Source organism: Coffea arabica, chromosome 1c (genome assembly GCF_036785885.1).
Source record: "Coffea arabica cultivar ET-39 chromosome 1c, Coffea Arabica ET-39 HiFi, whole genome shotgun sequence".
In the NCBI taxonomy this organism is placed as follows: domain Eukaryota; kingdom Viridiplantae; phylum Streptophyta; class Magnoliopsida; order Gentianales; family Rubiaceae; genus Coffea; species Coffea arabica.
The window spans coordinates 52,698,283-52,807,262 of record NC_092310.1 but is presented as its reverse complement, the minus strand read 5'-3'; the positions used below and the strand labels follow the sequence as shown (position 1 = coordinate 52,807,262).

General features: G+C 35.5%; 12 protein-coding genes across 22 annotated transcripts in view; 6 read left to right on the top strand and 6 right to left on the bottom strand.

The window, feature by feature from the left end:
• Window positions 1–422, bottom strand: part of LOC113727912 (uncharacterized) — a 1,625-nt gene extending 1,203 nt beyond the window's left edge. The window contains exons 1-3 of the mRNA XM_027252318.2: window positions 288–422; window positions 104–188; window positions 1–38 (exon numbers count right to left, since the gene is read on the bottom strand). The exon at window positions 1–38 is cut by the window's left edge and continues 446 nt beyond it. Of these exons, the coding sequence (XP_027108119.1) occupies window positions 1–38; window positions 104–188; window positions 288–318 (154 nt within the window). The 5' untranslated portion in view covers window positions 319–422. The remainder of the gene's footprint in view (window positions 39–103; window positions 189–287) is intronic.
• A 4,274-nt stretch (window positions 423–4,696) lies between these two features.
• LOC140005963 (uncharacterized) lies at window positions 4,697–5,146 on the bottom strand. Its single transcript, XM_072047355.1, has one exon. It carries the CDS (start codon window positions 5,144–5,146, stop codon window positions 4,697–4,699), a length of 450 nt encoding a protein of 149 aa, XP_071903456.1.
• Window positions 5,147–18,615: 13,469 nt separating this feature from the next.
• On the top strand, window positions 18,616–24,603 carry LOC113727903 (MLO-like protein 6). The gene is made up of 15 exons (XM_027252305.2): window positions 18,616–18,974; window positions 19,087–19,144; window positions 19,252–19,490; window positions 20,140–20,256; window positions 20,364–20,424; window positions 20,688–20,776; window positions 21,663–21,737; window positions 21,879–21,973; window positions 22,143–22,192; window positions 22,403–22,443; window positions 22,720–22,893; window positions 23,018–23,053; window positions 23,177–23,244; window positions 23,331–23,391; window positions 23,790–24,603. Exons 1-15 carry the CDS (start codon window positions 18,852–18,854, stop codon window positions 24,270–24,272), a joined length of 1,770 nt encoding a protein of 589 aa, XP_027108106.1. The 5' UTR covers window positions 18,616–18,851; the 3' UTR covers window positions 24,273–24,603.
• Window positions 24,604–29,475: 4,872 nt separating this feature from the next.
• LOC113708188 (uncharacterized) lies at window positions 29,476–32,157 on the top strand. Of its 4 annotated transcripts, none has more exons than XM_072077210.1 (2): window positions 29,476–29,925; window positions 30,144–32,157. In XM_072077210.1, exon 2 carries the CDS (start codon window positions 31,545–31,547, stop codon window positions 31,863–31,865), a length of 321 nt encoding a protein of 106 aa, XP_071933311.1. In that variant the 5' UTR covers window positions 29,476–29,925; window positions 30,144–31,544; the 3' UTR covers window positions 31,866–32,157. The 4 variants fall into 4 exon arrangements, with proteins under 4 accessions (XP_071933311.1, XP_071933304.1, XP_071933309.1 ...); XM_072077203.1 differs by having other exon boundaries at window positions 30,083–32,157; XM_072077208.1 differs by having other exon boundaries at window positions 30,030–32,157.
• Window positions 32,158–39,681: 7,524 nt separating this feature from the next.
• On the top strand, window positions 39,682–43,515 carry LOC113727884 (ubiquitin-conjugating enzyme E2 20-like). 3 transcript variants are annotated; one of them, XM_027252274.2, is made up of 6 exons: window positions 39,682–40,248; window positions 40,419–40,446; window positions 41,388–41,618; window positions 42,266–42,329; window positions 42,430–42,489; window positions 43,192–43,515. In XM_027252274.2, the coding sequence occupies exons 1-6, from the start codon at window positions 40,115–40,117 to the stop codon at window positions 43,245–43,247; spliced, it is 573 nt and encodes a 190-aa protein (XP_027108075.1). In that variant the 5' UTR covers window positions 39,682–40,114; the 3' UTR covers window positions 43,248–43,515. The 3 variants fall into 3 exon arrangements, with proteins under 3 accessions (XP_027108075.1, XP_071933298.1, XP_027108083.1); XM_072077197.1 differs by lacking the exon at window positions 41,388–41,618 and having other exon boundaries at window positions 39,719–40,248; XM_027252282.2 differs by lacking the exons at window positions 39,682–40,248; window positions 40,419–40,446 and having other exon boundaries at window positions 41,376–41,618.
• A 131-nt stretch (window positions 43,516–43,646) lies between these two features.
• LOC113727240 (syntaxin-71) lies at window positions 43,647–46,051 on the top strand. The gene is made up of 8 exons (XM_027251310.2): window positions 43,647–44,404; window positions 44,494–44,619; window positions 45,045–45,204; window positions 45,308–45,393; window positions 45,519–45,587; window positions 45,674–45,718; window positions 45,824–45,886; window positions 45,971–46,051. The coding sequence occupies exons 1-8, from the start codon at window positions 44,249–44,251 to the stop codon at window positions 46,049–46,051; spliced, it is 786 nt and encodes a 261-aa protein (XP_027107111.2). The 5' UTR covers window positions 43,647–44,248.
• A 1,229-nt stretch (window positions 46,052–47,280) lies between these two features.
• LOC140004596 (NAC transcription factor 32-like) lies at window positions 47,281–49,214 on the bottom strand. 2 transcript variants are annotated; one of them, XM_072077190.1, is made up of 4 exons: window positions 48,933–49,214; window positions 48,542–48,825; window positions 47,771–48,212; window positions 47,281–47,678 (listed from the first exon to the last, which is right to left on the bottom strand). In XM_072077190.1, exons 1-4 carry the CDS (start codon window positions 49,102–49,104, stop codon window positions 47,671–47,673), a joined length of 906 nt encoding a protein of 301 aa, XP_071933291.1. In that variant the 5' UTR covers window positions 49,105–49,214; the 3' UTR covers window positions 47,281–47,670. The 2 variants fall into 2 exon arrangements, with proteins under 2 accessions (XP_071933291.1, XP_071933286.1); XM_072077185.1 differs by having other exon boundaries at window positions 47,281–48,212.
• A 7,225-nt stretch (window positions 49,215–56,439) lies between these two features.
• On the bottom strand, window positions 56,440–58,230 carry LOC113727861 (NAC domain-containing protein JA2-like). Its single transcript, XM_027252245.2, has 3 exons — window positions 57,917–58,230; window positions 57,529–57,812; window positions 56,440–57,202 (listed from the first exon to the last, which is right to left on the bottom strand). Exons 1-3 carry the CDS (start codon window positions 58,164–58,166, stop codon window positions 56,621–56,623), a joined length of 1,116 nt encoding a protein of 371 aa, XP_027108046.1. The 5' UTR covers window positions 58,167–58,230; the 3' UTR covers window positions 56,440–56,620.
• A 13,718-nt stretch (window positions 58,231–71,948) lies between these two features.
• Window positions 71,949–74,904, top strand: LOC113727841 (protein indeterminate-domain 13). 5 transcript variants are annotated; one of them, XM_027252228.2, is made up of 4 exons: window positions 71,949–72,238; window positions 72,360–72,664; window positions 72,768–73,167; window positions 73,390–74,904. In XM_027252228.2, the coding sequence occupies exons 2-4, from the start codon at window positions 72,517–72,519 to the stop codon at window positions 74,411–74,413; spliced, it is 1,572 nt and encodes a 523-aa protein (XP_027108029.1). In that variant the 5' UTR covers window positions 71,949–72,238; window positions 72,360–72,516; the 3' UTR covers window positions 74,414–74,904. The 5 variants fall into 5 exon arrangements, with proteins under 5 accessions (XP_027108029.1, XP_027108012.1, XP_071933279.1 ...); XM_027252211.2 differs by having other exon boundaries at window positions 72,356–72,664; XM_072077178.1 differs by having other exon boundaries at window positions 71,949–72,271.
• Window positions 74,905–79,601: 4,697 nt separating this feature from the next.
• On the bottom strand, window positions 79,602–80,612 carry LOC113727833 (fasciclin-like arabinogalactan protein 11). Its single transcript, XM_072077173.1, has one exon. The coding sequence runs from the start codon at window positions 80,496–80,498 to the stop codon at window positions 79,764–79,766; it is 735 nt and encodes a 244-aa protein (XP_071933274.1). The 5' UTR covers window positions 80,499–80,612; the 3' UTR covers window positions 79,602–79,763.
• Window positions 80,613–83,076: 2,464 nt separating this feature from the next.
• On the bottom strand, window positions 83,077–89,638 carry LOC113727820 (uncharacterized). Its single transcript, XM_027252185.2, has 5 exons — window positions 88,822–89,638; window positions 86,787–86,871; window positions 86,344–86,385; window positions 83,630–83,907; window positions 83,077–83,545 (listed from the first exon to the last, which is right to left on the bottom strand). The coding sequence occupies exons 1-5, from the start codon at window positions 89,434–89,436 to the stop codon at window positions 83,291–83,293; spliced, it is 1,275 nt and encodes a 424-aa protein (XP_027107986.2). The 5' UTR covers window positions 89,437–89,638; the 3' UTR covers window positions 83,077–83,290.
• Window positions 89,639–99,995: 10,357 nt separating this feature from the next.
• Window positions 99,996–107,429, top strand: LOC113727811 (beta-galactosidase 8-like). Its single transcript, XM_072077166.1, has 19 exons — window positions 99,996–100,823; window positions 100,965–101,060; window positions 101,414–101,526; window positions 101,656–101,722; window positions 101,803–101,895; window positions 102,007–102,156; window positions 102,289–102,377; window positions 102,498–102,603; window positions 102,719–102,806; window positions 103,130–103,248; window positions 103,440–103,604; window positions 103,726–103,913; window positions 104,006–104,115; window positions 105,157–105,266; window positions 105,449–105,562; window positions 105,771–105,872; window positions 106,473–106,684; window positions 106,752–107,088; window positions 107,195–107,429. The coding sequence occupies exons 1-19, from the start codon at window positions 100,659–100,661 to the stop codon at window positions 107,300–107,302; spliced, it is 2,532 nt and encodes an 843-aa protein (XP_071933267.1). The 5' UTR covers window positions 99,996–100,658; the 3' UTR covers window positions 107,303–107,429.
• Window positions 107,430–108,980: the final 1,551 nt, after the last annotated feature.

Sequence of the window (108,980 nt, the reverse complement as noted above, 5' to 3'; positions counted from 1 at the left end):
CATTCTGGTTTCTTACTGTTCCGAAAACCCTTCTTTCCCTGAAAGAGACGGGTCAAGAGATTTAAACTTCATTAATAAAAATTCTTGTGCTTAAGTTCTTTACCTGTTAACATGGGATTCCTTAACATTCACTTTTGGTGCTTCAGAAGCTTTTCCATCAGTTCTTGATTTCAGAACCCGGGTTTTTCCTGTAATTAACTCAGGTGATGGAAAAAACTAGGACTCATAAGGAAAAGCCATGCATCTAAAATATTAGAGTAAAAGGAACAATGACGAACGAGTGATACCTGGAAATGGGGTGCGAGGATGAAGATCCATGGCAGATAATCTACAGAGGGAAGTAAGTTAAGCCGAGTATGAATATGCGTCTTTTCCGCTTTCAAATTAAAGCAGAAAACTGGTATTAACTACTACTATTTAATGGTAGTAGCAGGGAAAAAGTCTCCGAAGTTTCGAATGAAGGAATGGGCGGGAACAGGTTTCCTGCAGGTTGGTTGCAGACGCTCCAAATAGGGACCCATCCTCAAGCACACTCCACTGGCCTTTTGACGAATTGAAGGACTTTGATTAGGCCGTGTAGATTAAAGAAGTAACCACTGGGCCAATGGCTCAGTGGCCACCAGTAGCAGCGAAAAAAATCTAAGGATTGTGCCATAATATCTCCTTGGTCTAGTTGAATCTGTATACCCACTAGCCCCTACAACAGCCTCCTTAGGCTCCCCTCTCCCTAAATTAGGATAGAGTAGATTATACATATGTATCGTTGCTGACAAAAAAAAAAAGTGTAGATTAAAAAAGTATTCATTAATTTCTAAACAGGACTTTTAAAGAATTTACTGAGGTTGCATTTAATTGAATAAATAAGCCTAATCCTTCAGTCTGGGAGAAAGACGGACTACATCAGTTGAATTGAGTGTTTTTCATTATTTTCTCAATAAGCCCCACAAAAAATTATTTTATCATCAATCATCCATATGCTATTGGTAAACAAATAATTCTTGCTTGGTTAGGGATGTTTTGTTATGTTAGTTAGTGTTACTTGACAATTGCTCCCACAAAAAAAATAAAAAGGGGCAAAGTCTTGATCTCTTTGACGTTTCTTCTTGGCTGCGTGGTGCTTTACGGTTTCCATTTGAATTTGATCTCCACTTCAAATTTGTTATGTTAGCCTCTAAATAGTTATTGGGTTTTCCTAACGAAGTCCATTAGTTACTTATTAACATATCTAAATTTCACATAACCTATTTCTTTCATGTACATATACGTATTAACAAGTATTATCATTCGTTGCATTTATACACTTTTCCTAAATAATCTTACTTTTCCTATTTAGTGTTAGTTGAGGTTAATTTGCGTTTGTTAGCTTGATGTGTTACACAGCTAAAATGTCATGTGGACTAATGTTGGAGCTAAATTAGTAGTGTTAGGTTTTCTAGTTGTAGCCGATTTAGGTTTTTTTATTTGATTAGAAGTTGGGTTATGTAAAAGGCTATAAAATGCCTCAGTTATATGTTTGTAAGGCTGTCAAGATAAATTAAGAAATTTCAGCAAACACTTTGTGTTGCGTGAGTCTCCAAAGTTGAATACTTAAAAGAATTCTTGAATTTCAATTGACTTATCAATTTAGAAATACACTAGATTGTGACGTCATTCTACCCTTCTAACATGGTTTTGAGTTATCTTTGATCGTTTAGAATTTGCTAATTCAAACTTTGATACCATATTCTAGATCTGTGGGCTTGTTTTTTACGATTTCGTTACAAGGTTGGCAGGGTTCGTATCAGGATTAGGCTTTTACTAAGTGTCAAAGTTGAGGCCTCAAACATTTGAGATTTTAGAATAGAGTCCCACTAAAATACAAGTTTATTCCTATTAGATGCTAGTCTTCGTCCTTACAATATGTGGAGTTAATCTTATTGATCCCAAAAATTGTGAACTATTTGTAATCATATAAAAAAATAAATAAAAATAAAGAAGTGGAACCACGTGACCCAACTTTGAATCCGTTTGGATTGACAATTTTTTCAAAAATAAATTTTTTAAATACAATATTACAGCAACATGCAAACAAAAATAACACAAAGTTTATTCCTACAGGATGCTAGTCTTCGTCCTTACAATATGTGGAGTTAATCTTATTGATCCCATAAATTGTGAACTATTTGCAGTCATATAACAAATAAATAAAAATTAAGAAGCGGAACCACTACCCAACAAAGAATAGATAATTAGATATCCGGGCTAAACTTGTTGGCCCAGAGCCCATCAGCCACAAATGCAAATATGACAGCGGGGCTTAGCCAGTGGTGTACGTCCCATGGCCCAATTGATTTCTTGGATATTCAAAGCCGATTAGCCTAACCCATTTTTCAACTTTCTGAATACTACACACGAGTTTGACATTTCAACCTTTGAAATTTGATTAGTCTTGAAATTTGAAAGATTATAACCGGAATCGTTTATATAGATAGATAAGTACATTTCCAGCATCTATTTATCATATATGGAACCACAAGTTCTGATGTTCAACGATGCAAAGGAGACCCTGCAAACTAGCAAGAAATGACCCAAATGCCATTTTATAAAATAAGACAATTTTAAATTTAGATTGTTAAAAAAACTTGCAAACTGAAACTATCATTGCTCTTAGATCAGAAGATGTTATATTAAAATGTGAGTGCGTTTGGATCGCATGGTCACAGGCCAAACAATACACCTATCTATGAATTTCATTAGATATTTGACAGATAAGTAGTAATCTAGTGACGTAGCCTGGAATAAATATTGTAATACTTTTTGTGATGCGATGATATATATGAAATAAAAATGTGTTTAAAAAAATAAAAAAATTGATCGAGAAACGTATTTGTAATACAAGTAAAGTACTATTTAGAAAAAAAAAGCTGATGAATATATTCTACCACCAACTTTGCTACGTATTTATAATATATTTTACCTACTTTGCTACGTCTCTGAATTCAACAGCCGGACTTCAAAGCTCTGACTCGCAGCCTCTTTTTTCAGACAAACAACACAGGAGAATTACTAGAAATGACTGGTGATCATTTACACAATTCCAAGGTCCAACTGAATGAGGGGCTTTTGACAAGCCTGCTTCTTATTTTGTAGCCTAATGTCCCCCACCTACAATTTTTAGGCAGTGTCCTGTGGACCATCTACTTAGTCCAAGTCCGAATTGCTCAGAAGTCAGAAGAATCGATGGTTATTGGTTGGTAAGGTTCACCAATGGTCTCAAATTCGTAGACATCAACAAGGATTGGTTCAGTGTCTTCTGTTTTTTGTCCTCAAAGCGTATATGAACAAGAACAAGCCTACGCTCCCCCAACAATTTACCACAAGCTGACTTGCATTCATTAGTAGTACCCGTAATCAATGTTTATGGTGCCCTTGAGTTTGTGACTTTAATTCATTCTTCTTTACCGTGTTTATGCTTATCAATGTGATCCAAAGTCTTCTTTGAATGTAACAGAATTAACTCGCATTTAGAGCATCATGATTTCTTATTCAACAAATTTGATGCAGCTACTGCTACATATAAATACTGAGAGAAACTCTTTTATAGAACTGGTTTATGTCAGTCGCTTCATGAAAGATTTATAAATAACTCGCAGTGGTGGAATTAAGATAAACATGTTACAATTCGGCAGCATTACTAATTTTTTTCTCCTTAAACAGCAATGATTCATTAATAAACTAAACCAGATTACATCTCTGTGGGCAACTGCCCTTCCAATCTGCTTGAACCAACTCAAGCAGCCAGGCTAGGAAGTCACACTTCCATTCAGCAGTTTCTTTAAAATTTATAGCAAATTTTGCTATGCAATGACTAACAGAATTGTTAATCCTTCTAGTGAAGGAGAAACAACATTCATCAAAACTGGACTTTAGTGTTTTTTAATGTCTGAAACCACTATTGCAATTGCTACATCCTCTTTCTCTCTATTTATCCCATCAATTACGTGCTTGCAATCTGTTTCAAATTCCATTGTTCTTCAACCCTGATGTTTTGCCACTAGCATGGCAGTTCTTAAAGCCATTGCTTCCTCCAGCTTTTTGGGTAGCTTGTGTTTGGCACTGCCCAAACTCCCATAATCTCCCCTTGCCAGTTCCTCGCAATCATTCCCCATCCTGCTCTGTCTGCTTTTTGGTTTGAGGCTGTATCTGAATTCATCTTAACCCACTGGTTTCTTCCAACCACTCAACTCCTCTTTTCCACTCCTATATCTGTTTGATTCCCCATGTGCTTCCTGAGTTTCTTGATACTCCTTCCACTCTAATAGAGCTTAATTGACTGCTACCATCGGATCCCTTCCTTTAGCATCAAAATGCCTCTCATTTCCTGATTTTTAGATTCGCCATAGTACGTTCATTGTCAAGCAATACGTTCCTGTCCATTCTCCTTAGTCACAGCATCTTTCAGCTCTTCTCACCAATGCTAAAATTTGCTCCTGTAAATCTCTAATCCCTTCCAACTTAATGGAGCTACTTTCCAAATTGATTTGGCATTGTTACAAAAGAACAACAAGTGTTCAATGGTCTCTGGATATTCATCAAAGCACTTGCATATATGATCTCATTTTGAACATCTTTCCCTTATGACTGCATTCACTGGTAAAATGCCTTGCAAATATTTCCAGATGAAATGCTTCAATTTATGCTTTACTTTCAGAAAGTTCTAGCTTTGTGATAAGCACTTCCTTCTGCAGCTAGATTCTGCACATGTTCTCACATAATCCTCCTTCTTTTTGCCATTTTTTGCTGGTCTATATCCTGATTTGACTGTATATTCTCTACTGCTCGACTTGCCCCAGTATATTCTATCATTCATATGATGCACACTTAATGGTATTCTCAATATTTCCCTCCCTTCCTTCTCCTCAAAAACTGGTGCAATTAACTCTTTATCCCACTTCCCTTCTTTTATAAGTTCACATACTCTTTGAACGTCATACTCCTCACTTCTTTTAGATTTCACTTTCCCATTCTCAATATCTGGCAGCCACCTATTCTCCCATATGTTTATAGATTCTGCATCTTCCACCCGTTTCCTCATCCTTACCTTTAGTAATTCTCTTGCCCTCAGTAAGCTTTTCCAACACCATGAATCAGTACCGTTGCTCTTCATCTTCCATATTGAGGTTCCTTTTAAAGCTTTCTTTAAAAGGATCTAGCTTTCTTTAAAGCTTTCTTTAAAAGGTTCCTTTTAAAGTATCTAGCTTTCCTTACTTTACTCATCAGCAAATTTGGCCTGGTTAGTATTCTCTAAAGCTGTTTAGCCAACAATGCCAAATTAAACTCATATAGCTCTCTAAAACCCGGACTCCCTTCTGCCTTTACTTCTGTCATCCTTCTCCAGTTCAACCAATGTACTTTCTATTCATCTTTGAACAAATTTTCTTACACAGGTTTTTTGGCAATAGGCAATAGGACATAACGTATGTGGGCAAGGCCATTATGACTGATTTAAGCAGCACTGCCTTCCCTCACTGGCTTAACAATTTCTTTTTCCAACCCTTTAGCTTTTCTATTGTTTTTTGCCTAACAAACTCAAAAGTCTATTTTTTGGATCTTCCAATAACTAGCGGTAGTCCTAGATACTTGCTTTGCTGGACCTGCCTTATCCCCTTTAGCTCCTTCATCACCCTTTTTTTTTTTTTTTTGTCTATCTTCCACATTTCTGCTGAAAAATAATGATGATTTCTTTGCATTGATCAGTTGTCCAGAAGCTCATTTGTACACCTTTAGAATTCTCCTTAGTTTCCTAGCCTCCTCAGCATTTTCTTTGCAGAAAATCAAAGAGTCATCTGCAAAAAATAAGCGAGAAATGCTAGGAGCCGCATGTGTAATCTTCAATCCTATCGGTCTACCCTGCACAATTGCTTGCTTCAACAAAGATGAAAATCCCTCAGTGCAAATAAAAAATAAATAGGGAGATAAATGATCTTCTTGTTTCAACCCTCTTGTTGGCCTAATGAATCCTTTTTCTCTCTATTAATATTTATAGAATAGGTAATACTAGTGACACACTCCATAACCCACGAAATCCACCTAGGACAAAACCACATTTTCAACATTACTTTGTCCAGAAACCTCCATTCTACTCTATCATAAGTTTTAGACATATCTAGTTTAATAGCCATGTAATCATCTCTTCCAATCCTTTTATTTTTTAAGAAATGAATGCTTTCATGAGTTATCAGCACATTATCTAAAATCTGTCTTTCAGGGACAAAGGCAGATTGGGAATGACTATGGCAAGAATTCAAGACACATTTGAATCTGTTTGTGAGTACTTCAAAGATGATTTTATAAAGGACATTACATAAACTGATAGGTCTAAATTCTGTAATAGTACTAGGGGAATAAGTTTTGGGAATAAGGCCAATCAAAGTCTCATTAATGGATTTAAGAAGGTAACCAGAATGAAAGAAATTGTTCACTGCATTAACAATATCAGTTTTGATGATTGACCAAATTTGAACCCAAAAATTAGTGTTTTACTCAATGCCTTTTCATCCTCTTCCAATCCGGCTCTCCACTTCAGTAGAATTAATGGTTGACCATCATATATCCATGGCCTTTTATTCATCACTAGCTCCATGTCCTTCTCCTTCTCAAAGATGAATTGGAACAAATTACGTCCAATCTACACCACTCTCAGATTCCTGACCTGAAACCACATACTGCTCACAAAACTTCTAACTCTTCCGATATTAGCTTGGTTTCCCCCACCCCCCCCCCCCCCCCCCCATACTTTACCAACCAGACTCAGCTTACACTCCATAACTCCTTGAGCTAATTCCTCCTCATCCAGACAAACTCCATCTCTTTTTTTCTTCTGATAATTTGAACCTTCTCAAAACTTCCTCTATATTGTCCATATCTCCTTCCCACAGATCTCATTCTGGAACTTCCAATAACCTCCAGTCCAACACAAATCCGGAACCAGTCCGATCCTTTTTGATGCCTCCTAACTAGTTCCCAACACCAGCTAATCCTATCACAAGCTACAAAAAAAAAAAAAAAGCGAAATCTAAAGTAGAAACAGAGAACAACTCGGACTAAAGAAAATGCAAAAATGAAAAACGTACGATTGGATACGATTATTTCACTTCTTATTCAATAAGAAACGACGTGGAGAAAAAGTTATGGCTATTTCAACTAGAAAGTCTACTGCTAAATTAGAGAGAAGGGAAGAATTCTGCAAGTTTCCTTTGATAGAAAGTTGTAAAAATTGGCGCCTAAAAGCCTATTTTGGTTTTTGAAAGTTTCAAGGAGAAATAACACCCAAGAGGGGGGACTTTCTCTCTCTAGGACAGAGAGAATTTTGCTCTCAAAGTGAGAGACATACCCGGCAGCATTATAAATTAACATGTAAATTTGAGGATCTCTAATTCTTTAAATTTCGAACTTGCTGGGTTTAAATAGCCTCATTGACTATTTACCGTACGTTCTTTGCAAGACATCGAATACCCATTTGAAACACTTTCCAAGGATTGTCCTGATTTTGGAATCATTTTATGGACGAAAGGGTTACTGGATTTGCAAGAGACTATCGACACCAAAGAAACTTCAATGTTTAATCATTACATGTCCAATTTTCCATTTTAAGCTAGACCACTATTAACATCTCCCCAGAAATTTCCTGAAACTGGAAAGCAGAGCTCCTTTCTGTTCGTTCAATTTTTCCATGGAGGTTGATAGCGTTTCATTTACGTTGAACAGGACAATGGTATGGGGGTGACAGCGGCAGTCAACCTGGAATCACGGGACACTCTAGAACTTGAATTGTGGAAACCTTTCCTCCAGGCAACGGGGGCAATGGAGTCATATTTGCCCTCCAGCAAAGAAGGCATCAATTCACCTGAGGTACGTTGCACTGCTATCAAAAGGCATCATTCGGTCATGGGATGAGGATCCATGGCAAATATGCTCGGAGGACTGGGCTGCAAACGAGTCGAACCAAATCGAGTTTTGGTCAAATCGAGCCAAATCTTGACATAATTTTAGTGAACTTGAACTCGAGCTCGACGAGACGAGACGACAATTTCAAGCTCGAGCTCAAGCTCGAAAAAATAAAAAATAATTATTTTTATTTTTTAAAAAATAAATAAAATAATATTTTTTCTTAATAAATAATAAAATATTAAGGATATATATGTAATTTTACTATTAAAATAAAAAATATATATATACTTAAATAAAAAAAATAAAAAATATATGTATACTTAAAATAAAAAAAATAAAAAATATATGTATACTTAAAATAAAAAAAATAAAAAATATATGTATACTTAAAATAAAAATAATATATATATATATATATATATATATACTCGAACTCGCGAACTAACAAGCTTAATATCTTGAGTTCGAGTTCGAACTCGATTTCGACTCGAGCGGCTCGGTTCGTTTGCACTCCTATGGAGGACTGGGGCAACTTTAGCCTTGAAAAATGTAGCATTATATTCGGAAAGGTTAAAATTCACATTTTTGCTATCCAAAATCTACAATTACAATACATTTATGACTTGTATTAATTGTATACGGGTCATTCTAACGGGTGCTCTTACGGCATTCATTAACATATCTAGTATTTACCTAACTAACTAAGTATATATATATATATATATATATATATATATATATACTAACAATTATTATTTTCTTTTGCATTTATATACTTTCTCTATTTAATATTACCTATCCTCCCTTATATTTATTTACTTTTTCTAATTATTCTTATATTTTCAAAAATATAATATCTAGAATATATTTTAACGGGTGCCCACAAACCCGATTGTATAATATGCTAATTTAGAGCGGAAAGATGTGTATAATATTCTTTGAAAGTTGTTATATTAACTTAACCGGTTATCCCCCCCCCCCCCAGGGAACATGAGATAAACTATGATGGCTGAAGTTGTGATTAACGGAAAAATTATGCTTCATTGCTTTTACAAACTTCCTATGATTAAACAAGCACATTCGACAAAAAAAATGCTAAATCTTAATTGCATCAGAAAAGTAGAAGTGCTACAATTTTCTTCATTCAAGTCATCCAGTCACTGATATTAACGATCTCAGGTCCTTATTTCAGAAATGCTCCTTTTGTTTAGATAGGAGCTTAGACTCTAGATGTGAAGTGATTAGTGATTATGCTTTAGGTATATTTCAAGATGGGGAATGGATTAATTCTCAGTGTGTCTAACACTCTTATATAGAATTTCTCGAGCCTTTGCTCATATAAGTTTTTTGCCAATCAATACAAAAATCTAACATTGCAGAAAAAAAAAAAAAGTCATCCAGTCACAATTTTCGACATTCAAGTCATCTACATTCGAGACATTGGCCCAAAACAACTAGGGATTCAGCATCGGTCATTGGAAGCCTTTGTTCTCGTCAACTCTTTTTTTAAGGAAAATCTTACGCCAAGGGACCTTCCAAGAAAGTTTTAAATTATCTTTTACTTATGAGAAATTAGAGAAAAATGACTGTTGGTTATTATTAAATAAAAAAAAGAAAGAAAGAAAGAAAACTATCCTCAGAAAAAGAATCCTGCAAAAATTGTCTAAATTTAGGGAATCGCGATCTCGGCCCGGTCAGCCCAAACCAACCGCGGCTGCCTTGTGGCTGCTGCTGCAAACTAGCCTAATGGTTCGAGAGACACGCAACTAGGGCTGCATATATGTATATATTTAACCTTACTTGACTTCTATAAACTACAATCGTATAAATGTATGAACTTCTTGTTCCACAAGAGAGGCTTATCCAGACCAACCTGAAATCGAAAGTAGTTAATTTATACCTGCTAAATCTGAAAGCTTAGAACATCAAAACAAAATTAAACTGCGTGTAATTAACGCGGGGGCAGAGTACAGAACATTAAAAGAGTTTAATTACAATTACGATGAGCAGGTCCCTTTTCTGCTCTTTTAATCAAGTTTAGTAAATTTATTTCTGATGCAGTGGTATTCACGAAACAGAAAAAGGTCTCAGTGATCTAGTGCTAATGAATTCTTTTCATGCAGGACAAAACGCTTGCTTTTGAGCTTTTTATATTAATTAATTTTTGCAGGAAATGGGATGGGACGTAAGACGAAGACATCAATTCATGAAGCGTACAACTTGTTACATCCTCTTAGATTCTTAAAAATATTATAACTGTGAGAATCGAACTAGATTAGGAAAACTTTGAAAAAGGGAAAAAGTTACTCATCAACAAATAGAAGAAAATCGTATAATTCCTCCTTTACAATGAATTGAATGTTCTGTACGTAGAGGCGAGATGGGTTGGATAGTATGGAAGGAGAGAATATAAGTAAGAGGTTTCGAGTTCGAAATTTTCCTACTTACACTTAAAAGGAAAAAATGCATAACACGTACAAATAGTTGAGTGGTTCAAACATGCAAAATATTATTATTTGAAAATAAAAATATATCTGACTGAAAGAAAAAAGCAAAAGAAACTTAATGGATTAGTCCGCTTGGCGATTAAGATAAGTGCCTTGCAAATCATGGTGTTGTTATAGTCATCATAGTATTATGTGAGAGAATGTCTGAAAGCTGTGTGACATCTTGGATACGATAATATTGGCTACTATGATCGCCAACCTTGACCGATCGCTCATCATTATTTTTGTAGAAAAACTTATTTTGAGAGTTTTACTCTACACCTTGTCTGTTCATAGTTCATACACTCCCCGGGTTCGGACAATTAGCTGCACATATACATATAGAGATCATTAGGACAAGAAAAAAACGCAAATGGACAGGTGAAATATGTCTTGCGGATATATACATAGTTAATTTGTTCATGTCAAATAAGGCTGGCTATAACATGATTGACTTTTTTTTTTGTGTGTGTGAAAAATAACATAATTGACTATACTTGCAGCAGAAATAGTTACAGAGTTGAAGCCTTCCCCATAACCACACCTAGACCTATAGGAAAAGATCATCTGGAATTCAGTTAACTTGATCATAGACGATTCACACTAGTTACCACACCATCACACATCGATTGTACTTCCAATTCAGTGCGAAAAGGAACAAACTAACGTCTCAGAATTCAGAAAGCGAAGGGAGGGGAAACAATATTTGTGTTTAGCTTTTGAGAACAGCAACCTTTGCACTACCCTTTTCTCTTTTTCATTCCAATAAAAAAAACAAAAGGGAAAAGATACTTGAACCAAGACATACATAATTATTCTCAATTTTTTGCAAATTCAATTAAGATGGACAATAATTGTATCTGGCAGGAAAGCGTTTACATTTTCTTCCCAAAATGAAGTAGTTGACATCTTGTCGAACCAAAAAGACAAAGAAAAGAAAAAGCCCTTGCAAGCTCACTTTTCACCTAGACCAGATCACACCATTTCAATTTTACTTGTGCAATCTTTCTTAATCACGATAATCTGTTTGCGCAAATTTGACTCCTTGAATGCTGCTTGAATCGGTCATAATCGACCTGTTTAGATCATCAACATTATAGAGGCAACATACCATCTATTAAAAGAGTACAATTTTCTACTAACAAGAAAAACGATGCTAGCAAACAATTGCGATTTGCCAATTCCGTAGAAAGCTTGTCTTTTGACCATGTCGCTGGTTTTTAATATGCTGGATTGCTGATTTCAAAGTCTGAAACGACCCCTCCTCCAGCCAGGAAAAAATTAAAAAAAAAAAAAAAGAAGAAAAAAGCTGCATGCAGTAGTAAAAGTTCCCATTTGGCAGGAGGAAATTTGTATTTGCAACTGCTCAAAGTCGAAGATAATGAACCACCGGAACATGCACGTAACAGTTGCTTGTTGCCTTGCAGGCCAGGTCTGCTTCTGACGTGTTGAATTCAAATAAAGCAGTCTTTCAATTCACCATCTTCGGTTTATTCCAGGAAAACAGGCACTGCTATATCTAGAGACAAAACTTACATTAAATTTCTGAACCAGAAGATGCACAATTTGTTCACATTTCCAGCTGCAGGGTAAAAATTATGGCTTGAGATCGTCGGAATTTAGGATCAATCTACTTGCGTTATCTGAATAAGATTTAGAGGAAAAAGATACCGTCCATTTCAATTGGCTGGAATACGAATATCATCAGCACATGCTTCCTTCAAGCATTACAATTCTAAAGTACGAAAGCACTATTTTGCTAATTAGTATGGTAACTTGAGGGCTAAAACTGTTTTATAAACTTGAGCAACCCAAATATGATTGTGTCCCAACTTTGGGAAAGGACCTGGTTAGGTACGATTATTGTACTTTTTACATTATTTGATATATAATTATATTACATTATTGTATTCAGAGTAAAAGTGACGTACATGAATAAAATATTTGATATATATTAAATACAACATTATCACGCATTTATATACCAAAAATTTAAACATATACAATGATCCGATGAAAAGGTACAAAACATAATTATATTGAGCACTTTTCCGTGAACTTTAGGAATTAGTGCACTAGTCATTTGTTGCTCTAGAGTGTCCATAACTCGATTAATTAATTTAAGTTCTTGAAAAGCCTTCTTTTGTTTGTTTGTTTGTTTGTTTGTTTGTTTTAATTCAACAACAATAGTAAGAGGTATTAGGTGACTGTAAATAAGACTTTAGACAAATTTTTCAGACGATTAAAAGAAAAAACATATACAGTAGCAGTACCTGACAAAATGTAGAGGGAGAAAAAACTTTTTTTTTCCTTTCTGGGTAGGTTTAAAAGGAAAAAAAAAAAAAACCAGTTTAGTATCCGAGAACCGGTTATTAGTAGAATAGTACACGGAAAGAAGGAACAACAAATTATTGAGTTTTCAGATTCAGAAGTGGAAATGCCACAGCAAATGCAGACCAGAATCAATTATACGACCTTCTAGTAGTCTTTTTGACCATTTTCCTTGGGATTATATGCCATCAACAAAAATATGAGCTGGCTTTTGCAGGCAGACACCACCACTACTCTAATAGTCCAGTGATTTGCGTTTGTCAAATACCTTATTGGCTGCTGAAAACTCACTGCAAAATGATGCTGGTATTACTCGTTAGTACATTTTCTTCTCTAGGAAAAAATAGTCAGCCCAAAAGTTTTTTTTTTTTTTTGAGTTTAAAAAGGAAAAGTTGATTTGCAAAGATCTGAGTATTTTATCATGACATTTAGCTTCTTTTCGAAAATTTTCTCAAGAACCATTTTTCTAGAACTATTTTACCCACTTTGGATATCATAAAATTCATTCATTGATTCATTGCACATTATATTGGTAGAATATAATCCTTGTGTTTCAACATTGTTTTAAGCTAGAGTTTCCTGTGAAATTATTGAAACTAACTCAAAATTTTATCTTCCAACATTTCTAGTCTTGATAAGTTTACATTTCTCATTAACATTCGCTTAAAGTTTCAACCATTCAACGGTCATCATTGTCTCTAATTTCTCTAATTAACATCAAGTGTTAATCTTTTTTTTTTTTTTTCTTTTTTGGCAGTTCCAGTATGTTTCAAGGATATCATTGATGATTATTCTCAATGAAAGTGTTAATTATTCGCTCCGCCAACAAAAATATAATTAATTTTTCTTTTTTTTTTGTCTTTTTTTATCTGACATTGTTGTTTGATAAATAGATCTCGTAGACTTGATTGGAGGCGACCAGAGGGGATGTTTCAGTCATGGAGGCATCCGAATTGGTTGAAGTGTGAAACTCAATGTTTTTTCTCCTGATTAAGTCGTATGGTGAAGTATGAATCCTGAAAGGCAATTTTGTTTTCAGCAACAGCATGCATTTGACTATCAACTAACTTAAGTTAATCCGGTTATGGAACTTCGATAATAAAATTTTCTAATACATTGCCAAAACAATCGTTCGAAAACGTTTCTGCCAAACTGGTAGTGTAATTTTCCTGTTATGCAGCCAAAAAACCGACCTACTGGTTTTTTGTGGCAAAACAATATTATTGCTTTTGGTTTGTTGCAATTTTTTTTAAAAAAAATTTTCGTGAATATATTTTTTTATTTCACATGTATCAAATAGCTATAATCGTGAATAAATTTTTTTAGTTTTAGCTGACCAAAAATTTTGTCAAAACAACACTGCGATACTTCCATCATCAACTAATATTCAGATGCGTTGAGACTTCGACCTATATTAATTGGTCATTGAAAGTTACACTTTATAAAATTGCACCTAATAGAACAAATAACACAACCAGAAGATGGCGAAGAACTATTGTCAAAATTTTAGCTTTGACTTTCAAAAAATTGGGTTTTTTTTTTTTTTTAATCGAAGGGTAGTTTCCAAACCCTGCAAGAGAAAAAGGGGAGGTTTTGAAGGCCGAATTAGAGATCTCATGCATATAACTAATTTTTCTATCAGCTAAATTAGGTTTTAGGGATGAAGGGGCTTCTTTATCTCCAGTTTTCTGTAGACTACGATACGCACCTGTAGGAAAAAAAAATTCGAATAATTTGATGGGTAGAATGTATACTATTAATATATATATATATATAAAGTAATCCATCTTGCTTCTAAATTCTCTAACTGTAATAATAGCAGAATTGCAGGAGTACTATCGTATGGGAACGTTTCTAGCTACTTGCCTCAGGACCTCACCGAAGATGGAGAGTATGTCAATGGCTGAAGTTGCAGTCTTTCTACATGGCAATATGCATCAGCAAAAGTAAATATTGAGAACTCAGAAAATAATTAATGAAAATGGAAATTGGTTTGGCAGTCTGGATCGTCATTACATTCACACTGTAAAATTAATGCTGCCCACCTGTAAAACATCAGGAATGGAGCTTAAGTTGGCAAGGGCCAAAAAAAAAAAAAACCAATAACATATAGTAGATTAAGTTGGTATTTTAACTAATAATATAAAATTAAGCATGAATTAAGCGTGAATTATAATAACTATGACCTTTATCTTTGGGGTGCAAGAATTCATCCTAAAGTGAAATCATCAATTTCCTGAAACTTAACAACGCTCTTACATATATCATTTTGTGAACTATGAGATATTGTCTCATTTTCATGACACTAATTTAGTGAGTGATAGTAGTTTACTGATTGTGTCATTCAGGTATTGGAACGAGAGCTAGCTAACAAAATTTGGAAAAAAAAAAACTCTAGTACGTGTATATATGTTCAGTTCTGTTTCATCTAGCTACTTGTGAGCTTTTTATATTAAAAAAAAGAAAAAAAGAAATAATATACTGGAATTTATATGTTTTGAGTTGTTAAAGGCTTCATTAATTCATTATTATTGGGCTATGAAAGAGTAAAACCAGAAATAATTTAACAAGAAAAATAATTCTTGAATCAAGTAGTTCCACACTATGTTCCCCCCAGGGCTAGAGCTGGTGGTAGTAGCCTAGTTAGATGAGTACCACTAGGTATGGCAACGGGGCGGAGTTGGGGCGGGGGACCCTTCCCCCATCCCCCGCCCCGCTGTCTACAAACTCCCCCCGCCCCTGCCCCGTCCCCTGCTCCCTCCATCCCGCGGGACTAATAAAAATTTGTTATATAATTTTATTATGATTAAATTTTAACAAATAATCAAGTACAAAATATCAACATATCAACATATCATCAAATTATTATTCGTTGTAATTTTACAATTGAAACTTATAAAAACAATCAAATAAAATTATTTGAATACAATCCAATATAATGAAATAAATATAACTAAAGTAGTCAAGTTTTCACTTTTGGCACAAATACAATCACTAATTCATTATTCTGCTTATGCTTTTTTTTAAGAAAAAAATGTTATTGTATTAAGTGTAATTAGGGATTTAGTATAAATGTATTTTTAAATTTAGTATAACCAATTAATAATTTGTATTAGTACACATATATAATTATTAGTATAATTAATAATATCAATTATATTATATATACTAATAGACATTATAATATACATATAACTAATAATATCATTATCATATGTTTGTAACTAATTAAATTATATATTATATATAAAATTATATACATATATATTTTATATATTTATTTTTTTAAAGCGGGTAGCGGGGTGGGGGATGGGGTGGGGGTACACTCCCCTGCCCCGTTTCTAAGTGGGGGGAAAAAAATTTCCCCTGCCCCCACCCCCCACCCCAACCCCTCCCCATTAGCCCCCCGCAAGGCATTGCCATCCCTAAGTACCACCGCAAAGATTCGAATCCTGGGTACTACGGTCGGTGATGTTGGGCAGTCTCTCCCGACCGGCAGAGGATTAGTTGGGTTGTACGGTAATCAGTCCGTGGATCCAAATACCTCTGTGTAGAAAAAAAAAAGTCTATGTGGTTAAGAATAATTTAGATTAATTATCTTGAACTCATAGTGTCGCTCAAAAATTATTGGAGTAACTCATCAGTAGATGAGCGTCACAAATGGTATCAAAACAAACTCTAAAATCCACGTCCGACTAAATAGATAGATTGAATTCATGGGATTTCGTAACGACGCAAAGATCTTAAAAGGGGATGAGTGTAATACCTCAATTCTTGTCCTACAATGAAAGTGGGCAAAAGGAAAAAGAATGAAATATTTGCTTGGCCCATTACGTTATTAATAAATTAACTATTGGAACTCGTGATTTCGTTCAAAATTAAAAAAAAATACTAGGGCAGTCGAGTGAAGAAACTGATTGGATTCCATTGGCTACTCGTGCAAATTGCCACGTGAATAAGCTTGACAAGCGCGTTGAATGCATCTGTTTCTTCGAGCCACAACCCACAATACAAGGCACTATGCAGTCAGCTATCTTTGCATTTCTTTTTGGCTTAACCATTTTTTTTTTTTTTTTGCCCCTTTTATGGATAGGATTTTGGCTAATCTAATGGTCGGTCAACTAGGGTATTTTCTGCAACCACAAACGCAAGATATAAAATGCGAAAACTGAATGGCCATAATACATTAATACATTTGCTTTGAAAACAAAAACGTCAATAGAAAATTAAAAACTATATTTATGTTACTATATTTTATAATCAAAGGATGATTTGTCTAAAGGAAAAGGAAGATTGAAAGATTGACTTTGGCGGGTCGATTTCCGCCTCTTTCGTTGCCCTCAAAAACATTTTGCTTTTGGCAGCTTTCTTATAGCTCAAGATCCAGCCCATCAAAGCCAAAACTTCCAATTCCAGAAAAATATTATTGTATATCTCCAGGAAATTCAATTCAGGGGGCAATAAGATAAAAATTAAGATGATAGATGATAGTATATAATAGTGTGGGCCAAATTATCCACAAACCAGATGAATTCTCTTCCACAGAAATTAGGTGAAACCCTTCTAGCAAATATTTTCTCCTTTGGCTTTTCGTTCTTTGTCCTCTTGCATCTTGTTTTTTCGCCTCATCGTAGTTGGCATTTCTAACCGACCGAGTCAGCCACATTTTGGACATTTTACGTTTGAATTAATCTTATATACACTAATAGTGCATACGCTTTCATAATTAGATGCATGACATATAATTTAAATTTGAAATTGAAATCCAAATTTTGCATATATATTGCATATCTAACTGTAATAGTGTATATATTGTCAGTGTATATAATATTTACTCTTTTACTTTTACGTTGTAAATTCATATTTTAAACTCAAGAATTGAAGAAAAGAAACTTGCATGCGAATCCTAGCTATAATTATTTGGATTTGGTTCTTAATTCATTTTACGAGTCAAATTCTTAGACAAATATGTCCATATATGCGCATGTATACATCAATAGTACAGACATGATCATTAGTTTACTCAAGTGTGTACAAGATTAAAACAGAATCTAATCGTATTTCTTTCTTTCTTTCTTTTTTCGGTTGGCACATGCAATAATAAATCACACAATTGATCTAGAGGCCAACCAATAAATTTCGTGCATCACTGATTACTCGTACAAAAAATCCATAATTAGGACAATTGCTCTTTTCTTATTCCCACCTACTCCGGTTCTAAAAAGCAAATCTACTACAGTACTACTACATGATTTTGACTAAGTCAATCACTAGCCACTTAATTGGTGATCTGATCAAATAACCAGAATATTAAGGAAATCAGTCATAGAGAGTTGACTTGGGGGAGTGATTAACATTTTTAAGAGTTTTACGTTAACAAGGAGCCTCAAATTCTAATTTTCCCTCTTTTTTTTTATTCAGTGATCTAGTCAAAGAAATATGTGTAGTTTATTAGTTGTGCCTTTTTTATAGTTTCACCCCCAAAAAATAAAATAAAATAAAATAAAATAAAAGCTCACTAGTAGCTTGATATGTTGATTAAGTCAAGAATCTCTTTCTTGTGTTTCTCCCACCTTCTTGCTACGGTCCACCAAAATATGGCGACTTCATTTCTTTTTTTACTTTTCTCCGATTCTTTTTATCTTATTCCGTTTTGTTTTGGCTTTCTTTGAAGTTTAAAGTTTAAACCTATCCCAGTCCCCGGTCATCAGTCTTCTTTTAAAGCTACGCGTCTATAAGTCAAAGTCATCATGTACTGCTCTCTTCTACGTTTCCCTCCTCAGCTTAATTGGAAATAGTGGACCATAACCCCGCCTACATATATATATATGCATATGAGTCTCCACCATATGATTCCTACCAAGTTGTGATTCCCACATATTTACTCTCTCTCTCTCCCTCTCTTGCCCAGCATCAGCATCAGCATCAGCACCCCTTTTAGCCGTCTAAGGAGTTATCAACATCCAATATTGATACTCAGCTCCCCAGAATTCACTCATCTTTCTTTTACTTTCATCAGTAGATTCAGTACTAGAGCAAATCTTTGAAAAGGGTTGTTAAATTTACTAAAGTTTGATAGAATTGTAAGACGAAAGACGATAAAATATGGCTGGAGGAGGTGGAGGAAGATCCTTGGAGCAAACGCCGACGTGGGCTGTCGCCGTCGTGTGTTTTGTTTTGGTTGCGATTTCAATTTTGATTGAGCATATTCTCCATCTAATTGGCAAGGTAAGCCATAAAAATCAGTCGGAAAAAAAATGGTAATAAATACTTAATTCTGTTGCAGCTTTCCGAGGCTAAATTTTCCTCGTAACTTCTTGGGGACCAATATGTTTTACAGTGGTTAAAGTCAAAGCATAAAAGATCCCTTTATGAAGCTCTGGAAAAGATCAAATCAGGTAAGAAAAATCGCAAGGGTTTTACCTCGTTTATTGTTCATATACTAAGGGTTCTTTTATCTAACTTTGTTTATCATGTTTTTTTTTTTTAAATGTTTACTCCTCAGAGCTTATGTTGTTGGGATTCATTTCCTTGCTCCTTACGGTAGGACAAGGTCCAATAACCAAAATATGTATATCCAAAGAAGTTGGAGCTACATGGCATCCGTGCAATAAGAAGCAAGAAGCAAATTTGGACCAGCATTCTGGAGTAAGTCATGGAGAAGACGGACGGAGACGACTTCTATCAGATGACGGGGCTCGGCGTATTCTGGCTTCTGGAGGGGCCGATAAATGTGAAGCCAAGGTACACGACTAGGTCTACTAGGCTTCTTCTTCCCACTTCGATTTCTCCGACAAGTTTCGAATTGTGATGGTACCATCTGATGATAGGTACCTGGAAAAATGGGAAATATAACGTGTAGAAGAAGTATAATTAAGGGATTAAACTTTATCCCCTTCTGCTAATTTACACATAACCCTCCTATAATTTTAATAGCTATATATAACCCCTCTCGTAATTTGGATTGAAGTGTCAAAGTGATGGAAATACCTATGAAAATGTCGAAATTAACTTTGTTTAAAAATTAAAATAGCTGAAGTGATCAAAATGTATAAATATAATATGCATGACACTCTAATCTCGTATGATTTTATATTTTATCATATAACCTCCTTATAATTTAGTGTTTTATCATATAATCCCCATATTATTTTCAATATATATATATATATATATATATATATACATAACCTCCATAGTATTAATAAATAATTTTCAACTTTATATAGAGGTATTTTTGATAGTTTAGTTGACTTCATTATGGATTGCAAATTTCATCACTTTAATCTAAACCATGAGAAGGTTATGTATAGCTTTTAAAACCATATTGAAATTGTGCATGGAATGAGGAAAATGGCTGACTGGCGTATTGGACAATATGGTTATTTTGCAGGGGAAAGTATCGTTTGTGTCAACAGATGGTATACATCAGCTGCATATTTTCATCTTCGTCTTGGCCGTTTTTCACGTCCTGTACTGTATCTTGACCTATGCCTTGGGGAGAGCCAAGGTAGCCTATCTTGTTTTTCGTCAACCTTTTCTTTTCTTTTCTTTCCATATAATCATAATCATGGTTTCTTGATGGTTAAATACTTCTGTGATGGTATCATATATCAGATGAGCAGCTGGAAGGCATGGGAGAAGGAAACAAAGACTGCTGAATACCAGTTCTCACACGGTATGACTACTATGTTGTACTAACTCTTTTATCTTCCTAGCACAAGCAATCAACCAAAATAATAATAACAGTAGTGTACCAACCAAAAATTCCAACATCTTAAATGCATGCAAGCATGTAACCCAATGCTAGCTATTCAGCAGTGAGACTCGTACCTGCATGAGCATAACACGCTTTGCCTTTGTCGTGGGATCGATAAATAATAGTACATTTGTCGTTCCATATCTCAATTGTAAAAAATGTTGTTTGTGCGCATGCTGCAGATCCTGAGAGATTCAGATTTGCCAGAGAAACCTCTTTTGGAAGAAGGCACTTGAGCTTCTGGAGCAGGACCCCCTTTCTCCTTTGGATTGTAAGTCTCAGACTGATTACTTCCTAGATTGGCTGCAAAATCTCACGATTAAGATTTTGTCTGTGGCAATGCACGTGCACTTTCATACATACGTACATACATATATATATGGCCATGCATAGAAGGATGATAATTAACAGACGACGAATGTTTTTAAAAGTTGCTCATTCTCCAGATTCCGGTGATTATTTTACATTTTTCTTCGTCAGAAAGTTTGAAATGTTTACGAGCCTATAAGAAACAAAAACACGCATAATTAAATGCCTAGAAGAACCTCAAGGGATAGGTTAATAGTTAATGCTTCAACAGAAAATTAGAAAATCAATTATCTCCTTCTTGTTTCTTTTCTGAAATCACGTACTGTTTCATCTCAAAAAGAGAGTTTAAAAACGAGAGTTTAAGGTTGTTAAGTTGGACCTAACTAACGAGGAAATTCTGAAAACGAGAATTTGGTAAAAGGATGTATTTTGTACTGTGGCCAGTGGTCAAATTAGTCAGCGTCAGAAGTTCCATTTCACAATAAGATCAGTAGCTATATTCCCTGAACCAATTGATCTTTTTGCAGTAAGTTGGTCCGATTCTTTTATCTAATTCCCTAAACCAATTGATTTTTTACGCCGATTTCAAATATGCATGCATATAAAAAGGCGACGGCGGCCATGGCAAGCCAGCATGTGATATATCGCGATGTATACAATATTTCCTCTTTCCTACTGTGTTTGACCTTTTCTTCCTTTTCCGTTTTTTTATTGGGCCAAATTAATTGACTACGACAACACCGATTCGTCCTGTCCCATTCCCGTCGTTAATGATATCAATCTCTACGGCATTTTCCTGGCTCGAAAAATTTTCACTCATTTGACCTTTGTTTTGGGTATGGTTTCAGGTCTGCTTCTTCAGGCAATTTGTCAGGTCGGTGCCCAAAGTTGATTACTTGACCCTAAGGCATGGATTTATCATGGTAACTTCACTTGTACCATTTTATTTCACTTCTTTTTTTTTTTTTCACTTGTAAAAAAAGTCTTCTTCCTTTTTTTTTTTTTTAATTCTAGTAAGAGGTTTAATGGTTAAGTATGACCCATATATTTATGTTAAATTTCAGGCACATTTGGCGCCTCAAAGCCACGCAAATTTTGACTTCCAAAAGTACATCAATAGATCACTGGAAGAGGATTTCAAAGTGGTTGTTGGTATCAGGTTGGTAATCCGGATTTTTTTTTTTTAATCTTTTATCTCCCTAATATATTTTGTTTTCAGAAGTTATTCAATTTTCTTGGATTCACAATAATGTCTATTGAGGATAGACCACAGAATTGGATGTGCATTTGCCTAACTTAGTCATTTTTGTCCTTTCAACTATTTTCAGCCCTCCGATCTGGTTGTTCGCGGTGATCTTCCTCCTCTTCAATACTCATGGTGAGTAAATGTATAGTATAAATTTGGCAAATTGCTAAATCATTCCTCAATCATCTCATCTCCTTGTTGGCACTTACAGCTATCAAATAACGATGAGGCTTCTGCCTCTATGCCAACAATAATCTTGATTATATCCGCATCTTCTATTTCCATCCATTTGACTAATTTCTTCTCTTTTTTTTTTTTTTTCATGTCCGATTAATTGGATAGGCTGGTATTCATATCTGTGGCTGCCATTTGTCCCACTGGTGGTAAGTAGTTTTCCTTAAATAATTGATGATCCTTTTCATATTGATATATATCATATTATAACTATCATGTATTTTAAGCCTCTTTCTGCATGCGCGCGCGCGCACGCATGTGTATTTTTTTTCAATGGATCGTTTTGAATTTAGAATCTCCTCCCTCTTACGTTACCGTATAGTAGAATCCAACCCGCGGCCAAGTTAAATGGTTAATAAGCGGGTGGGGCGAAATGTTGAATTAACGAGTAACAAAGTCGACCTCTATGGGATTTATAACTACAGATAATCTTGTTGGTTGGGACCAAGCTACAAGTGATTATAACCAAAATGGGCCTAAGGATTCAAGAAAGAGGTGAAGTTGTGAAAGGCGTACCAGTGGTTCAGCCTGGAGACGACCTCTTCTGGTTCAATCGTCCCCGACTCATTCTTTACCTCATCAACTTCGTCCTCTTCCAGGTATCTAATTTACTTATCTATTTTTGCCAAGAAGATAGAAACATATATGATGGATAAATCTGCCTTACTTTTACACTCACTCACACGTGAAAATCTTTTTGTTGTCTATCTTCTATGGATGCAGAATGCATTTCAACTGGCCTTCTTTGCCTGGACTTGGGTACGCAATGACTCGCCTTTTATCATAACCTATCCATATAATGTATAAATAAATTTGAAGAAAAAAAAAAAAAAGAACCTGCACTTACAAAGTCTGATCATTCAATCAATCATGTTTCTGCAGTACGAATTTGGGTTGAGATCTTGTTTCCACGAGCACTTGGAGGATATTATAATCAGAATATCGATGGGGTATTGTCCACCATCCCATGATCTTTGACACAGTATTTTTATTATGTTAACTATGGCTGACCTATTGGATGACGTGCTTTCAACAGGGTTCTCATACAGATTCTTTGCAGCTATGTCACCCTTCCTCTGTATGCCCTTGTAACGCAGGTAAGCAAGCTGTTTTCAAAGAGTTTGTCCGAAATCTACTTCTTTTCAAACTCATCTCACAAATATTTAATAAAAATTGAAGATTCCCCCTTAATTTATAGCATTGAATCCGATAATATTGAATAGTAAATTGCGAGCACTCGCACTCGCACTCGCTATCAGAGAATACGGATTTCTTTTCCTTTTAAAGTACCAAATTTTGCACTATTGGTGCTCATTCTCTGACTTTTAGTATAGTGCACAGTGCCCACAAATATCTTTCCTTGCTTAAAGAATTTGCCAGAATTGAATGTTGATTAAGACCATAACCATCAAAGCATTTAATACAATACGTTCAACCTTTTTTTTTTCTTCATGAGATTGAAAGTTCAAGTTGGTTTTTTGTGTGGTGTGGACAGATGGGTTCCACAATGAAACCAACAATATTCAACGAAAGAGTGGCCACGGCCTTGAAAAACTGGCATCACACAGCAAAGAAACACATCAAAGAAAGCAAGCATTCAGGGCTTGCATCCCCAATCTCAAGCAGAGCAGCCACACCATCCCACCACCTATCCCCTGTCCATCTCCTCCGCCGCTACAAGAGCGAACTCGACAGCCTCCAAACATCTCCAAGAAAATCAAACTTCGACGTTGAACAATGGGATACCGAGTCACCTTCTCCCAGCCAATTCCACCAGGGAAGTATTGATCATGTTTCTTCTTCCCAACACCAGCACAATATTGAACTCGGATTCTTGGACCACGACGGTACTGATGTTCAAGGGCCTAGCTTGTCATCACAAGTGGCTCCTCTGCCTGAACACGAAATCAATACTCGTCATTCAAATAGTGGAAAATCAAGTGAATTTTCATTTATCCAAAGGAATGCTAGTAAATAGATTGATTGATACACGAGGGCAGTGAGGTCCGGAGGCTTCTTTTCATTTGTATATAAATTGGAGGAAGCCCGGGTTCTTGGCAAATTGCAAGTCGCTGTCGAGTATAAACGCTAGCAATAGCAAAAGATCGGCGAAACGGACATAACGATTGACGCCACGCCGGCCCATAACATACGTCCATCAGCAATTGAGAGGATTTTGAGATTTGTTTTTACTATCATTTGTTTATCTGCTTTGTAAAGCAAAAATTTTCGTTGCAGATTTAAGGCAACTTGCTTTGTATACATAATAATAATAATACAATGAGAAACTGAAACAATCCCGAATCCAACTTTCGGTCTGAAAAATCAAAGTCTTATTATTGGCAGTGCGAAATGCAAGTTCTTGGAGTAGACTATTGTTAACGCACGCAGTATCTCTAGAAAGAACGTTGAACTTAATTTTGATTGGAAGCATTACGCTGAATTTTCAGTATTTGCCAGCTTTTGATTTCTCCAAGTCGTCGCGATATAATGATTATATGCACAATCGGTCTGATTGAGATGTCACAATTTGTAGGGAAAAATCCACTTTTTGTCCCTAAACTTTGATTTAGGGACACATTTCGTCCCCAAATTTTTAGACGCGCCACATTTAGTACATGAATTAATTATTTTTGCCACATTTAGTCCAAAAACGGTAAATTACTTAATTTGAAAGGAGAAAATCGCTTGTTTGGCACGTGGCCATTAAGTAAAAACAATTTCTCAACCAAAATCAACGGTCACATCAACCTTCTCTGTCCCAATTAAATATTTTACCGTTTTTGGACTAAATGTGACCCAAAATAATTAATTCATATACTAAATGTGGTACGTCTAAAAGTTTGGGGATAAAATATGTCCCTAACTCAAGGTTTAAGGACGAAAAATGGATTTTTCCCCATTTGTAATATGGGAAGCACTAGGATCATTTGTACATAGACGACTGATTGATGTATGACAATTTCAGTCTCTGCTCTCAACTTCTAAGCAATGGATGAATGATGCTGACCTTACTCAACCTTACTTTAGTTTCACAATTAACCTATTAGATCAGTTAATGATACTCAATACATTACTTTTGACTTGTCCAAATATGAAGAATTTCACAAAAGTAACTCCTTTCTATGCTAACCATATTAGAAGTGCCCACTCTGATATGAAAAGATCTGGGGACTAAGGGTCCGTTTGATTCAATGTAAAATATATTCAGCGAAAAATGTCTTCCATAATAAATTTTATCCGGGAAAATAATTACTTTCTCCATATTTTTTTCCGTGTTTGGGTAATTTGTCAAAATAGTCTCAAGACTAAACTTATTCTTGTGGATGCAATTAAGATACCTTCTAGATCACTAGTCAACACCAAAACTAAGGTTGTGTTTGGATTGTATTTTCCGTCATTTTTCATGGAAAAATTACTGTAGCGATTTGATATATGTGAGGGAAAAAGATGATAGGAAAATGTGATCACGAAAAATGATAATATTTTCCGACGGAAACCAGCAATCCAAGCATGGCCTAAGTATCTTACCTAAAAACCACCGTCCCACCACGATTACCAAGACCTCAATAGTTATGCTTTACATTCAAAGTTCATTGAATAAACGTACCTCAAATTTACAGTATATTAGCACAAAATTAACAACTTCATTTCATTTTCATACATCAAAACTTCCTCTAGCATCCTTTACGACCTCCCTACAGCATGTTTCAATTTCAAATCTAGATCTCCCCATATGTGTGTATTGCCTATGTATTTGAGAGAAAGAAAGACAGAGACAAAGAAAAATAGAAAGAAAATACAGCAAAGAAGGAAGAACGGGAGCAGAGGAGGAGGAGGAGATGGAAATGATAAATCTTTAGTGGGTTTATTGCGTTGGTGGTGGGTTTTGTTCTAAATTTAAAGGCTAGTGAGTAGTGAGGGAGCTTGAATGGATAGTCTTATGACTTACGAGTCGGATATAGAAAATAACTTCAGTTCATTTATATGGGAAGTGATCATTTTACACTGTTTGGTCTGATGTAAAAAATTTTCGGTAGGAAAAAATTTTCCCAAGCAATAACCCAACCAAACAATAGAAAATTTCCAAACAAACGGTCCCTAATTGACCGACTATTTTCATCCTTTGATTAATCAAGGAAAGGGCAAAGAAGGGTTGGATTTGATGATAAGGCGGGAGCGATTGTAAATAGAGGTCCAGGGTTTAAAACCTCTCACTTACCAATAAAATAAATAAATAAATAAAACTAAGAGCCATCTTTCAATAACATTAGGTCTCTTGCGTCGTATTTAGTATACCAAGCATTATTTAACAAGAAAGAGTCAAGGAACAGGAGGATGAGTAAGATACCATTCAATAGAAATTAATCGCTGAAGAAACTAATGTCAAGTAGTAGTAATGAAAGATTCACAATAGACATTTTTTCGTCGCGTCTACGGTTAATTACTTGATATTATCTTTGATTGAAGTGAAGTGCGAAGATCAACGATTGTCGAGTTGAGTGATGTAGCAAGGAGCTTGATGCTTTTTAAGTCTATGTCTTGAATTCGAATCTTATTCGTTAGGTGAGCCTGCTGCCACTCCTTGAAAAGATGTCGAGCCTATCAGTATTCCATTCTCGATGAAAAGTCGTTCATCTTCTGTATATACATCCGCTGCATACGAACATGTCAAAGTCATTAACGGCTTCAATCTGTATAGACTTTGAGAATCAAGGCATTATTAGTGTTTAGTGCTGTTGTAGTAAAAAGTACTGAAATTTGTCTAAATTGGCGTCCTCGCAGATGCTGTCAGCAAGCAAAGCCCAAAGATCAAACCTTTTGTTCTTTCCTGATGTTTTCCACCGGGATGGGAACGTCATTGCTGATTCCCTGTCATCGCTAACAGAATGGGGGCGGATGTTTTTTCTCTTCCAATCTAGCTTTTCAAAATTGGCTGGTGGTTCCAACTTCCAGAAGGTGTTGAGGGGGGGAAAGTCAAGAAATTTTCTTCTTTTGATTAGTACAGTCGAAATTCTGGTTTCAAAACGTTTTGTACCATCTATGTGTCCCCACACTTTACTTGGTCCACTTCAAGATTTCTTCAAATTTTCTCCTTCCAGGTGCAATTGGTATTGGAAAAAATGACAGGAATGACGAGACAAAGTTAGGCATATTGTAATTTGGATTATATTTTGTATGAAAATAAATTACTATTAACTAAAAATCGTACTAGTTTAAAAGCAAAACAATCAAGGTACGTCTTTAAACTAATCTTTACCACTTTAGTTGTAATCTTTTTTCTTTAGTGCTTTACCCAAACAGCCATATAAAAAAAAGATTAACTTATCATAAAAAAAAGTAATTTTCATACCAATAAATTTACCAATATTTGTGGAAATTAAATATTTGTTGATTTAAAAAATAAATTGTTGGATCTTTTGTACTTAATTAAATATGAATATGTAGCTAGATTTATGGTCATTATAAATGTTTTAATTATATAAAAGAATATCTATTGATTTTTTGACCTGCGTTACAATATTTGATAAATACTATTATATTATTAATAAAGGAAAACGTTAATTGCACTCTCCTTTTTGTTTATTGGACTCCTGCTATCATTTTTATTATATAATTTTATTTATTAGACTATATGATTAAACAAATAGTAAGAGTGAGATTAACATTACCCTATAGATAAAAGTACGTAAAGAAGATTTTAAAAATTAGTATGACAGTTAAGCATTTAAAATACCAATTCTTAAAAATTATTATGAATAAACATGTTGGATCATTATTATTTTTTATTTAAATTATTTATGCTTCTAAAAATAAACCACACTAAAGCACGAGCAAAATACTTGGAAAACGTGAATACAATTTAGGATCCGTTTGGTTCATGAGACGACATAAGATTGGATTAGTCATCCCGTGTCATCCTATGTTTGGTTACATTTTATACATAGGATGACACATCCTACCTAACCGAATTAATCCCCTATTCATGGAAAAAAATATAATCTCATGGGGGAGATAGTATTAGTCATTCCGGGATGACTAACAGATAAGATAATAAAATTTTAAACTAATTTATCCTTACAAGAATACAAATTTATATTCTTATAATTGTATAACCCTACTCCCACATGATAATATAATAAATGGATAAATTTGCCCCTACTAATTCATTTTAAAAATTTTTGACTAATTTGTCCTTACTACCAATATAGCAATATTTAGACTAATTTGCCCTTATGAATGATTCAAATTTATATTAACTATTATATAACCATACTCTCATGTAATAATATGATAATAAATGGACTAATTAGCCCCTACTAATTATATTAAAAATTTTTGACTAATTTGCCCCCATTCATTATTTTAAAAAATTTGACTTACCCCTATTAATTAATTTAAAAATTGTGACTAATATGCCATACTAATATCATAATAGAAGGACTGTATTGCCCTTGGACTAAATTCAACTCATTTAAAGCTCTTAAATGTGTTAGGTTTTAATTGATTTAACCTTAATTTAGCCAAAACTCAACCCATTATTTAATTGGATTTCAAATTTTTTATCAAAAACTTAGTCAAAATGTATTTTTAAGGGCTCGAATGGGCTAAGTTTGAGTGAATACAAATTTTTATAGATCAAAACTCTTGATTTAATTTATAATTCTAAAGTTTCAAACTACTTTATTTCAATAAAATTTATAATATTAGAATTTTTATTAAATTATTTTAGTAATATTTTATAAAATATTAAATTATTTTATTAAAAAGAATCTATAAATTAAAGGGTGCTTTGGTCGTTAAAATAGTAAATCCAACCTCATCCAATCTCCAACCAAACACAAGAGAGGATTATTTACCAACATATTCTATCCAAACCAAAATCAATCAAATATTAAATAACTTGAATTATTTATCCGGGGATGACTCAACCTAGGATTAATAAAACGAGGAGGATGAGTCATCCTATTTCATCCGGTCCGTGAACCAAACGGACCCTTAGAGTGTAGCCCGTCGAGTCTCGGTCAGCTGTACTGGGCCTGATCTGAAGAAATCAGCCGAAACCCATTTGTTTTCAGCAACTAAGAAAGAAGGTAAGCCTGCTAGAGCGCGAAGGAGCCCGCTAAAGTTTGGACTCTATTTACAGGTTAAAAAGCAAAATTTCTCGGACGTAAAACGCCAAGCAGATTTAGCACCTGGCAGGGACCTGATAACAAAACGACAAGCGTTACGTCGCATCCATTGCCACCCATCGTCATCTCTCCTGTTTATTGTAGCTTTATTTATTGCAGCCCCTAGTTTTCTTCCTTCCTGTGTATATAAAAGGAAGAACAAATGTTTTATTAAGCAGATTCTAGACAGGAATAAGGGGAAGAAAGAAAGATGGAGAGATGGAAGGTATGCAGAAGATGCTGGCAAAGTTAGGGAGGCAGTGCTATGCTTGGTTCTGTTTGGGGGTGATTCTTGTTTCGGTAGTCATAGCCCATTTTGGCTGAGACCAAGAGGCGGCTTCGAGCTTTGCATGGTTTCGATCAAATTCAGGGCCAATAATAGTTGCTGAAGTGAAGCCTGCAACTATTGATTAGAAGAGGCAGAGTAGGCAGCAAATTTGCTGAATAGCAAATTCTTGAGTAAGTCCTGTTGTGTACTCCTTGAATTCAATAAAGAGTGCTCTTTAACTTTCTCGTTTCGACCTCATGACAAGTATTTTTTTTTTCCCCTTCTTTTTTAAAAGAAAAATTTTTTCGTGCCCTGTTGTTTTTGTTGAATGATGGATTATTCTCTCAGCTTTCTTCACTTACCCTGTTGGCTTCCTATCCAATTCAAAATCTTTTTCCACCATGGGAAGAGCTTTGGACCTTAGCCGGTGGTGGCCACCAAGGGCTCCATGAGGACCCTGACGGACGGACTGACTTGCAGATGATCTTGTTAAGCTTGCAAGGATGAACAGGGGCGACAATTTGGGCCGAAATGTACAAAGGCTACAACTAATTAGTACTGCTAATTATGCATAAGAAAAATGATGATACTGTAAAGTGGTCTATCATGTGTCTGTCATGCATGACGAAATAGGGGAGAACAAATAGAAGTTTGAATACTAACATCTTGTATTGTATGGATGTGATAAGTGACGTGCAAGATGTTTCATGTTTTGTCACCAATTATGCAAGCAGAAGAGAAGGGAACGAGATTTGTCCATCATATGCACAACGAACTTAACAGAATTAGTAAAAATAGTTTGGCCAACGATAACTCTCGCTCCTCATATCTACTGAAAGAGATTTTAAATGTTGTTGGATAAATATTATATATACTGACAGTATGCATTATTATCGTCATTGGATTCACGACGTATGTAGAAAAGTTAAATTTCATACAATTATCATTCGTTCAAAACTTATAACAATGTGAATAAGGTTAATTTTTATTTATTTATTTATTTACTTTTTTAGAAGAAGCGTTGAATTTAAACAGTACTCAATTAAATTGTAAATTTTATTATTGAGCAGGGCGTTCTAAAATTCCATTCCATAACTTAATATTTCTTCCGTTCCACTTTGATAGTCCTGTTTTCCTTTTTCGTCTGTCCCAAATTGTAATCCACTTTCCAATTGAAGAATGTAGTTGTGTTTTAATTTTTCTAAAATACCCTTATTTAATGTAAGTTGTTGTTACTATAAATCTACCCCATTTAATAAGAGTTGATTCTTTTTTTACCATCAATTCAAGTTTCCATAAAATTGCACTTTATTTAATGTGAAGGTATTTTAAAAAAATAGCAATCTAAATTTATTTTTCCAATAAAATTAACTATTTTTTCTTAAATTGTGTGAAAAAAGAAACAGGACTATCAAAGTGGGACGGAGGGAGTACAAGGTTAATCTGAATTTCATATCAGACTAAACTATAAAATAATAAAATAAAATGCCCTGTGGATGATTTCAGCATTATAAAATAAAATTAAAAAATTATAAAAAAAAAAAAGTGGCCCCATGGATTGGACTCATGCATATCCCATATGGCCATATCCCAAAGCCCAAGGTCAAGCCCTCCCCCATTAAACAAAACCAACATTCATTTATCCGCCACTGCATTAATTCCCCAGATTAATAATTACGCTCATCATCTCAATTTCCATACTAAATTTGCTCCTCCTTCCTCACTCCTCACTCACTAACCTGCCACTTTCTCAGCTCTATCTCTCTCTTTCGAGAACAATCCGAAATTCTCGAACTGATCAAACAAAAAAATGGCACGAGGCACCTCACAGTCTCAAGCCGCCTCCGGCCCCACCTCGCGTCCTGGTATGGTGGCGCCCCGTGGCTCTGCTGCAGCCACAGCTGTCCAGCGCCGCCGCAGACTCGGCGGTGGATCCTCTAACGCTGGTGGCTCCGGCAACGTTGGCGCTGGCTCCAGTAGTAACATGCTGAGATTCTACACTGATGATGCCCCTGGGCTAAAGATCTCGCCCACGGTCGTCCTTGTCATGAGCGTTTGCTTCATCGGCTTCGTCACCGCTCTCCACGTCTTCGGCAAGCTCTACCGCTACCGATCGGCTCCCGGAGCCTGAAATTTAATGGATTCGGGTTTTAGTCTGGGATCCTGTTATTTCGGAGCCTTTTCAGCGATCCTTAGTTTAAAGACAATGTCTGGCGTAGCTCCTGTAAAGTTCCCATTTTAGTTCTTTCGAGTTTTAATTACTCCGTTCCTTTTTTTTTTTTTTTTTTTTCTAATTTGGAGACTGGATTGAAGAGGAATTTATGTGCTTTAATGAGTTATGGGATATGGTGACAAAATTTTTCTTCGATTTTTAGAAGAAAAATGTTATGTTTGAATGTGAATGGTATTAGTGTTGATATAAACTGCGAATGAAATTGAGGATGAATATGCCTAATGTTTAGATAATTGGAGGAGTTTAGGACATCGGTTTGCTATTGCCTGAAGATAATAGGCTTAATGTTATCAATTTCGTCTGTTCTAAATGCTGAGGAATTCTGAAAATGACTGATCATATCGCGATTGCGATGGCATTTTTTATTACCTGAAGATATTTCTAGTTATATTAGTTCTATGCTCGTGTTGTAGAGACCAAAGTTGGCTCAGAGTTAATATGTCAAGCTTCAACTCTGAGTGCTCCACTCTGTTCCAGTACAATTTATTTGAAAAGAACAAAAACTACAATTTTCCTTCTTCTTTTCTGTTTATTTTTACGTTGTTCCCATGCTTCTGGATCAGTTAGAACATTGGAGTAGGATCATACATTCAAACCAGTTAATTTGTAGAGTTTTCTATCACCACATTTCCTATACATTTTGATGGCTATATCTATTGAAACTGCATGGGTTAAGGTGACAAATGAGGACGATTTTGTTTCTAGGCTGGATTGTACTACTGTACCTCCCTAATCAATGCCCTTATGAGAATGTTACTGAGAATTGGTATTAGGTTATAGAAGTTGAAAACATTCTTAAACTTAATTGTCGAATTGGCAGAGTACAAGTGTGTTTTTGTCAAAATTTAGTACATTATGGGTCCATTTGTCAATTGTGTCCAAGAATTTGCGGGTTTTGGGTTATAGTGGTATTGGTGAAATGTGCTTATGGTTATAAGCAGCATCTCAGGACAACTGGTATGCAATCATGTTCCTACAAGTGTTTGGTTCAGTATTATTCCTGGGTACTGGGAACCTTTATTGGTCCTCAAGATTAAACCATCCGTAAAACATTAACATCTTCCTGCATTATGTTATTTATACTGTCTTGCTGCTTCCCAATACATGAAAATGGATCTTAGGCAATGGTACATGTACCCCACTTTTGACAATTGGGCAATTCACTTTTGTGTCTTGCATGTTAAAGTGTTGTTGTCCTAAAGTTAAATGCTTAGTCAAAGTTTCCTTCATGAGTTTCAATCGGCTAGTTTATGCTTGCTTTCGTCAAACTGTTTTTGCGTGATCTTTGCATAGATAACTGGGTGGGTTTAAGATGGCGTTTCACCAAAATGAGCGGCTCTATGTGCTTGTGGCAGTACATGCCCTGCCCCTTGAAGCTAGAAATGCCATATTTAATGATTGAAGGTGAGATAAATCACACAATTTCTTGCTCTAAGGGAACTTTTTGGCTTCATATCATCTGCTTCTCTGGGAGTCTGTGATTGCTTTTGATATTTGTTGAGGTTGGTTTCTAGTTGCTAGTTGCTTCAAAGCATGAGAAATAGTTGAGCTGACTAGTCAAGGTTTCGACTATAACCTTGCTCTGATGTTATGCCATACTTGCACTTGCGATCAGCTCCTGAATTTGGAGCTTTATGTGTGAGCCTTGGTTTGTGTGGTTTTGGGAAGTAAGTGCTTGCTAGACCAGCAATAGCATCTACCATTAAAAAGCAAACAATAATCACGCTACTTTATCATCCCTTCTCTTCTATCTTTGCTTCGCTTCGTCATTGGCGTAATTCAACCTTTTCCTGTCTAGGTCACTGCTTGCTGGTTCAGTTTTGGAAGCAGGCCTTTAGATTATGTGCTCTAAATCAGTTTGGGAGGCAGAGTTTAGATTTATGTGTTAAACTAATACATTTTGCATCAATTCGCATTCACACACTCACCAACTAATACTTATTACATGTTCTTTTGACATGGAATCAGTGCAACTGCAATCAAGTCTCAACTTTTTCTGCTAGTGAATAAGGATCTTAGGTTAGTTCTTTTGCCATCTTAGCTTTGCTGTTAAAAACATGTTTGCCAAGGAGATGAAGCAAATAATGGGCCCGCTTAGTTTCATGGGATAGTTGGGCCTGATTGCGATATTGGTTTCGTAAACTTTTAGAAGTCCAAAGTTGTTCTGCCCTTCGTCTTTAAGGGCAGGCCGACCTGATCAAGGCGGGTCCTGAATGACAAGTTTAAAATGTTATCCAACACTTGACAATTGGGATCTCAATTCATGCAAACGAGTTCCGGAAAAGGCAAACCTTTCTTCACTATGTGGCTATTCAGTGATGAATTCAAGATATAGGTTACCTGTTATTCTCAGATACCACCCAAAAGTTATTTAAAAAAAAAAAAAAAAAGGTTGGTCTCATGGCTCTCTCGATCAAAGCTTCTTCCGCCATCGAGGGAGAACTCGTGGTAGATAAACGATATACACTAGCTAGCCAAACGACAATTTCATGGAAGAATGGGTCATTTGGGTTCTTAGAGTCCAATTGACACCGCTTTTTGCTTCCAAAGAACAAACAATTACTTGGCTGCGATTGAATTGAGAAATTTGACGAAGGATTTGAAATGTTCTCAAATAGAGGTGGCAATTTGGATTGAAATCCATTTATCCATCCATATAATCCATAATTAAATGGATTTGAATTATCCATTTATAGTATTGGTTTTAAATGATTAATCAAAATAAAACCATTAAATTAAATGGATTTATATGGATTATCCACAAAAACCATATATATCCATTTACTTAAAAACCAAATAAATGAAACAGAAAGGAAATGAACTTCTGAAACGGCTCGCCAGCCAATAGGGCAGCGCTCTCGCCATTGCGGTCAGTTGATGTTGGGTGTTGGCCTCGGAGACTCAGAAAAACATGTCCGAGGACTTGGGGAGTCTTCGTAAGTTTGGACTAATCAGCTCACTACTACATTTCCATGGGCTGTCTTCTAAACTAGAAAAATGTGGAATAAGGGAACTAGTAAAATATTTAAATGGATTATAAATGGATAATTGGTTTTTATTTAATCCATTTAGATCCATCCATTTAGATCCATTTATTAAATGGATTTAAATGGATTGGATAAATTTTATCCACCATCCATTAAGTCAAAACCAATTATGAACCATTTATCCATTTTGCCACCTCTATTTTCAAATCTCTGTAGTTGTTTAGATTATTTAGAAAGTATTTGAATTTGTAAATCACCAATTATTTCAGTATTTAAAATGTATTGTTGATAATTGATGAATTATAAAGTCAGATGCTTTTTAAACAATTCAAATAACTAATGTGGTTTGGGTGGATTTCAAATTCTTTATTAAATTTATCAATTCAGACGAAGCCCAGAATATTTCTTTTTTTTTTTCACAAACAAATAGAAGCAGAATATGAAAAACAAGGGGAGGAGTGATGAGTTGGATTGTTGGGAAAGAGAGCAGTGTAACTTGTATCAAATGATTCGGGTTTAATTCCTCTCATTTATACTAAAAACGAAGGAGGAGAAAGTGCAGCACTGCATTGATGCCCGGACCTCCGGTTGGATTTGGGGCCACGTAGGGTTCCACTGTCAACCTTGGCAAATCCTACTACTAATGCTATTGAAGTCTATTTATATTGGTAATAATTTCTTAATTATTAATATCCGCAACAATAGCTTGCACATTTTGACAACAGAGGTGTACAAAATTAATTAGCACTCATAATCTTGAAAATAAAATAAATACTACATATGATGCTATATGCTATAGCTTTGCTTTCTTAATGAAAATAGCAGTATTAAATACTGGCGTCTCAAATACTATCGTCTACTACTAACGATATATTTGTATAATCTACTCTATTTTAATCTAGGGAGAGGGGGAGCCTAAGGAGGCTATGGTAGGGGGTTAGTGGATATACAGATCCAACTAGACTAAGAGAGTGTTATGATACAACCCTTAGATTTTTTGATCCTCCAACTAGACTAAGAGAGTGTTATGATACAACCCTTAGATTTTTTGATCCAACTAGACTAAGAGAGTGTTATGATACAACCTTTAGATTTTTTTCGTTGCATGTGAATTTTGAAGCTTTACCTACTGCTTAAGGAGGGACTTAAGCCCCTTCCTGACGGACGAGGGGCCTGGACGGTTGTCATAGATATGACAACCGTTCCAGGCAGTTCACGGCCAGGATGAAGCTTCAAAAATTTGTGCGGGTTAGATCACGTCTTGTAACTCGATTTTCACGTCGTGTGGGGCCTACAAAAATGTTGTTCTATTTTACTCGCTGTTGTTCAATTGTTACACCTTGTACAGATAATGTTACACCATGTATAAATGGTATTACACCTTCCGGAGCGGTTGTCAGAACAACCGCTCCAGCCCCGCATCCCTCCCTGACGCCACTGCGCCATTGGCCCAATGGTTACGGTTTGGAATACTCGTGTGCACAAGATGTGACATGCACGGGGCCATGGAAACTGGAAAAAGTGTACCTTACTGGCTGCCCAACTGCCAATGATGCATCCATCATTTTATCGCCATCCTCTTCGGGCAAAGTTGCAGCGGTATCGAAAGGTTGATTTGACGGCCATGATTTGATTATATATATATAAGATTTGGATCATAATTTATGCATTGATTTTAATGATGTAGGTGAGTTCTATAAAATTTTATTCTTATTCTATGTTTACAAATTATTAAAAATGAGTTACATATTAAACAAATGAGATTACACAGCGCGAGTTTGAAGTAAAACTGATCTAAATGATTTTTTTCGACAATCGTTTGGACCCTAATTTGGTTGTGAATGAAAAGTTAAAAAAAAAAGGAAAAAAATGAATCTTTTGTTTAACTTTTTAATTTTGTTACTTGTAAAGAAAATTATTTTTTCCATCCCTTATTTTCTGTCACCCTTAATATTTATGACATTCATGACTACAAAAAATGTACAGGTACTTTCATTTTTCCATATATGTTAGTAAAAAATTGCCATGAACAATCATGAAAGTAGTACCACTACCAACAATAATCCTCATCACCAGTGGTTGTTGGATCAAATGGTAAAGTGTTTGATGCCCAGTGTTTGAAACAAGTTCTCGAATTTGTTTGAGTCTTTTAAAAGGAAAAACAAACATTCCCAAAAAAAAAATTAATTGAGACCCAGTGTGATCAATGAATGTTGGGTAGTATTCACAAGAATAATAACAAGGTTGCTTCTAAGGTGGGAAGCTGAGTCATATTTGCATGGTGGGAAGAAGTAACAGGAATAGGACAACACAATTCGATGGGCCAGATAATAGACAAAAATGAAATTTGTAACCGAATACAGGTTAGAACTGGTAATGAACAAGGGCGCCGTAATTTAATTTTGGCGCTGCCTTGAGATAAAGCGTGTTTTGGAATAAAGATACCGCTTTCGCGTCTTTAGTTCGAGCATTCGTGAGATTTTTTTTGACCCAATGCAATATCCCAATTATTTTAAAATGACGTCTTTATCTCTTTGTAAATTCGAAAGATATTTTAAAGTGGTCTTTTTTCTATTTTGTTTAAAGTAATTTATCCAATTTTTGTCATTTAATTTTTTAATTCTATTTATTGGTTCAAAAGCATTTTTCCTTTATTGCATTTATCCTTTTTAATTCTTTTTTAGTATAATTTAACCAATTTTTTCTTTTTTCTTTAAGAAAAATACTATTCTTATAATATGTAAATGTGATGGCTATCCCAACTATCGATGATTACGCAAAGGTATGTGTGTGAAAATTTTCAATTGAGTAATTATTTTAGTAAATTATTCTACCGAATAAATAATCACAAATAATCAAGAAATCTTGACAATTCAAAGGTGTGTACATTTCTTGCAAATCCCAAATGCATAGATGAAAATCACAGTATGAAAGCATATGATCTTATAATTTTGCTGTTATACCTATCATTCAAATCTCTCAAATTTGGTATGTTAATCGCGTGCATTTTTTTTGTAGCTTAACCACTATTCCATCTTGTTTCTTGAGTTTCTCTATGGTTCTAAGATAATAATGGTGTTTTCTTTTTTGTTAAAACAAAAAAGGAAAAAGGTTGGCTACATTACATTAAACAAAAGAAAAACATAATTAAAAGAAGGTAAGTACAATGAACAAAAAATTGCTTTTGAACAAATAAAGAAAGGGAAAAATGTTAAACGATAAGAGCTGGGTAAATTACTTTAAACAAACAAAAAAGCAAATGTGAAGATTGTGTAAATATGGGTACACTATTATTAAGATGAAGCACTTAAAGAAACCTAGGTGACAATAAGTTATTGGATGCTTGAAAAATCCCAAATCAAAATGATCCTCATATATACTTTAAACCCTTATCTAAATATGTTAAATTGAACATAGGAGCATAACTTAACATTTAAACATCGTTGCTTCCGGATTAATAGTTAAAATGCCTTAAATTTAGTGTACTTATCAAGTTTATGATTTATAATCCATCATATTCATTATAACTAGTGGAACATATTAATAATTAAAAAGACTTGAAATTTGATATTGCAGTTGTCAAATTTGTGATTTGTAGTCGATCATGTTCATTACAACTAATGGCAGACTTAGGACCTAGTTCAGTACAATCTAATTATTTAGTATGGGAGACATCTATTTAAAACTATTGCATTATCACTAGGAGTGAAATTTGGAATTCGATTATAGCTAGTGCTCATGCACATCCAATGTGTGTGCAATCAAAAAATATATAATATTTATTATCATATATTTTAAATACATTTTTTTTATTATCAAAACAAATTTTAGTCTTTCAAATATTTTTCATAAAATAATTTTATATTAGTAGTTATACTATTTATGGGTAGTTATTTTGAAAATATATACTTAAGTAGTTAAAAGTAAAAATAGTCATGGGTAGTTACAGATAGTTAAAATAAAAATAGTTTTTATCATGACAAAAAGAAAGTTCATTTTTTTATAGGCAAAAAAGTTATATTCCATTTATAATCAAACAAATGATCAAATTCATATTCATTTTTGCACTTCAACAAGCAAGATCTAACTTGATACCATATTCATTTTTGTCAATTTATATTTTTTTGTCACTAAAAAAGTAAAATTTGACATTTTTGTATATAAAAATTATTACATATGAGTCATGTGATAATTTTAGACTAAAAAGTGGTTAAAAATTAGGTTGGGACCAAAAATTGTGAATTTAAATTTGTAAGAGATATAAAGTTAATATTTTAAAAGTAAAAGATAAAAAAATTCATTTAACGAAATATGAAAGACATTTTAAACGATTTTTTCTAAAAATATTTATCATTCAGTATGCAAGAATTGAATCTTTTCCAATTATAAATATTTCTTGTAATAATAATTAACAAGAAACCAATTTCATAACCATAACCCAGTTGGTACAGCATGTTAAGTTCGGGATCGCAATTCTGAAAATCGGACTGGCACATTAAACACCTTGTCAGTAATAACAAAACCCAGGTTTTGATGCTAGAAAGCCATTAATTCACTCAAGATTTTCGGGTTCCGTCCATCGTTAAGGCCAGGTTTGTTAAACCAACCCTACAGCCGATTGTCTTATTTCAATTGGGCCCCAATTGACATGTCAAAGACGTCCACGCTGAGTTGTCTTGTCAATACTTCATCTGCCCACGGTGGAGAGTTCACTCTACTTTCCACGCTAGAAGCAACCATAATAACAACAACAATGAAAAACATAGAAAGATTCCTTTCTTTCTTTCTTGATCCTTTCTTTCTTTCACATCAGCATATTTCTGTCTCTGTGCTGTCTGTTGCCCGTACTTTATGCATCATTTGAGCAATTAGTATCACATTGGTACTAAAATGGTATTGGAGAAGCACATGAAAGTCAGTGGAAAAAACAATCCAATCCACGTCAGGATTCCCAATTCTTCTTAGACTATATAGCACCATCATTTGTTACTCCAGTTCATCGGAAGAAAACTGAAAAACCAAATTTAATAGGAGGAAGAAGGAGAAGAAGCAGTAGGAGTTTTGGCCTGTGGGGCCATACACCAATATCCATCCAGAACAGAAAAGAGTAATCGGGAAAAGGAAGAGGAGAGCGGGAGAATCCTGACTTTGCTTTGGAATATGGAGGTCCGAAACGACGTCGGAGATGGTAACTTGTCTCCGGAAGATCACCCTCACGAACAATCGTCTCCGGCTCTGTCTAAGCAAGTTAAGTCTTCTCCTCACCCTGTCGACACCAATTCCGTTACCCAAAGGTCCTTATCTTCTTTCATTTCCTTTTCCCGGCAAACTTTTGCATTTCTATTTATCTTAATTTCTTCAATATTATTGATCAAGAATTCAAGATCTAAGCTTTTTTAAGCTTTTCCCCTTTTCCTTTCTGTTTTGCTTTTCTCCATGATTTTTCTTTTCTTTTTGTTTTCAGGTTGCAGAAAGAGTTGATGGCCCTCATGGTACCTCCCCGCCCACCCTCTTTCTCTCGTTATCTCTTCTTCTTCTTCTTCTTCTTCTTTTTGTATGTATTTAAATTTGTGCTATGACTTGATTTTATGGACCATATTTCGCTGATCTTGTAGTCCTTTAATCTTTTCTTATTTGATATCATTAATTATAGGGATGTGTAGCATTCCTGGAGTACATGCGTTTCACTTCCGTGATTTAGGTCGGTTGTAGATTTGAATAAAGTTTTATACTTTAAACACTGAGCAAAACTCAGAGGCGCATAACAGAGAATTTCTATTCGAAATTGCCGTTTCGTAATTGTCTTGATGAGCGTAGAGTGGAAAAATGTTTCCCTTTTCAAGCTGAACAATTGATTCCATTTTTCTATGCTAAAATGACATTTTTGTCGCAGGGTTGTTCTTAGTTTTCTGTTTCTCAGCTAGGTGATCAAGCGTAAGTTTGGGCTAATTAGGACTAAGCTACTGAAAACCCTGTATTCGGTTTAAAATAGTTCTGCTTTTTTTTACAACATTTCCTTGTGTAATATGAAAGGAACACTTTCTGAACCAATGCACAAGTCCTTTAGCATTGGTACAGACTCCAAACTTTTATTGGGGGGAGGGGGGTGGTGGGGGGGAATGGATAATGTGGCTGGAGTCTGGTATGAACTTCTTTTGTTCTAGTTTAAACACCGCATAAGCTCCTTGACATTTTCATTCCTCGTCTTGTTTTGGTTTTGTTGTCCATTTTTTTTTTCAATCTAAGAAAAGATTCCTTTAAAGATCGATCAACAACATCTTCTAATAAGCAATGCAGACTACAGTGCAGGCTATGGGTTTTAGTACTATAAGTTTTATTACTCCTAGATACCGGATGACGAGGTCAAGAGTGAAACTTTTGTTGCTCTAATGTGTTCTACTACTGATAGTTTCCTTTTTTCATGCATGTTCAGATGAGTGGAGGAGATCTTGGAGTGTCTGCTTTTCCGGAAGGGGAGAGCATTTTTACTTGGATTGGCACCATTGAGGGTGGTAAAGGAACTATGTATGAGGGTCTATCCTACAAGCTCTCTTTACGCTTTCCCCTCGATTACCCTTTCAAGCCTCCACAAGTAAAATTTGAGACAATGTGCTTCCATCCAAATGTTGACCAATATGGGAATATTTGTTTAGACATTTTACAGGTATCCCTCATCTATAATAGTTTTTTTGTACTGAATAAATGCCTTCATGATCCCAAAAGTATGGATAAGAAAGCACTGAATGTTATCGATAGGGAGGACTTGAAACCTAGAGATGCAAGAAATGAGAGTTGGCCTCTTTTAAATTAACTTCGACTTCTCAAAAATTCAAGGGGCTTGAAGTAGTTCTGGTTAGTAATTTTGAACTAGGAGGGCTGATTGAATTTGCTTCGATATGATCATGATGTGAAAGTTGAGTGGGTCCCACTGTGGTTCTCGTTGATTTGGTACCGCTAGAATTCGGATTGTGTAGTCATGAGTATTATCCGTTTGATTCTTTGACAAGATGAGTCCTTGTTGTAAAAGCCATTTTTTTTTGCAGACCTTACAGGGCATTTTCATGATTAACTGAGACAGTGGACATAGAAAAAAGTATATGATTCCTGTTTTATGCTTCCTATTTCTGTTTGGATTTTTTCCCACAGTTTCTTTATAGTTGGAAAAGGTTTGGAAGACAGCAGAATGAATCAATAAAGTCCCTAATCCTTCTTGTTATGCATTTATATTATCGCACACATATTTTTAGGACAATTGTGTAAGCACAATACCTGTTCTGAAGTCAATGTTAATTTTTTTTCATCTGTTTGCAGGACAAGTGGTCTTCGGCTTATGATTGCAGAACTATTCTTCTATCAATCCAGAGTCTTTTAGGAGGTAAGGAATTTCTTTTTAGTCGTTCTTCTTTTTTTCATTTTTCCTTTGCTTTTACTTGTAGATTCTAGTAATCTTTTTTCCATTTGTCATAAACATGCAGAACCCAATAATGAAAGCCCTCTCAACAGCTCTGCTGCTGCACTTTGGAAAAACCAGGAAGGTTAGCATCCTCTTCTATCTGAACTTTGATGCCAAGCCTATGCATTGCTCTATTCTACAGAATGTTCAGCAAATCCTGTCACCATTTTCCTGCTAGAATAAGAAACTTTGTATGGCTGGATGTTTGACTGTCAAAGGTTGCTTATATCTTTGTTGGCAATCACATGATTCTTTACAAGGGTTTTCAGTTTAAATGTTGGAGATCCCAAGAGACTGTGCCCATTAGATCTCAAAATAATCTCATTTGAAGATTTACTATTAAATTATGGATTAATCTTTGCTACACTAACAGTGTCGGCGTATTCAATTTTTGCACATATGTCATGAATCCAATGGTGATAGCGTATACACCGTGATTGTATATAAATTTTACTCTTAAATTATTCACTTCTCAAAACAGAAAACGTAGGTCCTGACTTTGGTGCTTTGATATCGTCAAGTTTGCACAGGCTAAAAAGCAAATCGACATGCTCTGACCCCATCTTTTAAGTTTTCAGAATTACAGTTGGATTTTCATCTTCTTTTCTGTTCCAAATCAAACAAATATTGTTAACATTCGACCTGAGATAGAACAGCATGACCTTCATAATTTGCCTCTCTGGACTGCAATGATGAAAAGGGAAGTCTTCTTCAGACAATTTGGTGGTAATAACACTACTGTCTTCTAAGAAAAACATGTTGTATGTCGAAACCTATTTTGCAGATTACAGAAAGATGGTACGCAAATATTATTATTTAAGCGGAGAAGTATCGTGTTAATGTTTAAAAGTTCATCGTCTGGAAGCTTCATTGCAATCCTCTAGCATGCGATTTTCTCAGCTTGTGATGCAAGGAGTCTCCACACAATGTAGAAAGAGTGTCACTGGGAGGAGCTAAATGTAATTGGAGCACAATTCTGCTCAGATATATACATACATATATATATATATATGACTATTTGAACATTGGGTGTTTTTTCTAGTTAGAATGGTATCTGTTGGAACTTTTAACGTTTCTATTGTTTATAAACTCATTATAGTTTATAACTTTTCATGCTGTGCGGTTTCTGTTGAGTCTATATATTTCGCAAACTCACCGGAACTGAAAACTTGTTCTTCAAAGAAGAACCGAATTTCGTAAACTTGCCCATTTCCAAGTTGCAAATTACCGTTATTTAATAATTAACTGAATTTTCTCCTCATGCTTAAAATCTTGAATGCTAGAAGATGCACCCAAAAAAAAAAAAGAAAAAGAAAGAAAGCTGAAAACCACGCTTGAATTTGATCAATTAACCAGCTGATAAAATGCTTATAATTCATGCCCGCTACTATATCATCTATCTTCATCGCGGAACTTCCTCGGAAGAATTAATTTGTGAGTGTGACTGAACCGCTCCAACGCTGCTAATGAGTTGAGTCTCCAATGCAGCCGTTGTTTATTGCGGTGGGCTTCCTTGGTTCCGATCGGTAATCCGGCACACTCCGTCGCTTTCTATTTTGTCAGCGCAATTTTTTTTTCCTTTTTTATTATTTTGTTTTGAATCTTGCCGCCACTCTGAAACCGAGTTTAACGGTCAACCGTTCGTCTTCCTAACCTTAACCAGACAAAAGAGAAAGCATGGCGACCAATCAGACCCAGAAAGAGAGGAAGAAATTTGCCTCAACAACCACATTATTCATTTTCTGATTCTCTTTCTCCATAGTTTCATTTGTTTCCAAGAACAAGTCATTGGATTTTTGTTTTCTTTTTAGGTGACAAAAGAAACAATTGAACAATAAAAGATGAGCGTGATAGATATTGTGTTCAGACTCGACGACATATGCAAGAAATACGAGAAATACGACGTTGAAAAGCAGCGTTCCCTCAAGACCTCCTCTGAGGATGCCTTTGCTCGCCTCTTTGCTTCCTTCGAGTCCCAAATCGAAGCTGCTCTCCAGGTCCATCATCTTTCCATTCAACGATGATAATTCACATTTATATCATTGGGTCTGATGTTTCAATTTCTTTTTTTGCTCTAAATTTGTAGAAGTCGGAGATGGCTGCAATGGAGACAAGCAGGGCAAAGGTGGTGGCTATGAATGCTGAGGTTCGGCGCGTAAAGGCCAGATTAATGGAAGAGGTTCCTAAATTGCAGAAACTCGCCCAGAAGAAGGTGGATTCCCTTTTTTCATATTTTCTAAAATTATGTTTCGTGTTTCATGATTTAAGGTTATTTTGTCAGTTGTTCTTAATTGGTTTCTGTTTCATTTTTATTTTTTGTGCTTTGTGAATAATCCATCTTGTACTTGTTATAATTTGAGAGAATTCTGATGTTGAGATTATTTTAATGGCCGTGGACAGAAATTATTATATGGTTGAACATAATGTGCCTCTGTGTGTGTGTGTGTGTGTGTTATCAATCTAAATGTGAGGTAGAAAGTTGAAATCATAGAGAAGTGCTGAAATTGTTGAAGGAACTTAAAGTTTTAATTAGCCTTCTTTACCCTTGCCAGTTCTCTGGTTTTGACCCTCTAAATCTTGGATTAATCCACCGGGTTCATTAGCACTGAACAATTTAATCAATCTTAATGTGAACAGGTCAAGGGGATCACAAAGGAAGAACTAGAGATTCGTTACGATCTGGTTCTAGCATTACCGGAGAGGATTCGTGCCATACCAGATGGAACTTCCAGTGCTGCAAAACAAACAGGAGGTTGGGGTGCTTCAGCGTCTAAAAGAAATATTAAATTTGACTCAGGTTATAATCCATTTAATTAACAGGGATCCTTTAATAATAATTCTGATGTCTATGGCTTCTTTTTTGATGGTTCTATTGTGCTTTATTGATATCTGGAAACCAGATGGGCACTTGGGTGATGATTTCTTTCAACAATCTGAAGAATCAAGCCAATTTAGGGAAGAGTATGAAATGCGCAAACTAAAACAGGCTTGTAACTCATTTAATCCTCTTCAGTTCTTTGTTGTTACCCTTTACTATGGCTTTTCCGTCAACAGCTTCACAGACACAGCTGTAATTCTCATTCTAACGTAGTCTTGCTCAAATTGTCTTAGGATCAAGGTTTAGACGTTATCTCAGAAGGTCTGGATACACTGAAAAATCTGGCTCAAGATATGAATGAGGTTAGCATTTATCCATGTGTTTATGCCGCTGGAAATTGATCACTTTTATTTATCTCATTCATGATACTTAATTTTTTTGGTTTCAGGAGCTGGATAGGCAAGTTCCCTTAATTGATGAAATTGACACTAAGGTTTGAAAAACTTGTACTTTGGTTTTTTTTTTTTTTTCCATGAAATTGCTGTCACAATGATTTTGAAGATTTTCATGGGATGTATTCTTTGGTATATATTTACAGGTGGACAAAGCAACATCTGAGCTCAAAAACACAAACGTTAAACTCAAGCACAAAATAACTGAGGTTTTTCCCCTCAACAATTATTATTTAGAGCATGCTTTTGCATTTATGGATTTTGAATAGACTGTTTTCCTGAAATTGTTCCAGATTAGGTCCAGTCAAAACATGTGTATCGACATCATTCTTTTATGTATTCTTCTCGGAATCGCTGCCTACTTGTACAAGTGAGTTACTCAACCTTCTTATCGTGAAGAAAAAGATGATTTGATTTGATTTGTTTCCCATGTGTTATGCTTGTTCTGTCTCATCGCATGGAGGCTATGACCTGTTAGTGCCCTTGAAGGTATTTCTAAATTATGCTGATGGACTCCATGGTTATCGTCCCTTATTAACCGCTCACTGCTCTCCTCATGAACACCACTTTCTCCATCTTAGTTGCTGTGAAGTAAAAGAAAATTACTGTATACTGTCTTGAGAATATCGATTGGCGCTTGTGTAGCTATTAATTACTATGATTTTTTACATGTGGAATGCCAACAGCTACATCAACACAATTTGTTTTTTCTGCATGAATTGCTATTGCAATCCACCTGAAATCTCAATAGAAGCTGACAAATTCAATGGAAAAAAAAAATCTTACTTCTAAAATTCATGGTATCATCATGACAACATGCTGTTTTTATCGTTTGCAGTATACTGACTAACTAGTCGACACGTTCTCATCTCCCTGATGATCTTCCGGTCTGGTACTTGCAGTCGCTTTGCTGCACTTCGACCATCTCAGACGAATTTCTCATACCAACTTCAGTGAATTGGTTTACTATTACCCATTGAAGAAGGGGCATCATCTATTTAGACTGTCGTGTTTCCTGTTAGATGTTACTTTTGTGCGAAAATATAGTAAATCGGGGATTAAAATCTGTGATGATTATCAAAATACTGTGAATAGCTAGCTGGTCAAAAGCCTTGAGCAGAATTTGCTTGCTCTTACGATGTTGGGAGAGTTGGTGCATGAATCTTCATTGAGCTTCAATATATCTGACTTGGGGATACAGCTTCTTGTTACTATGATCAGATTGGTCTATTACATTTATAATCAAGGCAACTAATGTACTTTCATTCACTGCATCTAGCTCTCTGTTTTTCTCTCAAGTTATGAAAAAATTTCACCCGTATGTTTTGCTACCTCTCTCCCTCTCGTGATATATTGAGAAGATGAAGTAATGCAATTTAGGGTCATATATATATATATATATATATATATATATATATATATATATATATATATATATATATATACATACATATATAGCTGATAGGAAGAGCTGCGTCCCTCCACATCAGTAAACTCCTAAATTTTTTTACTTTCTACATTGTTCTTCCATTTCATATTCAGAGCTACCAATAGTCGTGCCCATGTATAGATCAACTCAGCTTTCAGGTCAACCTAACAAAAGTTGGGCAACGAAATTCTTTCTCAATTGAGATTCCATTGGCAAAGCTGAGCGAATAACTGAATCAGAGTCTATGACGTAAATGTCAACGTTTGCAACATAGTATATAACTTAAAAATGGAAATGAAAGACGCAATAGGCAACCAAACTATAGGCTAGCAAACATTAAAAAAAATAAAATAAAAGTACACATTATTTGTTAAGTTCCCAGATACTAGTAAAGGGGTAATAGCATTAACTGCCATCCATCGGTACACAAAGACCGATGCTTCAAGCGTCGTACTGGCTACTGTATCATCTATGCGCTGTGAGTTTTGGCGCATTCAGTTTAAGAGTGAAATTCAGAGGAAGCTTGCCTGTTACTGCAGAAATTTTGCCGCAAATGCAGACACATCAAGCTCCTGTAAGGTCATCATAGCACTGGATAATTTGAGCTTGAACATGTCTTCAAGAGATTGATGTTAATTATAGAAGCTTGTACAATCCATATTACCAGCTAGGAAAAACTCGTTCAGATTTGTCATTGCTTTCTCGGATGGAGGGATGCTCTCATATCCAATCTCTTCAATAGGTTTTCCCTGCTGGTTCAAGGAACTTGGAAAGAAAGAATTTGCCACTTGATTCTCCTTGATTAGTCCATGTTCATATACTGTCTCGCAGTTCTGGGATTTGTTGCCGCCGTGATAGGTTGCTATTGTGTTTGTCTCAATGGGAGGCAAATCTTGAGTAGCAAGCAGTTTTGCCAACAGGTGACAATCTTTTGATAGGAAATAGGTGGAGCAGATATCTGAGGCGTTATTTGCTGGGTATGCTGGAGGGAGTTCCTTCAGGTTTGGGGTGTCTTCCATCACCGTGTTCGGACTTTGAGGAACTTCCCATGAATTCTTTGACATGGTGCCTTTTTGCCTAATCCGGCATAGGACCCAGTCATCCAACTGCAAGAGATGGGCCAAAATTTAGCCACAGTTGATTTGATTGATGAAAGTGATCCTCTTGTATATTTCCAAAGTCGTTTAAAATCGAAATAAAAACTATTGCATCCAACCGCGTTTCAGGGCTTAAAAGAGAGAGGACTATACTTCTAGAAAACTAAAACCGTAAACAATCCCTATCGTTTTCTGGCTCTTGGCGTTGCTTCTACAATAATTGTAGCCTTTTTCATGAATCATGATATGGAGAACACAGCACAGTTATCGTCTAGTTCTCATGCATTAACAATAGGCAATATGAATGAGCAGATCAATGTATTTAGCCAATTACTTACCCTCATGGACCCTTTAGACCTTGATGGCTTTTTATGGGTGTCAGGAAGTCGGTACTCGATCATGATCCAGTCCGTCTTGACTCCGTTCAGAGGTTTTCCGATGTAGAAGACAAGAGATTTCTTGATTCCTATTCTTGCTCCAGATGAACTGAGAATAGGTTTGTCAGTTCCAGTAGCCCTCCAATATCCTGAAGCTGCCGTCCTGTTAGGCTGTGCACCATTTGGGTACTTCCGGTCCCTCGGGCTGAAGAAGTACCATTCTTCCTCTCCAAACAACGCCTTCTCTGTTCATTCCAAATATGAAAAGTAAGTCGTGATCCCTCAATAAAACTACTGAATAGGAAATAGTTTGTACAAATAAATATCTGAGTAGATAAGTTGGAGAACAAACTTGGCAAGTCCCAAGGATTATGGCTGTAAAGCTCGATTTCGCCTACAACAGCAGCTGGCAGTGGACGAGAATTCACTTTGTTGTGGAGATAAAAAACGATGAGCTCTTCGTCAGAAGGATGGAATCTGACGCCAGGAGGAAACTGGAAGCTAGAAATGGGTTGTGTCTCCATTGAAACAAGTTCCCGGATTCTATTTGCCTGGTGATCAGCAGGCTGGCTGCAAAGCACAAAGACCGGTGATGGACACACATATATAGATAGCAGTCATATATAGATGGTGGTTGAGTCCCCGTCAGTTCTACATAGGTTCAGTTCGATAATATAGATAAAGTCACAATAAACAAAAAAAAAGAAAAGAAAAAAAGATAGTAGTCATATGTCACGTGCATTTCACGTGATTATAATGTCAAGAAATATAATTTTCTTATACATTAAAATTTATTTGAGAAAATTTTAACAAATTTAATGTTTGCATGTTTTTATTTTCTTTTTCTTTTTCTTTTTCATCTTATTTAACTAATTGTCATTAAAAACATTATTTTAAAAGAAAAAAGGATTACAAAATGTTATATCTACAAATTCATATAAATTCTCCAGAGAAGCTTTTACAAATGAGCATACATTCAATTTTAAATAGGGATAATTTTAGAAACCTCCCTTGAGGTCTCTGACAATTTAAGTCCATTCCCCTCAGGTTTAAGAAATTACACTTATCTCTTTTGACATAGTAAAATACCTATAATGCCCTCCATTTGCTAGACAATTTTTAATTTAAGGCAATAAATTTTTTAAATCTAAAAAAATCTATTTTTTGTCTCTTGTCTTTTTTTGCTTGTCTATTTCTAGTTAATCTAACCTCTTTTTATTATCTTCAGTTTTGTGGATATTAGCAAATTGAAATTACAAAATCTATAGAGGGAGTAGATTATGTGTCAAATTAGAAGAAAAAGAAAAGACTCATAGTGATAGAAAAATAAATAATGAAATTGATGATTGAAATAGGGAGAAGAATTAAAGATGTGAAATTTGTTATGTTTTATTTGTTGTTAAGAAAAACTTTTATAAAATGTCAATAATTACATAGGGATTTCTTTTATTGGATTAGAAAATTTTTATTATGAATTTATTGTGGAGGTATAATTTATTCTCTAATTTTGAAATATTAATATTTTTAAGGCCATAGGAGAATTGTAATGGTGATTCTAGATTAGATTAACTTGTATTGAAAAGGTATTTGACCATTAATGTTTAATTTGGGGGTATAAAATTGGTTGCCAAGGGGGTTTGTGTGTGTTTTTTCTTTTTTCTTTTTTTTAGCATAGCAAGTATTGATACTGTATATACAATTTGGGATCTTTTGAACGACTACTTGATTTTAGAAGTTATACTTGAATGGTTGTTAGGAATTAGACCTGTTGATTTGTGTAAAGTGTGGAAGAAAATGATTGAATGTTTTTCTTTCTCAGTTTGGTACAAAAGGGCAACTTTGGTTTTTTTTTTGAGAAAATCTAGCTTGTTGAACCTATATTATTACTAAACAGTAAAAGTATGGGAGGTATATGTAATTTTTAAAACTTGAGAGGAGCTCTCTGTAATTGTTAGAAACCTCAGGAGAGGTTTGTGAAATTATTCCTTTTAAATAATGGTTTTGAGGACAATTAATTAAAAGAGATGAAAAATTAACATGAAAAAAAGATTTGACCAAATATGAAATGATTTGACAAAAATATCAATATTTTGAATGGCATGTATAATATCAATATTTCTAGTTTTTTCTTTTGTCCTTTCTTTTTTTTTTCATGACGAACAAATTATGATAACACTGCTGAATTTTTTTTATTTTTAATTAGATATATGGCTAATTTTTTATTTTTCTTTTGAAGTTGGATGACCTAAATTTGCATGCTAAGTAAAAATTATTTGTTTGCTAACCACTAGAGTCGGTCCAGTGTTTAAGGTAAAGCTCTTAGAATTCTCTTCGATATCAAATTCACGGTTCGAATTTTATACTTAGAGATGAAAAAGATGTGGTCAGGGCTGGTAGGGTAAAAGAATAAAATAAAATAAAATAGAAAATACTTGTTTGCATAAATATTTGGTGCATGTTCTACCATTATTATTTTTCATGTTAGATAAGTTGAATTTTTCAATATCTTGATGAAATTCCTTGATAAAGTTACATGCATCTTTTTTTGAAAATGAAGAGATGTATATTCTTAGAAGTTAAACTCCTTGTATTATTTTGTGTGTTATTTCTATTAACAATGGAGTACAAATGATCCACAACATATAAATTTTTTCTATCTAATTGTTATTTTGGAGAATTGAAATTTCATTGAATAAGATAATTGAGTTTTTTATTTTATTTTATTTTATTTTTTATTTTTTATGCAGGATCTGGCATAAAACACAAACGAACGAAGAATCTGTTATCCTGAAAGCACCTTGTTTTGGTATTAATAGCAATATTTTTAAAGATTTGAAAATTAATTAGCCTGTGACTAATCATGAATTTTTAGTGAAAATAGAATGCCAAGAGAAACATTAGGTTGGAATGTTATATTTTGTTTATTGTGTTCATAATTCAAATTTTATAAAGGACAATTTTTTCCTAACTATGACAATTATTGCTATTATTAAAAAGCAATAAATCTAATTATTAGGGAGAAGAGTATTTTGGACAAATAGACAACTAAGACCAATACCTGGTTAGTCTTAATGCTTATTGTCATTAACTGTTATTTTCTTCTAAATCAAAAGATATGATATAATGAATTTTAATCATCATAAAAAATTTAAAAGAGTGTAATATGAAACTTCAATCATCAATTAATAAAAGCATAATTAGAATAATAAAAACTAAGATCACGTAGAGTTGCACTCCAAAATACTTATGGTACTTTTTATAGGGAGATGGGTACTTGGACAAATAGAAAACTAAAACCAAATCTTGCTTAGTCTATAATGCTTATTGTTATCAACTATTATTTATTCTAAATCAATAGATATGATATAATGAATTTTAATCATCACAAAAAATTAAAAGGGATATAATACAAAATCTCAATCATCAATTAATAAGAGTATAATTGAAATAGCAAAAACTAAAATCGCTCACACTTACATTATAAAGTACCAAGACTCGTGGCACCTTTTATATAGTCATGATAGTCACAATAATAAATCCCTCGGAGAGTTGAGAGTCGCCTCTTTTAAATTAACCTCTACTTCTCAAATATTTTTTTTATCAAACGGCAATATCTACTCTACTTCTACTTCTATTCCTATTTTATAACCAACTGAACCAATTGAAGAATTATAAAGAATTAAACTACTATTGAATCAGACAAATACACAATGCATCCATATGAATTTTGAAAAAATCGAGAACTAAAGAAAGCAATAGGAGGCAAGATTTAAATATTTAACCTTCCACTTCAATAAAATTTAAAAGTCTTTGCTGATGGCACTTAAAGTCTTTGGTGGCCAACAGCTCAAATATCAAGGAGGTTAAAGTAGATCTGGCTAGTTATTTTGAACTGGGAGGGCTGATTGACTTTGCTTCATTTGTGATCGTGATGTGAATGTTGAGTGGGTTCCACTGTGGCTCTCATTGATTTTGGTACTAGCTTAGTTTAGGAGTTGTGATTTGACGAGAAAAAAAGGAAAGTGACGGGAATGACATTTTCTCCAATGCCTAGGAGTCTTTGTTGAGCAGAAAGGATGTAAAGTGTATGATTTTGACAGATGAGCTCCTACAGTCCTATTGCAATGGTTGTCAAAGCATTTGGGCGGAAGGCACAGGAAAAGTTAAGAATGCCAAACAAAATTTTTTTAAATGCTAATTTTGTGCGTTCAAATGTGTCTTGAACAAATTTTTATTATATGTATATATCCAAAATCATTCTTTTTTTTCAACCATAACTCTCAAATAATATTAAAATCTTTTATCTTCTTTTTTTTCTTTTTTTTTTTTTATAACTTAACATTTCCCATCATTTCTTTTCTAACCTAAACTTAAAAACTAGATGTTAGAATTCGGATTGTGTACTCATAAGTATTATCCGTTCGATTCTTTGTCAAGATTAGTCCTTGTTGTAAAAGCCATTTTTTTTACAGACCTTACAAGGCACTTTCATGATTAACTGAGATACCAGAAATGGAATTATGAAAAAGTATAAGATTCCTGTTTTATGCTTCCTATTTCTGTTTGGATTTTCTTCCACCAGTTCTCTTATAGTTGGAACAGGTTTGGAAGACAACAGAATGAATCAATAAAGTCCCCAATCCTTCTTGTTATGCATTTATAATATCGCACACATATTTTTAGGACAATCGTGTAAGCACAATACCTGTTCTGAAGTCAATGTCAATTTTTTTTTCATCTTTCATCTGTTTGCAGGACAAGTGGTCTTCGGCTTATGATTGCAGAACTATTCTTCTATCAATCCAGAGTCTTTTAGGAGGTAAGGAATTTCTTTTTGGTCGTTCTTCTTTTTTTCATTTTTCCTTTGCTTTTACTTGTAGATTCTAGAAATCTTTTTTCCACTTGTCATAAACATGCAGAACCCAATAATGAAAGCCCTCTCAACAGCTCTGCTGCTGCACTTTGGAAAAACCAGGAAGGTTAGCTTCCCGTTCTATCTGAACTTTGATGCCAAGCCTATGCATTGCTCTATTCTACAGATTGTTCAGTAAATCTTGTCACTAATTTCCTGCAAGAATAAGAAACTTTGTATGGCTGGATGTCTGTCTGTCAAAGGTTGCTTATATCTTAGTTCGCAATCACATGATCCTTTAAAGGGTACTCAGTTGGAGATCCCAAGAGATTGTGGCCATTAGAACTCAAAATAATCTCATTTGAAATTTCGCATTGGGACTACAGTATTTAATCTTTTGTTTCAAGTGTTGATTGTGGGACTAAATTAGCATTCTGAGCCTGTATTTTGCGAGGCACAAGCTAATTAATTAGTTTGACTACTTTCAGTTTCAAATTGAGTTTCTTACCTTGTATGTAGGTTCTGTAGCCCAAACATTCTTCAACACAGTAGTATTTACGTCCCTTAAATGGAATGTGGTAGTCCCAAATAGAAGCTGCTCTCCAGGTCCATTCGTCTTTCGATTCAACGGTGATAATTCACATTTACATCATTGGGTCTGATGTTTCAATTTCTTTTTTAGCTCTAAATTTGTAGAAACCGGAGATGGCTACAATGGAGACAAGCAGGGCAAAGGTGGTGGCTATAAATGCTGAGGTTCGACGCGTAAAGGCCAGATTAATGGAAGAGGTTCCTAAATTGCAGAAACTCGCCCAGAAGAAGGTGGATTCCCTTTTTTTCATATTTTCTAAAATTATGTTTCATATTTCATAATTTAAGATTATTTTGTTAGTTGTTCTTAATTGATTTGCAATTGCAAAAACTGCAACCAAAAAATGCGATGTTTCAGTTTTTTGCCTTCCGTTTCATTTTTATTTTTCGTGCTTTGTGAATAATCCATCTTGTACTAATTATAATTTGAGAGAATTCTGATGTTGGAATTATTTTAATGGCCATGAACAGAAATTATTCTGATGTGTGTGTGTGAGGTAGAAAGTTGAAATCATAGAGAAGTACTGAAATTGTTGAAGGAACTTTTAATGTTTTAGTCCCGCTCAAATTGTCTGAGGATCAGGTCTGGATACACTGAAAAATCTGGGTCAAGATATGAATGAGGTTAGCTGTAGCATTTATCCATGTGTTTATGCTTGAGATGCTGCTGGGAATTGATCACTTTTATTTATCTCATTCATGATACCAATTTTTTTTTTTTGGGTTTCAGGAGCTTGATAGGCAAGTCCCCTTAATTGATGAAATTGATACTAAGGTTTGAAAAACGGGTACTTGGTTTTTTTGTTTTTTCATGAAATTTCTGTCACAATAATGATTTTGAAGATTTTCATGGGATGCATTCTTTGGTATTTACAGGTGGACACGGCAACATCTGAGCTCAAAAACACGAACGTTAAACTCAAGCACACGTGTGACTATGTTTGGATCTTTCAGTTTTTCAAAAAAAAACTGGTCGTGACCCATGAATTACTATTATTTAGAGCATGCTTTTGCATTTATGGATTTTGTGTTGACTAGTCTCCTGAAATTGTTCCAGATTAGGTCCAGTCAAAACATGCGTACCGACATCATTCTTTTATGCATTCTTCTTCTCGGAATTGCTGCCTACTTGTACAAGTGAGTTACTCAACCTTATCGTGAACGTGCTATGTTTCCCATGTGTTATGTTGGTTCGGTCTCATCGCATGGAGGCTATGAGCTGCTGGTGCCCATCGCAGGAAGGTACTTCTAAATAATGCTGAGTTATCGTCCCTTATTGACCACTCACCGCTCTCCCCATTAACATCACTTTCTTCTGTTAGTTGCTGTGAAGTGAAAGAAAATTACTGTATACTGTCTTTAGCTATTAATTACTATGATTTTATACATGTAGAATACCAACAACTACATCAACACATTTTGTTTTTTCTGCATGAATTGCTATTGCAATCCACCTGAAATCTCAATGGAAGCTGACAAATTCAATGGAAAAAAAAAAAAATCTTACTTTTAAAATTCATGGTATCATCATGACAAAATGCTGTTTTTATCTTTGGCAGTATACCGACTAAGTAGTCAAAATGTTCTCATCTCTCTGATGATCTTCCAGTCTGGTACTTGCAGTCGCTTTGCTGGATTTCGACCATCTCTGACGCATTTCTCGTACCAACTTCAGTGAATCCTGGTTTACTTTACCGCTTTAAGGGGCATTATCTATTTAGACGATCGTGTTTCCAGGTAGATGTTAGTACTGGCTGTTACTTTTGTGCGAAAATATAGTAAATTTGATGATTAAAATCTGTGATGATTATTATTATCAAACTACTGTAAATCACTGGTCAAAACCCTTGAGCAGAATTTGCTTCCTCTTACAATGTTGGGAGAGTTGGTGCATGAATCTTCATTGAGCTTCAATATGTCTGACTTGGGGATACAGCTTCTTGTTACTTTGATCAGATCTGTCTATTAAATTTGTAATCACGGCAACTAAAGTACTTTCATTCACTGCATCTAGCTCTCTGTTTTTCTCTTTAAGTTCTGAAAAATTTTCACCCGTATAATGTACTTTAGGGTCACATATATAGCTGATAGGAAGCGCTGCGTCACTCCACATCAGTAAACTCCTCAATTATTTACTTTCTACATTGTTCTTCCATTTCATATTCAGAGCTACCAATAGTCGTGCCCATGTATAGATCAACTTGGCTTTCAGGTTGAAATTACATTGGCAAAGCTGAGTGAAGGAAAAAGAGTTAGCAGGCTCGGCAATTAGTTGCATTTGAATGTACTGTGCTGAATAACTGAGTCGAGTCTACAACGTAAATGTCAAAGTTTGCAACATAATATACAACTTAAAAATGGAAATGAAAGACGCCATAGGCAAGCAAACTATAGGTTAGCAAACAGAAAAAAAAAATAATAAAAGCACACATTATTTATTAAGTTCACAAATACTAGAAAAGGGGCAATAGCATTAACGCCATCCATCGGTACACAAAGACTGATGCTTCAAGCATCATACTGACTACAGTATCATCTATGTGCTGAGAGTTTTGGCGAATTCGGTTGAAGAATGAACTTCAGAGGAAGCTTGCCATTTACGGCAGAAATTTTGCCGCAAATGCAGACACATCAAGCTCCTGTAAAGTCATCATAGCACTAGATAAATTGAGCTTGAACATATCTCCATGAGATTGTTGTTGATTATAGAAGCTTGCACCATTCACATTACCAGCTAGGAAAAACTCATTCTTGTTCAGATTAGTCATGGCTTTCTCGGATGGAGGTATGTTCCCATATCCAATTTCTTCAATAGGTTTTCCCTGCTGATTCAAAGAACTTGGAAAGAAAGAATTTGTCACTTGATTCTCCTCGATTGTTCCATGTTCATATACTGTCTTGCAGTTCTGGGAAATGTTGCTGCTGCAAGAGGTTGCTCTTGTATTTGTCTCAAAACGAGGCAAATCTTGAGTAGCAAGCAGTTTTGCCAACAGGTGACAATCTTTTGATAGGAAATAGCTCGAGCAGATATCTAAGGCGTTTTTTGCTGCGTATGCTGAGTGGAGTTCCTTGAGGTTTGGGGTGTCCTCCGTCACCTTGATGGGACTATGAGGAACTTCCCATGAATTCTTTGACATGTTGCCTTTTTGTCTAATCCGGCATAGGACCCAGTCATCCAACTGCATAAGAGATGGGCCAAAATTTAGCCACAGTTGATTTCATTGATGAAAATGATCCTCTTGTATGTATCCAAAGTTGTTTAAAATTGAAACATAAACTATTGTGTCCAACCGCGTTTCAGGGCTTAAAAGGGAGAAGGCTATACTTTTACAAAACTAAAATAGTAAACAAACCCTATAGTTTTCTGGCTCTTGGCGTTGCTTCTACAATAATTGTCGCCTTTTTCATGAATCATGATATGGAGAACACAGTTATCGTCTAGTTCTCATGCATTAACAATAGGCAATATGAATGAGCAGATCAATGTGTTTAGCCAATTACTTACCCTCATGGACCCTGTAGACCTTGATGGCCTTTTATGGGTGTCAGGAAGTCGGTACTCGATCATGATCCAGTCCGTCTTGACTCCGTTCGGAGGTTTTCCGATGTAGAAGACAAGAGCTTTCTTGACTCCTATTCTTGCTCCAGAGCAACTGAGAATAGGTTTGTCAGTTCCGGTAGCCTTCCAATATCCTGAAGCTGCCGTCCTGTTAGGCCGTGCACCATTTGGGTACTTCCGGTCCCTCGGGCTGAAGAAGTACCATTCTTCCTCTCCAAACAATGCCTTCTCTGTTCATTCCAAATATAAAAGTGAGTCACAATCACTCAATAAAACTACTAAATGGACATAAATTTTACAAATACATAACAAGTAGATAAGTTGGAGAACAAACTTGGCAAGTCCCAAGGATTATAGCTATAAAGCTCGATTTCACCTACAACAGCAGCTGGCAGTGGACGAGAATTCACTTTGTTGTGGAGATAATAAACGATGAGCTCTTCGTCAGAAGGATAGAATCTGACTCCGGGAGGAAACTGGAAGCTAGAAATGGGTTGTGTCTCCATTGGAACAAGTCCCTGGATCCTATTCGCCTGGTGATCAGCAGGCTGGCTACAAAGTACAAAGAGTGGTGAAGTGTACATGTGTGTGTGTGTGTGTGTATATCCCCTGGAGAAACTTTCTATCTATGTTGTGGCAACAATTCTAAGCTTTATAACGCGTAGTACATAAGTTCATGCAGATGGGGACGTTCCTTTTTAAACAGGAAGCGACGAGAGGGATATACAGGAGCATCCAAGATTTGTAGGAATATATACAAGTCGGACCAATACAACCAGCTTTTGTTTCTTTGCATTTGTTATTGGGATCATGCTTCATGCGCAGCAACGTGTGAACATGCTAATTTTTATTTTGTTTTACGAAAATAAGGTTGAAACAAACCTTGTGATATGGAAAATTAGAGACTACTTTTAGGTATTGGTTTTTCTCTATTTATCATTATTCTATCTCCTTGTCTCTAGTTCTCTATATTTTGAGGATTTTCAATCCCTAATTTTTAGACATTTTCTCTAATCTTTAAAATCCCAAACGTTACCGAGAAATTGAATTAAATGTCACTGATACTACTATAGAAAAATCACTTTTAATTAAATTGAATTCGTTGCATTAGCTTTCTCCTAATCCATTTAAACATTCCTACTGTACCATTTATCTTCCTGGAAGCATGTAGTCATTAATGAACTCATTGAAATTGTTAATGACTAGAGGTTAGAATGTTGGTTTGGAATCATAGAGAGTTGTAAATATAGTTGTTAAATGACTTATTGAGATTGTTTACCATGATGGGTTAGAATGTAGATTTTCAAAATTGTTAAAGGACTCATTGAAGTTTTTACTATGAGGGTTTAGAATGTAGGTTTTTAAACCATAGAGAGTTAATAATAAAAAATTTATTGAGATTATTTATTAAACCATAGAGAGTTAATAATAAAAAATTTATTGAGATTATTTATTACGAGAGCTAGAATGTTATTTTTCGAGCTATGGAGGGTTAAATTGAACATTTAGCAAATCACAATAGGCTTTTTGGCATTTAATCCTATTGTTTATAAAGCGCACTTATGACATTTCACACGCAACGGTCGGCTTACACAAAATTTTTCCTCGTATGGATAAGTAGGCTCAGGTATTACAATTTATTTCATGTGAACTCAAATTGAAATATAAAATTAAAATAATATTGACTCGTATATCAATGCTAAAATACATATATAGTACGGGAGTCTCTTTTTTTTTTTTCTTCTTTTTGAGCGCATTATGCCAGAATTTGATATGGAATATACCAGAAGTTGCACTCTCCCTAAAAACTCTTCTTTTTTAATCTATTTTAATAAACAGTTTAAGTTTCATGATCAAGTAATAAAACTTACATCTTAATTGTGTTTGGATAGTAAATTATTGTATCATAAAACTGTTGGAATCCTCCATCTATGCCACTATTTAGTGCCAAATCCAGTGCCAATCTCACTTATCACGTGATGATAGAAGAAATTTAAATAAATAACACATGACAAATTAAATAAACAGGACACTTGACATAAATATAGAAGTGACATTGAATTATCACTGGAAAAGTGGCACTGAGGATCCTGTGGACTTTTAATGTGAATATTATGTCGTCATAGAGTTTGGGCCCCTCATATATATTTTTTATTCAATAATTGGAAATTTTCTTTGCAACTAACTCGGTTTTAAGCATGTTTGGCCACCACAGCTTCCTTTTGTTTGGCAAGTAGCTAGAGGGATCAAATTTCTCAGCTTGTACTTAATTCAGAAGGCTATTAATTGTGTCAACACCAATAAAGAAAATATAGAATTCACCAAGACTGGCTAAAATGACATTCGATCTAAATAAATTTTCGAGTGAAATGTAATCAGAGCACTATTAAGGGAATTAAGGAACGTGGTCTCGAAATGGTTATCTAACGTTAATCTTTTGATTAAGGACATTGATATTGTGTGTGTGTGTGTGTATATATATATATATACATGAATGTAAATGTAGCTAGAACGCAACAAAGAAGTTTTGTTTCGATTTTGTGGTCAATTTTTTTTTATATAGATTGGAATCAGGAGGACGAATTTAAAGAACATACTTCTACTGTTGAACAGAAGCAGTGAGCCCTATGAACAATTCTTATGCGAATTGAATAATTTTCTGTAAGTTCTATAGCCAACTAATAAATTCTTGAAGTTTTCATAAAGAAAGTACAATGTTTGACAAGATCCAGCATGGCTTTTGTACCAAACAATCATCGTCATGTCGTAGCTAATCATGACTATGTGGAGCATTTCAGTCAAATATGCCTTGCAAATAATGCAGGGAGATGTTCAATCAATCTTGATATTCCCTTTTCTTATATATCAGAGGAGAATTTTTGTTTTGGTTTTTTTTTTTGGGATGCGGGGGGGGGGGGGGGGGGGGTGGGGGGGGAGGGGGTGTTGGAGCATCGGTATTTTCATAATAGTCTAAATTTTCCCAATAAAATTCCACATATTGCATGGCCTTTGGATCAGGAAAGAACAGGTGTTGGAAGAGCAGACACGAGAGACTCTGTAGAGCTCTCTCCCAGCTCCCTCCAGTCATTCATGCACGCAGAGGAAAGATTATATGCTGTTAAACAATAGATCGTAAATTAAAATTTACAAGAATAGATTTTATGCGTCCACAACCATTTGCTAAAGTACCCCGCTCCTCCCCCCCCCCCCCCCCCCCCCCCCCCCCCAAAAAAAAAATCGCCTAAGGGGTTGTGAAGTTCTTGTAAGGGGAATACATGGTTAGCAAAAACAAGAGGGGAAAAAGGAAAAAAAGAAAAAGCTGAAAACCTAATGTCTAATCTAGCCTCAACATTGACTCATCGAGAACTCAGGAAAATGGCACAAATTATGAATTTTTCATAACCAATAATTCATCATTTACTAATCATAGGAATTTTCCTTCGGAAAAGGCTTATAAGATTAGATTTCCTAAGTCTTTAAGACAAGCACATTAAAATTAAATATTGTTCAACCAACAAGTAAAACAGATAGAGAAAAAAGCTTGTGGCTAAATTCACGATCCTGAAAATTATTTGTCAAAATTTATTTGTTTACATCATCATTACAATTTCCAACACACATTTTTATCTTTCCAATTACCTTTTTATCTCACATATATCACATCACAAAAAGTGTTACAGTAAAAATATCTCAAATAATTTACAATCGAAACAAAGCCTAGAATTCCTAGATTCTAATCTCTTTCCATTTTTTAAATCCCACCACCCCTTCCCTACTGAAAAAAAAAAAGAAGCTTGTAAAATTGACTATATTTTTCCCTGTTTTCTTGTCCAATATCTTGGTGAGAGATCAAGGATAAGTCCAAACACTATATCAATCCATTTTTTCATTTTTTGTCAAAACTATATGAATCCATATTTGTCGCACACGATTTCATTCATTATTTATTGCCATGCAAACGTTGTTCCAGTTGCCATATTACACGCTATAGATCGGCATAGGAACTATATCCGGACCCAAATGTTTTGATCAATTACTTTTTTTTTTATATATAAAAAATCATTATCTAAAAATTTTGAGTATGACAATCTAACCAATCCCGGACCGACAGTATTAACCTGGAATCAGCCTGTAAATGATACTTCAAGTCAAGAAGGAATTATCCATAAGAGACATTGTTGGCCTGGTAATCAATCTTCATCGTAAAGTACAACCGATTTTATCCATGATAGGATTTGTTTTCTATTCAAGGCTTAAAAAATCCAATATTGAACCTTGTTATAATCGCTCTAATTATGACATTTTCTTTTTCTTTTGTGGTGAAAGAGATTACATATCCAAGGGAGGATATGATTTCGCTATATGGATAAAAAACCGTATCTATTATGTCTCTAATAAATTCCATTGTCATGTTGAATAACTTATCCGCCAATAGGTCTCGATGGACTGTTAGCTAATAAATCAATGGCCTTGCTAATAGGTGCCTATGGAAATTTCTTACTCCTAATAATTAAAGATGTTTGCTGTTAATTTTTTTATTAAGGGTCCGTTTGATTCAATGCAAAATATTTTCAACGGAAAATGTCTTCCATGAAAAATTTTATCGAGAAAAATAATTACCTTCTCTATGTTTTTTCTTATATTTGGGAGTAGATGGAGACTACAAATCTTTAGTAGGCTATTGCACAAGTGGTGAGTTTTGCTCTGAATCTTAAGGTTAGTGGAGAAGCATGAATGGATGGATAGTCTTATGACTTACACCTGGACATGAAAAATAACTTCAGTTCATTTAGATGGGAAGTCATTTTACACCATTTGATGTAAAATATTTTCCGTAGGAAAAAATTTTCCCAAAGCAATAACCCAACCAAACAATAGAAAATTAGAAAAACATTTTCTGGAAAATATTTTCCTTCCAAACAAACAGACTCTAAGTGAAATTGATTTTCACAAGTATCTACAAAATAAAATAAGCAATAAATGTTGACGAGTGCATTAAATATAATTTAAATTTGAATGACCTTACAAGTACTCATCAAATACCCATTAGAAAAATCCAATTTCAGTTGAGAAATTCACTCTAGGTTCTAGAACATGCCAAGAGACAACCACACAGACCAAAAGTCATCAAATGAGAAAGATCCTACTGGATAAAATTGAATCTAGAGAATACCGGAGCATGATTATCCAGCAAACCAATCACAAAGTGCCATTCATTATCAATTTACCATCACCAAGCAAGCAAGTGGATAATTTTGTCGGATTTAACCCTATTTGATAACTCAATTCAGCACTTAAATTTAGTGGATTCAAATCTTAATATGTTCAAACACGTTTGATAGCCAAAATAGAGCATCTTAATTAGTGATACTGAATTTTCTAAACAAAATTTGTTCTAAAAAATAAGTGATAAGTTATTCATTTATCACTTAATATGATGTTCAGTTAAATGTATCAGTGTTTTAACAATTTAGCAGTGTAACAGACTTAGATTTCATTTTTATCAAATGCATCCTTAGTAATATAATGATAACCTTAGTTATATTAATACTCCTGTTGGATCTTACCCAAAACAAAAAATGGTGTGATGACAAAATAAAGAGTAAATGATAAGGAGAGTTGGTGCAGTGATAGCTGCCTTGCTCAGTTAAGTATTTAAAAATGGGGCAGTAATTTTCTCCGGCGACATGAGCTTGGGTTTTGACCGCACTTCGGGGAGCATCAACTGTGACTGCTCGTCGGATTCGGGACAATTAAACAGTCATGGGGGAAGCTGGGGAAGGGCACTTTTATCCTGCAGGAGGAAACTTGCAGGTAACTGTAAGTAGCAGTCAAAAGTGAAAACCCGTCAATTGATGGACTTCCCCAAAGGACAATCATAAAGATCATAAATAGATTCTACAAACCGCCTTAAATCCACTTAACAATCACATAATCAATAATAGTATCTACCAATGCCTAAGGGCCAGTTTCCTTTGTCTCTTTCTTATGAGGTCGTAGTTCATTAGATTTGAAGAGGATTTTGATTTGAAAAGCAATAATAATGTTGGGTTAATTGTAATTTTTGCATCTTGATCATCATTATTAATTTAAAGCACCTAATTGAATTATACTACGTATATGAAGTTCATTGCCCAGATGGGGTATAGAAGTCAGCCTATCTCATACTACAAACAACAGAATGCTTCAATAATAGAAGATGCCAAATACGATATAATATTATATGCCCTCCCCAAAAGAAACACAAAAGAGAATGATCTACAAGTGGCAAATTCTAAGTTTTTCCGTACATAAAAATACATACATATATATATATATATATTGATATGAAAATTACCCGAAAAGATTTTAAAAGAATTAAAGAAAAAAAATTCAAATTGATAACATCTTGGTGCAAACTGCAAAATGCAAATGGCGATTGGGGATTTTAGATGCCACTAAGGCTTTATAATGGCCAAAAGGGTTGCTGTTACAAACAATTTCCCAAGGATATTCACATGCAGCTCTCTAGTGTTATGTCATTCTATTTAGTACGTTGTTTGTACTGCATACATTGCTACTTGGTATTTGCTGATTTGAACTCCACAAAGACAGTAGTCCAACTGATTTCGTAACCTGATAGTTATTAGCAAATCACGTCATCGACTTTTGCATGCCGAAAAGTTAGGATATCACTAAACTAAAAAAAAAAGAATTCGCCAATGACCGGTCCTTGGTCGCACAATTGTTTTAATTGTTACTATTTTTATGGGAAATTTGTGACTTGTTCCTTTGTTTGACAGGTTTGATCCACCAATATGGGCACAATTGATTTGCCCGTTCAAAATTTCTAAATATGTTTGTAATGTTATTCTTGTCAATAAACTAAAGCTTTCATAAAATAACCTGCAGAAACAATTCCCCTTTTTGTCTTTTTGCTTTTTTTGCAAAGATACAAAATAAGACTGGTTCAAGCTGAAAGAAAATGCATAAGCACAATGAGAGCAATAGGGCAATTTTAATGATCAATTTGACTTTCTAAGGGTATGTAGACCCTAAAACTGTTTGTTCTCCCCGTTTCTGATGGGTTTCTTTACTAACGTCCCAAGCTCGGAAGTCTCAAATAAATTAAAATGATTGTGGTTTCCAATAAATTCACCATTCAAGTTATTCGGATTTAAATTGAGTTTATGAGGCATGAAAGATTGACCGTGAATTGTTGCTTCTTGCAATTATATGCTACAGATTTTTCTGCCCTAATGGCAATTATATTCGCCGGCATCTCATGCATGGGTTGGACTTCATTCCAATGGCTGGAACTGTCCAATACAAAGACCTGCTGGACCTTTGTCTTCTCTGTTCATCTTCTGTATATCATAATTGGGCTTCGTTTGAAGAAGGAAATCTCCATCCCCACCCACAAAACATCCTTTCAGGACTTTCCTATCCGCAATTTCTTTCTCAACTGTTTTTCGAAACTACGAGGACAGCAGCAGCAATCATTTACAAAAAAAAAAAAAAAAAGATGAAGGGGAATTGCAGTCCTCTGAGAAAGTTGTAAATACATTTTTCTCCAATTCCGAACGATGTTGTTTTTGAACCACGCTTTTTGTTTTCAAGTATTTACTAGTACCAGTCCGTCAATTCGGGGCAAATGTGACCGCTTCTCCTCTCTAAAAGTAAAAGTAAAAGTAAAAGCGTGTGTTCAGAACTTGCTGCTGGTTTAACCACGGTGAATGGGCAGCCCGCCCTACGCTGAAGAAATGTCCTTGGAAAAGCCCACCACAAACTGCATGAAATGTAAAACCCATCAGGTTTTTTTCCAGTCAATTCATATACCATATGCATGCATCAGGTTTTACGTTTGCATTATTATTATTCAAAACCAACTTATTCTTGCTTCCTCTCTCTTGTACTAACTTGTAAGGTTTGGAATGACCCCTTCAATTATGAAGAAAAAAAAAAGTTTTCTTGCTTCCTTTTTTTTTCAAAAATTTTTATTCTCCCACCACGTCGCTCCATAGTCTTTCCACCCTAAATTGTGAGGCACAAAATTCAAGATTCGAATCCTGAACTTGATGATAGCCATAGGAGGAGAAGGTTTTCTTGCTTCCCAAAAGTACGTAATTCGGACTCGTAAATTTCCTTGAATCAATTCAAATAAGCATCTTACCAAAAAAAATTGTTTTTTTCAAATAGCAGAAAAAAGTTATATATGAGAGGGCGTTTTTTGTGTTTTTTTTTTTTTTTGGTGGGGCGGCGGTGACTACCGTCTCAATATTATGAAATTCCTTAGAGCCCCACAAATTAAGATTTGTGCAAAAATTTTAATTATAAAATTCTGTTATCAACCCCTTGAAGTTTGAAAATATTCCATCTCGCCATGCCCTGCTTTCATTTCCAAGGAAATTTTAATATCTACTCTTAAAAGAATTTCTAATGGAATTTAAAAAATACGTTCTGACATGGCTTATTCCTTTGAATTAGTCAAAAATTGCCGTAAGAAGCCGAATATCGTCGTTCCTTCCTATCGTAAAGAAACCCATCTCCCATAGGGTACCATAAGCTGGTGCATGAGTAAACATGGGAAGTTGCATGTGAAGATCTTCTGATTTCATTTGTTAAATCTACCAAACAATTCAAACCTTAAAAAAAAAAAAAAAGAAAGAAAACTATGCCAAACAAGAATTCTAAAATAATTCCCGTGTTTTCCGCAAATTTTCCAATTCTCTAGTTAGAAAGAGAAGAGGAATAAACACATAAATTACTCTCCCCCATAAAATTCAGGCTTGGCGTCAAGAAACATTCTGGACTAGGCAGTTGATATTTGAGTAGGTGAGTTTGATGTGGGGTTTGGTGTCTTCAACACTTTGCATTCTTCAGAGATCGAGGGAATTAAGAAAGCATCCCAATGGTTGTTCAAAAGAGTATAATCCGACTGCTTCATGCCAAAAGTGGTTGAGCTTTTATACCATCCTCCTTATATTTTATTGATGCAAGTGAGTGAATTGATGGAGGCATCTGCTGGTTATATATATATATATAGTTTCATGTGTCAAATGCAATAACTACTCTACATTAATCTATAACCATTTGTTATCTCTTGCTCATTCACGTAATCGTATTTTATTATAGAAATAAATTTTAACTTAGGGTCTATTTCGTTAAGATATATTTCAAGCGTCATATTTTTTTGAAATGTAAGATTAATTAAAGAAAGTAAATAAATACAAGGGAGGGTAGGTAAAATTAAATAGAGAAATTATATAAATGCAATGAAAGATAATAATTGTTATTATGTATATGTGCATGATAGATTAAGTGAATGTTAGATATATTAACGACTGCACTGCATAATTGGCATCCATTAGAAAAATTATTCAACTTATCGTTTTAATACGTGCATTTACCGTTTATGCATCTCCTATATTTAAACACTTTTTGAATTAATTGTACTTTTTTTTAAAAAAAATTATCACCTAAAAAACCTCTTAACATTATTAGACATTCGTTAGCCAAACCATTTATTATATTCATGACCTTTGAGGTAATCTTGAACCCCTACCTTAATCAAGCTTAATCAAAGCTTACTTGCTTTTTTTTATGAAACAAAAAAAAAAAAAAAAAAGCTTACGTGGGAATACTCTCCAAACTTGCATGCATGGGAAACGGTAATAACCAAGAATATTTTGTTTAGTAATTGTTATTGCCTGATTCAAGACTAATGGTCTCGTGAAACAGTTATGCTTATTGCTAGAAATTATATTCATCTTGCTTGATGAAATTTCTTTGCATAAAGCCGGCCCTTACCGAAACCATGCAGTGAATTTACTAATCGTTGGAGACATACAAGGTAAATGTCCCCGAAAAATTGTGTGATATCTCTCAAGCATAAGTTATATATCCTCTTCCTTCAAACATAGAACTTTGAGCATTAACCATATTATGACGAAGATGCAAATAATTCGGAAAACCATTGATGACTGTTCCGCGTCCATTACCAAATTTGGCAACAAAAACATGTAAACAGCAAAAGAAAATTTGAAAAAAGAAATTGTTAATTTGGTGCAATCCAAATAACCTTTATCTGCGCTCTCTAATTTCATGAGATAAAGCTTGTCCAAGAAAAGAGAAAGCGTTCTAGAAGCGTAGAACTATCCAAGAATGCACACATATTATAGTTTTGAGCAATTTATAGACTGTTTTCTGGATCGAGTAACTAGATAATGCCATGGCGCCACACCGGCTCTCTACCGTGTTTATTATTGCTATCACACTCTTTATCTACAACATCAGCAGATAAGAATATTCTTTGTCCCTTGTTTTTTTCTGTTCTTGAGAAGTTTCCCTGTATTGTAGTCATCTGCCCAAAAGTGATGGCAGATGAGAGCCAGCTTCCGCAAAGCTGATGAAGTTTCCCCTCAATCATAAAAATCTCTTGTTGTTAGACAAATCTAATTGCTGGATTCCTGTTCCTTTTTGGCAGTTCCACAAAACGTACGTTTTGGCTCGTGACCTTCTTTTTGTGACGCTCAGGCACTCATCGCCCCGCCCTGGCCAATGCATCATTTCTCCCCTCAGTAAGTACAGTGCTTTCGTACTCCTCCAATGCAGCTTTCAACCATTAATTTGGGGGGGGGGGGGGGGGAATGATGAGATTTATATATCTTGTGGCATTTGGTATATGTTTTGAAGATCGAATGGTTAAAACAACTGTAATCTGCAAGACCCAATTTAACTGATGCGGCGATTGATTAAATTAATCAGATAACTAACTGTGAAGTACGTGATTTCACTTTCAACAATTTTCTTTCGCCTTCTCTGATCTTATAAGTCTTGAAATCCCTTCTTTTGGACCAAAAAAAATTATATGTATCGCAGCGTGGACAAATTAAATTCTGTAAATTCTGTAAAACAAAAGAAGGCAGATTTTTTCTTTTTCTTTTTTTTTTTTGGAGGAAAAAGGAAAGTGAAAAAAGACCACCTTTGTCGAAAAATTTACCCAGCCAGCAAGCAATACATCGTACGTAGAGGAACAGAAAAAAGTGAAGGAGTATCATATGTTGCAGTACTACTACTAGCCAGGTAATAAATGAACGAGTATCTATCAATTTCACGCATTAGCAAGAGGAAAGAGAAGGAGGGGGACCCTCAGGCCTCAGCCGAGAGAGGGAGGAGGGAGGAGGGAGAGATCAATCATCTGCATAGATCGGGCGGTGTCTGAAGTCTGAATCGAACAGTTCAGAAACCGAGATTCTTTCTTAACTTTCTTTTTCATTTACATATATATAATAGTAGTATAATTTTAACTCTTCAATTAGGCATCAGAATTTAGCCCAGCCCACCATCTCTCTCTCTCTCTGCGGGTGCGAAGAGTAATTTTTGGTTTCAAGAATCAAGATCTCATCGTCTCATGATCTGTTTGAGACTCTGAGAGAAGAAAAGCGAATTTTTAGAAAAGCGTGTTGGTATGTATCCGTATGTTGTTCGTGGGTGTCTCGTCCCTTGGTTGGACTGGTCGACATATCAAAGCGCTACCAGTCATCTCTTGTCTTTGTACTACTGCTCCTATTACTATTACTAGTATGCTGCTACTGTTATCCATTTCATATCCTTCTCTTTCTCTCTCTCTCTCTCTCACACACACACACATACGATACAAGTACACCCTCTCTCTCTCTCTCTCTATATATATATATATATAGTAGTATATATACGGGAGGGACTAGGAGGCATCGATCTCAATTCGAAGAAATATATTAGTTACCCTGCAAAACATGCAACTGCGTCTTCTGTCTACGGACCAATTGTATAGTAACCTAAAAGAATACGCCATACTTCTCAATCATATATGCTTAATCAATCAGCATATATACCAACTAATCTCAATCATTCATTTCAAATTTGGTAACATACAAACAATCTTGCAATCGTCCAAGCTGAAATCGTCTAGGCCCTCTTATACCCTTTTTTTTTTTTTTCTTTTTTTGATCTTGGGGAGGGTTGTAGACGATTACACTGGACCCCTTGTACCCTTTGTCTCTGAAAGATATTTAATGCAGCGGTTGCACCATGCTAATTAAAAAATTTCCATGAAAAAAAGTACTATGTTTCAAAAATTAGACAATTTAAGGTCAAACTTTAATTATCTCTGCACTCCGTATTTCTCCTCTACTCTGGATATGTGTAGATGAGCAGCAATTGCAAGAGACAGTTAATACTGAATATCACAATTTAAATGTCAGATGCTAAAATTTTGATAGGTTTTCTATGAGTGCACGCACCAAATAAGCACAGAAAAATTAAAACCGTTAAAGCTATCATTCACCCCGGGGTGATCGAAACATTTTAGCAAAAATTTAAGGAAAAAAATTTACAGAAATAATAGCACCCGATTCACTTCTTATTTGGTATCTTTTGGATATCAAATAGTGCGACTCAATTTTATATTCGAACCAAAATTGGAGAAATTGTTTAACGAGTATGTTTGGACAAGGGATCCTTTTTTGTTTGGATATTTGAAATATTATTTGGAATAAATACTGTAGCACTTTTTGTGATGTGATGTATATGAGATAAAAAGGTCGTTGGAAATATAAAAAGGTGGATTGGAAAATGTGTTTATGATGCAAGCGAAATATTATTTGAGATAATAGTGGTGCTATCCAAACACTCATGTAAAATAAAAATGATAATTTAAAAACTAAAAATACATATTTATGATGCAATCAAAAAAAATTTCTGTTTGATGCACTGATGTGCATCCTCGAATAGATGTTTACTTTGATAGAATTAACATGTACATAGTATCCGGTGATTGTTATTGCAAGCAATTGTGAATGCGTTGCACGACATTTCTGTTTGAAATGTAGTAAAATGTTCTAATTATTGGAAAGGATGGTAGTTTTACTATCACAAAAAATAAAACCAAATTTTGATTATACTTCTTCTAACTAACTAAGCCTCGTGATACTAAAATCAAATTGAGATATATTGGGTTCAAGATGGAAAATTGGATGTATACAACTTACATAATTCATCTATTTATTCAATGTTTCATAAATTAATTGTTTCATTTATAAATCAATATGATAAGATATAGCATGGTGAACTTAATCATCAATTAACATTTCACCTTGTAGGGTTGCAAACGAATCGAGCGGTTCGAGTCAAGTTCGATCAATATCGAGTTCAAACTAGCTTGAGTCGAAATTGAGGTCGAACTTGAGTTCAAAATATTAAGCTCGTTAGGCTCGCAAGCTCAAGTATATATATATAATATTTTTTATTTTTTTATTTTAAGTATATATATATATTATTTTAAGTGTGTATATATATATTTTTATTTTCTTATTTTAATAGTAAAATTACATATATATCCTTAATATTTTATTATTTATTAAGAAAAAATATTATTTTATTTATTTTTTAAAAAATAAAATAATTATTTTTATTTTTTTCCAACTCGAGCTCGAGCTTTAAATTGCCGGCTCGTCGAGCTCAAGCTCAAGTTCGAGCTTGATAAAATTTAATCGAGACTCGACTTGATTAGCCCAAAACTCGACTCGACTCGACTCGTTTGCAACCCTATTATCTTGTCATCAACCATTATTTTCTACAATGAATGTTAATTATCATAAATTATAAGAGCACACTGTAAAACTTTTATCATCAATTAATAAGGATGTAATTGAAATAATAAAAACCAGCATCACAAAAATACTTACAGGTACCAAGACTAAGTAGTACTTTTATAATGGTAATGATATCTCCCTCAGTATATGCGATGACAACATTGTGGGTCCGGTCCAGCCCACCTAATCTTCCACTGAATCCAATTCCTAGTCAGGAGCTTCACGGGACGGCACCGTATGAATACTATACTCGTACCAGTCTCACTCACTCATGTCTATCCATCATTTCACACAGTCACACAGTGCCACGGTCACTCTCTCTCTCTTCTTCTTCCCTTTCTTTTTTTTTTTTTTTTTAATTCTTGCTCAAAATGTTCACAACCCGGGTCCAAATTCAATTATGGCATAATCATTATTACCTGATGAATGGCTGTAAAGGCGTTGCACTTTTCCCTATCAAACTTTTTGAAGATCTATGTTTGATTCTACTACTCTTATCTTTTTACTCCCTTTTACCACTAGCTAGCACTCTTTTACCGTTTTTTTTGTTCGGTCAAATAGTACTCTTTTACCTTGCCATGTATCCATAATTCTTTTCTAAGCTAGTGCTAGTTAGTCATGTAGTCCAATAGAAGTAGGACAAATTCGATCTTAGTCTAAGCCATGAAAAGTATCAAAAAATATATACTATAGCTCATACTATTTGACAATATACTAAAGCTAATTCAAGTGAATTATTATTAGTATCAAAATTTTTTATTTTTTTTAACTGTGGAGACCAAGATGTCGATATGTGTTTGCATGAGGGGGGGAGAAAGAGAGAGAGAGAGAGAGAGGGAGAGTGGTCCACTCTGAGTCTATGGCTGACCGACTCCCTCTTGAGAGAAGCCGTGTAAGATAAGAAATGAAAGAGAAAGATAGAGTGAGAAAATATTCCTTCTTTTAGCTGGCTGTTGTTCATGGTTATATGGTTTTTTCTGCTAAGGTTCAAACAAAGGCGAAGAAGATCTGTGCAAGTATTAGTAGCAGTGAAGACTGAAGAGGTGGATAATTGTACTGATATGCAACTGAGTTTTGTATGTTATGTGGGTTTTTCTTTGTTTTCAGGGAAAGTTTTGATTTAGCTATTTTCAGCAAATCCTTTTGTTTTTTCTGTGTAGGCAGGCGAGAGCAGCCAGTTGGTTTTGTAGTGCATATATATTTGCCGCGGCACCTTTTGAGTTTGTTCTTTTAGCTACATCATCAGCTCAGCTGCTGCTGCTGCAGCTGCTCTTAACTCTTTCTTGCTATATAGCTTGCTCTCTCTCTTTTCTACTTCAAGATGATGTCTGATGAAGGGCTTGCTTCTTCACTAAGAGGGTTCATTCAAGATCCTAATCCAAATCTTCCAAACCCTAATCCTAACAATTCCAACCCTAACCCTAATTCAAACACTGCTAAAAGGAAGAGAAATCTTCCGGGAACTCCAGGCAAGCTAGCTTATTTCCATAGCCTTATGAATTTTTTTCCTTTTTATCTGTAAGTACATATTTGTTCGTGTGTTATTGAATAAAAAAACTGTGGATTTTTTAGCAGATCCAGATGCAGAAGTGGTAGCACTCTCACCAAAGTCTTTGATGGCTACAAATCGGTTCATATGCGAAATATGCAACAAGGGTTTTCAGAGAGACCAGAATTTGCAGCTGCACAGGAGAGGTCACAATCTTCCTTGGAAGCTGAAGCAAAGAACCAACAAAGAAGTCAAGAAGAAAGTGTATATCTGTCCGGAGAAGACTTGTGTTCACCATGACCCGTCCAGAGCTCTGGGAGACCTCACCGGCATCAAGAAACATTTCAGCAGAAAACATGGCGAGAAGAAATGGAAGTGCGAAAAATGTTCCAAGAAATATGCGGTCCAATCGGATTGGAAAGCTCATAGTAAGATTTGCGGGACTAGAGAGTATAAATGCGACTGCGGAACACTCTTCTCCAGGTATGCATGCTAAACCCTTTTAACTGAAAATTCCATCATAGAAGTTCAATTTAATGCGAATCATGTGTAGCGTACGTAGTATCTATGTTCTATACATGATTTGTTTGGTTAAGGAATTTATTGATTCATGGTCAACGGCGTTGAGCTTTTATTATCGCCTGAGTACGCATATTAGTAATAGCTAGTCAAGTTCTTGAGTTCGAATTCGGTTATGTTTAACAGAAAAGACAGCTTTATCACCCATCGAGCTTTCTGTGATGCATTGGCTGAAGAAAGTGCAAGGTTTGCTCCAATTCCATCCGCGAATCTTAATTTCAGAAATGAATTGTTTAATGGGGGTCTAAGCAGTCTTCAACCAGCCGGAAATCCACAATTTTCTAATAGTATTGCTGGACTAGACCCTGCCACGGGCCAGCTTAATCTGAATGGTCAGAAACCTAGGCTGCCATTGTGGTTGGATAATGCAAATACTCAGCTCAATAATCCTATTGGAAATCATCCAGGTAATTCTAATGCTTTCTTGGCGTCAAGCTCAACAAGCCTGCCTGAACTGGTCCAAATGACTCCGACGAATATGCTGGGATTGTCTTCACAGAATCAATGGTTCAATATCGGTGGGAATGCTTCGTCATCCGGTCTGCCCCGAGTACTAAAGGAGGAAGAGGAGAACAGAGGAAATTTGTCAGACCACATTAGTTCACTGTACTACAACAATGGCCAAAATAGTAGCCAGCATGAAACAGCACCGGCTCACATGTCAGCAACTGCACTGTTGCAAAAAGCAGCTCAAATGGGATCAACAAGAAGCAATTCAGCTATCTTTGGAACAGGCTTTGGCCTCATGAGCTCATCTTTGTCTAGTCTTTCAAATTTCAATTCTTTGAACCAAAGCAGAAATGAGCTGCAGAATTTCGGCCAAGCGGAAAACTTGAATGGGCTAATGACTTCGACATCCCAATCGACTATAACTACAAATCAAGGAGATGGATTGCTGCTAGGAAACATGAGCTCAAGCAATAATTTAGTTGGCAATTTGAGACATCCATCGGCGCCTCCAACAATAATGCCTGGCAGTACTGATAGAGGGGGCAGCCAAAGTAAATCAAGTGGAAATGAAGCTGAAGGCGGATTAACTAGAGATTTTCTTGGAGTAGGAGGGAATGAAAGCAGGCCCTTTTTGCAACAAAATGAATTAGTCAAGTTTGCTTCATCAATGAGTTCAGCCATGGATTTTGGAAACCAATGAGGTTCAAAAATTTCCTTCGATGCTGAACGGGAAAAGGACCATTCCATAATTCGAAAAGGAAAGAAAGAGAGAGAGAAGAGGGGATCTTGTGAATTGTCAGAGAAGGAGAGGAGGATTAGGGGGGGAGGGAGGGGGCCACTGACTATGGGAAGGGACTTGACAAAATAGAGACTTGGCAATCAAAAGGCAGGCCATGGGTTAGATGACTGCATCCACAGAGACAATTTCTCTACTTCTACTTCTACCCTGCGAAGGGGGAGCTTTATATTGGACCACTTTTGGTGAGTCCGTGAAAAAGTCCTTTTTGGGTCACTCCTACAAACAGCCTAAACTAGGGCAATGTATTGGAGTTTGAATTTGTATTTCTTGGTTGGACCATGGATTGTGGTGATGGACCTTTGGCTGAGAGAAGAAAATGTGTGTATTTTACTGAAAGTTCTTGTGATAATGAGGGTTTGCCAACAATATGGTAACCGTCCCACTTTCTTAAACTCTTTTTTGTAGTTTGCTTTCGTTTTTCTTGCACTCTCTCAAGTTTAGTTTTTGACTCTTTGGTTAGTCCCTCTCTTTTCGACTTTTGCCTCAAATCAATTGTGGAATTATTAGAGAAGTGACTAGGTGATGACCTTTTTAGGATAGGAAACTACGGGCTAGGCCACATATATCGTACCTTTCTGTCACGGATCTCTCTCTCTCTCTTTGGTTAACTTTTGGTTGGCTGCTAATTGGTGCTTGTTGAGAATTCATCAAACTGTTTCAATTGAACTCTAGCTTTCTCCTATGTGGAACTTGGGTGGCATAATCCTGGTTAATTCGATCTTGTAACAATTCTATTTTCTTTAAAAGAGACGAGATACTTTTCCTTTTCCGTTTCTTCTTTTGTTTGGTTATTTTTTGAGCTGAACCCGGTCGCACACTAGTTGAAATGCTTGTGATTTAGATTATACAAGGGAAAAAGAGAATGAACCACACAATAATATACGTAGAAAGAAGACATCAATCACTGTTGTGTCTCTCAAATCAAGAACTAAAGAGTCGTTGATTCATTTATGGACTCAAGAGTCAAGACCATATATTCATTTGTTTGTTACAATTTTGCATTCGCGCTTGAACAGTAAAATCATGGAAATACAAATTACAACGAAGAGGACTTCGCATCAATTACATTTTCTTTTTTTGGGTGAACGAGAACGGAATCTTGACAGCCAAAATGACGGTATTAATGCAAGGCATGTAATCCTCAGAGATAAATCTGTTTGCTTATATTTTTTTTCCTCGGAGATAAATCTGTTTGCATATATTAACCTAGGAGTTACAGCAGATGAGATCTTGATTCCAATTTAGGATTCAAATGAAACTCATCACACACAGAAAACGTGTCAGCATTTTCTGCTTCTGTCTCAACACAACATGTCGACACACACTACTTGTCTTTACCCTTGGCTGCATGCAAACAATGATGTCCCCATCTTTTGTTCCAATCTCTTTCCGATGCTCTCTAGCTCTAGCTTCAGCCCAAGACACACACACACACACACACACATATATATATATATGGCTTGAAACGGCTTCAATTATTTTAGTCCAAATCTCCCTTTCAACAAAATTAGCAGGTAATCTTTCAAATCTTTCATATATATAAAACGCCAAGTTAGAATAAAGTAATCCCCTGAAGACTATATAAAGGAGGGTTTAAGCCCAATTAATAGTGCAATGAGCTGAGAATCTCTTGAGATGTGTCTAGCAGCCGTATATAGAAGCATTTTGGAAGTTTATGGTAAGTTGGTTTAAGGTATGTGCTAATGTTAAACAAGGTATAGATAGAGAGTACCATAAAAGGAGATGGATGTTCGTTCAAGCCGTTTGTTAGGTAGGCGTCAGTCCCGTTAATTTCTTAACTCCAATTTCTTATGCAATCTTAGCATACCGCCGCTATATATAGCGACGTATAAAGATTCGTGCATGAACCGGTTGTTAAGCGTCATCAGTCCCTGTTAATTTCTTGAAGAAATCTCGGCATTCTGCCGCTATAGCGACGTAAAGAAAGGAAAAGAATCGTGCATGAACCGGCCAGTTGACCGCTGCGACCCCCTCTCAGGCCCAATCTACATGTAAAAACATAGACAGCTTAAGCCTTCAGCAGGATCCCGGATGCTGATACAGGCGGCCGGGGTGAAATTGTTTTCTTTAGATTGGCTCATTTATTTGGTGCGTTTTCTGGCGTAATATGTTGTTTAAGGCTTGTTTTGCTTTTTGAACCATGTATTCAACTCTTGGGGGTAGCTTTGATATGTTTTTAGCTGCGGCATATTCGATCTTGATTTCTACTCGCAGTAATTTTTTTTCAAAAGCGAAGGAAAACTCGAAGTGAAGTTCATCTCAAGGGCCACCTTTAATTCAACATCTTGTACAAATTCGATGGCCATCGCACCCCGTTTATGGATGGATGACCAGGGAGAACCAAACACACCATTTCTTGTAATTTGTACCATATGGGTATAGTGAAGAATCTGAGCACCCGTAAGAATTTCAAAGTGATAGGAAACTGAGAAAAAAGACGCAGAAATTCGAAACCACAGAGCTTGAAAATTCTGAATTTCCGATCATAACATACAGCACTTACTAGTAGAGTAAACAAAACAAAAGGAAGAAGAAGAAGATGAAGAAACATTAACCATGAAACACAACAGAAGAAAGGCATGTTTTATTGATCATTCCCGCCAGCTATGACTGATGTTAGCCGGGGCCAAGGGGTCCCTTCTACGAAAGATCAATCCATCACGGTTAGCCGTCCCTTGCTCTATTCATTTATTTATTTATTTATTTATTTTGTATCAATCAATTAAGTAGAGGGGAAACATCGGAAATTGAAAATTCAAACCTCTAACGTTGAAATTTGGTGTATCCTAAATGTTATGTAGTCTTTGCTAACATGTGATCGACTATGATGCTTTGGAAATTTCAAATGCAAGTTTTTCGACCAAAGGCCACCATATATAATTGTGTTTTCAAAATTTCGTTTATGGTGTAATTTTGGTTTTCAGATTGATCCTCCAAATTGAATATGGCATCTATACTGTTGAGATGTCGAGTGTTGAACTGTTGATTTTTTTTTTTTCATGTTCCCAACATTTTATCGCTAAATTTGTAAATTCACCAAAGCATACTTTTTTCCCCCTCATGTTAGACTTTACAAATTCAAGAACAAATTTTTAACATTTTTTGGATACACTGGCAGCTAGAACAAATTGAACATAAACTGGATTAGTTTGAATTCCTTTCTCATTTTTCGAAAGGCTTCTCCTTCAAACAACGATGGAAAGGATGAGATCATGATTGTGCAACCGAGATGCAAAGGTTAGCTTGTATTAGTCAAGAAATGTTTTTAGCCCAACTTTTTGTAAATTAGCAACATCTTTATCATCCTATTCTGCATGAGAGGGGGACTTTTTGGATATGCTATCCCGTTCCACGGGGGAAGGCGAACTCAACTAGATTGTATGAGAATCAAAAGAGTGTTTTGGTACATCTAATTTTTCGGAATTTTTGGTATCTCAGATCGTGAGATTTAAACTCCTTACCGAGCACTCGAAACTAGCCTCATTACTCTTTCCTATCTCAAACACGAACAAAAAATTATATGGATGTTGAAACAAATACTGTAGAAGAAAATGACTTTTTTTTTTTTTTTATAAAAAAATAATAACAACAAAGTGCAGCCTGGCCTAGCCAAGCCACCCATGCAGCAGTTTATTATTCTCCCAAAAAACCATCGCGGGCCTTTAATTTCCTTTCGATGCTTAATATTTTTGGGCCCAACTGTCTGAAATGCATTCCCCCACCACCTCCTCTCCTTCAAGTTTGCATGCAGTACAAAGTATAAGCATTCATCCAGAATTTCCCTAGACTTCAATAATTATGGCTCTGTTGGTTCCCCAGAGCCCTTTCTTTAATCCCTAGAAATGCACACACACGCGGAATAGTGGAAAAAACAATTCCATCAAAAACGAACAAGAGAGAGAGAAAAAGAAGGGGGTCACGGGAGTTAGAAGCGAAGCATCCCATATGGTGGGCCATTATTACGGGTCTCAGTATATGGGCCCACAGTATTGGTGGGCCATGAGCACGCATTTTCCGTATGTTGATCCAGAGTATTATTGGGTCTGCATTCTTCACACGCGTATCCTCAAAGAAATTACCATGCCCAGTGTCCTAAATTCAATGAAGAACATGTCAACAATCTCAAGGAAAGCCTGCCCCCTCCTTTTTTTTCTTTCTTTCACTATTGATTAGTGTTCCTTCTTTTTTTTTTTTTTTTGTTGTCAATGTTGGGAGTGCCCCACCTTTTGTCAAACTAATCTCTCTGTATCTGTGCACCCCGCCCTCTAAGGATACACGAGACGGTAGGAGAGTCAGAATGGACAACACGACCTGGGGCCTAATGAGGTACTTATCCCATATCCCTAATGATTAGTATTCATTTGTAACATTTTTTGTTTGGTAAATAAGGAGAATTGAACAAACTTGCTTTGAGTGTCTCTTTTAAAAGCGATTACAATTTCTTACCAAATGAGAGGGTTTCTTTAATTTCCTCCCCATTATAGTGTATTAGGAGTGTATAATCACATCAAATGTCTTATCTCAACTTTGCCACGAATCCACCGTTATAAAAAAAACTCAGAGTGTATTTGGATAGCAGATTATCCCGGTGATTTTGATTTTTTGGTATGGACCAAAAACCACATCTACACCTCATAATCGCCTATCCATAATGAGACCAAAGCACTGTTGCCGTACCATCACTGAATTATTTATTATGAACTGAATTCATATATTTACTTCTAATTAATACTCCTAGTTTTATGGCCGATTTTGATTATGCAAACAGCGAGCAGTTAAAATTTTGAATTAAGTAGAAGCCCCAAGAAAATTTAAGAACAGGACCAACTTTGGTATTTTATGATAACATATCCGATGGATGAATTTAACGGGAATAAAGGAATAAAAACACAAATTTTTGCTGCATTATGGTACATAGTCTCAAGATACACAAGCTGGAAGAAAATGAAAAAAAAAAAAAAGTGAAAAAAGAAAAGGAACAAAAAGTGTGAAAGACCCTAAACATAATCCAAAAATTGAATGATTTAATGTGCTACGTTAAGTTCAGAACTCCAAATAGCAAATGCGACCATATTCCATGCAATTATTAAAAGGACACATCAAGTTTCTTTTTTTTTTTTCAATCTCGACCGTCGAATAGGACTCAGCAAAATCATGGAATGCCTTAAAACACGGACCCCACATCAGCACTCCCCACCTGATTCAATCACCACCGTCCATTTTTGACTCGTCACAACCAAACTGTAGCGAAAATCGCAGCTCCAAAACAAACGGCCATGCCATGCACGCGAAGCCCACTTGCATCGGACGACGGCGTATCATCACCTGACGTGGGAGTATCAGCCGCTGACTTCTTCTTCTTATCCTCTCCAGATGTCGGAGCGGGGGCCAGTGCCGGTGCCGGAGCACCAAATAAGCTCAGGGGCAGAAGCACTTTATCCACTTGATAAACAGCAAGTTGGTTGTCCGTATAGATTGTGTTGGCCACCGTGGCATCATCAACCCCAGTCGACACGTTCACTTGGCTGCCGGAGGTGGTCACGTTTAACGGGAATCGGGCCGAGCTGTCTCCGGCTTGAGTCCTTACTGGATTGCTAATAGTTTGGAACTGTGTCGCTGAGATAAACGAGGGTATAATGTGAAATTGGATAAGCTGGACTTTCTGTTGATCGGTTAAGGAGTTGAGGGTGCCGGATTTAAGACTTGAGAAGGCGCTATCGGCTGGAGCAAAAATGGTTATTCCATTATTTGTATCGTTGAGTTGGCCATTGATCTGATCGCTGATTTGGGTGATTCTCATAAGCCGGATTAATGTAGTGAATTGACCGGCCTTTTCGAGGATTTTGGTGATGTTGGTTGGACCAGGTGGTGCTGGGGCGGCGGCAGCCGGTTGAGCTAGGATGTCCGTGCATTGGAAGAGAACAACTGCTATGAATACAAGAGCTGATGAAATTTGATTCCTCATTGTTATGAAGTTTTGTTTGCAAATTTTGTGCCCTGCCCTATTGGCCTATGCCACTCGGGAAACAAAGAAAACGGGTTTGGTTTTTCTTGTAGAACTATGCTGGTCTCGTCGAGAGGAATGGAGGCTAGCTTTTATATGTAAAAGGAAAAAGTAAACAGTCGCGTTTGGTGAGTTGGTGCATTGTTGTTTATTAGTTAGAAAAACAGTTTGCATCATATGAATATGGATGTTGGTGAGGTGTAGCAACTTTAGTTAGAGAAGCTAATGGAAGAAGCCTAGTTTTGAAGACTATTCATTTCGAATTGGAATGAACATGAGGTTGGAATCACTGTTTAGTTTGCTTAGAATTCAAGGAAAAACAGAAGGATCTCAACTCAACTCTCAAGTGGGGTGTATGGCAGAAAGTTTTTCTGTGATTGCTTCACTTCCACTTGTGCGTATTACGCATATATGAGATTTCTTTCGCTGGCCTCAATTCAAACTTAGGATAGAAGCTGCCAATTTCAATTGTGTAGTTTCCATCATCGAATTGGAAAGCATACTTTTGCTTGGTTGTAATCAGAAAACCCTCACCTTTAATTTGCGGTATATCTCAAATAAAGATATGAATGAACTTTAATTAGTTTGACAAGCTTGTAGACAAATCAACTACAATAATGGAAACATATATATATATATATATATATATATATATATATATGGAACGAGAAGCAGAAAACAATGTTCTACCGTTTTAATTGTTAAGAACAAAATACATACCTTAATGACTAATCATTGACTATTGCTTTTAAAATAATTCATTTGATATACCCTACTGATAAACCAGCCACTTATGCTGTGGTACTCCAACAGACATGGGCCTAGTCTGTGTTCGATTTGATTAATCCATAACTAATTATAGCATCAAATATTAAATTGCTTCTTGCCCCTTATACTCACAGTAACCCATCTCGATTCTCAAATTCCATTGATTCGGACAGCATCAAATATATGTTTTCTTTGGAAAATGAGGTAAGTTTTTCCTTTTGCATCTCCGTTTGGAAAATGGGGTAAGTTTATTATCTTATGGAGGCACCGTGACACATACAAAACACGTTTCAGATTGCGACGGCTCGTAAAAAAAATACTTCTGATACAAATACTTTTGTTCGTAAAAAAATACTTCTGATACAAATACTTTTAACTTATCAAAAACTGGGTTCCTTAAATTACGAAAAATTGATTAACAAATATCTTAAAAGTAATTTTAGTGCTTAAAAATGCCCCCCCCCCCCCCCCTTTTTTTTTTGTAAATGTACTGTATTCCCAAACGGAGCAAAAATCAAATTTTTACACCGTGTATGCTGATTGGAGTCCAATGGGGCAGTACTTCTGCCGCCGGTATGGGTTTAGCTCGAGCATTGGAACTGAGCAATCCAATAATACCTTTCAAGATTTGAAGGTCCAACTTTGGTTGAGGTCCAATGTTCTCAACTATCGGGAAGAACAGAGAAATCAAGACGTTTGCGTAGCCGACGACCTGGTAAGGTGTGGTTGAAAATTAGTGAAGTAGTTGATAGTTGATACATCGCAACCGAATTGATCTAAAGCTTTCTAAGCAAAGAGGAGAAAGAAAGATAAGTTCCACCTTTTGATCAAATCAGCTTTCATGCATCCACCATAGAATGATGGAAGTTGCTCCAAACAAGACGAAAATGGTCTGACTTGCTAGAGCAAATTCAAAAGATTGAGCTGACTGAACAGCCTTTTGAAGGAGTAATTGTTATTATATAAATTAATTAACTATACAAACTACAATATGTATCCAAGTTACTTTCAAAGGTTAAAGCTCTGAATGTTGTTCGGGTAACCCAAAAATTAAAAGGCTTTTCTAACGAGGTTAACGTTACTACGTTCTAACCAATCTATCATGTATATATACACATTAACAATTATTACTTTTTCTTATATTTATACACTTTCCCGATTAATCCTCGTGCAATTATATGTTTTCTCTAATTAATTTTACGTTTCTAAAAATTTAACATCTGAAATACTTTTCAACGAATGCCCATAGGACACCCGTTAAACAGATCGAAAGTTGAAACAAAGAGAAGATAGAATTCGAACCAGGGTAGACCGTAGACTAATATAGAATTTTGCCAACAGCAAATGGCATAATCTTTAAGGACAAATGGAGGACGTACTAACTCAGAACCATATAAATCCTCATTAAGAATGTCTGCTAAATTGGGAAGAAGAAGTAATGGTACATTTGTACCTTATTCTGCCTCGTGCATACCTAGCACTTATTACACTGCTACTTTATTTAATCTTCATTTTGACATGGGTTAGTCGCATCACTGACCAAATTAGCCACTGTATAAGACATTCATTTGCCTTTTAAGGGTAAAATTACGAATTCTAGCTCTATTTACAATTCCATAAAGAATTAGCAAAGAACATATTTGCTAGTCATAATACATATAATCGAAGCTAAATCAATTAAGTAACCCTACAACTTGAAACACTGACTTGTCCAACCAAACCCCCAAAAAAAAAAAAAAAACTCTAAAATTAATTATAGTGAAGCATGATCTCTTCTATGTTCAGCATGCATTAACTCCATAATATCCTTATTAATATCTGTAACACCTATATCTCTGAAAATAAGAAAGCATGTTGTCTTAAATACTAGCTAGTTCAAGACCATTTCATGATAAGGGTCCAAAATAAAAATATCTTCAAGTCCAGAATTACAAAATTAAACCCGGAAATGCACCTCTTCCATGACTAAAAGAAAGAGTGATATATCAAGGCTGCAAGAGTTGGCAATCATGTAAAGAGGGATTATTCATAAATTCATCAGCGCCAAAAGCAGCTGCAGCGTAGCGTGGATCATTCTTTGAGGACTTAGCTTCACCTTCTGCTTCTGAAGCCCTTGTAGTACTAGTATTAGCACCAGCAGGCTCCTCGTCGTTACCACCCAGGTCATCACGTTCCAAGTCTTTCAAAATCTGAAGATTCTTCCTTGGAGATATCATCTCAAAGGTAAGCAGATTCATGTTCTGCAAAAACCCAAACACATGCCTGGATATAATAACTGAGAAACTCACAACCATCAAGTTTTTTTTTTTACATAATCTACTTGCCTGTAGGAGAGACATTAACTTCAAGCCTGAAACGGTGTCTAGAAGGCAGCGAAGAAGATTCAGACTCCACTGGAGAATAATCCAGGCCTGTTCTCTGGATGATACCTGCGCACCATTTGCTGTTTTCTGCCTCTTCGGCCAACGAGATGCTCTTGGGTTGGAAGGTTCTTCAGGAGCTCCTGGGTTTTGCGGGCTAGAGCTGGATGGATCCTTGGCTAATTGTCGCTGCTGTCGTTCTTTCATGGCAGGAGCAAATGCCTCTATTGAGGCCCAATCAGCTGGAGGAGGGCCATATTAACTTTTAACGGCCTCCTCGAATAAATATTTAATCCCTTAGCCTAGATTTTTTTTTTCTTTGTAAATAGTAAAGATTATTTCATTACACTTAAATGAAATTTATATTAATGACAATCTTTACTTGAAATTTATATTAATAACATTAGATACAGCAATGAAAGGAATCTCCTACCATGTTGAAAAATTAGCAAACGAGTAATACCTTCAAGCTTCAAATTTTCATTCATTAGATCATCTTTGCAGTCCTAACAATCTGAATCTTTCACAGCCAAATATATAATATAAACAGCTCCAGATGTCCTAAGGTAGATTTAGATTTGATATGTAAAAACAAGATAAGAGACCCTATAGCAAGATCTAACGAGCAATAATTTGAAAGGAAAGAATAAAATAGAAAAAGATGTATAAGGTAAAAAAAAAAAAAAAAAAAAAAAGCACTTCTAATCTAATTAGAAAATTATAGTATGAAATAGCCAATGCCAAATGTCAGCGGCAGGAACGGTTGCAGGTTTTCTAAGAGTTGGGTTATTTAGTCACAGCCTAAGAAATAATCATCGGGTGATTATTATTATTATTAAATATTGGTTTATTTTATTACATGTCCTAGGATACAAGATGAGTACGCAAAAAATAAACAAAAGAAGAGGCAGGTCCAGTAAAAAATTTTCATGTCATACCTCGCCCCTTAATTTGCATGCAAATTTTATTTTACATGCAATGACTAATTTACCCCATATTTTATCTAAGGTCACGGCATCGAGTAACCCTTATATTATATTTTATATATATATATATATATATATATAATCAATGTGATGGGCATTTTTGTCTTATCATGTGACTCAAGAGCCAAATATGATCTAATAACAAAAAGGTTTTTTTTTTTTTAAAAAAAGTAAGGAAGTAGACTCCCTTCTCATTATTTTTAATCACTAAATTATGCAAATTTAATTAATGAAGGACAAGAAATCCGAGGCCTGGTTTAATGGTATCACCCTTCATGGTGGCATCTTAACTTATTAAGATTTATGCTTAAGTGTTTGGCAAGGAGATTATTTTAAATATTGTTTGAAATATTTATTATGACGCTTTTTATGATGTGATGTATATAACATAAAAAATTATCAAAAAATAAAAAAAATTGAAAAGCATGTTTGTGATGCAAAGAAGTACTAATATATTTTTTTTTTAACAAATAATGCCTATCCAATCACAGCAAATATATATATATATGTATATATATATATATATATATTTACAAATAATGCTTATCCAAACACGCTATTTAAGGGTTTTCTCCAAATATAGATAAAAACAAAATGGGAAAAAAAACAGGTTAATTGTTCTTTTGGCATATTTCAAATCTTGCATCAACATGAGTATGAGAGAAACACCATATAATTTAAGATTTGTTTTTCTTTTGAAAAATGTTATTTATTCACCATATAGAGAAACACCATATACTTCTTTTTTTGTTATTTGCACTCCTATTATCATTTTTATTATATAGTTTTGCATTTATTAAACTATATAGCATAACAAATGATGGAAATGCAAATAACAAAATATGGAATGCAAATAACATTTCCCCTTTCTTTATCTGTTTTTCCCCATTTTTTCATCAATGGACCTTGGGCAGCCTACGCATAATCTTGAAATACTACCATTTTGGCTCTGAACCAGGGAAAACGCCTAAACGTCCCCACACTTCCCCACCCCATACAAAAAAAAACAACAACAACAACAACAACCCACACGCACAATCCTAGCTAACAGGAATGGTATCCAACTAAAGTTATACAGAGGGAGTTGGAGAAAAACAGGCTCATCTAGACTACAAGTGTGCACTGTCAACAGGTCGGTGAGGGATTTCAAAACCCTACTAGTAGCCAATTTGCCTTTGACAAGTAAGTAGAAAAATGCCAAAACCATTTCTTTGCTTTCCGCTGCCAATGGTGGAAGCTGAAATCTTAATTCTTCCCCCATGAACCAGTTAAGCTAACTACACTTGTATCAACCAAATATGAAAAATTTTAGGGCATACAAGTACAAGCGTAAAACAAAATCCTATACGATAAAACTTGGCATGTATACAGAAAAAATAAAAGAAAAAAGAGCAAATTGAAAATTGCTCTGAATGTTAAAGGAAGCATGTTTAAGCTCGAACAAGCTTAAAACTTCTTCCGCGAAAACTCTCAGTTACTGAAAACTTTTCCAATTAGCTTGCACAAAAATTTCCAATTTCTTGCCAGCTCATTTGTCAGACACTTCAGCCAAAGCATCCTCGGCTTTCACCCTTTGAGGAATGATATCTAAAGGCATAACAGCAATTATGAACTATGAACGTAAACCTGAATAAACTACATGCTACTATAGGATGCTAGAACAATTTTCATTAAGGAAACAGTAGCAGATACCTGAGAGGAAGTCAAATCTCTTCCTTTTTGAAACTACAGAAGCTGAGACAACAGAAAGGAGCTCTACGTTAGAATACAACAGATTTGGAAAGGCCTAATAAATTTACTAGCCGCAAGTTTGTGTCTAATTACCAACTTCAATAGCTAGCCATATGTTTACGAGTATTTAGGTGTTTGAAAACCAAGTGCTGTAAAGGATCATACAAAACCTAAATCTTCCATTTAGAGTAACAGAATTTAGTATCCAGTCTGATGTAAAGAAACTATTTTCATGGTAAAGCAGTCTGAATGATTCAATATGCTGCTATAAATCATTGCAGTGTCGACGACTACTCCACAACGTTAAACCATTATAACAAAATTTTGACTATAACTGCAAAGAAATAACTAAATATTATAGCATGCATGATTACACGTGACCTTCGAATGCAACGAGAGCTTACCTAGGTGGTCATAAGAAACTTGTTTCTTGTGATCAAGGAAGGCACAAGCATATGCTTCCCTGCAGTACAATTCGAGAAATTTCTCCTGCAGCAGCAATCTAACGTAAATAACAAGACTTGAGCAGACAATACATATACAATGCATTTTACATATTAATAGCACAACGGCAGCATAAATGTTCCATAAGGTGTAATTCTCCAAAGTAAAGATCCAAATATCACATGATGTCGCATAGGCTCCAAAGCCAATGTAGCATAAGGTAGTATTTCAGATGAGGTTTACAGAAGCATCTTTTATCAGAAAATTTAATCGCACTTCTGCAACATAATATCACAGCAAGCGGAAAGGACCCAGTGCACAAGGTTTTAACCATTCTGAAGTCCAGATAGAGGCTAAGCTTAAGCAGTATAAAATGCGGGATGAAGCTACTACCATACCCAACATATGTAACAACCAATGATATATGCTGTTTGTATAGTTCAAAAGCTGATGGAAATGGACAAAAAGCAAAGGAACGTTCTGTAGTTCTGGAAATATCTCAAAAAGGAACATGTGAATTTGACAAAGTATTGAGGAATCTGATAGACAGCTGTCTTTTCTCTTGCTATCATAAGAGCAACAAGATAGTTTCATCTTCCGAGCACTAAATGTCTCCTGAACGAAAAGGAAGGTCATTTTCTATAAGGATTGCATATCCTACAACCAAAATCCTAGCAGTTGGTAAATGACATATAAGAATCGACCCTACCAGTTAAAAGATTTTGTTCATTGTTTTGGGCAGGGCAGGGCAGGGCCCCTGGGGGGGGTGGGGGTGGGGGGAGCAGCTGCAAACAGCGAGCATCTCCTCATTTTTCATAAGGCAGATTATAGTTACGGGCAATGACTGTACAGTTGCTTTTTTATGAATATCCCCTCAATGCAGGTGATCAAACACAGGCAGAATACATCATCTGGGCTTAGGAAAAATCATCTTGCCAAAAAGTTATTCAGCAAATGTGACAGAATTACCTTTCTTAAATTTTATTCATAGTGTGATATCTTTCCCCATATAGATATCTTCCCTTTCCAATGTACAGCACTTTTCCTCTAACTTAGCAATAGAAAATAGCACTTCCCATACTTCAGTCACAGGTTCTCCTAACCATTAACATCAAACACTAATAACCAAGACTCCACTGCCCCATTAACTGATATTTGAATCAAATTTTGAGTTGTTCAAGTCTAGCATATCAATTTGTCTGTGCAAAAAGTCTTCCATCTATATAATCAACATAGGTTATGCTAGTCATTACCAAAATATAACCAATACCTGAACAGAAAGCTACTTGTTAAAAACCAAGCATCTACAAATTTGGTGATTTTGAGAAACTTTTACTCATCAAACACCATTTAGAATCCAATATGTCCACCTCAATCATCATAACCTATTCGTTTTTTCGAAAAAGACTAATACGAATTTTAGTAGCATCACTATTTTGTTCAAATGCACCTACAAAACAATCTCTTAGAAGCCATCTTAAACTAGTTTGCAACCAACTACTCTTGAACCATGCATCAGGAAACTTTTGAGTATCAATACAACGTTACTGAAATTGTGTTAAAAAAAAAAAAAAGCATTGGTGCCCTTACACCACACTACCAGATTTCAGTGCGTCACATTGAACTAATACTGAATAATACGAGATCATAGACTATATGTGTGTTATCAAATCCCACATGCCACCACTCAAACGTACGTAAATAGAATAGCATGCAATTACCAGGATCACTAATTAATCCCGAAGAAATACTCAACAAAAATGGAAAACAAAAACCCCAAAACAATAAACTAAAGTACAACAGTTTGAGATAGTAACATACTTTGTAATCAGCAAGTCAAAGAATCCATATTATATCAATTCAACAGACTAGCTATTAGTGTTATGCAATGTTGAATTCCTAAAGTTAAAAACTAAAATTTACTAATAAACAGATAAAGAAACACATACTAAAAACAATCAAAATCAAAATAAGGGAATTTTACAGAATCTTTACCGAAGCTTTATTTGCCAAGAATATAGCCTCCTGAGCCAACCTGGCACTGGCATCGTGATCCTTCATTATTTTTTGTATCCTGTTCATGGGAAATTTGCACTGGGGCCCTTCTTCCCGCTCGTTTTCATCATCTCCCTCTTCCACCGCGACCATATTCTTCTTCTTCTTCGAATTCTTCATCTCTTTCTTCCCACTACTCTCCTGCTCCCTCTCCTCCTCTTCCGCCACAGCTTTCTTTTTTCCTTGACTTTTCTTCTTCTCAACTTCCTTCGGAGTACTACTACTACCAGCGCCACCACTTTTCTTATTTTTCATCAACCCACTTTTCCCAATTTTCCCCCATTCCTTTGCAGCAATCTGGGAAGCGACCTTCTCTTCAAACAATAAGCGAATATCCTCGTCGTCGCTGTCCTCTTTTGCTCCTTTTTTCGCTTTCTTCGTAACAACTTTTTTCCCCCGTTCTGGCTTGGAGCTCGACGACTCCAAAATCAAAACCTCTTGCTCCTCCTTCTCCTCCTCCTCATCTCTGTTCTTCCTTTTTGGGGCAGATGGGTTTTCGGGCTTAGACAATTTTTTGCTCCGAGTTCCATTAGAAATACTTCTCTTCCCCACCATTGTTGGGAAAACTTGTTATGGTACACAAGCTACGGGTTCGAATTGAGTTGAACCCACTTCGGAGAAGGCCTGAATGTATCAAAATCGAAAGGCCAGTGTGGGCGGGGCGGATGGATGGTTCGGGAGTTTGGGCGGGGTTCAAATAGGACAATAGGGGACCCGCCCAGAAAGGGCAGAGCTTAATTTGTAGTAGTATATTGCATTCATTCATTAGTTAACTTTCTTTTAACAATCCTTTTTGGTTTCATTAATGAGATTTTGAATTAGAGTCATTTGTTTTCATAACTTACCATAGTAAACCCTTGACCTATATCTTTAGTTCTCCTTAATTATATTTCTACTTCTAGTGTTTAATTTTCTGATGATAGCATTTATGACTTATTGTTTGTACATGAATCTATAATATGTTAAGAAAATCCTAATTGGTGAAAATTTTCAAGTATCCTTAGAAGGGGAAAAAGTTAATAGAGAATATCGATCACGACATATTTAATTTTCTAATAATCCGATAACATGTGGTAATTCTCTACCGGTAATTTTCCGAGTAGCAAGAATTCCTTTGTTTTTTGGATAAAATGCCAGAAACAATTTTGTTTAATATTGTGTGAATCATAGATTAGCTGATAAAATGCAATAACTAATAATAATGCATTGAAATCATGTTCAAGTGTCAGATAAAAGATTTTGCTATAAGCACAAATACAAAGGACAAATCTCGTGGTAATAGGGTCAAAGATCGAAAATCTGAAGCACTTTCCCTATTCAACGCATACATACTTAACCTAAAGATTTGTTACCTTCGACTTTGCAGAGTAAGTTGCATGCATTTGTTTGTGACTCATTGAGATATCGTTATTACTCAATATTTTTTTTTACAATGAGTGCTGTATTTCTTTTATCTTATTTCATTAGTAAGATATTTGATTACTTTTTTGCAATAATTTATATGAAAAGAGATCCACGTATATAGAGCTATAAAGAAGTCATTTTAGGGGTGCTTATTTCACAGATTGGAATCGAAAATGGAAATGGAATCATAGACTCTGGTTTTGGAATTAAATTTTTTATTCCAATATCTAGCTTGATTCACACATTGGAATTAGCATCATTTCAATTCCTGATGCTTGGTTTGATGAGTGTTTCAGAATTAAATGCAATTAAATTTCAAATTTACCCCTGATATAACAATTCTTATAAAACAAAGGGATAATTGCAGAAACTAGTAGGTTTTGTATTTAACAAAAATATGAGACTTGGTAGATTTTGAAGTTTAAGGAAGGGATATTTGAAGTTTAACGACCGTTATACAACTTTCAAAACAAACAAATTCATTCTAAATTTTTTTTTGAAATAATTTCATAAACCAAATCGCGGTCACTTTCACAAAAGTCATATTTTTCCATAGAAGATCAATTCTTTATGGTTTTCCTCCATTATAAAAACAAAGTATCCATTTTCTCATAAACAAATATATTTATAGGATAAAATAAAAATAAACCCGTTTTCCAATAAAACACCAGTTCTTTATGACTTTCCTCCATTATAAGAACAGAGTATCCATTTTTTCATAAATAAATTTATTTATCGGATAAAATAAAAATAAACCCGTTCTCTAATAAAACACCAGTTCTTTATGGCTTTAGAATGAAGGGTTACAATGTCGTTGTCTCTATCACCATCAATTTTTGACTCCCTACTTCTTCCATCCCACCCAAGACCAGAACGAAAAAGATTTTACAAAAGATCAAACCTTGCATAAAATGATCAACTATAAAGCTTAATTAATATGCCAACCGCAGCTATGTTCAAATGCTATGTTGAATAGGTTCTTAACATACAAAGAACAATTCGTACTAAAATTTCACAATTAATTCATAGCAAGTCATCTTTCCTGCACTGAACAAGACCCTTGAAGCGAAGATCTTTAGGTTGAAGTTCTTAATATACTGAGCAGATTCTTAATATACAAAGAACAATTCGTACTAAAATCTCACAATTAATTCATAGCAAATCATCCTTCCTGCACTAAACAAGACCCCTGAAACGCAAATCACAAACCCCTTGGATTTGGGTTGTGGGTTTTCTTCAATTTTTTTTAGAGATCTTTCTGGTGGAGATCTTGTTGAACAATTTGCCCACTGAAGATATTTGCCCACTATTAATCCATTTAAATCTACTTTAGATCTTTTTTTTTCAAAATATTTTGGACTACAGATGAAGACTATATATGATGAAGAAGAAGAGATAGGAAATCTGACGAAAAAAAAAGAACAGAAGATGTGGCATGTGATGGAGAGAAAAAGAGGACAGGTCCGTCATAAATGTTGTCTGAGGGAATAAATAGAAAGTTTTGTCCAAAACCTCCCAATTTGCTCGAGAATGGGATAAGTCCAATTTTTTAGAAATGATTCCAAAATTTGTATTCCAATAGACTTAACCCAAGCAATAAATTAGGGGTTCATTCCTTTCTGTGATTCCCAAACCCTTGCTATTAGAATTTCTAATAGCTTTACAAACTAGAATCCCATCATTAAACGTTCTAGAGGTTTGAGGTAAATTAAAAAATTTTGAAAGACGCCTAATGAGAAATGGACCAAATGGCCTCCTTACTACTTACTAGTTACTAGATGCCAACTGGAAATTTCATAAGAATGGATTAAACAAATGGAAAGAAATCCAATGGTGAATTCCTTGTTTTTCCCTCTGATTTTCTGTTGTTTTTTAGTTTTCCTTAAACTAATGAACTAGCACTGCAATTCCCAATTGCCGTTTCCCAAATTGTCAAAGCCAAAAAATTAGCTAAAACTACTTGGTCATTTTAATTTGCTGGAAGTTGATTATTTTTTTTTCCCGTAACAGCACATCCATTCTAACCTAACCGACTCCTACTTCTAAGAGGGAGAAACCTAATCTATGGGAATCGACTCTAAAGAGTGATCCAATTGAGTCGAGGGAACCTGACGGGGACTGAATCACTATCAGACCAGACGGATGCATCATTCACCTGTATGGATTTAAAATAATTCTCATATACAGGCACATTGATGGGAGGTAAGGTTTGAACCACTAACCTCCCACCCCACTATTAATGTGCTGGAAGTTGATTACAGTGCTTAAAACAATTTCGGAACTGTGATTTACATTACCAATGCATAAAGACAAGCCACACGGCAGCAAGGCACTAGCTTTGTTGAACACCTATTCAACGGCCCTTCAAATACTCCGTCTCGTCAGTTTTGTATTTATATAGCTGCACTACACACACACGAAACAAACAAAAACAAAAGGTAATTTCCAGACAAAGGATTATAAGCGATTCAATAATCAATTCATCAAATGTGTAACATAAAAAGTGTCTATAACTGGGGATAACAATTAGGTCACAAGTCAAGTTGAGATTCAAGTGCCCAGAATAACACTGGCTAATTACTTAGAATATAGGTTAAAAAAAGAAAAGTCAAACATTTACTGATCTAACACAGGGCCCGACACCTGACATCAAAAAAAAATTTTTTTTTAAAAGACCGCTGGTGCTGGGCAGTGTCAGCCCAGCACCTGACATTGAAATTTTTTTAAAAACGATGACAGGTGCCGGGCTGCTACCATAATTTTTTTAAAAAAGATGTCAGGTGTCGAGCTGTGTCAGCCCGACACATGACCTAATTATTTCCAAAAAGCTGGCCAGAGCTGATAATTTTAAGCTCACTTGCAAGGAGAGCCAAGGGCTATGTCCTATCTACTTCAGATCCGAAATATATATTATCCATCACCTGAAATACCAAGACATCAACTTTTAAGCATTACTTTGTTGCCACACTATTTTGTCAAAAATAGTAACAGGCATCCACTAAAGAAGTAAATATCTGAAACCATTTTACGTGATTTATCCTCATGCATGCAGCTTCCAACGACCGATCAACATATCCTTTCACTTTCCTCGATGTAATCTTTCCCAAATCATCAGATTCTATAAACTGCAAGCATGAAAGATTGTCTAATCAGATCTTATATTGATTAGTGGTTCATCATGGAAATTGCACCTTTATTACTTTTCTAATATCATCAAATAAGTTAATATAGAGTAACCCATTAATTAAGAATGAAAAAGAAAATGTTAAGCAACATGTAGCTAAAATATGTGACAGCATCAATAAAAAAAAATGGTTAATCACATTTGCAATAATTTCATCCTTAATTAATCAAAATAAAAATAAAACAAAAATTAGGGGAAACAGATGAAAATTGAGGGAAAAAAGAAGAAAATGCAAAAAAATCAGCTAAAGATAATAATATAGAAAACAAAAACCTTGAAAAAGGAAAAATTAAACTAACCAAGATGATGGAAAGCAGAAAAAGTTGAAATTTCCAAGTCGTCTACAATCTGCTAAAGATGATAGCCTGATGATAATGGTGAAGGCTTGAGAAAATCTTGTTGTAGATATTTGGGTTTGAAAGGGTTAAGAAGAAAATGTTGAAAAAAAATTCAAGAGGAGAATGGAGAGTCGTTGGCCGGCTGATGAAGCCGAGAAAGTGATGAAAAGAAAAGTGCGCTGCACTCTGCTGTTTCTTTTGTTAATGTTAGGGTTTCAATTTTTTAATCTATTTTTTAGTCAAGTTAAATAAAATTCTCAACAAACTCAACTTGCCCTATGATTGTGGTCTAGCGGTAAGACACTCTTATGTGAGCAGGAAGGCACAGGTTCAATTTTGAGTAGCCTGATTTGGGACATTTTGTTGAAAATTTAAAAACCGCCGGGTTGCGGTTTGTACGATTTTTCACGGTTCATACGGTTCGACTAATTTCTAGCGATTTTTCATTAACTGGTGGGTTTGATGCTAGACTGGACCGGTGGTATATTTGATTCACGGTCCAATCGATCCAATCGTCTGGTCCGGTCCGGTTCTAAAAACATTGCTCCAATCTGATGCTCAAGAGCAACCGATGCTCCAATTTGAAGTTGTTGAATCTGGTCTGACCCGACTTCTGAGAGTATATCCTACCACCTTACTCTGCATAATTCGGGTAATGGGGCCGAAGCGAACCCGCAGAAATTTCCTGGTTTAGCATCTAACGGGGACCTTGTGTTGCATAAATTGAGGGAGGATTTTGGGGCCATTGTTTTGAAAGAATCTTTGGAGACAAAGCCGCGGGGCAGTGGTGACGACTGGCATCAGTAGAGAGAGATGGTAGAGCAAAATAGTGAGAAGGTATGAATAATTTTTAGAAATTTTAAAAGTGCATAAATAATTATAAAATTTGTAAAAATACCTATGGTAGTTAAGTCAAAGCACCAAAATTGAAAGAAAAATGACAATAAAATAAAAAATATTAAAAAATAATAATACATCACTTGCAGGTAACATACAGGTTACCGGTCAAATTTTACTTTAGTCTAAAGTACGAAGGGATAGTGTGGATATTTTTAAATAATAAGGAGGTAACGTGTCAATTAGTCAAACCACAAGGGAGTTTTGTGTATTTTACCCTTTCCTCAATGATATATAGTTGCTCGGTAATGAAAGATGATCTAAGATACCAGCAAAGGAAATTGAAAAACAGGTGGTTTGGCTCTTAGCACCAATATCATTGCTGCAAAAGTGTCGCATGAATAAAAGAAGGCAGACTCGTAAGAGGGCCGACCACATACACAGGAGGAGCGAACCGAAAAACTCGCAGCTTTTCAGCTATGTTTTCAGAACCGGACCGGATAGCGACTCGGCCAAGGTCAGGGGTCAGGGGTCAATGGGTTCGACCGGGGGTCGATAGGGGTCGAACCGGATGACGTCATAAATAAAAATTATTTAAAAATTAAAATATTATATATATCATATCTAATAATATATTGATATTAATAAAGGTATATTCATACATATTTGATGTTTCAAATATATTTAACAAGAAAATACAAAGAAATTAGAACAATCAAGTAGCAATTTATATTATTTAATAAATATTAACAAGTTTAGAATTAAAATTATGAATTTAATTGAAAAATAACATCAAATTGTAGGACAATATTTATAAAGTATCAAATATTTGAGGTATACGAATAAGTTTTAACAATTTAGGGGGCCAAAACATAATATTATAAAGTTTGAATTTTTTTTTTAAAAAATTACTGTTGAACCGGAAAAACCGGGTTTTTCCCGGTCAAACCCGGTCAAACCCGGATTTTGACCGGCTTTGACCGAGTTTTAAAATTTCCGGTTTTCTAAGTTGACTCGGACCGGCTACCTGGCCGGTTCCCGGTTCGACCGGTTCGACCGGCCGGTCCGGTCCGAGTTTGAAAACAGAGCTTTTCAGAGGTTTTCTCTGACTTTGTCCGCAGCAACAAGCAATTCGAAATATCTCAACATTTTTAGATCAAGAAGTCTAATGGATCATTGCATTTGTGCTAGGAGGGAAATAAATTCGTGAGATGAGAGAGGTAATTTCCAACACAATCGTACCAGTATATCCAAATCCCATCCAAGCTCAACATCACAATTTAGGACCAGCCATGACAAGGGGACCTCACATCACCATTTCGTGTCAACGTACTGATTTAAACAAGCTTCTGGGCTGCTCTCTCAAGAAGGAGAATGAAAAGCATACTATTAGTATTATTGGTTTGCTGACTTTGTGTGTTTTAGTTTGTGGAGCGGCCTGATTGTCAGCATCCTCCTATTCAATCTTCAGAGACACCTACTCGCTACAAAATAAATCGAGATGTGACAATGACGATGCACTGATAATACTCCTATACCTGGCATCATGCTAATCAGCCTACTACTGCACGACACTTTGAATATGACCCTGGTCCAAACATGATCAAGCAATTGATTGATCGTTAGGGAGTCAATTTAGCTAAGAATTTAGTATAAGAAGAAGCAAGTAACAGAATACTGAAACATTACTATATGATTTCTTGAAGATTTCAATGAACTTGGACGAAGATGATTATTAGTCTTTTCAAAATCGGACTCGTACGTTTACTAATCATAGCCAGTTTTACCAGTTTGTCAATTGCAGGTCAAACTATTGTCGCAAAAAGGAAAAGAGGTCCAACAATTTCATGTGACCCATCAAATTCTGTCTTGCATTGGCCACCTGGTAATTAGGTAACAGCGGTGGAATGAGTGAGGCTGAGTGCCGCTTGCATTTACGCACCGACAGTTGGAGTGCTTGCCAACCCAGTCAGGCAGTCACCGTCCAGTCAATCATGTTGCCATCTTCTTCTAGTGGTTGTGGACTTTTGGAGCCGAGGCAACCCATACTTTTACCAGCATGATTTTGCGGATACAGGGAGATTCTTGAATTTTTCAATAATATTAGATGGAAGAACATCTAATTCTAAATTGCCCTTTAGGATTAGAGGAAGAAGACATCAATGGACTTTTTGTTTTCCACAATAAATGGTTTGGATAGTATGATTTCTGAAAAAAATTTACAAAGATTATCCCGCTCGTTTCATGGGCACAATTTCTAATCATTTTTTTATCACATATATATCACATCACGAGAAATGTTACATATTCCTTTGTTTGTTCGTTCAGAGAATACATTTATAAAAGTTTCAAAACTTCACAAACAAAAGAAAAGAGAAGTGGGTAGGTTTCAAGCTAATCAGCTACATCAAAAGACTAAACAATGACCAATAGCTAATAGCAATGCATTTGTTTGCTAATCGATATGAGGATGATTAAAGGTGCTGCACTTTCATTCGTGAATGTTGCATAAAAGAAAGAAAAAAAAAGAAAATGGCAACAAAGAAAAAGAAGTCCGCTAATGCGAAGCAAGAGACCATGAGAGAGCTGCCATAATTGACTCAATCAATCCAGGCAGTGGTTGGAGGTTGGATCTTAAATCTGTCTGGAATTGTTCTAGGCTTGATTCCATGGTTTGCCTGTCTCAATAATCTATCTCGCTATCTGCAACGACCGCCACGTTCTCCAACGAAAGAGACAAAGCCTACCCATGGCCCGTGAGAAAATGTCCAAAAAAATTCTCTATTTTCAATTGTCGTCGTAGCTTGACTCAAAAAAATACTCCCTTCGTCCAATTTTGATAGTCCTGTTTTCCTTTTTTGTCTGTCCCAAATTGCAGTCCACTTTCCAATTGAAGAATGTAGTTGTATTTTCATTTTCCTAAAATACCATTATTCAATACAAGTTGTTGTTGCTATAAACCTACCCCATTTAATGAGAGTTGATTCTTTTTTTACCATCAATTCAAGTTCCCATAAAGTTGTACTCTATTTAATGTGAGGGTATTTTAGGAAAATAGCAATCTAAATTTACTTTTCCAATAAAATTAATTACTTTTTCTTAAACTGTGTGAAAAAAGAAACAGGACTATCAAAGTGGGACGGAGGGAGTACTACACTCTATTCATGCATCCGTTTGCTATAATGTTTACGTGCACGGTGCATCTCTTGAACCTTGAATTTCAGTTTTATTTATTTTACCGATAATTATAATACTGCAGCATTTTTTGCGATACAATATATATGAGATAAAAAGTTAATTAAAAAAAAAGGTGTTCATAATGTAACTAAATAAATGTTTGAAAAAAAAATGTTGACAATCCAGACAAAAGCTTAAAATAAATTAGGTAAACAACGGCAAAAATTTACAGCCATCAAAATCGCACCGTCGTTATTATTAATGAGCCATTTGGTTCAAATTTTACACAGTTAGTACTAGTATAGGCACGATAAATATATTGAGTTTGTGATAATTTTACAGCAGCGAGTTTTAGTAATGAAAAATAACGGATACGTGAAACTATAGTCTTTATGCATGAGCACAGATAGAGATAGGATTGAAATCTATTCTTTATCTTCAAACCAACTTACCAAGTGCCTCCTAAAATTCATTTACTGTATTTTCTCTCACAATTTCACAAGATAAAAGCTTTCCTTATTGAGAGATTCAAGGATCCTAAAATGACTTTTCACTGCTACCATCCAGACTTGCCTTTTGTGTCCAAGATGTGCATGTGTATGTCTTCTAAATAGTTACCACCATATGGATCGAAAAGTAATCAACTTATTAGTAATGTAAGGTAAATGTGTTACCTTGGTTTTGTACTTTTTTTTTTTTTTTTTTTGGTTCTCGATGCGAATTCTTGCTCTTATTCACTAAATTTCTCAATGATATTGTTGCTTGGTGATGAAAGATGAAAAAAAAAAACCAATAAAGGAATTCGAAAAACAGGTGGTTTGGCTCTTAGTAATAAATATTATTGTTTTTTTTTTTTTTGTAAAAGAAAAGTTTGGGTGAATTCAATTCCGATTATTATTACAGGTCAGGATAGGTCTCCGGAATCATAGGTACTTATAAATCGTCCACTAACACAGCTTTTACATGACAGGGATATTTGAACACAAAACCTTTTTGTGAGAAAATAACCAGTTCTTATTAATTAAATCAACTTGTGTTGTGCTGGCAACAAAATAGAAGTGACCAAATGGATGGTTGCATTTGTGCAGCAATCCAAAAATGTTCGGAGGGGATCAAAATAATTCCGGGATGCGAGAGAGGTAATTACCAACACAATCGTAGCGGCGTTATACTTTCGGTCGCACCTTTTTTTGACCATGTGAAATATGAGGTAGCTGGGGACACTGTATTTGTGCACAAATTAAAGAAAGAACGTGAAGGAGAATATTACGTCACGAGATGATAAATGCAACTCACTGTTTGGTTATGTGGATAGTAAGTTTTTGAGATTTTTTTTTAAAATTTTTTATTGTGTTTGGATAGTAGATTATTTATAATAATTTTTTAAAAAATATTATAGTATTTTTTTTGATGTAATGTATATGAGATAAAAAAGTGTTGATGATGTAAGCAAATAAAAAAGACAAATAATCCACTATTCAAACATTATTTTAATTAGCCCTGTTTGGATTGTAATTTTTTTTTTTTAAAAGTTACATTTACATAATCACATTAGTTTAGTTTATTACTGTGCTTTTGGTAAAACAACACTTTTAGATGTTAAAAGTATTTCTAAGGTTTTGGGTAAATATCATTCCGCAAAATTAGGAATGAAACTTTTGATGTTAAAAGCACTTTTAACAGAAATTTAAATTGGATGCTTTTAATGTAGGTTTTGTAATTTAAAAATCAAAATATTAAATTTAATCATTTGTTCTATATCATAGACTAAATAAAGTGACAAATACATTTAAATTTTTCGAATCACACATTATCTAATAAAATAAGTACTTATTAAATTATATATGTTTCAAAACAGTGAGCTTAGGAGCACACAAATACTTAATAAATACTTTTATTAAAAAAATATTTTTCAAAAAGTGACCGCAAACTCCAACCCAAATCATACACACATCATATCCACAGAATCAATTTGTTTGTTTAACGTTTGCCTTTTTTTCCTGGGGAAGGCGAGATGATCAGCAATTACCATATTAATAATAACAAAACCATTCAAGGACGAAAACAAGAAAATAAAAATTACATGTATTCGGTTAAGAATTACTCCCTAGCTTGGTCCAATCGATCAGCAAGGGGAGGAGTACATTTAGCTTAGGCCGGCACCATTTAGATTTACAGTTGTCCAGAACTTCCAACATTTGTAGGCCTGAGAGAGTAGTGGTTTCCAGGACTCGATGAAGAAACACCTGTCGCCATCTCCTTCTTGGAGCCCACCATTCATCATTCATTCATCCATTCGTTTGTTCTGCCACTATATAAAATCTCCGAAAAATGGCTTCATCTTCCTCCTCCACCACCTACGCAAAACGCGGTATAATAATAATAAGCTTCACTTAGCTGATTTCACCCTTCACCAGCGGTTACACAATGCGCCAATAACAGTGCAGCAGTACTGCTTTGTGAAGAAGAAGAAGAAGAAGACGACGACGCCGTCTTCACGTGATTCGTCAACCCACAAGCAAAACCCAGTTATCCAAATCAGCTCAATCATCTAAACAATAAAGAAAAGATAACCGATGGCGTGTCGTGCCCTCCTCTCCTCGCCATAGCTATCTTCCGTCACTCCTCTGTTTTCCCCCGATTCCCTACTTTAAATAAAACCGTCTGCTTCTGCTTCTGAAATTTAACCCCGCCAGAATATTCCAATTTATTAGAACTACCATTGCTTGGCATTTGATATTCTCCGAATAAAACTACTACTAGCATTTGTTTCTTTAAACAAAAAAGAAAGAAAGAAAGAAAGAAAACAGGACGAAGCAGCTATATTTGCAGAGAAAATGAGAGGAACAATGGTGTTGTTCCTGTTCATGATTGTCTTTCTTTCCGCCGTTACGACGTCGTTCGCCGCCACTGTTACGTACGACCACCGAGCCTTGGTGATCGACGGCAAACGGAAAGTTTTGATTTCCGGTGCCATTCATTATCCTCGCAGCACTCCACAAGTCCGTACAACTCTCCTCTCCCGGAGTTCAGTTCTAGATATATAGTGCATATTACTACCGCCAATTAACACGCATTTACATGCTTTTTGCAAACCATTCACGTTAAGTCTCTGGAAATTTATGGGAAATATGTAAACGCAGATGTGGCCGGACCTGATTCAGAAGTCGAAAGATGGAGGTTTGGATGCCATCGAAACTTACGTCTTTTGGAATTTGCACGAACCAGTTCGAGGCCAGGTCTGTTCTTCTTTACTTTCTTGCTAATTATGCTTTGCTTCAGTTATTATCCTTTTGTGGTTACTTAGAACGAGTTAGTACGCCCGAAAGAGGAAAGCAGCAAACAACAAAGGCAGACAAATATTTTACATTTCTACGATTTTTGTGTATATTATGTTTGTAGTTTTCTTTTTCCCTCCCTCCTCTCATGTAGGAAGAAACATTACAAACTAAGTTCGACAATAAAAAATGATGAAGCCTTGGAATGTGGAAAGATATCTTAATGTTGACGGGAATTAGCACATCATTCCGGGAAAGTGAAAAATAAAGGAGTCCTAGCATTTAAGGGAAAAATTTTTCCTTTTTCCATGCAGTATGACTTCGAAGGAAGGAAAGATTTGGTTAGCTTTATTAAATTGGTGAAGGAAGCTGGTCTCCACGTTGTTCTGAGAATTGGTCCTTATGTCTGTGCTGAGTGGAATTATGGGTAACTAAAGATTCTCTCTTCCTTTTCTTTGAATGGTCACTTGGATTCAAGAGAAATATGCTTTAAGTTTTTTTTTCCTATTTATTTGGATTAAAATTTCGATCCTGTTTTGGTGGGAAATTGGAACAGAGGATTTCCACTTTGGTTGCATTTTATACCTGGGATTGAGTTCAGAACCGATAATGAGCCATTTAAGGTGCACACTCTTGCTTATTCATTACTTCAATTTTACTGCACTGCTTTGAATTTTGTTATTAAGCGTTGTCTCTGTTTCAGGTGGAAATGCAGCGATTTACAGCCAAGATTGTGGACTTGATGAAACAAGAATCTCTATTTGCTTCCCAAGGCGGTCCAATAATCTTCTCTCAGGTTGATTTTTCTTTCAAGTTTTAAGCAGCATAAACTTTTTTTTCCTTTTTTACTTTCCCTTCCGTTCTTGGTAATAGGAATTGAGTGACCGAAAATGATGCAATTTCTCAGATTGAGAATGAATATGGCAATGGAGATATTGAACCATACTATGGGAACCGTGCCAAACCTTATGTTGATTGGGCTGCAGGAATGGCAACATCTCTGAATACGGGGGTACCCTGGAACATGTGCCAACAGAAGGATGCTCCTGATCCGATTGTGAGGACCATTCTTCCACTTGCCTATGGTGGTTCAATTGAAAGGATAGAAATTTGAAAAATTTTATGAGCCCTTTTAATTGAGTACATGGCTGAAAATTGTGACTCGTATTTGGTCTCCATATAAATGCAGATTAACACGTGCAATGGATTCTACTGTGACCAATTTACTCCAAATTCTGACAAAAAACCAAAAATGTGGACTGAGAATTGGACTGGATGGTATGACTTCTCTGTTTCGTTTGACATGCATTTGTTGCTTGAATTGCATGCTGATATCATATTACTAATTATAATATGACGTTTCGTCTCTGAGAAAATTTTTGTGGTTCGGTACATCAGGTTTCTTTCATTTGGAGGGGCAGTGCCCACCAGACCTGTAGAGGATGTTGCTTTTGCTGTGGCAAGATTTTTCCAGTTAGGTGGAACCTTCCAGAACTATTATATGGTATTATATGATTAACAAATTATGACTAATTGTGACTTGAGAAGTAATCCATTTCATTCCCTTTATTGATTTCAGCCTGATGTTATTAAGTTATAATCTTGTTGACTATTTCCAGTATCATGGTGGAACTAACTTTGGCCGGACCAGTGGTGGACCATTTATTGCAACAAGCTATGATTATGATGCTCCAATAGATGAATATGGTATGCTTCTTGCATTAATTAAAAATTCACAGTTCTTCTCGTCAGTAAGATTATCTTGGTAAAGATGCAAAATTGAGGCAATCCTCCATGTGAGCATGGACAATCAGTCATCTGCTACTCATTGTGCAAGAAGCAGCCTACCGTAAATGATGTATGCATGCCCGTTAAGAGTTATGAATGCCTTTTAGCCAATATTATGTTTTTGACAAAAAGAGAAAGTTTAGCTTATTGATGTCCATATCCTAATTGATCATAGTGGTGATGAAGAGTTGTGCTTCTCTTAGGAGTTATGCATCAATACATCAAATCCTTACTATTTGCAGGTCTCATAAGACAGCCAAAATGGGGGCACTTGAAAGATTTACATAAGGCCATAAAGCTTTGTGAAGAGGCAATGATAGCAACTGATCCAACAATTACTTCTCTTGGCCCAAATTTAGAGGTGAATATTGAACAATTACAGTGGATAAAGTATATGGACCAGTGAAAACATTTCTGCTGAAGTGAAAGAGCTGCTTGTATCCATCTGAACAGAGCAATTTTTGTATGAATTGTTCAAGATCTTTGAGTAACAATCTGTTACCTCTACCTTTTCACTGATGAGGTCGTTCCAAAACTGTTTTCTTTCTTTAGGCCGGTGTTTACAGAACAGGATCAGGGCTATGTTCTGCTTTTCTTGCCAATGTGGGTACCCAATCTGATGCTACTGTCAACTTCAATGGAAATTCCTATAAATTGCCTGCATGGTCTGTGAGCATCTTACCGGACTGCAAGAATGTGGTTTTCAACACTGCAAAGGTTCGCCCACGAATTGCACTACTACCTGTCTTACACTTGCTTGGAAGGGTGCAGCGGCAACTGAATATGGGTTTCATACTACAGGGTTTGTTTAACATCGTTTCATCATCTGTCATGACAGATTAATTCTATGAGGACGCTTTCAAGATTTATTAGTCAGTCTTCAGAAGATGTGGAATCTTTCTCGGGTTGGAGTTGGGTTAATGAACCTGTGGGTATCTCAAGTCAGAATGCATTCATGAAGCTTGGTTTAGCAGAGCAAATAAATACCACTGGTGATAAAAGTGACTATCTCTGGTATTCTGCAAGGTCCGTAACTTTAGTAAATCTGATATTGCTTTTAGTAGACTTCTATAACGTTTTGGTAATAACCAATGAATCTCCTGAACCATTTTCTGCAGTATCGAGATTAAAGGAAACGAGCCTTTCCTTCAAGATGGGTCCCAGACAGCTTTGCATGTTCAATCACTCGGGCATGCTCTTTACGCTTTTATCAACAAAAAGCTTGCAGGTGATGGGAAATTAATGAACCTTTTCTTCGTATCTTTGTGCAATGCTTTCTTGTTTTTGCATTGTGCTTCAGTCAGCCTTCTGCTTTACTCAATCCTCCTCCTCAGTTAAATGGAGATGATTAGAATTCTAATTGCCATGAACAAGCTCCTAGTTACTAGCTGCCTGTTTTCATTAAAATTAAGGATTAGTCACAAGCTGGATGAAAAGGCTTACATGCCGTTGCCTCTATCCTCCCTTGATTGATTCTGATGATCTTTGGAAGATTCGGATTGAAATAATTATAGACGATATAAGACAGCTAAGAATTTAAACCAAGGTGATTCAGTACAAGAAAGAGAACAAATAGTTGAGGAAAAAAATCTTTGCTTTCTTGATGTTTCTTTTCGATCATTCTTTCTTAACTTCCCTCTCAAACTCCATTATAGAAGCAGCCCTCAAAGTGGATTGTACCACTTAATAGCTTCTTCTGGTGGAAGGTCAATTCCGTGATGCTATTGGAAACAATTCTCATTTACTCCTAATCTATATGTTGTGGAAAACTTGTCTTGATGCATTAACAGCACGTATACCAGAATAGGAATGCTGGATGTTATGTAGCATACATCATGTATACCAGAGTAGGTATCTTTACAATGCAGAACTAATGTATATGAAATAATAGTTTCCTAGTAGAAATGTAGACCACTCTGGGGTATAGCAACTTATTTTATTTGTACCATTGAAACTTAGATCCAAAAGGAGAGCATTGCCAAAATGTTTCAGAAATATTATTTGACATTTACTCCAGCCAAAAGAAGTAATCAGAATTTTGGATTAATCAAATTAGCATTGAAATTGGTAATCTACCACAGTTTGGAATTACTATACCAATTACCAATTTTTAAGCCTGTTATTGTTCCCTGGTAACTTGGGTTCTAAGGGGACCAGGTTTCAACTTGAATTGCCAGTAAAAAGATATTTCTATGTCCTTGAACTCAATGGTGAGATCAGTAGCAATAGTGCTTGGAATTTAACTGTAAGATGATTGACTATCTTGCAGGAAGTGTGAAAGGCAGCAGTGGCAATGCTAAAGTTGCACTGGAAGTACCCATTTCTCTTGTTACAGGAAAAAACACAATTGATCTCTTGAGTTTGACAGTGGGGCTTCAGGTACAACTTTCTTCTCCATGTGTGAAAGTTTATCTAGAAGCAAGGATAATGCTACTTGGCACTACATGCTAAGCAGAGTTTGGTTCTTCTGTAGTCACTGAACTTTTCTGTATTCATCTCTGCTTGGGAAGTAACATATTAGCATGCACACTTTTCTGATACAAACCTCTAATGACTTTCAGAACTATGGGGCATTCTTTGATCTGAAAGGAGCTGGGGTTACTGGCCCAGTGCAGTTAAAAGGTTTAACCAATGGCTCTACCATTGATCTCTCCTCACAGCAGTGGACTTATCAGGTTATTTTTGTTTACTCTTTGGGATTCCAACTCAATTTAAGAGAATTGCAGTTATCTTTTCAACTTCTTACATTGGCAAATTACGCAACTTAAGTTGGACAAACAAGATTTCCTTCTGATGACTATTGAACACAACGTGATTGCTGTCTGCAAAGTAAACTAATTTCTTGCGAGGATCAACGTCTCATAGTGAAGTCCTTCAATGCAGATTGGTTTGAAAGGGGAAGAGATAGGGTTATCAAACGGAGGCTCTTCACTTTGGATATCACAGCCTGCTTTGCCTAAGAACCAGCCACTGATATGGTATAAGGTAAATATTGTATATCTCAATGCATCTTTGAAGGTTTTTATGATCATAAGAGGATGTATTGTCAGGCTTATACAATAGTAATGGAATGCCTTCAAAAGCCATGGTACTCAGTTAATTAGATTAGAAGTTCTATCATTAGCACTTTGTAAGCAATGAAGTGCTCATTTCCATTCTAAAAACCTGCTAATAAATAGGAGGAAGATGAAGATTCGCTCACAGGGTAATTTTTTATTTTAAGTCTTCACCATAAGATGATGAGGCATTATATCTGAAACAGTGCATTTTTTTTCCCAGTAAAATCTGGTTAGCTGTGTCATATCCCCTGACACATAATTTCTCCTAAACTGAAGTAAAGTAAGTTGAGATAGTCATGCATTTTCTACAGATATACATGCTTAATGTTTTCAGTTAAAAAGAAAAGAAACATGCTTATTCTATGTTTCTCGAGAGAGCTTCATTACTTGGTTCACATTCAATGGAAGTCGTTGAATATATGTAATTATAACTACACCAACAATAAGAAATCGGCCCCTGTCCCTTCCCTCTCCAATGCTGTAGTAGACTACATCTTGAACTTGTAAATCCATGTTTTTGGCCTAGACAAACTTTGATGCTGCTGGGGGCAATGAGCCTCTTGCTTTGGACCTCTCCAGCTTGGGAAAGGGTGAGGCATGGGTGAATGGACAAAGCATTGGCCGTTATTGGCCAACCAATAATGCTCCAAATGGAGGTTGTGTAAGCTCTTGTAACTATAGAGGATCTTTTAATGCTAACAAATGTCTCAAGGATTGTGGAAAACCATCCCAGCTTCTGTAAGTATCTTAAGTTATTCTAATACGTGTGTATGGTTAGAATGTTCTTCTGATCCATTAAGCGCAGCTACCATGTACCTCGAGATTGGCTAAAACCGAGTGGAAACATTCTGGTGCTGTTTGAGGAAATGGGAGGGGATCCAACACAGATATCTTTTGCAACGAGACAGATAGGAAGTCTATGCTCACGAGTTTCAGAGTCTCATCCAGTTCCAATAGACATATGGACTTCAGACCAAGAGGCAGCCAAAAAAGCAGGACCAACAATGTTGCTGGAGTGCCCTTCTGCTAATCAGGTCATTTCGTCAATCAAGTTTGCTAGTTTTGGAACTCCAGGGGGAGCCTGTGGTAGTTTTAGCCATGGTAAATGCAGCAGCAAGAATGCTATATCCATCATACAGAAGGTAAATCTTTCCTCAAGTATCAAACATGATTATTCATCGAATGCAGCTAACATGTTTCTGATGAAGATATGTCATTTCATTGATTCGGCAATATTTGTTCGTCCAGGCTTGCGTTGGGTCAAGAAAATGCAACATTGGCGTCTCAATTGCTACATTTGGTGACCCTTGTGTAGGCATTACAAAGAATTTAGCTGTAGAAGCTTCTTGTACATGATAGGGTCCTGCACCTTACAGCATTGGCTATTTGGGACAAAAGCAAAAGCATTGTCCCTGCGTTAGAATAAAGCGAATCTCTAACATGAAGTAGCTCAAGTAAAAGGGCCTTGCATTCCGTATTGCAACTTCTCTCCTTGATCACAAACGGTCTGCCTTTTTTTCCCCTTATCCAGAGGTTTTAGGTCACACAGAAGCAAGAGAAATCAATTCAGGCAATGCAACCAAGGTCAATATGACATGAAGGATAAGCTTAATCTTGATGGTAACCGCTTCATAAATCAATGATCTGAAATACTTGACAGCATATTATTGTCGTCATGGTGAGTATGGAGAACGAATAATGAATTGCTCGTTGACTGTGCGTGATCGGAGGCAGCTTGATCTACTTCCATCGCAATTCCGCGCAAATCTTTTGAAATTGTCGTGTTTGCAGCCCGAAGTGGCGTTATTGCTGAAGAACGTAGATTGCTTCGCTAAATTTCCTCGCTTTTTGTTGAATGACTAACTCGAGTGATCTGATGGGCTGAAGAAGAATCCATAGAAAAATACTGGTACAAGAAAATATTGGATGAAGCAGAAATTTTTTAAGAGAAAACAACTTCATTATACGGCTAACGATCGATTATATTCCAAATCAATAGATTATACTAACTCTGGGATTGGCATGTCCATGTCAAGACTTTCGCATGAAAGAAGGGTCAGCTGTCCATGCACTTGTTAAGATGTACTTCGGGCATTAGATTTTTGGAAAGGTAAAATTAATTTTTAAAAGTATATAAATGTAAGAGAGGATATTAATTATTAGTATATGCATATTGTGTGGGATTTAGGTACATTAACGAGTGTCCAGTTAGAAAAACCAAACGAGAAGGGAAATGTTATTTGCACTCCCGCCATTTGTTATATCATACAGTTTAATAAATGAAGATTATATAATAAAAATGATGGTGGGAGTGCAAATAACAAAAAAGGGAGTATAAATAACATTTTCCAAAGAAAAAAAGCATAATTAATCTACTTCATGTTCATGCCCTCTTTATTAACTTTTCAATTCTCAGCTCCCACTATTAGTTATACCAAATCTTGTAAGCTTTGAGATTGGATAATATCAGGTGGAAAGTTTCCCTTGTTTATTCTCTGACACATATAGTTAGTTAATTATGGATTTGCCAGCATTTGTCAAACGATTTATCCAACGGGTGCTCTATATAAGATTAATTAAGAAAAGCATATAAATGAAGAGGATTAATTAAGGAAAGTGTATAAATGTAAGAAAAAGTAGGATAATAATTAAAATCCATTAACAAATCCATTTTGAACCTTAGTGTTTTGTCGTTCTGCTGGTTCAATGTCATGAAAGGAGCCTTCAGATGTGGAAAAAAATGGACGGCTGACGATTGCAAGGAACAGCTAAATTCCTACAAAAAATTGTGCACAAGAGGATTAAATTCAATTAAGTTAGACACTAGATTAACTTCCATCAAAATTGGAAGTCGCAGCTGAATTGGTACTGAATGTGATTCGCAAAATACTTACAAATATGTATTAAACGTTACTATTAGAAAAACACATTCCGTTAAAATTAAGAGTCTCTGTAGAATGTCAATTTCTAGAAATCAAATTCATTTAAATTTCATATTTTGTACTAAATGTGAATTTAAAAAACCAAATTTAAT

What these genes read in the sequence shown, in the direction of transcription:
- LOC113727811 (XM_072077166.1), top strand. Translation starts at nt 100,659, where the DNA reads ATGAGAGGAACAATGGTGTTGTTCCTGTTCATGATTGTCTTTCTTTCC. An exon ending in GTCCAATAATCTTCTCTCAG is followed by an intron (nt 101,896 to 102,006) that starts GTTGATTTTTCT and finishes GCAATTTCTCAG; the next exon opens with ATTGAGAATGAATATGGCAA. An exon ending in CTCTTGGCCCAAATTTAGAG is followed by an intron (nt 103,249 to 103,439) that starts GTGAATATTGAA and finishes TTCTTTCTTTAG; the next exon opens with GCCGGTGTTTACAGAACAGG.
- LOC113727240 (XM_027251310.2), top strand. Translation starts at nt 44,249, where the DNA reads ATGAGCGTGATAGATATTGTGTTCAGACTCGACGACATATGCAAGAAA. An exon ending in AGAAACTCGCCCAGAAGAAG is followed by an intron (nt 44,620 to 45,044) that starts GTGGATTCCCTT and finishes TAATGTGAACAG; the next exon opens with GTCAAGGGGATCACAAAGGA. An exon ending in TCAAGCACAAAATAACTGAG is followed by an intron (nt 45,887 to 45,970) that starts GTTTTTCCCCTC and finishes AAATTGTTCCAG; the next exon opens with ATTAGGTCCAGTCAAAACAT.
- LOC113727861 (XM_027252245.2), bottom strand. Translation starts at nt 58,166, where the DNA reads ATGTACACTTCACCACTCTTTGTACTTTGTAGCCAGCCTGCTGATCAC. An exon ending in TAATCCTTGGGACTTGCCAA is followed by an intron (nt 57,813 to 57,916) that starts GTTTGTTCTCCA and finishes TGGAATGAACAG; the next exon opens with AGAAGGCATTGTTTGGAGAG. An exon ending in GGTCTACAGGGTCCATGAGG is followed by an intron (nt 57,203 to 57,528) that starts GTAAGTAATTGG and finishes TCTCTTATGCAG; the next exon opens with TTGGATGACTGGGTCCTATG.
- LOC113727833 (XM_072077173.1), bottom strand. Translation starts at nt 80,498, where the DNA reads ATGAGGAATCAAATTTCATCAGCTCTTGTATTCATAGCAGTTGTTCTC.
- LOC113727820 (XM_027252185.2), bottom strand. Translation starts at nt 89,436, where the DNA reads ATGGTGGGGAAGAGAAGTATTTCTAATGGAACTCGGAGCAAAAAATTG. An exon ending in TCTTGGCAAATAAAGCTTCG is followed by an intron (nt 86,872 to 88,821) that starts GTAAAGATTCTG and finishes TTGCTGCTGCAG; the next exon opens with GAGAAATTTCTCGAATTGTA. An exon ending in AGTTTCTTATGACCACCTAG is followed by an intron (nt 86,386 to 86,786) that starts GTAAGCTCTCGT and finishes CTGTTGTCTCAG; the next exon opens with CTTCTGTAGTTTCAAAAAGG.
- LOC113708188 (XM_072077210.1), top strand. Translation starts at nt 31,545, where the DNA reads ATGGCACGAGGCACCTCACAGTCTCAAGCCGCCTCCGGCCCCACCTCG.
- LOC113727841 (XM_027252228.2), top strand. Translation starts at nt 72,517, where the DNA reads ATGATGTCTGATGAAGGGCTTGCTTCTTCACTAAGAGGGTTCATTCAA. An exon ending in AAATCTTCCGGGAACTCCAG is followed by an intron (nt 72,665 to 72,767) that starts GCAAGCTAGCTT and finishes TGGATTTTTTAG; the next exon opens with CAGATCCAGATGCAGAAGTG. An exon ending in TGCGGAACACTCTTCTCCAG is followed by an intron (nt 73,168 to 73,389) that starts GTATGCATGCTA and finishes TATGTTTAACAG; the next exon opens with AAAAGACAGCTTTATCACCC.
- LOC113727884 (XM_027252274.2), top strand. Translation starts at nt 40,115, where the DNA reads ATGGAGGTCCGAAACGACGTCGGAGATGGTAACTTGTCTCCGGAAGAT. An exon ending in TTTGTTTAGACATTTTACAG is followed by an intron (nt 41,619 to 42,265) that starts GTATCCCTCATC and finishes ATCTGTTTGCAG; the next exon opens with GACAAGTGGTCTTCGGCTTA. An exon ending in AATCCAGAGTCTTTTAGGAG is followed by an intron (nt 42,330 to 42,429) that starts GTAAGGAATTTC and finishes ATAAACATGCAG; the next exon opens with AACCCAATAATGAAAGCCCT.
- LOC113727903 (XM_027252305.2), top strand. Translation starts at nt 18,852, where the DNA reads ATGGCTGGAGGAGGTGGAGGAAGATCCTTGGAGCAAACGCCGACGTGG. An exon ending in ATGCCTTGGGGAGAGCCAAG is followed by an intron (nt 20,257 to 20,363) that starts GTAGCCTATCTT and finishes ATCATATATCAG; the next exon opens with ATGAGCAGCTGGAAGGCATG. An exon ending in TAAGGCATGGATTTATCATG is followed by an intron (nt 21,738 to 21,878) that starts GTAACTTCACTT and finishes GTTAAATTTCAG; the next exon opens with GCACATTTGGCGCCTCAAAG.
- LOC140005963 (XM_072047355.1), bottom strand. Translation starts at nt 5,146, where the DNA reads ATGAAGAGCAACGGTACTGATTCATGGTGTTGGAAAAGCTTACTGAGG.
- LOC140004596 (XM_072077185.1), bottom strand. Translation starts at nt 49,104, where the DNA reads ATGGAGACACAACCCATTTCTAGCTTCCAGTTTCCTCCTGGCGTCAGA. An exon ending in TAATCCTTGGGACTTGCCAA is followed by an intron (nt 48,826 to 48,932) that starts GTTTGTTCTCCA and finishes TGGAATGAACAG; the next exon opens with AGAAGGCGTTGTTTGGAGAG. An exon ending in GGTCTAAAGGGTCCATGAGG is followed by an intron (nt 48,213 to 48,541) that starts GTAAGTAATTGG and finishes CATCTCTTGCAG; the next exon opens with TTGGATGACTGGGTCCTATG.